Source organism: Pollicipes pollicipes, unplaced genomic scaffold (assembly GCF_011947565.3).
Source record: "Pollicipes pollicipes isolate AB1234 unplaced genomic scaffold, Ppol_2.1 Scaffold_4740;HRSCAF=5597_pilon_pilon_pilon, whole genome shotgun sequence".
NCBI classification, from domain to species: Eukaryota; Metazoa; Arthropoda; class Thecostraca; order Pollicipedomorpha; family Pollicipedidae; genus Pollicipes; species Pollicipes pollicipes.
In genome coordinates, this window is record NW_023596545.1 from 16,920,558 (window position 1) to 17,033,098 (window position 112,541).

The following is a 112,541-nucleotide window of genomic DNA, read 5'->3' on the forward strand; positions in this document are numbered from 1 at the left end:
TGGGCGGTACCATGCATCTGAGGGTCACAGTCCTTCTTGGCACAGACCATGCCGCCGTCGCCCCAGACGGGCACGCGGCCAGGCCGTTCGGTGGCCGCCACCGCACCGGTCCGAACATCCGCGCCGGCCGGCGCCGCCCGTTTATCCAGCACCCAATCAGGCGTGAGGCATATGCACGTAGACACGGCCGCTGTCGGCGCCCCGTTTTGCCGCCACCGCTAATTACAGTTGCTGCAGGGACGGTGCCTGGAGTCGGCAGCGAGGCCGCCGAGCCCGGCGAAGGACCGGTACCGGAACGGGAGTGGACGGCAGGGGGAGCAGTAGGCGCGGAGGTCTGCCGAGCCCTGCAGAGGATCAGTACCGGAACGGAGAGTCAACGGGAGGGGGAGTAGGGGCGCGGAGGTCCGCCGGGCCCGGTGGAGACCAGGACCTGAACGGAGAGTCGACGGGAGGGGGAGCAGTGGGCGCGGAGGTCCGCCGGGCCCGGTGGAGGACCAGGACCGGAACGGAGAGTCGACGGGAGGGGGAGCAGTGGGCGCGGAGGTCGCCGAGCCCGATGGAGGACCAGGACCTGGACGAGGAGTCAGCAGAGGGGGGGGGGGGGGGGGGGGCGGTGAGCGCGCGTCTGCCGGGCCAGGGACGTAGGGACGGGTGCAGACTTGGAGGACACATGGTGAACGTGAGGGTCAAGTCTGGGGGGTTCAGTGTAGTGATGGGCGGGATTTGACGAAGAGAAAACATAACGACAGTCAGGAGGGTCAAAAAAGATTCAAGCAATTACAGAGCCAGAAACTGACATGCCTGTTCCCGATTGTGCGTGCTGTGGGAACATTGTGATGTCTGAGTGGGCAGAAGAACTCTGGATGTGTGACTCTGTTGTGTGTAGATTTCTGCATTTTAGTACACTTATAGCGGAGATACCTGCAAGACTACTCAAACGTCAGGACGCTGCGTGCCAGGACTGCAATAATTATCACGATTATCTTTAACAAGCCTAGTAATCTACTATGAGCTGAACTTCAGTGGTCCTCGTCGCTACCAATTCTCTAGTGTTGGGGCAGACGGATGGGGGGGGGGGGGGGGGGTGAGGGGGAGTGGCGTCGGCTAGGTAGGTACTTGGGCAGGTGGAGTGTGTCACGCACCTCTCGTCATCCAACATCGACTGTCTGATATTGGCAAGTACGGCCAGTTTGCTCGTCGCCACCCTCCCTGCCGCCATCCACCACCCCTGCGCAGCGGCGGATCCTGGATTTCGTCCAGGGGGGGGGGGAGGGCACGCAACAATGTGGAGCTTCCTGGAGCTTGGAGCCTTCTCCAGTAAATGCTCGTGTTCCTACAGTTAGATTTTAAGATCAGAAGTATATATATATATATATATATACATATATATATATATATATATATATATATATATATATATATATATATATATAACTAGTAAATACAGGAACCCTTCTTACTGTGCGCACTCATGGAAAGCTAGGCGTGCTACGTATGCACGTACATGGAGCTTATTAATTTTCTCCAGATTACGGTAAACCCTGTCATTTTATGCCAAGTTTTTCGGAGAAAAACATGCTAAATGCTTAAGTTGGCCGCTATATATCACCAAAATAAACGCGAAATTGATTTATAGCTTATTTACGGCCAGCCGCCTGGTTAATCTAGTCACCTGATGGCTAATGAGTAATGCACTATTATTCCTTTGTTTTAAAGGAGTGCAAGATATCCTAGCATTCAAAATGTACGACAAGCGTGACGCATAATGCAACAAGTGTCACACATTCAATAGCCGATAGGAATGCCACATAGGACGTCGGTGACACGTCAGACTACCTTCGACAATTGCGCGTAAAAATTCGTCGGCGCATATCCGGCTGCTGCTCTAAGACGAAGGCATCAAGGCCAATGGAGACGGAACATGAGCGATCGCGGGTGTCGCAGGACGCCAACGAAGAGGCTTTCGTCAATGACTGTACGGTCCTCAGAGCGAGGGAGAAGAAGCAAGACAAACGTGGTGGGCCCCTGAACGGTCGGTAGTGCACCGGCAGGCTGAAGTATAGAACCCGGGCAGAGCACAAGGCCCTCTAAACAAACGAAAATTACCGAAGACCATTGAAATAAATTAATGTCCCTGAGCGATCAATAGTGTCAGGGCAGCATAAAAGAAAGAAACCAGGTAAGAGTGAAGGGTTCTCCGCAAATGAGATCTAAGGGAAATATCTCAAACCAAAATAGAGGGCGCCTGAGTATCGCGCGACTCGTTACCATACATTGTGTGAGCCCTAGAAACGGCACAAGGCCCTCCGAGCAAGTGGAAAGAACCCGACACCAATGTGAAGGGCACCTGAGCAACTAAGTGTACCCTGGCATATCGGGGCCCCGGAAAAGCGAAAAAGGCCTTTCGAATAGGAGGAATCTGTGGAGGAGAACTTGATCGATAAAGAGTCGCCAGGCATGTTAGCAGATAAAGTCCCGACAGCAGCGTAGGGCCCCACGAGAAAATGCAAAGATATCAGGGGCAACGTGGAAGTGGACATGTAGGGCCCAGGCAACAGCGTTAGGCCTCTGGATAGCGTAATGAACCCCGAAATTTCCCCCAATCAACACCTCGATCAGCGAAGAGTTAATCTGTTTATGGGCTCTTCACTTTCGCTCGCAACTGTTTTTGGTCATATGTAGCCCAAAGGCGTCCAATTTTTTGTTTTGTGTTAACAAACTGCGTCTGTTCGGCCAGCTATGGCCTCTTCGAAGCGTATGGGTTCACTCGGGACACGAGGGGCCTAATCTCGTGCCCCCCCCCCCCCTCCGTATCCGCCACCGACCTGAGCAGCTTAATGGATGGGGCTCTACGAAGAACATAGGACCATCCATTCAAATAAGAAATACCCACGACGCTGATCGATAGAGTGCGCCAGAGCAGGTTCACAGATGGGCCCCTACAAGAGCGTAGGACCCTTCATTCAGATAGGAAGTACCCAGGACCCGATGTAGAGGGCCCCCGAACGATTGAAGGTGCCTGAGCAGGTCATCAAATAAGCACCCAACAAGAGCGTAGGGCCCTGCATTCAAACACATAATGTGCAGGGGCCCCGAACAATCAAGTGTGTTCGAGGAGGTGAACGGAGGGCCCCTGACAAGTGCGTAGGACCCTCCATTCGAATAGAAAGTACCCTTTATACAATGCAGAGGGCCCCAAACGATCGAGTGTGCCCCAGAAGGTTAACAGAAAGGGCCCCGGGCAAGAGCATAGGGCCCTCCATTCGAAAAAGAAATACCCACGAAACATGTAGAGGGCCCCTGAACGATCGAGTGCGCACAGATAACGTCCCTGACAGAAGCGCAGGGCCCTTCATTCAAATCAGGAGTACCCAAACCCAATGTAGATGGCCCCCCCGAAAGATTGAGTGTGCTCGAGTAGGTTATCAGATAACCACCGACAAGGGCTAGGGCCCCCCATTCAAATAAGAAGCACCCAAGACCCGGTTTGGAGGGCCCTCAACAGATCGAATATACCCGAGCAGGTTATCAGATAGCCCCTACAGGGGCATAGAGCCCTACATTCAAATACCCAATGTGCAAAGCCCCGAAACAGTGTGCCCGATCAGGCTAACAGATAGGGCTCCGACAAGTGTGTAGGACCTTCCACTGAAATAGAAGGTACCCAAGACCCAACTGGGAGGGGCCCCGAACGAACGAGTGTGCCCAAGCAAGTTAACAGAACGGGGTTCCCAACAGGAGCGTGGGGCTCTAAGCAAGTGACAGGGAATTAGAAGGTCCCTAGAGCAATATAAAGAGCCCATGAGCATATCGCAAGTCGGTCGGTAGGTTAACCGAGACGAACGTGAAGGGTACCTAAGCGACTGAGCATATCCCGGCTGGTCAACATATGGAGCCCCGGCTATAGCGTACAGAACCTAGAACCTTTCGGGCGATGGGGAGAATCCGCGGAAGGCCCTGATTGACAAGACTGCCCCCGCTCCAGGGCAGGAAGGGCCTCAGTAACAGCTCAGGGCACCCTGGGCAAATGCAAAGAAAGCGAGCGCAGCGTGGAAGACCTCTTAACGATCGGATTGACCTTGCAAGTGGGCATGTAGGTCCCCGGAAACAGCATAGGACCTCAAGACAGCGTAATAAGCCTTAGAATATCCCAACCACGATCCCCTCGACCAGTGAAGAATAATGTTTGTCTACTCGTAGGCTTTTCACTTTCGCTTACAATTGTTCTGAGACGTCTGGAAGTCCAAGGATGTCCAACTTTGTTGCGTTTTGTGTTAAAAAATGCACCTGTTGCGCCGGCTTTGGGCCCCTTCGAAATTTTTGAGCCCCTTTGGAGCCCAAGAGGGGCCATGACCCCGTGCCCCCCCCCCTCTGAATCCGCCCCTGTCCCTGCGCGCCCTCGAGCGGAGCCGCCCCTCCCCTCTCCGTCTCCTCCACAACTCATTATGGCGCCGACACATTTTCTAGCGGGCGTATTTTTACACGCTCGGCCGGCGCGGCGGGACGCAGGGGTGGCGGCCACTGGTGACCACCTGTCGACGTCGAGCCAGCCTCGGGCACTGTGGGGCCGCTGTGAACGGGGAGGTGGAGATGTTTGGGGGGGGGAGGGGGAGCCAGCAGTGGCGTGTCATGGAACCATCAATGTCCCCTGAAAACGCGCAGCTGGACTAACGGAAAGTTGCCGGAAACTATGAGAGCCGCAAGGATTGGTTAGACAGGTAGAGCAGTTGGGGATTCCGATAGCAGTGGCTGTGGTGGGGCAGGTCGTCGAGAACTACTGTAGGTGTGTTAACGATGGGACTGTTTCGGACCTGATGGTGTTACTTTGCATCCGCACTAAGGGTGAGAGCTGACCGCAAGTCCCTGCCGTGGCACGAAACAGGCTACACAGGCTCAGAATGTGTGGTTAACTAACTAATGGGTACCTTCCATTTTCCATTGTGTTTAAAACGCTTGCCCGGCATTATATATAATTACATTGTGATTATGAAGCAAAGTAATTAGGAAGCAATAGCCATCTTGCTTTACCTGCAGACCTGCATTGCAACATTGCCTATTTCATTATTCCACGTTTCATCTGAAAAACACATTTACTCCCCTGCTTGCCTGGCAAGTGCCATAACGGAATTATCGAATAAAATAAACTTAAAGATAATCGGAAAAAATGATCAACACATTGTGTTGAACTTCCTCAAGGTTGGGCTTCGACTGCGGTTCGTTCGACTCTTCCACTAACCAATAACGCCCGCACGAGGGAACTTGTGACCACATTTGCGGAAATTTCCAAACCTCCATGCCCGCGCGGAAGAAACACCATTATACGTTGCTGCGTTTGAAGCTGCCGCATCTCATGGCACACATAGCCGCAGCAGCAGCTCTGCCGCCGCTTCCTCCCGCCTGCAGAGGCAGAAGCTGTCCCGCCGCGGCGCCACCCGCCTGCAGCGCCGCCTGCCGGCCGGCCCGGTGACGTCTGACGACCGTGCGTGTTGGGCGATGGCCGTCCGGACCGGGCCGGGCCGAGCGGTGACCGCTCTCTGCAGACGGCGGGTCGGCTTGCTCGTGGGCTGCAGCGCGGCACGGCTGGCCGCCGGTGGTTTACACTGCAGCCGGTGCAGACATCCGGCCGTGGCGGCGTTGACCACTCCCGGCCGCCGCCCTCGGCCACTCCCGCCGCAGAGCGGCATGAAGATATGTTTGGGATGCCAGCCTGGCCGATTTGGCAATAGGTGTTGGGGACACTGTGCAGCCCTTTTTGGGAATGATGAGCGGGATACCGTGTCAGCCCTTTTCGTAGATGCTCGGGTCACGGTCTGCGTCCCCCGCGGCGGAGCCGTTGGGGTTACCACCCGGTATTTTTTGGAAGAGATGCTGGAAGTGCTGCCTCAGAGTCTTCCGTAACTAATGTTCGCGTGCCGATCTTGGCGCGGCAGCGAACTGTGGCTGAGACAGAGTCTCAGTCCATCGGTGCCCATGCAAATAATCGTATCGGAAGTTAATAACAAATCCGCTTTTAAAGCCAAACAGTTGGGTCAGAACCATCACGTGTAACGTAAGTGCGGCAAATTCCATATCCGTATTCCACATTACTGACCCGTGTATTTCAAGTCTAGCGGTCACCTGTGGTAACACTTGTGATAATGTTGACTGCGAATAAAGACCCCAAAAAGCTTTAGCCTGTCGGAGCAGCTGCGAATGTCAGCGGTGACATCCCACCTCAAGTTCCGTTGCAGTTTTGTGACGTTCCAGCGTGTCTTGCACTTTGACAATCGGACACGCCTGCTTTACAAGGGAGGGCACCCAGATTGGCCCGAGCTACTCAGTCCGATGTCCACGTGCAACCCACCATGCCCGATGGGACAAAGCTTCACGCACTGATAGGACCGCGCGTTACCTCCAACGTTTCCTTTACGTAACAGATCCGACTTGTGATGCGGTCCTGTGCAGTCAAGTCGGTTTCGCTCCGGGCTGCGCTTCCTCAGGCGGCTGGCGGCAGCTGGCCCTGGTACGCCGGTGAACCAGGCAGGCGGCAGCTGACTCTGGTGCCGTGCCGGTGAGCCGGGCCGGCGGCAGCTGACCCTGGTGCCGTGCCGGTGAGCCGGGCGGGCGGCAGCTGACCCTGGTGCCGTGCCGGTGAGCCGGACCGGCGGCAGCTGACCCTGGTGCCGTGCCGGTGAGCCGGGCCGGCGGCAGCTGACCCTGGTGCCGTGCCGGTGAGCCAGGCCGGCGGTAGCTGACTCTGGTGTCGTGCCGGTGAGGCTGACCGTGGTGTGCCGGTGAGCTGGGCCGGCGGCAACTGACCTTCGTGCCGTGCTGGTGGGCCGGGCCGGCGGCGACCAAGCGCGTATATTAAGCGGCCAGTATTTGTTGGCGCTGTCCGCCGCTCCGTAAACACAAAGGCTGCGAGGGCCGCCGTCGGCACCTGTTTGACACACGGATCATTCGGATTATTGCTAATTGTTTATGCTGTCTGAGGACGACGCCCCCCGCGTCTGCCGCCGGCGCATGGGCCGCGCCGCCCCGGCCGAGATGGTTTATTTCTCGGCGGCCCCCGCGCGGTCCACGCCCTCAAAGGGGCAAACGGTCTCCAGATGCCTGCTGCCAGGCCGCCGCGCGGCGACAGGCCGGTGCGGGCCGTGATTTGCTGGCGGTCGGGGGCGGGGCTGGCGCCGGTCACCGGTCACTGGGTGCCGGAAGCCGCCCATGTCCGGCATGCATCTGGAGCGGCCGGCCGGTAGGCACGAGAGGCGCGCCGGGGCTCAGCCCGCTCTGTTTACGTCGGCGGGAGATGTGGCCAGTCGGATGCGGGCGGCGTCATGTCGTTAAGCGCCGATGCATTCACGGCTGACGGCGGCCTGATGTACCGGCCGGAAGGCGTGTCTCTGGTGTTGACGTTTGCGCCAGAAGGCACGGCTCTTGCAAACATCCGTGGGTGAACGGAAACGCCGTATCGGCGCATCAAAGATACTGAGAGTGATCGTAACTGCGCTCTCTAATTGAACTGCACATTCTGTAAAAGCCAGCTGTGCTGTACTTCCTGAACTGTACGCATTGTACCGTAAGTACTATACTGCACGTGACTATCGTAAGATGCACTACAACCTGCGCCGTATCAGGTCTCCAGTTCTGGGCGCAAAATGACCACTGCAGTCGACGCGCCCGAAAACTCCAATGAACAACAACAACATGTCTCCAGTTCAATGTCTGGTCGTGCTCGCCTAGACTTGACCGGTTTTGCGATGTTGATCGAAACTGGGCAACACATTGAGTCCATCCATTTTGATGCATCCGCCGTATTAGCTGATCTGAATGATGCGCCGTCTCATCTGAACCGCTACGGGTCCCGCTTCCCACGGCACTGACGTGTTTCGGGCTACACTGCACGCAGCCCTTTTTGGAACAGAGCGCAGACCATGCCTTAGAATTTCAGGTCGCAATGGTCAACGTACCTTTGTGTAATGGCACCATGCTTTGTGTACACCTCACCTGCCTTACTTTATATGCACCTCTTTATGTCCTGCTGCCTGCCCGATCTGCCCAGTTTTACGCTGCTCGGTACCCTGACCTGTCGTCCAAGAGGTCGTGCTGACCCTGGCCCTGGCCCTGGCCCTGACCCTGACCCTGACTACCGCCTGTGTGTCGTCCTGGCCCTGACCCTGACCCTGACTACCGCCTGTGTGTTAGTCCTGACCCTGACCCTGACTACCGCCTGTGTGTTGTCCTGGCCCTGACCCTGACCCTGACTACCGCCTGTGTGTTGTCCTGGCCCTGACCCTGACCCCGACTACCGCCTGTGTGTTGTCCTGGCCCTGACCCTGACCCAGACTACCGCCTGTGTGTTGTTCTGGCCGCCCGCACTGTTGCAATCCACCATTCGGTTGATCTGTCTCCTGCTGACGCTGACCCATGGTGACCGCGACCGTTGGTGACCGTGACCCCGGCCTGTTGCAGGTCGCCGGCCGAAGTGCTCGGTCTGGCCACGTCCAGTCCGTTCCGGTCGAGTGCGCCCACCACGCCGGCGGCCGGCGGCGAGCTGACGGCCGAGCCGACGCACCACTACCCGCCGCCAGCGCCCGGCTACGGCCTCGCGGACTACGGGCTCGGTAGGAGCGCAGCCGACACCGCGCTGGGTCGGCGCACGCCGACATCCAAACAGAGCTGGCTGTCCAACTCACTGAGGGGTGCTCATGAAAAGTCTTTGTCTGAAGGAAGTCTCTCTCACCATTACTATTTCTTTGGACTCAGCCACCGTTGGCATGGAAACCAAACAGCTCGCTGGTTACTAATCCCAGCAACTGCTGCTGGGCTAGCTCAACTACCACGTCTTGTCGAGCGTGGCAATGTTTGCCATCTAGCTTGATCGGTGTGACTTGTCGAATGACTTGGACTTGGACCACTCACGGGCCAGCGGGGCGAGGATTGATGACAAATCTCCGACAGCGCGGAGTGCTGCCTCACGCCCATGAGCCCATCCTGTCAACTGTCGCATTGCGATCTCAAGATTTAATGCGTGACTGAGTCCCAGATTGACTGAACGCGGCATTCATGATCAGTCAACGCGGAATGTCGAACCCCATGCCCCGCATTGTCGAGATGCGCGAACACTGTCTGCGATAGTTGGACAGTGTGCAGTACCTTATGGTTGTTGTCACCCACGTCACACGAGACGGTGTTGGCACCTTACAGTTGTCGCCACCCACGCCACACCACTGGTGCTATTACAATCACACCGACACCACTGCTCGCCGATTTCACGCAACGGGGTGGCAGTCACTGTCCACCGTCACTGACCCTGAATGACACTGACACAGGAACTCCGTGGGGCGTTCGACCCCGTGACTGCGCTCGAGCTGAACACGGAAATCAGCGGTTATTTGCGCGCCATACGCTCGATGCTGTTTGACAGAACTCTACAACCAATGGATTGGATTTGGCGCAGACACTGCGCATAGAATGGACAACATGACATTAACATGCTCACCGCGTTGTTTTATTGCGCTTTGGCCGAATCGCCGATTCATGAATGAAATAATTGTTCGGACTATTGTCCTCGATTGATGCGTTAGCATGCATATGAAGTTTCGATCGGTTAAGTCTCCGACCGTCACCAGGTGTTGTTAAGTTCTGAGAGGGACGGGACGGTGTTCGGCCTTTAGTGACTATGCGCTACAACCCGAGTGGAAGCCCTGGAATTTGACGACAACCGGGAAATAAATCGACCAAAACGTTGCGTACATGCTAGCGCATCAAATGAGGACTCCGAACAAATCTCGCTTCAGTCCCTCTGTTAAACTGTGTCACCAAAGCCTTCATCAATAAATTCTCAAAACAATCAACAGCACTTAACAACCCCTGTATATATGAATTATTCTCAACCCTGGGATGATGATTAGTTTGGAGCGGGTCAGCAAGTTGGTGACATGACTGATTTCTGTCCGATGGAATTAGTGTGCTCCGTAAAGCTACGTTCCCTCAATTTCACCGTCATTTCATACTCATTTCATCATCCCGCATACCTGTCTGGTGGGGTAGACTGTTCCGCAGCGTCGACAAGCAGGCGGGACAGTCTATCTTCCTGTTTGGTGGGGTTTGGGGTAAACCGGTTCAAGGTTCTAGCTTAATTTTGTTTCTAAGTTTAGTCCTCTGTTCGCATCCAAGACGCACATTGCATCTCGATTTATGCCGTATGCAAATACATCGGTTGTAGATGTATGCTGTTGTGCTTTATTTGGAACACTCATGATGGAATTATGCTGTTGTGCGTCGTACGGAGCACTCTGCTGCTCTTATACCTGTACTTGCCTTCCGTCTTATCCACGAGCGCCGTTTTCTACAGTGAGTTATAATTGCTTTTGAACTAGGGTGGGAGTGAAAAATTGAATCGCAAAAGACCGTACGAAAGTGAAAAATTAAATTCACAAAAGATGGAACGTACGGGCTAGTGAGTGATGCTTCAGCAAACAAAGACGTACATCTGAAGTTGGCATGGACATTATATCATAAACCTGACAAAGCTGTTTTGATTTTTAACATCTTTGGCTATTAAAGTGAAACAGAATGCGTTTATGTGTAGCAATTTCATAGCAGTGTAATGAGCATAGAAACTATGTTATACCAATAATCTGATGCTGCACTTTGCACCTTCCGTCCATAGCATTTTAACGCAAAACAAAGGAATGGAATTCAACAACAAAACAACAGAAAATTCAACAAGCACAAAGGACTCAATAAAAAAAAAACTCGAACTCTTACACATAAGCCCATCACCAAGTCAAACACCATAGACATGCCTCTGGCATCTGTTGAAATGGGGTCAGGGAAAACTAGCATTATGCTACTGTTTCTTACAAAATACCAATGCCTGTTTCCATGAAAGTAGCCTAACTATGCCTAGCCTAAAGAGGCCTTACCTCATTTCATCCTGTCTAACATGTTTGTATCACAGCAACATTTGCGAGTCACTGATTCTTGCACAATTCCTATTACCACTTGCCATGCAATTAATCAACTAGACCTAACTTAGAGTAGCCCATATGTTGAACATCATGTCAACTCACCTCACCCATCTGTTGACATCAGCACTTGTGATAAAAATACGATAAAGCTCATGTTTGATTGGTTTTAACTTGCATTTTCATTCAGTTTATTTGTGTCATCTTGTTGACAACACACAAATCAAAACACTTCAAATCACTGTGAAGAACTTATTGATTGTCATAGTGAACCTCTGTCAAAGGAAATAATGGTTATGCTCCACAAAAATATCTCTCCTCCAAAAGCAACATAACTTTTAGATGACCGTACCAGTTTTGCTGCCCGCCTTTTCAGCTGCAGCAAATGCATCCATTTGGGCTCGTTTATTCATATTTAATGACAAAGTTTGAGATGTTGGCTCCACATTTTAAATGGGGTGGTCTGACTATTTGTTACATACCAATATTTAACTCATATTATAATTGCTATGCAGCTTAGAGTATCCCTGTGTTACAAATATAGTACATATATACAGTGCAGTCATTTGCCGGTCAGCAAACCATGAAAACTATAGAAAACGTGTGGTTAAAGCACCCATAAGGGACCACTTTAAGACATTTGGGGCAAATCACCAAGAATATGGAACAAAATAAGCCCATTGCATGCCTTGTGGCATCATAATTTGTCTTATGGCAAAACTCGATGCACTAAAACAAAAAATGGCTAACTCTGGTTACCAATCATGTGTTGAAAGCAGGTAAGGTAACCAATGACTTGCTCTCTTGGCTCTACAGGAGACTTACTTGCTTTTTAAAGGCACACTTCTACTTGCTCCCCCAAGCAAAGCGTCAATACCTTTCGCATGGTTTGCGGACAAACAGCGCCATTCCACCAACCCCCCAAATATAGGTATCAATCATGACCACCAACCTATGAGATTAAACTGCGAAACAAGTGAGAGGTGTGCGCGATGAACAGTTCCAGGGGGCATAATTTCGCCATCAAACACTCCTGTATTAGCTACATCAGGTCTGTCCCAAAGCTATATATGGCAGCATAAGGTAGTCTGGTGAAATAGCCTGGTGAGACAGACACGGGAAAGGCTTAGATTCATCATTGTGGAGCACCGACATGAACAAAAAAACGGCAACTGAGGCTTTAACAGGGCACAAATGGTGTTAAAAATAAGCTCCGTGCTTCAAATTGTCTCTTTCATTCCATTTGAATTGTTCACCCTTGCTTATCAAACATGTGTAAGCGGCTGACGAATTAGCCCCAATTTATGCATAAAATAAGTGCAAGTTTGCAGTTCGAACTTTTTTCAAATAAATTGGTCAAGATTTTAAGCAAGAGATCGTACCTTTAAAGGTAATCGGAAAGGAAGGAATAATAAAGTTATATCACACTCATATGATACCAAGAAAAGTAAAAGTAATGAAATAAATATACAGACCGATACTTTTTTGGCAAAATTTTGTAATAAGCTGATTTGACTTAAAAATCTGTGACCATGAGTGTTCAAACGATGATATTCATCTTGTAAATTTCATTTAAAAGACATTTCTTGAATTTTTCACCCATGCATTTTGGGAGTGATGCAGTTTAGTGGTCAAGCTTCTTTGAGTAAAATAAATATCTGGGTTAATTCCCTAGCAGGCTTTGCTGGTGTTTGCACCAGGCTCTGCTTTCATGGTGTGATGGTGGGACAAAGAAATTGGAGATGCATGAAAGCCTTGCATTTAGCACACAGCTGCCGATTGTGATGCATTTTGTAAACGAACCAAGCTTGATGCACGCAAGCGGCTGGAGTCGCTGGTGCTCTTGGGCTCGAAGGTACCTGGCGCCTTGCTCTGTGCATACATGGACATGATTAAGATGCAGATGAGTCAGGACATAGCCAGAGGTATCTAGGTTCTGTGAAGCCTTGTTTATGCTTATTGTCTTCAAGTGAGCTCGGTTTTGGATGACATCTGAAAGCCTCAGGAAGGGAAATATTAGTTTGGCACGTGCGATTAGTCAATATCAGGCAGGAGTGAAAAATTCACATATAACATAGGAAAAATGAGTGACAAATACTCCTTATAGGGTGTTGTTTTACATCCAAAGTCGGCAATTCTAGGTCACTGGTTTTCTAAGGAGATAAGTAAGGTAGATCTTGGCCTCTTAGTTCCGTACTGCTACTCGGCTACTGATGGCTGGAGCTTAACCTCGCACCGGCTGCAGGGCCATTTTAGGACAGGATGCACATGTGCGGTATCATGTGGGATGTGGTAGTGGCGTAGCCGGGACCCAAACCCAGTACCGACAGGTCCAGAACCAAGCTTCGTAATTACTACACCACCGCCGCACCCGGGCCAGTTAGTCCCACTCAATGTGTGCATATGTGTGTAAGGGTTGTGTTTGGTTACGAGTTTATCTGGAGAGTCTTGGCTGTCTTTCCCGCTCTTGGCACTGTTGGAGTAGGGCGTTCGACGAAGCTCCGCCCACTCCCTCCTCACGAGCCCCTCACTGTCTCTGTAGAGCTCGCTCCATCCTCACACGCCCCCACCGTCTTTGTTGAGCGCGCTGGTCGCCTCCGGCCACGCGAGGCCGTGACCGCCACGTCCCGGCCGCCCTCAGCCACCAAGCTCGAGCCGTCCGTGTCGCCGGACGCCTACCCGCGCCAGTACGCGGACGCCTCGGTCGAGCACGCCGCCAGCACGTCGCAGAACGAGCTGCTGTTCGGCTACGGCCCGGAGCCGGGCGGCAGCCAGGCGGCGGCCACGGCCACGGGGTCCGCCTCGGCCGTCACCGACTCTTTCGCCGCCCACGAGTACCTGAAAAAGTGAGGAGACCTGGAAGCTTACAGGGGGGGGGGGGGGGGGGGCGGTTGAGCTATAAAGGTGGACTCTGGGGCGTGCATGTTATGTCCCTCCGATTGTTCGCAATCATGCTAATGTATTGGCAGCGATCAGCGATAAATCAGCTGTAAATAATCCTATAGAGATGCTTATTGCACGTGTAAAGCATGCGTGCCGTTGTTAAATTTATTGGACAAACTGTCGACTTCATTCCTGTCCAGCATCTAATCAACCGTTCGCCTTGTTTATTGCAATGTGTGTCCTGCAAAGTTAGCACTGCATGGTTAGCGTGAGGCAATGCCATCCTGCCCCGACCAGTCACCTGACCGGCGTCTCCGTGCTCCCCAGCCTGTCGATGCAGACATACGGGGCGCAGGCGTCCCCTGCAGCCTGTCTGCAGGCGCCCTCCGTCTACAACAGCTACATGTACGGCACGACGCACAGTAAGTCGTTTGCGCCTGATCCCATCGTGACGTCATCGGGAGGCGCGCAGCCAATGCGCTGACGAGTGTCACAGCTGCTCTCGCAGGATAGACATACGCAGATGTCGGGAATTGGACTCTGAACTGATTTTCCATAGGAAGACAGCTCCTAAAAATCATGTATCGTAGGAACGTGTCGTAGGAACAGGGTGTGTATCCTTACTTTTGATAAGGGGCTGGACGTTGACCTTTGACCTAAGGTGAGTGTATTTAACATGAAATAAAATGGTAAGGATATATATATATATATATATATATATGTATAAGAAGGTGTGTATTGATGACCTCTCAGAGTTTATGAGCTTTCCGGTTGCTTCTTTTAGGTTTCGTAAGGTGACCTTGTAGTTTTCGGTGCGTCGATGTAAAATGTTGCCAAAGCTTATATTTCTAACACTGATCAATTTGATGATCGTTTTTAAGACACATATTACGCTACATACCTGCAGCCACACACAGTGCGTATAAAAACCGTTCGGGTTTTGTCGTATTTCTACGAAGCGTATGTTGGATGCAGTTGAAAGAATGGCGTTTGGATGATGTATGGGTAATTCAAGGCACACTTCTGGATGGCTGGAAGTTTTGCATTTTTTCGGATCAGTTTTATTGATTACTGGTTCAGTACCCTTAATTACTGGTGGTGGTGGGAAGGGGGAGGGGGAGGGGCGCTGTCTTGCTAGCCACACGTTGTACAAAAGTAATTGCGTCAGTTGTTTGTTTTGTATGTTGGTGGTGGTTGTTATGTATCTGATGTACAATATTTCAAGTAAAGCGAGATATTTTTGGTCTGTGGTATGCAGTAGTATCGCGGCGTTCATTGTGTTAGCGTATGTGTTTTCGGTGCCCCGTCCCCTAAGTGCACGGCTAACACGCGCACGTGAGGTCTGTTGAAATCGATGTGCTCTGTTGGAAGTGGGGTCAAGTTAACCGCCTGAGATCTCGTGAACAAAGAGCGATAGAAATACGAAGTTTACGGAGCATATAGAGCTGTGTGTGCACACCCTTTTGTCAAATTTTACATACCTAGATCATGACTTTCGGGTTAAATAAGCTCAAACAAAGTCAAACGCTAGATCTGTGTCTGAAGTTGTTCCGAGCCAGCTCATATAACCGCTTTTAACCTAAATGCCTGTTTTAAGCAAAAGTTCAATGATGTTTTCACGCCAGTAGTTTTAGTTGACCGTAAGGCGGGCCGCAGCGAAAAATACCTGCGAGATTTCTTTTAAATCGAGGTGAGCACGAGAGATGATACTAGGTGGTATGATCCTTGAAGAAAGGTTGTTCGGAGCCATTGTAGGTCAATGGCCTCTGGCACTTGATAAGTCCAAATCAGATGGCTTAACATCCCTTTGATCACGAGTTCCGAAATGGGCACAAAAGGCATCCCCCGAAGCAAGCAGGTTTTCTAGTAAAAAACAGGTTGGTTTTGACCTCGCTCTGAACCTTGTACCTGACGAAAAGTCAATGCAGTTAGTCGTGATTTCTAATTCAATTGACTTGTTACTTAAGAAACTGCCTCAGAAATATACCAACACTCCTTTGGCGCAAAAGATTGAACAGTTTCTTGGGAATCGCCGTCGCCGACAGCCACGGTCTTTCTTTGACCTGTCAAAATCAGGCTACCTTGTAAGATACCCCTATGTTTATACCGAAAAATTCACAATTGAAGTGCCTGCAGTTTTTCAAAGGTTGGAGCGGCTACAATGCACTGGTCAGAAATCATTCTGGAACAAACATAAGTGGACGGGCCAACTTTGCCCTCGCCGAGCGTATGTTGCAAATCGGCTGAAACTTGTAACCAGGCCAGTGTGTTAACTTTGCCGGTTTCACACTACCTGACAGTGCATTCAAAACCGTAAACTACACTGGCCAGTTTCAGGGCTTATCTTTGGTTTGGTTGCGGTTAATTTTGATCATCAGGTAAGATGCTTTTGAACTTTTGTGTTATTATCCCAACCTCTATTTTTCTTCCATCAGCATGAAGTCATTTAGTCAGCAGTGTTAAAGGACAAGACACGTTATACTCTCTGATCGGTTACCAAGATGGGGCCTTAGCATTTTTGACAAGAAAAGTTTCAACGTCTCATTACGTTCCCGAGAGACGTTGTTTCGTTTGTCGTTTTTCGAGGTACTTATCTAGGAAGGACTTTGTGGCATTGTAAATGTCAGTATTTGTGCATTCGTTATTGATGAGCCTTGTGACGCAGCCGGTCTAGCTCCCAAGAACCGTTTGTCAGGGCCCCGCGAGCCCGAATGACCCCTTTTTTGTATGTATCTGGTCGGCTCCATTACCTTTCATTTAACTGGCCTGGTTCGTGACGTTTCTTTTCGCTCTGAAATGTACCATTTGATGAGTCGATCAGGACGTCTACGAATGAACTTGCTTACACAAAGTTCGAAAGTGAAATTATCCCCTGACTGGTCCCTGAGTTTTTCACCCAGAGATAGAATCTGATCAGTGCTGCTAACTTCTGCAAAAGCATCGTAGTAGAGTTACATTAGACAGAGACAGAGACAGAGACAGAGAGTTAAACTCAATTTACTTCTGCTATTCGTTTCGATAGAGGCATGTTGCCGAAATATCAACGCACCTAAATCAAATCTCCATCCTCCTTGTTTTTCTTCTAGGAATAAGGCTATTGCTGCTGTCGTGTTTGTGTTCATATTGTTCCTCGTAGATGCACTTAACAACTTACGCAACGAGACAGAGCTTGAATTCTGTGCCATTCACATCTCAGCTGAACAATGCCTGCGTTGCTCTTCGGACGGGCTCAATCGGATTCTGTCTGTTTACACATCTGTGCAATCCCTGGACGCATTCCTACGATTTGCTGGTCATTAAGTATATTCGTTGATTGCTAGTGGTAGGGTGTTTGATGTGGAATGCGCGCGGTTAAACCCGCGCGCAAGGCGATGTAGACCGGGCGTTTTTTATGAAGTATATAGTCTGATGTTAACGTTGAACAACTTGCATCAAACATTTTGTGCGCGGTTCTGGACGTCGTTTTGCGCTTGGCGGCTTGTGTGAGATCAATACACTGTTATGAGGTCAACGTGATCGAACGGTCCGCGAGAGACAACGGCCCATCGGCGGGAGGCCCCGACCCACCACATCGGCGCCCGCCTGGCACTCCGTCCGCGCGGCTGCCACTCCAGCCGATGTAGGGCGGTACGTCGCGGCAGGCGACGCACCGCGATGAGAAAAAATCCCCGATTCCTCGACTCGAGGTCTGCGAACCACGCGAGCATCGCGCTGAGGGAAATCCCCGATCCCCTGCTCCGGGTCTGCGAGTCATTGGTCGAATGGCAACCCATGACCTGCGGATGGGGAGGGGGGGAGGGGGCAACCAGCCGCCGTCTGGCGGCTTAGGGGAGCCGATAGTGCTAGAGAGCTCCCGGCCATCCAGCGGCCTCAGGCGGTGAGCACGTGTGGTGATGTCATTGCGGTCGACAGCTCTGGCGTTTGTATTTCGTGCAGCTGGCACGAAACTCCAAAAGGAACAAATACATTTAGTTTATTTGTGGTGCGGTTAGAAGAATTTAAAATGTTATCATGCGTTTTAGCACATACGAACCACGGACTGTGCGTCCCTGGAATGATTATGGGTAAGTACTCCTTGTGTAAGGAGTGTGGCAGGATTTTGTTCAGGAATTGTGAAACTTTCAGGTTTAGAATCATCCGGTCATTATGCAGACTTCATGCATTTTCTTGCACGTCGGATTAAATAATTTTGTGTTGTTTTCAATACAGACTCAATGTCACAGAAAGCATGACATTTCAGTTTGAGTCACGCTGACGCCTCTAGTGTGCAAAGGGAGACGCAACGAATGCTCCGTAGCTCCAAATGGAGGAAACGCGGCTTTTAAAATGTCACAATTGATTGCATGGCATTGTTGGTCAGACCACATGGCCAGCTGTACCTCAAAAATGCATTGCTGTTACAAAAGGCAATGCATTGTATGAACATTGCAACGCCAGAAACTGAAGCAGTCTTTCGACATGTTGTCTTACCCCATCTGGCTTATCTGGCTGGCCTCTCTTCGTTCAGTGAAGACCTTGTTTGACCTGCTGGTCTGGGTCCTCCCGTACGTTTTGTCCTGTGTATTGTTATACTGCGTGCTATATGTGCTGTCGATGTGTATACTAGGTTATGCTGTATATATTGTGCATTTCCCCCGTGTGATCGGTGTGGTCAGTACGTGGCCATGCCGAGCTGTTGTCCTGCCTGTTACCCCGTGGTCGGCACGTGGCCATGCCGAGCTGCTGTCCTGCCTGTGACCCCGTGTGGTCGGCACGTGGCCATGCTGAGCTGCCGTCCTGCCTGTGACCCGTGTGGTCGGCACGTGGCCATGCCGAGCTGCTGTCCTGCCTGTGACCCGTGTGGTCGGCACGTGGCCATGCCGAGCTGCTGTCCTGCCTGTTACCCGTGTGGTCGGCACGTGGCCATGCCGAGCTGCTGTCCTGCCTGTGACCCGTGTGGTCGGCACGTGGCCATGCCGAGCTGCTGTCCTGCCTGTGACCCGTGTGGTCGGCACGTGGCCATGCCGAGCTGCTGTCCTGCCTGTTACCGTGTGGTCGGCACGTGGCCATGCGAGCTGCTGTCCTGCCTGTGACCCCGTGTGGTCGGCACGTGGCCATGCCGAGCTGCTGTCCTGCCTGTGACCCGTATGGTCGGCACGTGGCCATGCCGAGCTGCTGTCCTGCCTGTGACCCGTTGGTCGGCACGTGGCCATGCCGAGCTGCCGTCCTGCCTGTGCGCACCCCGACTGGCCGGTCCTGTCAGTACGTCCACTGCCTACCCTGATACTGACCCCACCACACCTGACCGGTCGGTGCGGCTACAGTCTGAGCCTTCCGGTTCCTTCCGAAACAGTCCACATCCAATTCCTTACCCGTCTGTTGATAGGATCTATCCGGTCCTGTGCTCGCTTGCTCCGGTCCCCTGCCTGTCTGTTGATGGGATCTATCCGGTACTGCGCTCGCTTGCTCCGGTCCGCTGCATGGTCCATGCAGTCAAGTGTATCAACTATCTGGCCCCTTTCATTCTGTGTGTTCCCCACCCTCCTGTCCGACCTTTCCGCGCGGGCCGCCTCACCGCTCCGACCAGTGTGTGTGCGTCTTCTCTGTTCGAAAGGCCCGCTCCCTTTCTGGGCGGAGTCGACCTCTCAGGCCTGAATCGACCCCTACCAGGCCTGCACGTGCCCCTGCCTGACCGCCTGATCCCTCCTGACCCGCCCAGACCATGGCCTGCTATGGCCGGCCCCTCAGGCCTGAGTCGACCCCCCCCCCCAGGCCTGCACGTGCCCCTGCCTGACCGCCTGATCCCTCCTGACCCGCCCAGACCACGGCCTGCTATGGCCGGCCCCTCAGGCCTGAGTCGACCCCCCCCCCCCCAGGCCTCACGTGCCCCTGCCTGACCGCCTGATCCCTCCTGACCCGCCCAGACCACGGCCTATTGTGGCCGACCCGACCGGTGTGGAATATTCCCTGGTTATGGGGCTGACATATTCTGTTGATATCGAAGGCCTTGAATTAAAACAGATCCCTTAGCGTGCGATCTGTTTTATGTCAATTGCAGGCGCACGAACTAAAAAATGCAAGGTTCTTAAAACGGGCCTCTCGCTCCCCCTTCTCCGTCCTATAAAGCCACCTTTGACTTCATACAGGTACTGAAATTGGAAGCATAAATGTCATCAAAGGTATCCTGGTGGTTTACCTAGGATAAACCACCAGGTTTTATGCTTTGTTTCAAGCGGTTCGTTAACTGAATTTGAAGTTAACAAATACACAGACATGCCATGAGCTGTTGCTGCACAACCCGAATGTGGAATGGTACGGGCACACGGCGCAGGAGCAGGATAACAAACAAAAACAACATATACAAGCGACCGGCGTTGTACTGTGTGGCATGCCATTTGTGTAGTTGATCATGGGCGAAGAAATAGGGAGCACGGACATTACCAAATTTTTGGTTAGTCTGACAGCGACCGTGGTGACGTTTACATGGTTGTACATAACACGACTCCATTACATTACGATTGGAAAAACGAATTTCCCGTAGGCTTGTTTGGACGTGCCTCATGCCCCTTCGCTCCTTCGTTGTACTGATCGTCTCTGATAAGGCTCTTGGTCTCATTGGGGTCCTTACACGTCTGTCGGTCATTTCGACCATCACAGTGATCATCACATCTTACCCATTATATTTTACCCAGATGATCACGTCATACCCTCGCTCATTAAGAATCAACCAGACACACAACGGCGACTCTCTTTCGGAGTCCTTGGTGTCATTCAGCAGAGCAGCGTATGCGCTTTGTCTCTAGCGGTTGGGGTGTGTGGGGTACGGCCCGAGTGGACTTCTGACACCACAACACCACGTGGTATGACGGCGATATCTCCTGTGGTTTTGCCTACTCATTCAACCTTGGGACTGTGCCAGGAGTGACGCCGCCGCGGCCCGGCCGGCTGCAGTGTGCATCCTGGCATTCGACGGTCTGTGGTGTCTGCAGTGTTGTAGCCGCGTGCATCGGTGTGCAAGAGAAGTGTGGGGCTGTACGGCAGCTGGCGGGTCGTGCGAATCCTCACTGCGCAGTTACTCCCTTTATTTTTACGTTTATTGTCAGTCATAGCATGCTTGTGAATACAACGTGTGTAGTAGTCAATAGTCGGAGTTACAGAAACAATTTAGGTTGTTCCGGTATCGGGAATAAGTGCGTGCTTTGTCTCCACTCTTCTTGCGCCCATGACTGGTCGTGGGTATTGATAGCTTCAATTGGGTATGGTAGCCCAGGGGCGACAGATAATCACCGGGATAACACAAATGCCGGTAGGTAAGGGTGCGAGTGTGGGGAAGGGGGCGTCCTCTGTCTTTGAGAAATTCTATCATTGCCGTGGGAAAAAAACGCAAAAAATCGCCCTTGTATTCCCCTCCTCCGCTCCCGGAGCCCTGCTAACGTCATGCGATGCTCATGTTTTTATGCTTAATGCGTCTGCTCATGCTGACTTTGTGGATACCATGTTTTCGGATGAGCGACAACGACGCGACACATTCAAACTGTGGCAGGATAATAATCACCTTTTGGGTACCCAAGGTCAAATAGATAAATACTTCTATACACTATAAACGTTAGTCGTTATTTGTCCGAGGCAAATGACAGCGCAAAAGACGAAATCTACATTTTTATATGCGGCAACGCTGTGACCTTACTTCGGTACGGCCCTAGGCCCGTCTGCACTCCTACTTTGCAACAGCTGTTGCCGGGCCGGGCGGTGACGTGGCGTGTCTGCAGACACCGGCCTCAGGACCGCCCCGCGCCTCTTCCAGCGGACACAGCCGGCTGCCGTGTCGGGCTGGCGGGCGTTCATGGCCTGCCTGGCCATCCCCGTGCGCATTGTGAAGGCTTTTGCTCCCGTCGGACGCGCCGCCGTCGCGCTGCTACGGGTGCTGATGGCCATATTGTATGCTAGCTATGCGATCGCGCTTTACACGGTTGATTGCATGGCGGCGTGGGTGGCCGAGTGCCGGGGAAATGCAGTCTGTGCGGAAGACAGAGAGGACAGGGAAGAGAATAACGAGGAGGAGGCCCGCCCTCCTGCGTGTGGATTCGGAGTGTTGAGTGAGTTGGCGACGGCGGACGGGTACACATGATTGTTGCGTTGGACAAGACCCGATTGGTATCGAAGCTCACCACCACGTGATATGGTAGCCGGAGGTGCGCCATGGTGGTGTGATAAATGGTCAGATTACTTGTGATTGGTGGTCAGATTACTTGGACCCGATTGGTATCGAAGCTCGCCACCATGTGATCTGGTAGCCGGAAGTGCGCCACGGTGGTGTGATTGATGGTCAGATTACTTGGACCCGATTGGTCTCGAAGCTCGCCACCATGTGATCTGGTAGACGGAGGTGTGCCATGGTGGCGTGATTAGTGGTCAGATTACTGCAGGCGAGTGTCGTTGCTCTACTGAAGTGATCCGGCTATCGCTAGCGACTACCAAAGTGGCGAACTTTATTTAACCAGTTGTGTCTAAGAAATGGTAAGGAACTCCGGCTTCCTCGATAGCTCTGAGCCAGCCGGTGCTAACGGTCGGTCGTTCTCCCGCGGCCAGGTCAACGGGGTCAGCAGCGGGCGTCTGGCGGTCTGAGCCAGAACTACCTGACGCCGTACGGGAGCGGACTGGGCTCGGGCGGCCGGCTCCCAGGTTGGCCAAAGCCCGTACATGTCTGCCGCCTACAACTACGGCGGTGGCGGCACCGGCCTGGCGGCGCCGCCTCTCAACCAGACCGCCTATTCGACCGGCTCGCAGCAGGTCAGTACGCCACGGGAGGGGTCAGGCACACATCAGGCTCGGGCCGGCTCGCAGCAGGTCAGTCCGGTCCGGGAGGGGTCAGGCACGCATCAGGCTCTGCCATCTCGCAGCAGGTCAGTCCGGTCCGGGAGGGGTCAGGCACTCATCTGGAGGGAAGCACAGGTCAGCCGTTACGGAAAGGGTCAGGGAGGGATCGGGATAGAGTCCGGGTTAACTGGGTCACAGGAGAGATCAGGGAGGGATCGGGGTAGAGTTCGAGTTAACCGGGTCACCGGAGAGGTCATGGAGGGATAGGGATAGAGCCCGGGTTAACAGGGTCACAGGAGAGATCAGGAAGGGATAGGGATAGAGCCCGGGTTAACTGGGTCACAGGAGAGATCAGGAAGGGATAGGGATAGAGCCCGGGTTAACTGGGTCACAGGGGGACCAGAAAGGGATCGGGGTTGAGTTCGAGCCTACTAGGCCGCGGAAGTGGTCAGGGAGAGATCGGGGTAGAGTCCGGGTTAACTAAGTCACGGGAGAGGTCAGTGAGGGATCAGGGTAGAGTCCGGGTCAGCTGGGTCACGAGAGGGGTCAGGGAGGGATCGGGAGAGCCCTGGTCAGCCGGGTCACGGGAGGAGTCAGTGGGAGTGAGGAAAGGAGAACAGATCAGGGAGGGATCGAGGGGGATCCAGGTCTGTCGAGTCAAGGGAGGGGGGACTCGGTGAGGGATCACGTCAGGTGTTGGTGGGGCGGGGGGGGGGGGGGGGGAGGGAAGCGGGCACAGGTCAGGCGGGAAGGGGGATTTCCGAGTGGGTTGGGTTTGGGTCAAGTCGGGAGCTTACGCCACACAGGTCACGGAAGGAGGTACAGAACCTCAGGCTGAGGGAGGATGCTCGGACTAGCTGGGTGGAGAGTAGCGAAAATAGTTCAGCCAGGTCAGACGATTCAAAGTGGTGACGGTGGAAAGTAATCATCGGGTGAATCAGAAGGTCAGAGGGGTCGGAGCTTGACATCCTCTTCTGAGGGGAGGGGGTGGCATGGGAAGTGTTCAGAGGTCGGCGCTCAGAGGTTGGGGAGTTCATGCGGTCGTGGTAGTCCATGTGATCATGGATCCAGTGTCAATACAGGCGAACGTTTTACTGTCCACAGCGCACCGTCTCAGTCTCCAATTAGTCGCTTCTGACCTTAACCGCAATTCCCCCCCCCCCCCCCCCCGGCAAACCAGCACATAACCTCTTCAAACTGACAGCCGTGATGGTAGAGAGCTTACCATATCACAATTCACAACGTCGTGATGTTGCGGTACATCTTGAGGCATGTCCCATATCACAATTCACAACGTCGTGATGTTGCGGTACATCTTGAGGGATGTCCCATGGCGCAGCGCCTCGCCGTCCACGAGCCCATCAAGTGGCCCGCAAGTCTATATGCGGCGTGTCTCTATATGGGCCAACCCTTCAGCTTCCTGCTGTGAGTGCAGCGGTCGACCCAGCCGCCTGCGAACCCAAGCCAGCAGCGGGACTGACCCAGCTGCGCCGCCTGCGAACCCAGGCCGGTGGCGGTGCTGACCCAGCTGCGCCGCCTGTGAACCCAGGCCGGTGGCGGGGATGAGCCAGCTGCGCCGCATGCAAACCCAGGCCGATGGTGGTGCTGACCCAGCTGTGCCGCCTGCGAACCCAGGCCAGTGGCGGGACTGACCCAACCGTGCCGCCTGCGAACCCAGGCCGGTGGCGGTGCTGAGCCAGCTGCGCCGCCTGCGAACCTAGGCCGACGGCAGAACTGACACAGCTGCGCCGCCATGACCTCGCGCTGACCTCAAACCCGTCCGTCGCCAGGTCGCCGCCGACTACGGCAGCTACGGGGCATACTCGCCGCAGGCTTTCTACTACGGGGCCAGCGGGTTCGGCTCGTACATGTCCCCGGTAACGGCTGGCGGCAGCCACACGCTCTCGGGTAGCTGTACTCCGAGCTCAACGCAGACGTACCACCTGTCGCCGCTGCCGCCCGTCTCGACGCCCGAGGGTAGGTGTCTCCGCGCTCGACGCAGACGTACCACCTGTCGCCGCTGCCGCCCGTCTCGACGCCCGAGGGTAGGCATCTCCGCGCTCCGGCACCCCACCCTGAGCTCGACGCAGACGTGCCACCTGTTGCTCCGGCACCCCACTCCGAGCTCGACGCAGGTGCACCACCTGTCGCTCCGGCACCCCACTCCGAGCTCGACGCAGGTGCACCACCTGTCGCTCCGGCACCCCACTCCGAGCTCGACGCAGGTGCACCACCTGTCTTTTCGGCACCCCACTCCGAGCTCGACGCAGGTGCACCACCTGTCGCTCCGGCACCCCACTCCGAGCTCGACGCAGGTGCACCACCTGTCGCTCCGGCACCCCACTCCGAGCTCGACGCAGGTGCACCACCTGTCGCTCCGGCACCCCACTCCGAGCTCGACGCAGGTGCACCACCTGTCGCTCCGGCACCCCACTCCGAGCTCGACGCAGGTGCACCACCTGTCGCTCCGGTACCCCACTCCGAGCTCGACGCAGGTGCGCCACCTGTTGCTCCGGCACCCCACTCCGAGCTCGACGCAGGTGCGCCACCTGTTGCTCCGGCACCCCACTCCGAGCTCGACGCAGGTGCACCACCTGTTGATTCCCGGCATCCCACTCCGAGCTCGACGCAGGTGCACCACCTGTTGCTCCGGCACCCCACTCCGAGCTCGACGCAGGTGCACCACCTGTTGCTCCGGCACCCCACGCCGAGCTCGACGCAGGTGCACCACCTGTTGCTCCGGCACCCCACTCCGAGCTTGACGCAGGTGCACCACCTGTTTGCTCCGGCACCCACTCCGAGCTCGACGCAGGTGCACCACCTGTTGCTCCGGCACCCCACTCCGAGCTCGACGCAGGTGCACCACCTGTCGCTCCGGCACCCCCACTCCGAGCTCGACGCAGGTGCGCCACCTGTCGCTCCGGCACCCCGCGCACTTGCGCGTACAGACTCGCCTTCCATGGCCACCCGCAGGTCGGACGGCTGAGCTCCGTCGGTACCCCGCTGGATGGGTCAACCAGAGCAGACCCCATCTCTCATTCAGACAGGGATGGTTCACTGTTGTTTCCAGTAGTTCACTGTCGCCTCGTTCGAATGAGTGCTCCATGGCCGTGTTTAGTGTACCACGCACATGCGCCAGTGAGGCTCCTGACCGCGAGTTCAGATTTAACACGAACTTTCTCGGTGCAAGCAATGGTTGCATGGTAATGTCGCCCAACCAGAACTTTCTAGTGTATTGAAGGTCGTTTACCTCCGTCATAAGAGCTCACAACTTTGTAAATGTAATGAAAAAAGATCAAAACGGCACTTATTTAAATGCATCACATTGAAGCGCATGCTTGGCGCGCAGCAACGGCTTGGAAGAAGCTCGTTTTCCTTTTAACCTTTAAATGGCAATGACTTATCAATAAGATTGTTTCCAAAGGTGCATGATGCGGCATTCTTGCTGCAATGGTCCCATCCAGTCACTTTTGCTCTTGGTCATCATTCTTTTGTATCACCAATCACTAATCATGGAATAGATTACGTCGCTTTACGGAAATGTGCGAGGTCAGATTAGAAAAGATGGCAGTTGGTGAAAGCGGCCTTGGAAGTAATCGTGAACGTCTTTCAGGATCCGAGTTCTCTGAGGCTGGAACATTCCTGTACCACTCGCCAACGCTGGGCACCGGCCGGCGGAGACGCAACAGTAACGGAAGTGAGTCGCTTCCGGTCCGACTGGCATCACGTGAACGGCCGGCATGTCACGCGGCCGGCAGTTGTCAGACCACCTGTCTGTTTTGGCTGTGTTTAAACAGCCGCCTTCCACTTGCAAGCTAGCGCCGAACTCCTTGGCGACGCAGTGTGGTGGGAGCAGGAGTGCGCGGGCTGTTCCGCTGCTGCCAGCCGGTTAAGGGGAGCTGCGTGGGACGCAGTGGCGGCCATCAACGCACTGGGGCTACGCCAGCTGTTTATGCTGCTTATTGGGTGGACTAGGGCTGGAAAGTAATGGGTTATCATACAGTTATCAGAAGTCTGGCGGAAGGGTGGCGTTCCATACGTTAGCTATTTTTTATGGGGAGTGGTGATGGATACGACCTTCAAGCGTGTTAATACCCACCCCGTATTTGCCCTCGAGTAGGCATCATTTTTCGAACATTATGATTGGACGGCCTTCCTGCATCAAGGTTCTCGCCAAATATCGCTTGTTGCGTGAACCTTGAACCCGCCACCCGGTCGTGCAATTCCGGTGCATAATTTTGTGGCGAAGTTTAGCGTACCGTAACGCGCGCCACTGTTCGCTCCGACACCTGAGCCCCATCTGCCGCCACTGCTTGCCCGCCCCCTGACCTCATTGAACGCCATTGTACGCCCCGCCCCTTGACCTCATCTGACACCACTGTCCGCCCCGCCCTCTGACCTCATCTGGCACCACTGTCCGCCCCGCCCTCTGACTTCATCTCACGCCAGTGTCCGCCCCACCCCCTGACCCAATGCGCACGGCTGTCCGCCCCGCCCACCGACCTTATCTGACCTTGCTCGGCCACTGCCACCGGCTGTAGGTCATCTTAACGAGGACCAAGTAGCGAGGAGCGCAAAAGCGACTGGAACTAACCCTTCCGGCTATGGCTAGGCTGGAAGACAGACGCTCTAACTGATTGAGCGACGGGGGCAAACTCTTGCAGCGTGACATCCCGCCGCAGCGAATGGTTTCAATTTGCGGTTTTCGAACTATTATCAGGACAGGGACAGGTGGCTCAGATAACCCTATATTGTAGCTCATAAAGGATGTGTCGCCGTCGATATTGTGCTTTATTTTTAGTATCTGCTGGTTTTCGAAGTTCTGGCCTGAACCCCTGCAGTATCCAGCCAGAGCAAAAACATTTTCCGATAAGTTCTTAGGTGACATATCGCATTTAAGCATGTGAATATGTTCCTGAAAATATGTTTGCATAAGTTGTGATTCGAAACCACGAGCATGTTTTTTGTTGCAAGAAATTTTGTCAGTTCCAACGTTCTTGGCCAGGGAGGAGCTGATTGAAACCACCTAAAACCGTGCAGATTCCCATTCAAATTGAAGAAAGCTTTGAACATACTTTAGAGCTGCGTTACCGAATGGTTTGGTATGGGCGTGACCTGACCTGACCCGTCTCGTGTCTGGCTGACACACAGACGGCAGCACCGGCCGACGACGTCGGCGCGGCGAGCCGTCACCCGACGACGAACTGGCGCAGAAGATCGACCGCATCTTCATCTGGGACCTAGACGAGACCATCATCGTGTTCCACTCGCTGCTGACCGGGCAGTACGCTCGCGAGAACGGCAAGGTCAGTCAGCAACAGCGTGCTATCGCGCCTAGATGGCGAGTCACGGTACACTAACATTGGCGCAGCTGGGATAGGTTACTTAGCAATCCTCAGTTTTCTCGGGCGCTTGAGTTATTTGGTGCCCACTGCTCTACCTGAGGCGGGCTTCAGTGCGTCCGAGGCCCCGACACAGTGCAGCAGTCCTTCTCTCCAGTAGCACAGGCTGGGCTAGTGATCCTGACCGCTCCTGAATGACCCTGATCATTTCTCACCGATCTCGACCGGTCTCAGCAAGTTACGGGCTACCAAGGCCGTGATCAGTGACCCTGACTGCCTCTGTGACACAGACATTATCAGCGACCTTGACCGTGTCTTTGTGATACGGACACTTTCAGTGACTTTGGCAGCAGTGCCTTTGTGGCACTGACACTATCAATGGCCCTTACAGTACCTTTGTGACTCGGACATAATCAGTGACCCGGATAGTGCATATAGGGCACTGCCAGGGTCACTATCAGAGAGGCTGGTGCTGCAGCTGAGCCGTGCCAGCCGCTCCCAGCCCCGCGGCCCCCGTCAGTGCCTGGACCGCCAAGATACTTTATATCCGTCGGCTCGTATGATGTTGTGAAGACGTCAGCGAGCAGAAGCAGGCCTCGCCCACGGATCGGCCCCGCTGGCTCTCGTCTCCGGCCGCCGTTGATGACATCGATCCATTACGGAGGGCGTGGGACGGAGGGGTCGTTACCGTCATTTGACACATTAGGTTGATTTTGAGAGGCGTCAGTTACAGCTGAGTGTTAGAAAATCAGCGCATTAATGTCCGAAGTACTAAAGACGCGTTTTAAACATCACTTATTCAAATGTTAATGCCTTGTGAAGCTCACCTTGGACTGGAAGTAGTACTTCATTTCGCTGTCTCACCCATACACAGACGTTTTTGGAGGGATGATGTGATCGGAAGCATGGTGTCGGGGATCTAATGAGCACTCGACTGGGTGAAAGGGATTTCGATAGATCGCACTCCTTACCAGAGACATCAGAGCGTTCCTTTTCCGGTCTCTCAACCAAAGATCTTTTCTCCGTTTACGACACGCGATATCTGCCACCCCGCGTCCCGGGCCCGCTTGGTGACAACCGCAGGCCTCCTCGGCGGCGGGGGCTGGCCGTCGACGCCGCCGACGCGCGCGCGCGCGGATGCTGCTGTCGCCGCCGTCGGCGCGGTATGCCGTCCTATTTGTGCGCCATTATTCTGGCTGCCGCGCCGCGCGTTGTTGCGCCGAGTGGGCCGGCTCGTTCGTCGATCACGGCGACGCTCGCGACGCACCAGAATGCGGCGTGAACGGCGCAGTTGGCGGCGCTGGCGGCATTCTGGCGGCGCGCGCGCCGTGCGCGGCGGCGGCGGGGTAACAGCGCTGCCCTGTGTCCGGCCGGGCGCGGCGCGTCCCCTGCCATCAGCGATCTTGTCACGCGTCCCAGGCCGATGGATAGCCCGGCTGTGGAGGCTGTTGGCCCGAGCGAACGGCGGCCGGGCCTGCGCTGTGGTGAGCCGCGCTTGTGCTACGCCATGCCTATCTGTGTTCTAAAATTATTGTCGTTCTGTAAAATTCAAATCTTGGCTCTCATAGAGTCATATAAAGGTCCAGCACAGCCTGCATTAACTTAATCATCAGTATGTAGAAAGATCTGCTGCAAGATAACGCACGCTTCCGGTGACAAAAGCATCTCGAACGAAACTGCTCGATTTCTGGTCACCCCTAACGGCTGCCTTGTCTTTAGTTTGCTCCATCCCCCACGACTAACTTTCTGAAACTTAGCGACACATCATATATATATTTATATTATATATATTTGTATTATATATATATATATATATATATATATATATATATATATATATATACATATATACATCATATATGTGTTTCAAACCTTGGTCTCGAACTGATCAGCAGTTCGCAGGTGCTGCGTCTTTAAGCCACCAGACACTTGGACGGTTCTAGTTCTCGCCGTAACGTTTGGGTTTGCCTTGTCAAATCGGTGGCAGGTGACCGTGCGTGTTGTGTTGTTGCCGCTGGCTGTGGCCTTGCGGTGGTGAGCCGTCGGTCGGACCATCATAGCACGCCGTCCTGTGCGCCGAGCACGCCTCCCGTGGCGGCGTGACGTGCGCTTGACACGTGTTGTTGTTGGATGAGAGGGCCTAACAGGAGCGGGGCGTGCCCACCGGAGCGCCGCGCGCGCTCTCAGTGGCCGAGTCCGCCGTCGAACGTGTCGGAAGGACGCCGGCACTGCCTGCCGGAAGTGGTCGCTGCCAGGGCCGCGCCACGGAGCACATGTCACGCGGTGGAGGTGGAGAAACCAGTGGGGTGGGGTTGGGGTGGGGGGGGGGGGGGGGGGTGGGGGAAACATGGGTCTCACTTATTGTGGCTTAAACATTCGTTGGGTTATGACCTCCCTCTACATCTATGTTTTCAATGTCACTTTTGCAGCGTGTCCATTATTCGGGATTTCGGGTTTTATAGAATGCTGTGGGCTGGGCAAACCAATTTTATTAACGTATGGACTATCGAAGTTTCTTTGTAAGGGCTGTGCGATCCGACTGCGCCATTGATGCCTGTTGCCTCGTCTCCCTCGGCGCTCTCCACACCCTGGTTGTGACTGTACGGCGGGCCGTTCTTGGTCGCCAAGGCCCGGCGTCAGTGGTCGCCGTACCAGCGTCACTTCGCACTCAAGGTGGCCTCTATCATCGAAGCCAGACCAGCGCCATTTGAACGTTGATATGAGTGGAAGAGTCGTCCCCTCCCCCCCCCCCCTCAGCCCGGCGCGGCGCCGCGTCCGTCGCCGCGCCGTCGGCCGCACAGCGAGGGGCGGGCCCCGACGGCGCGGTCCCGTCGGCCCCGACGCGCCGCGGGCGGCGCCGATCTGCGCCGCGTCATCGGCCGCGACAGCCTGTCATCGTGACGGCCGGCGTCGGCTCAAGGGCGGCGCAGCTTATCAAAGCCGGGCGCGGGCGGACGCCTGTGTTTTGTCTGGTGCACTTGGCGAACGCCCGACCTATGGCTTTCGGTTTGGCTTAAAGGGTTCGGGAGGAGAACAGGTTTGCTTCCTAGTGGGCAAAGATACTTACGGGCACCGTAATTAACGTTTCTGAATTTCGCCGGTTCTGTTGAAAAATATGGAGGGCATACCGTTGTGTTAACGCGTTAAGCTACAGCACGCCGAAATGCCTGCGAATCTGCGGGGGTAGGTGGTTTTGTGACATTTCAGACATCAGCCCGCATGCATTGCAAAGTCTTTAAACTCCAGGCCTTGACAGCAACTGTTTGGATCGGGCTGCAATGTTTGGTTATAGTTAGTGATAAGCTTTTGTTTAGAGTAGAGGTTGTGAGGATTCCTTGTTTGCCATGAGAAGTGGGAGTTTGCCAAGAGTTCGGCATGCACTGCGTTTTGTTTGTCTTGCAGTGAGTGTACCCCTTGAACCTTAATTTGATCTGACCCAATGGTCAGCATTCCGTGATCCATCGTCCGTTGGTGCTTAGGCTGCTCGCTTATGTTGCTCATGCTGCAGCCATCCATTTCTTCCAGACTGTAGCAGTCTGACCAGTTTTCCAGCGGACTGTTTTCCAGTCTGCTTTCGTATTTTGGGGCCTCTTCCCTTCCGGGCGGGGTTTTTATTGCATCCCTACAGATCCCAGCGCTGCGGCGCTCTTAAGGCTGCGACTCAGCGCACCTCCTCCCAGATTTGGGTGGCGCTGACCGCGGCCTGCGCGCGCCACCGCGCCGCCGGCTCCGATCACGCACCGCATTCCCGTGGCGATGGCCGGGAGGGCCGGCTGAACCGTACGCGCTGGTCCAGCTCGCTATGTCTGTGGCGGCAGATGAATGCGTTCTCACGCCGTCCAGCGCCTCCGATCTTAATTGTAGTGAGGCGCGCCCTGCCCAATCGCCCCGAATCTAAATTGGCCGTCTCACGCTGGCGGATCATTTTGCTGTGGCGGTGGTGCGGCGTCTGGGAGGAGACCGCCGGGCTGGGGGCTCCAGCCGAGTCTGGGAGGTGACCGCCGGGTTGGGGGCTCAAGCCGAGTCTGGGAGGAGACCGCCGGGCTGGGGGCTCCAGCCGAGTCTGGGAGGAAACCGCCGGGTTGGGAGATCCAGCAGAATCTGGGAGAAGGTTGGGGGGCTCCAGCCGAATCTGAGAGAAGGTTGGGGGGCTCCAGCCGAGTCTGGGAGGAGGCCGCCGGCTTGGGGGCTCTAGCCGAGTCCTATGAGCTCCAGCCGCCAGTGCCTGCTGGCTGGCGGTGGCGACTGATGACACACTGGCCGGAGCCGGCCTGGGCGGCCGGACTGACGGGCCCGGACGCGGGCGTAAACAGATCGTTAGTCGTCGTGCGTGCTGCCGGCCCGTCTGCGGCGGCGGGCTGCCGTCCGCCGCCCGCCGCCGGTCCGGTCCGCGCCACGCCGCCGGCCCATGGCTGCCCTCGCCACCGTGCCGCCGCGGCGCCGGCGGCGAGCTGGCGGCGTCACGCGGGGCTGCGGCCGGTGGCAGGGGGCGGCCGCTGCCCTGTTTCGGGAAACACGTGGCGTTGCCGGTGAGGCGGCGTGGCGCGGCCGGCCGGCGCCGTGTCGTGTGACGGCGCGGCTGTTTGAGTGACACTCGGAGCGGGACGGAGGCGGCGCCCAATTAAAGCGGTCGGCTCCAGTTACAACAACACGCGGCTAGAAATGCAGATTGGAGCCGACGGCCGGCCGCTGCCCGGTCAGCGCGCCGCGCCACTGCCGCAGCTGCCCGATCTCAATTGTGCCGGACGACGATGGCTGCCAGGTCAAAATGACGTTCCATTATGGGAACTGGACGACCCGAGTTGACCTACGGCGTGCTGGGAACCTGTGGGGTGTGCTGCCCCGCGCGGCGGCCGTCAGCATGCCCTTCTCTAGGGAATTCCCCCTCCCCGCTCCTTGGGAGAGTGCTCAGGTTTTCGGGAGATGGGAGCACGGGCAGAACCATATACTCTTGTACTTCGTCCTCACCTTTCCTGTGGGTTGTGTTTTCAACGTTGCCAGTGTAAATGTCTTTATCTCTGACCACGGCCTTATATTGACAAATTGCTTCCCTATCCGACACCACCGGTATCTTCCGTTGGCATCGTCTGCTGAAATAGCCGGCGTTCTTTGTGTGTCCTTGGCCTTAGCACCATGCTGCATCCTGTACCCGCGACCTATTACACTGCTCCCGCGCGGTGTACCCCCAGGGCTTGGCCTGGATGGCAACAAAAGGCTGCCTCGCCTCGGTAGCCGGCGGCGCTTCTGCAGCCGGCCTGTGTTGTGGCTTGTTTGTACAGATGGCTGGTATCAAGGAGCAGTCGGCCGATTTCCGACCCGGCAGCGGCTGCCAACCGGCTGCGCACTGGCGACATCTATTGATAAAATTTAGAAGCGTCGAATGACGCTGGTTTCGGCCGCCTACTAATCCTTCGTTGTGGATGGGTTAATGTAATGTGACATTTTCTGTGGCGGTAGGAGCTATTTGTTCTACCGAACATTGATATGGCAGCCTCTCAACTTGAAAAGACCCCAAAACGATTTACAAAGCAAGATCAGTTCTTCCGTGTTCCCGAAGAAAAGAAACGCGATACGTATTGGTGGATTTGCGGTAGCGTAACCTGAATCGAATCATACGTCACTATTAATTTTAGCTTGGGTATCATGCTGGGACAAAATCACAGCATGTAGTTACAATTAATCGTGTAAGGTCCTGAGCACATAAAGCCGTGCGGCTGCGAAAGGTGACATGACCTTTGTTTTCCAAGTTTAACATTCCCAACACCGAGCCTTCCTAGCATTCTAGGAAATTATTTACGTCAATCGATCACAAGGCACGTTGCAGCAGACAGTACGTATGATATGGCTGTGATCTGTTGCAGATTTATTAAGCGGCGCTGTTTTGTTTCGGCCACTCTGTGTTTGTTGAGTGGCACTGTGTTTGTTTCGGCCGCTCTGTGTTTGTGCTGGCGACAAACCCTGTCGAAGCTGGAGCTTTCTGACCCGGTCATTCATGCGTTTGATGTGTGGAGTGGTGCTATAAGCCGCACCATGTCTATTTATGTGCGGAAAACAGCGGCACTAGCTTCAAGTAATAGTTCTAGATCGAGCCATGCCAACAAATCTAGTAGGTGTCGTTCGGCTCCACGGACCAGACTTAAATCCTGCTCTCACATGTTGATCAATAAATCATGATTGCTCTTGCTTGGGCAGGCTTGTTTTTCACGTCACTCCTGATGGATATGAGTTTACACTCGCCTTGGACTGGATCGCATGGTATAACTATCTGAAGCTATCGTTATGCTCTCAACAGCTACTGACGAAGATGATCTCACTCTTTTTCAGGACCAGGCGATGTGCTCCCAAATAGGCAGCAATTTAGAGACTCTAGTATTCACCACTGGCGAAGAACTGTTCTTTCTCAAGGAGCTGGACGTTGATGTGAGTATTTATACGTTTCACGTTATAGAAAAGAACCGGTCTATGCCACTTCGTATTCTTGTCTTCCGGTTGTCGCGTTTATCACACTAAACTGGTCACGACGTTTTAGGGAAGTGGAGTTATAGACGAATGTTTTTGTATCATAAATACGCTAGAAGTGGCGACATGTCCTGGTTCTTGTGCTGTCGGCAACGCATTTTTTGCTTTCAACTACGCGCAAAATTTTGGCTTTAACGTGGACATGATAAAATACTAGCGCGCTGTGGAAGGGCCGAGCGGCAGCTCACCGTCATTACGGCAGTGCTGTTGGCTGCAGTGTGACAGCATCGGGGACCGACTGAAACGGTGACGAGGTTTCCAGTCGCTGTGCATTTGTTGCACTCTTAGCGCTGCGGTTCCAATTAAACTTTTAATGGGAAACAATTTTGTATTTCCAGCAATGCATGCAATACCTAACAATGAATTCATAAAAAAGTTTAAAAAATTAATTTGGTTCTTATCCGTGAATCATCCCTGAAAGTCAGCAAAACTTAAATTGCCAATAACATGCCAAGAAAATACAGATTTTGCAAAACTCCTGGATTTTGCACACCATTTGCCAACTAAATCACAGGTCATTTAGAACACTCCATGGCTTGTATGCTTATCTGATGGATAGAACTTCACAGGAAATTTCAAACAGCAAACACCTCCTGGATTGAATTTAAAGCATGATTCTGCACTGAATTTCCAATACATGTCTCTGAAATTCATAACAGCAAACCAATCCAATTTTCTGCAGCTGAGGCCTAATCGGGAAATTCTGTGACTTTATAACCTAATCATCCAAGCGATCCCAGCACAGTCTTGAAATAATCTCAGCAAAGGACGAAATCGGCGCGCAAGCTTAGTCGGTAGTTGTTTATAGAGCTCAGATGCACCAGATGATCTTCACTAACATGGCGTATGTACTAGCTCGTATTTGCTAGCCACGTTTGAATGGATTATCTCACGAACAGTACTTGGGATTGGAATCATTTATGGCGCACTCGTCTTTTAGTAACCACTACGCCTACCTTCTATTACCTGTTATATGGCAAGACCTTCAATCGCCCGCCCCAGTCTACTGGCTCAGATAATAGTTTTCGATAAAAGTCGGCAGTTTCAATCAGTGTTTGCTGATGAACAGCACGTGTATGAATACCTGCGTGCGAATCGCCAGATTGAGCGATTCTTTTGATGACCCTTATATTCAGGCTAGGCATATGTACCTGGAATTCATATATGGTCCCTTGATATGAGCCATGAAAAAGATAAAGAAGGTATGAATAGGTTTTAAGTTTTTTTTTAATGCTTCTTGTTTTAGCACCAATCGTATAAGGTTGGGGACATGTACCTGGATTGAAAAATAAAGTTGGCGGGCCCATGCGGGCTATTTTTTTGGGGGGGGAGGACAGTTGCCTTACAGGGCGGATGCAGGCTTCCAAATTTACAAGCGGGATGGGTGCAGGTATTCGGAATTAAGAAGTGTCAGCTTTAATTGACACGAGAGTACGGCCGAGGACCCCATTCATGAAACCCTACATTGATCTCATGCCGGCCATTAGCAACAGGGCTCACCTGAAATCTATGCAACATTACGTAAACGACCCGAGCCCATGTCTGCACTGGAACGTTGCAAACTCACGGGTCTGTCGCTTTTCCCGACGCTGCTGCCACCTATTACGTGAGCTTTATCTTTTAGCCATTAGATGGCAGTAAATTATCCGATGCGGGCCGCCGTCACGTGAAGCTGTTTCCAGTCGTCGGCCGCCGCTGTGGGGGCGCTGCAGAACTTGACCAGCGTGTGTTGTTTCAGAGTCAATATCCGACGCACGTGGCCAACATTGATGATCTCCGTGCGGAGGATAACAACCAAGACCTCAGGTAAGCATATGCGCGTCCGTTTCAGCGTCGGTCACCCAGCCCGTTTGCACAGTTATTTCAACGAACCGACCAGCCACCGCGGGTACAGGGAGTGGTCGTGTCTGATGCAGATTTCTAAGCTCTAAGATTCCATTTATCTCTGAGCATGTAGCCCTTTCTTGTCATTCTGACGAAATAGCCGAGTGTAGACGGCTTCTCGTGCAGCCTGTTGACTGTGTGATAAAGGACTGCCACCGCGCGGCAGTGTCCCTGGTTGCCGACATGTCCTAGCAGCTGTGTCCCCCGCGCGCTTATACCGCAGCGTCGCGTCAACATTAAAACGTCACATGGCTTCTCAGAATGGTAACGGCATTCAGATTTATGATTGCTTGCAGCTTTCCACCTCTGAGATCGACCTTGTATTCGAGCCGCAGTGTTCTCAGCTGAGTTCCGCATCTACGTTCGCACGACTTTCATGCAACAAGGCCAGCATCTCTGTCTGATCCACATTCCTGCGAGATATTCGGGAAGCAGGTGCGGTTAGCCTGTGCAGGCGTGTCGGCGGTATTCACAACGCAGCGCCACCCGTATAATACACGGCTTCCGTGTCTCGCGCCTGATTAATCCGCCCACTAAACCACAGGTGTGGCAGTGTGCCGACGAAATTTAGGCGGTTTGTGGTAGCTCCTGGTAGGAGAAACCCCGGGGCGGAGGGAGGGAGGGAGGGAGGGGCACCAGGGCCGACAAACTTTTTGATTATGTAATCAAAAGACTCGTACCAAATCTAAAAATCTGTTTATTTCCTCTATGATAGCGTTGTTTTGAGCGTAAAGAGAGCAGGACCGTAGCGCGGTGAAGAGCGGCTGCAGAGAGAGAGAGAGAGAGAGGGGGGGAGGGGATTAAGCCCCGTCCGAGGAGTTCTATGCATGTCGGCGAGCCACCGCCGACGGTCGGCAATGCCAAATGTGGCGCATACCTCAGAACGGGAAGCCAATCAATCACCTTGAAGCGATCTCCTCGGATATTGAGACGTGAATGACGTTGTCAACGAAGGACATAATGCCTGGCACGGAAAGTGATCTTTTCGGGTGCTGAGCAGTAGATAAAGCTGTGAACGAAGGATATGACTGAAGGCACGGAAGAGACCGCAAGGCACGGAAGAGACCAGGGTAGAGACTTTGTCTTAATCTTATTGTGTGTTGTAAGGGAAAACACGGTGCAGGTCCGTTGTCCGAATACGTCTTGCAGATACATCGTTTTAAGTAGGATTCGTGCAAGGACTAATCACACACATATTGGATTTATAACAATTACGGATTTTTTAACTAGAATTCATATTGCATACTTCCCATGAACAGTGTGCGTACCAAATGTATCAGGATGCATGAACACCTTGCGTATATTGACGGTCTTCGACCTGAAGTGACTCGTGATGAGCCAGCGCATGGACGGTAAATGGCCTGCACAGGCAATCAGTCCGGATGTGTTCAGCTCTTGTTATTGTTGTTAGTTAATTGACCTGCGCGCCTGACCTGTGGCTTCTCTGAGGGGCACAGCGACGGGAAGTATGGGCGGAGAGCACGGCACCCTTTAAAACCAAAGGTTAGGCTCCGGACAAAGTTAGAGATCAGCGTGATGCCTTCTTACCCAGCTCCCCCCCCCCCCCCCATAAGAAAGTTATGGCTGCGCACTGTCTTTTTCCGTCTACACGCATCCAGTTGATATCACTGCTCAGTAGCGTGGAGTCGGTTGTGACCGGCAAGGGCTGTGACAGACCCTACCCTCACAGGCCGAGTACGTTTTGGACGCCACTGTCGTGTGATGAGTATCTTGCAGTTTTTAACCTTGAGTAACATCACAAAAGCGTCTGCCTGAACAATGGAATGATTCTCTAGGCCGCCACGAAGGCGACTATGTTTTTTTAGTTTCGGTTTTCTGTCAGTTGGTAATCTGATTCGTTTCCAGCAGCTAGCGACAATAGCGGCCTTTCCCGACTACCCAACCCACGTCTCAACGGCGCACGGCTGCTCTAGTGCTGAATGGTAGTGTTGCATACGTTTTGGACCTCCTGCTGCACCAGTAAAGAACAGGGGATGGTTTGTGACACGCTGGTCACAGCAGTGCTCCATTCGCTGCGACTTTGGCCCATGCCAGCTCTGTGGGCTTCCTGCTGCTGCGTAAGCAGGCTTGATTTTGTTACCTCTATACTTCGTCCGCAGTGACTTCGTTCAGCTGGAACTGTTGAGTTTCCTGTTGCGTTGTGGGCTATTTTGCTTGCGTTTAAGCGCCTGTTGCAGTATGCCCATAGCCTGCCTGTTGCGATGTTTCTGTCCGCCGCGCCTTCGCATTGTTCAGATGCAGGCATTCCTCCATGCACAGTCGCATTCCCCCAAGTCTGATGAGAAGGCATCCTGTCACCTTCTGCAAGTTATTGCAGGCATTGCACCTTTGAACTCGACTGACCCCGTACCATGCCCTCCGCTGTCTAAAGAGAACATCGACTAACACAACCGAGTTGAACGAATCGCTGTCGCCACGCGGCGTCGTCTGGTGCGGCCGTGACGCTGCGGTTCCTGCGGCGCCCCAGCCGGCGAGCCGGGCTCTTAAACATCTGTTCTCTGCGCTCGTCGCCTAAGTGACATCGATACGCTGAACCTGGACACAGCTTAGGCTAAAGTGCGATGAATTTTCAATTTAATCTCCTTGAATGAAAAATATCTAAGCAGTTTTTTCTGGATATTGTTCTTACAGCACTCCAACTCCTTGAAACCTTGGCTCTCAATAAGCTGAGGTGAATGACGACTGCTCGTGGAACTCGGGGCACCCAGATTCAGGGCGTATGCGCGTTGAAATTAAAGCTTGTCACACTGCCACCTGTGCGCAGAACCTGCTGGACGTAACGCACATGTTTTGCACTTGGGTCGGTGGCGCTCTGAAGCCGCCTGAGCGCCGCCGACATGGGTCGCGGCTGCTTCGCAGCCAGTGAGCAGCCATGGTAGCGGCGCGCCTGCGAGAACTGGATGGTTTGACGCAGCTGTGCTGCGCAGCGAGCAGTCGCGCTGACCTGAACGTCTCGCTGGTCGGAGAGCATGTAGCGCACGCTCCGTAAGTGAGCCCTGTGGCTGACTCAGCAGACGGTGCTGGTATCTGCCCGCCGCTGGCCGAACGACCAGCCCGACCGTTTTAGGCCACGAGCAGAGTCATGATCACGATAGCCGTACCCGGCAGCTCCCGCGGTAGGCAACAGCATGGGTGCTGTGCAGCTGTGCGGCACGGCGGTGACTCAGCTGAAGTCCAGCGCGATGGCGCCGTTTTGAGAGGCACTCACGGTCGGCGTGGATCGACTGCCGATGCGCACTCCAGTCAATGGTCGCAGCTGAAGACGGTGGCTTTGGGCGCTGCAGCGGCTGCCATTCATAGCGCGCCTGTTGGTCGGATTGACCTGCCCCGGGCGTCCGATATGGAGCTCTGCCGGGCACTGTAGTGGCATTCCAGCTGTAGCCTGCATTATACATGTGCACTGCAGGCCCGTTCATGCAGCTCAAATCTGGCGCCGTCCGGTGTGTCTGGTGAATCGAGCGGCTGTGCGAACCGGCCGCTGCCGGCTGACTTTGCCTGATGCATGCATGTGCTCGGCTGATCGTTCGTCCAGACTTGTGCTGATGTCGGGTTTCCCGCTGTCTGAGAGCGCGTCGCAAGGTGTGACGACTGGACAGACCTCGGGCCCACATGCGTCGCAACATCCAGACCGGCCGCACGCGACACGGCTAGCACGGACCTGCCGCACACTGCACGGCTTACAGAGACTTGTCGCACATGAAACGGCCAGCAGAGAACTGCCGCACATGGCACGGCCTATAAACAACCCTCACAAGCGCTCTGCCCCCACACTAGAGCCTGACCTAACTGCCTTGTGTTCCAGCAACTACAATTTCCTGGCGGACGGGCTGGCCAGCACGCTGGGCGTGCCGACGGCACCCCTGGGCTATAGCTTGGCCAGGAACAACGTCAGCGCGGATATCGCGCGCAAGCTCGCCTTCCGACACCGGCGGGTCAAAGAGCTCTACAACATGTACAGGAACAACGTGGCAGGTGAGCCCCGGCAAGTGGGCGGGGCGGCGACATGTGACAGCGCCATGCCGGTGGTCGTCTCGATTCGCTGTTCGGTTTCGTGTACCGTCTGTTCCAGCGGAATGCTGGAGAATGCGCTGCACCGGGAATTCTTGCGACCACACTTATGTGCTGGGCATGTGGATAATACGTCTTGGAAGTAAATATGCCAGTCTGCTATGCTAGCGGTTTTATTCTAACATTTTTCAGGACTGGCCATCACAGGAATGGTTTAGGCAGAAGGAAGGATTTTCCAGGATTTGATCGGAAACCAATGCTAGGGACTTATCTGGTGAAAGGCTTGATCATTTGATAAATAAGCAACGCATTAAATGCACTTTGGCTACTCTGTTATTGGCCGTCATCATCTCTGCGCCTTTGTCACGCGCAGCGGTGTCACATGAGGCCATTAGACAAGTTCGGACTGACACGCAACTCTCCGCAGACGGCCCGAGTGACCACCCCCTCCCCTCGGTACGCTATGCTGACCCCAGTGCCACTACACCGATCCCAGTGCACTACGCTGACCCCAGTGCACTACGCTGATCCCAGTGCACTACACCGATCCCAGTGCACTACACCGATCTCAGTGCACTACGCTGACCCCAGTGCACTACACCGATCCCAGTGCACTACACCGATCCCAGTGCACTACGCTGACCCCAGTGCACTACGCTGACCCCAGTGCACTACGCTGACCCTAGTATTGAGATGTATTCATCGCTCAAGTCTCAGACAGCCTGGTGAAGTCGCTGTCGGTTCGAACGCCGCCAAAAAAGCGTTGAGTTCTCTACACGCACGCACGCACGTACGTACGCACATACGCACGCACACACACGCGCACGCACGCACGCACCACGTGCACGCATACGCACAAACACGCCTGTACGCACGCACGCACTCGCACCCGCACCCGCACCCTCACCCGCAGCCCACACAGAAAGGAACTGGGACCGTCTGAATGCTCCGCGTGACTCCAAAATTTCAGTTGTCAGCCATAGTGAGAAGTCAACACAAGGGCTATGCAGCAAGATTTCGCGTGCGAGGCGTGATCTTAGCTCGCTAGGTTCAGTTGTTCTCGATTATTGAAGAATGCAGGGTAATTATTTTAACAATACAGAAGTAAGGACCCACATGTGGCGAAAATATATAATCAAATACATTCCACTCAACCACACAAATGGTGCGTGGTTGAGCAGGTCAGCATGTGACCAGCGCCAGCGAGGTCCATACAGCTGTGCAGCCGATCTGTGGCTGTGGTCCGGGTCTGCCGATCTGTGGCTGAGGACAGGGCCTGCGGTCCCGGTCTGCCGATCTGTAGCCGCGGCCGGGTCTGTGGCCCGGGTCTGCTGATCTATGGCCGCGGCCGGGCCTGTGGTCCGCGTCTGCCGATCTGTGGCCCGGGTCTGCTGATCTGCCGGAGCTGCACCGCTCACAAGCGCGTCAGCAGGCGGCTCACGTACTCGGCCAGCCTTGGGCGCTGGTTCGCCGGCCGGCCGCCAGGCGGCGGGCAGCCGGCTGCGCGACCGTATCAGCTCCCAGGTGCCGGGCCTCTGCGGCCGCTGCATATCGGGTGGGAAAATGCCTCGGGACGGGTGATCGGGGGGGGGGGGGGGTGGGGGGGGGAGGGAGGCGTGCGAAGCCAGGCGTGGTGCCCGACGGTGGTGGTGCGGGCTCAGGGGTTCCGCCGCCTGGATCAGAGGTGCTCCCGGGCGTGAGTTCCGGGGTCAAGGGTTGGCTGAAGTTGAGGCCCGGTCTTTTTGATCACCGTGACTGGACCGGTATTTGTTTATTCGTCTTGTCTGCCTTCAGAGAAAGCAATACATCGCTTTTCAATGCTCACAATGGCGTCCTTCGCCTGGTCTCTTTTGATGAATGCTTTCCCACTTGGAGTTCATCTCCCCATCGCCCTCTAAAATTACGGTCAGTCTTTTCGACGTCCGTGCATAAATTTACTGGACCCGGTACTCAGTGTTTTAGGCGTTCCATCACGGTGCCTGATGCCACTCAATATCCTGGGTGGTCAATGGCCTCTGCATCGAGTGCTTCTGCCCTTTCCATTGGTGATCGGGTCAGGACCGTGGCTCCTGCCTGGACACCTCGTGAACTGCGGAGCGTTGCACGGCGTGACTGGCCACCTGACAATAGGTGTCCACCTGACAATGGGCTGCACTAGGTGACTGGTTACCTGCTAGTGGGCTGCGCTGGGTGACTGATCACCTGACAATGGGCTGCACTAGGTGACTGGTTACCTGCCAGTGGGCTGCACTGGGTGACTGGTCACCTGCCAATGGACTGCACTGGGTAACTAGTTACCTGCCAATGGGCTACACTGGGTGACTAGTTGCCTGCCAATGGGCTGCACTGGGTGAATAGTTACCTGCCAATGGGCTGCACTGGGTGACTGGTCACCTGCCGGTAGGCTGCACGTGCGGCGATGACCGGCGAGTGACCCTGGGTCTCGCTCCCACCCGCGCCGGTCGGCTCCAGCCGTTCATTGCTTCCTATCACCGCGAAAGAAAGGAACGCATTTGACGCCTGCAGTTGTTGTAGAAGAGATAGACGAACTGTGTGGCACGTGTTTAGCCAGAGCTGCTTGTTGTGGGGGACAATGCGGCTGGGGTAAAAATATAATATAGGCCACCTGTCGAAAATGGCGTGCGTTTTTACGCATCTATTAATTAGTCTATTAGCACCATTGCAGCTGCACCACGGCTCATGCAGTCTGCTATCTGGGTTGTTCTTAGTGTCAGATGTGTAGTTTTCAACAGTTGTCATTGAAAATGAGTACTGAATCAAGGCTATTGCGCTGTGCTACGGTACGAATCACGTAACTTCGTCATCTATTTAAGAAGAAACCACGCTCTACGTGCACAGCAGTCGTATATCCTTCTGTCGAGGTAGCTTTGCCCGCTCAGCTCGGTCGGTCCCGGCAGCCTTTGATGCTACCACGTTTGTCCAGGTATTTCTTCCATCGAGGTAGCTCAGGTGGGTTTGATATTTTGTCTTCCGATTCACCCACCCCTGGCGAGATGGGCTCGAGTAGCTCTAGGCTCTCTGTGTTTGCGGGGGGTGGGCCTGCGGCCGGTGACAGTAGCCGCGCTTAAGGTCAGGTGACGTCACAGGGCAGGATTGACTGTACTGAGCATTGTGTCATGTTAAGCTTTCACCGCAAAATTCTGCCGATGACCTGGGATTTCGTGACCGGATGGTGGCCTCTGGACTCTTGCAACAGGCACCGCTCGGCATCGTTGTTCATCCGAGAAAGCCGACCAGTGGAGATGTTCGGACCAAATCTTAAACATTTGAACAGAATAACTTGGTAACGTGTCGGTAAAAATACTTATTTTTCACGTTGGTGCCATAAATGACCTGTCCATTGCTGGCGTCTGAGAGATGGACAGCGTTGCGTCAGCTGATTTAGCAGAAAGTACGCGGTGGCATCAGCCCGAATTTTAAAACGCTATTTCGTACGGATGAGCCGAGCAGAACATGCCACTACCATTCAAGCTTCACCACTTTAATTCTTTGTTGCTTGAACTAGCCCAGTTTAAGGAAAAAAAACACAAGGCGAACTTCAAGCTACGACAGATTTGTGGTGGAGCCGACATGCCATGGACTGCGAATCAGCTGTTCTTGGTCGTTCGAATTCGTCATGCCGTAACCGGTTGCTCTGATCCGGTCTGTTCCTGCCAGCGGCCGGAGTGGACCACGTCCGGTCCCCCGGTCAGGGCCCGCCGGTCAGAGCCCGCTGGTCCGCGCGGTCAGAGCCCGCCGGTCCGCCGGTCCGCCGGTCATGGTCCGCAGGTCCGCCGGTCAGAGCCCGCCGGTCCGCCGGTCAGAGCCCACCGGTCAGGGCCCGCCAATCCCCCGGTCAGGGCCCCACGGGCAGCGTCCATAACGCCTGCTCCGCGGCGACCCCCCCGATCAGGGCCCCACGGGCAGCGTCCATAACGCCTGCTCCGCGGCGACCCCACGTCACCCTGAACCGAGTCCGGCCGGCGCCAGTGGGGGCTCGACCGGGGCATCTGCCACGGCCGGCGGCGGCTGGCGACCGATCCATATCACTGCAAGGTACGCCAGCATGATCCGGGACGCAGCCGGACCGTGCCAAGCGCCCTCCATTGTTGGATCATGCCAAGCGCCCTCCATCGTCCCGTCCGCAATGCGCGAATCGCACTGATCTCCGCCGACGCCATCCGATTACACGGGCGTTACGCCGCCGGGGCGCAGCTAGGCGCGTCCCATTCATGACTACGGCGCCGATCTGCGCGAGGTACATACGCCGACCGTGTGGCACGCCGGTCAGGGGCCGGCGCTGGCGAGTCAGACCCGGTCCCGAGAGAACTGGTCCGGGCTGGTCGTGGTCGGTCCGCCGATCTCCTGAGGCCGCTCGGGCAACACGCGCTTCCTCTGGTGACGGTGAGCCCCCCTCCCCCTTCTAAGACGCCGGTGATGCAAGCAGCGGGAAGGCCGTTGCACCTGGGGTTGTCACAAACCAAAGCTTCCATGCACGCGCCGCCAGTGTCACAGGCTGGTCCTGTCTTCTTCTGCGCTTGGCTCGGATGGCTGAGCTGCCAGTGACCTCGTGCTCACAATGCAGGATTGTCTCGGACTCTGAGGGTGGCTTAGCTTCTGTTGTCCGTGATCGAATGCAATGCTGTCCTTCACAGAGGCCCTATTGTTAAGACGCAAACGTGCGGCTGGGAGTCGACACGACCGCTGACTCAGGATGGACCGTCTCTTCCAGCTGTACGTGAAAGCTGGGCAGCTTTTCTCACCGTTTCCTATTTCGGGAAATGCCCAGCGATTCTGGGATACTAAAGTGCTGAAGAGTTTTTAGCCGCGGCGAGGCACCATCGTCGTCTTCAGGCGAAGCGGCGAGGCACCATCGTCATCTTCGGGGGAGCGGCGGGGCACCATCCTCGTCTTCAGGGGAGCGGCGAGGCACTATCGTCGTCCTCGTGGGAGTTGCGAGGCACCATCACCGTATCGAGGAAGGCGGCGAGGCACCATCCCCGTCTTCAGGGGAAGCGGCGAGGCACCACCCCGGCTTCGGGGGAGGCGGCGAGGCAATATCCTTGTCTTCAGGGGAGCGGCGAGCCACCATCCTCGTCTTCAGGGGAGCGGCGAGTCACCATGTCCGTCTTCGGGGGAAGCGGCGAGGCACCATTCTCGTCTTCGAGTCCTAGCCGTTAACCACAGAGAGCTGTGAAGGTGTATGACAGGCTTCTGGAGCGGACTTTGAAGCAGTCTCTTACCAATGCGCGGCGTGGATGCGGCCCAGTTTTTGCGTCGGTCATGGCGTCGCTGGAGGTCAGTCAGCCTTGGGATCTCCTCCCAGCTCTCCAACGGGGGCCACCAGAGCACCCCGCCTCCAAGCGGGCCGTAGCACCACAGCTTCCACGCTACCCCTGCATCGACGAGGGCTTCACAGCCAGCGCTAAACCTTGACGTGCCGTAAAAGTCGCGGGCGTGGTAACGGCGCAATGGCGATCCTCACCTTTCGCGCTGGCGTCAGCCGCCGCCATCGGGCCGGTGTCATCGCAAATGTGTCAAGGGCACGGGCGTGGGCTCGCTCTGACCCGCGTGGGGCGCAGGACCGCGCGCCAGCAGCCGTCCTGCGGCTGCCCGTGTACTGCTCTGGGCCCTGGACACGGGAGCAGGTCCTTCGGCTGTGAATGCCGCCGATCAGTGTGTGCGCTGGCAGAACGCTCCCGTATAACAACTGGCGCACCGCGCGCCGGCGGGGGCCGTGTGCAGTCGCGGCAGCAGAATTAAGACGTCGCGGTTATGACGACGGTCAGACGCGGTGTCATGAGGTGGCACGCGCGGCCTTCGGGCTGGTGCGGGGGCCCAAACGCGAGGCTTACAGGCTATTGCGTGGGCAACGAAGGCTCCCTGGCATGCTGATCAGGGCCGCCCGGAGCTTCCAGTCGCCTCTGATTGGCGTAGTTCTGACCGATGTTGGCTCACCAGCCTCCTCCGCCGCGACGCTCCGGCTGCTGGGAGGGGGCGTTTTATCAGTGAACACATTGATTCATGCGGTCACGTTGTCAGCAAAGCCAGTTTTCGAGGCAGTATCCCATTGTGTATTCTTTTTAAGCCTCGACCCTAATGGTGTTTTTGGTACCAGTTACCGCTAATTTGTGACGTCCTCCGTGACATCACAACGAGACAAATGTTGGCGCTGAGATCCTGGACGAGAGGACTTTGAGGCTGGGGGCGGCGTGTAAACGAAGCAACGTCCGGGCACCACCGTTCAATGCGATGCTGCCGCAGGGGTTGGCAGCGCGGAGACAAAGTAATGATGCATGCTAAGATGTCCCGACCCCTGGCCAGGTATGCCAGCCCTACGCCAGAGGCTGGGATTGGCACATTGCTAGGTGTTCCGAGCCCTGGCCAGGTATGCCGGCCCGTACGCCAGGAGCGCTGGGATTTTACGCTGGGTCATTGCCACGCTGGTGCGATCTGACACGTCCCTTCTCCTGACCGCACCGTGTGCGGCTGTCACAGGCCTCGCCGAGTCCGCCAGTCACGAACGCGTAGCAACTCAGCTCTACACAGGCACGGATTCCGGATGATTGTTTCGCAACTGCTGACAGAGCTTCGTATTGGTTTCAGTTTGGCAACTCAAACGTACATATCTTGTGCTCATATTGGTGGCACTGCAACGGTGTCGTTTTTAGTCCCTTGAAGCACTCGGATGCCGTATGGAGTGCGTTTTTAGTTGTGCTCAGTAAATTGGTCGCCAAATCTGTGCACGCCTCCGCATTTTATCGCCATTTTATCTCTTGCGTGTAGCCAAGTCTTTTGACGCTGCTAGTCAAACCTTTTTGCGTTGTACCTCTGGCCATTTAATGCAGGGGGACTTCTGCATTATAATATTCAGGTTGAAATTAAAGTGGTTATTTTCGTGCATCTGGTGGTTTCTACCTTCCATTTTCGATTTCCTTATATCATATTACATCATAACACTGGTGACTGTGACTTTATCTGTCGCAACTCTATGTGAGGCCAGGACTCGAGACTGCAAAGTATGTGGTGACAATACCATGGCCAGGGACTGCCGTTTGGCGCTGGTCGTCACCCCTGTCGGCAGGGCTGTTCTGGGGGTGTTTACCGTCACCCCTGCCGGCAGGGCTGTTCTGGGGGTGTTTTACCGTCACTCGTGTCGGCAGGGCTGTTCTGGGGGTGTTGACCGTCACTCGTGTCGGCAGGGTTGCTCCGGGGAGTGTGTCGTCACCCCTGTCGGCAGGGCTGTTCTGGGGGTGTTACCGTCACTCGTGTCGGCAGGGTGCTCGGGGTGTTGTCGTCCCTGCCGGCAGGGCTGTCTGGGGGTGTTACCGTCACTCGTGTCGGCAGGGCTGCTCTGGGGGTGTTGACCGTCACTCGTGTCGGCAGGGCTGTTCTGGGGGTGTTGACCGTCACTCGTGTCGGCAGGGTTGCTCCGGGGATGTTGGTCGTCACCCTGTCGGCAGGGCTGTTCTGGGGGGTGTTGACCGTCACTCGTGTCGGCAGTGTTGCTGGGGATGTTGGTCGTCACCCCTGCCGGCAGGGCTGTCCTGGGGGTGTTGACCGTCACTCGTGTCGGCAGGGCTGCTCTGGGGGTTGTTTCGTCATCGTGTCGGCAAGAGCTGCTCTGGGGGTTTGACCGTCACTCGTGTCGGCAGGGCTGTTCTGGGGGTGTGTTACCGTCACTCGTGTCGGCAAAGCTGCTCTGGGGGTGTTGACCGTCACTCGTGTCGGCAAAGCTGTCCTGGGGGTGTTGACCGTCACTCGTGTCGGCAAAGCTGCTCTGGGGATGTTGACCGTCACTCGTGTCGGCAGAGCTGTTTCGGGCGCATTTGCACGGTCGGCACCCATCGTTCGAGCACACGTGGACCAAGACGCGGCAGGACCTGGAGATGGAGACCAACGGCTGGCTCACACAAGCGTGCTCCTGCCTGAAACTCATCCAAGAGAGGTTAGTTCGATTTGATCTTGCCGGGAGCCCACTCGGAAGAGGTCCGGGAAGTTTTTCGAGGACAGGTACATTCAGCGCGTTAGCCTCTGCTCCGCAACACTCGGGCTTAGCACTTAGCTGTCCAAAAACGAGCAAGAAGGCTACCCATCTGCATCTTCCGGTTCGCCTCCTCTTGTTGCCGCACAAACTTTTTACTAGACATTGTTCTCGCCAATGATGATAGATAGCTGAGAGGAGATCGGCTCTAGCTGGCAGGCACTATGGTGGGATTCGTGGACGATGGATCTGCATTTTGAGGAGCTACCCAGCAATGCTTCTGTAACGACAGGCATGCATGTGAACCTCGAAGTGTTTAACCTTGCCATCAAATTAATGTTCGACTGGCTTTATAAGTTGCTCTTCTGTAACAGATTGGGACGCATGGCTGTGATAACGCCGTACCGGGCTGTCGGATGAATTAAAAAAATATATTGGTCTTCGACATAACGCATCACCCAAGATCGGTGTAGAGAAGCATACGTTGTACGGGCGTTCTATGATCAGCTTGCTAATGAGGCGCTGTGCCAGCCGTTGTGATGCTCAACGTGTTTGGAATTCTATTTATTTCCCTCGTGAGATACCGCCCGGTCCGCCCGCGGCCCCGCGAACCCAGGCGTGCCGTCAACATCCTCTCATGAGGCGCCGTCCGGCCCGTCCGCGGCCCCGCGAGCCCAGGCGTGCCGTCAGGCGTCCTCTCGTGAGATGCCGTCCGGTCCGCCCGCGGCTCCTCGAGCCCAGGCGTGCCGTCAACGTTCTCTCGTGAGATGCCGTCCGGCCCACCCGCGGCCCCTCGAGCCCAGGCGTGCCGTCAGCGTCCTCTCGTGAGATGCCGTCCGGTCCACCCGCGGCTCCTCGAGCCCAGGCGTGCCGTCAGCGTCCTCTCGTGAGATGCCGTCCGGTCCACCCGCGGCTCCTCGAGCCCAGGCGTGCCGCCAGCGTTCCCTCGTGAGATGCCGTCCGGTCCGCCCGCGGCTCCTCGAGCCCAGGCGTGCCGTCAGCGTCCTCTCGTGAGATGCCGTCCGGTCCACCCGCGGCTCCTCGAGCCCAGGCGTGCCGTCAGCGTTCTCTCGTGAGATGCCGTCCGGTCCGCCCACGTCGGCTGAGCGGTACTCGAGCCGCGCGCGTCACTTCCGGCACGTCCTGTCGCGGCCCGGGTGACGTCACCGGGCGCCTGGACCTTGGCCGGGGATCAGCGCGGCGTGCTTCTGAAGCCAGCCCCGCTCATCGCCCTGGGAGCAGGCCGCGCTGGGATCACACGCAGTGCTGCATCGGCTCATGGTCCGGCGCACTGGTGCTCCCGCGGCTGGGCGCCGGATGTGGCACGTTGTGAATATTCATGGTCACGATGCGGTGGCACGTTAAATACGCCTGACAGACAAAATGCTGTGGGAATCGGGCGGTTGCCTTGACGGGCCGCTGTGACACGTCGGAGAGCCGATGGCTGTTCCGCGCGTCATGTGTACATGCCATGCCAGGCCCTTCTCGCCGTTGTGGCATGTCTTCCGCAATGCACTTTTTGCTATGACCGAATAAGCGTACGTACGATGCACACTTTCGAGCCATATCAGGCCGAGGCTCTTTTGCCCTTCGGTGCCAGGCTGAGCGTAGGCCGTTCAATGTCACTGCATCAAAGGTTGCTGCGGGCTTCTAAAACATTGGTAGAAAACTTCCAAACCCCTTTCACTACGGGAGCCTGATATCTTGCTTTGAAAGGAGAAGGATTTTGTGCCGCGAGCGCAAGTCTTTCCCACACAGGGGGATCATTGTTAAAATACCGGAATATTTTTTGCAACAGACTGTTCAGCAGGCTCCTGCAAGGAAAACGCAACTCCTGCAAACTTTCCACTAGAAGGATAAGTTAGCTTACTGTTTTGTCGTAATCAGGGATTCGAATTCAGCATTAGACGTTCAGTGGTTGATTGCTTGTAGTGTTGCATCATCATGGTATATTGGGTGCGGTTAGCAAAACAGTTGCATCAAGCGTGCCCAGAGCAGTTCACGCGAACTTGCAGCCAGCCTTAACGCGTTGCCCGTAAAGTCGCCTTAGTCTGTAGCCCCACACTCCTTATACCAAGCCTAATAGCGTCTCAAATGCGGTTGATAGACTGGGAATGCCGCTTCTGAACAGAGCGGACCCGTGGCGCAGATATGCCGCCCGACCGGTGAGCCGGCGGCGGGATGGAGCGGACCAGCAGGCCAGTCAGCCGCAGGGCCGGCCTGCACCGTCGTAATCAGGAACATCCGCCACCGGGGTCGCCGCGGTTGCGTCAGCGGAGCTGTGTGCCCGCCGGCGCCGTGTTGACATGTGACGGCCGATCGCTGACGCCGCTCTCATCCCCGCACCACGGCGGCGGATCCCTGCATCATGACACCGCTCTCATTCCCAGCACCACGGCGGCGACTCCCTGCGTCACTGACACCGCTCTCATCCCGCCACCACGGCGGCGGCTCCCTGCGTCATTGACACCGCTCTCATCCCCGCACACGGCGGTGGCTCCCTGCATCATTGACACCGCTCTCATTCCCGCACCACGGCAGCGCTCCCCTGCATCACTGACACCGCTCTATCCCGCACCACGGCGGCGGCTCCCTGCGTCATTGACACTGCTCTCTTCCCGCATACGTCAGCGGCTCCTGCGTCACTGGTACCGCTCTCATCCCCGCACCACGGCAGCGGCTCCCTGCATCACTGGTACCGCATCTCATCCCCGCACCACAGCGGCGGCTCCTGCTCAATGACACCACTCTCATCCCCGCACGCACGGCGCGGTCCCCCTCATCCCCCCGCACCACGGCGGCGGCTCCCTGCGTCATTGGGGTGCCACCCTGAATGAGGCCGGTGGACGCCATGGGCTCGCGATTTATTTGAGCGGCGTTGGCGAGCTGTCCGCTAAGTGACGGCAGTAGTAGGTTTTATGAGCTGCATGCCATGTGAAATGGCATGCAGCAGTCTGCCATCTGCCAAGTGAACCATCTGACAATCGCAGCGAGATTGACGGCCAGACGTGAACATCCAGTCAAGCCTGGATCAGTATCGGCCTTGACTATCTCATGGCACCTTTAGACGTAATCGATCGTACTTAACTGTACTGGGTTTAAGACCCCGTCGAGTGCTGGTCACCTAATCACCGTGTGACTGGTCACTGTAGCTTGGCTTAACTATGAACAGCGGGTACTGGTTCTGGTGGTACAGGTACTGGTGCAAATGCCCAGTGCCTGTACATCAGATACAGGCGCACTCGGCCAACCAGTACCTGTATGTACATGAGGTACCCGCGCTGGTGTTCTGATTCACCTGGTCTAAACGTGACTGAATGGGGGTCCTTTATTATGACACAGTAGGACAAAACGCCAAGCACAGGACTCCCGGCGTGCGAGGGGCAGTTAGAGGCTCTGGAGGACAGCGCACCCTGTCACTGCGGGAATGTTAAGTGTACATAATACGGCTTTAGTTGTGCACACGGGTCTTAATGTTTTTTTCAGCCTGCACGACACTGGTTCACCGAATGCTTGCGTAACCGTTATTGCAATTCGGTTTACCGTTCAGCAAGACATATCACAAAAAGATCATCTTGCAGAGCAACCTTGATAAGACGCCCCTGGCACTCTCATAATCCTCGTTAAAGCTGCCAGCCATTCTTCCTGGTTCTGACGCTGGCCGTCGCTCTACTGCAGGAAGCAGTGCACCAACGTGATGGTGACGCGGAACATGTTGATGACCACCTTCGCCAAGACGGTGGTCTTCGGCCTGGCTGACTGCTTCGAGCCTGAGAACATCTTCTCAGCGTACAAAGTCGGTGAGTGGTCCAGCGGTGACGGCACCTTTGCAGAGCATGTTGGCACAGATGGATGTTGTGCGCCGATGGTGGCTCCAGCGGCGCTGGTGGGTTTTGGTGACAACATGACTGTCGTCTGTGGATGCCAGTCTCTTGCCTTGGTAGCTGTGGTCACCTCTGGTGGGCACTGCGCTGTGTTTGTTTGGTTGAAATCCACCAATCATCACCGTCGCCGCATGACTAAATTATCTGGCTATGTTTGCGGTGACGGTGATGGGTTTCTTCCTAACGATGGCACAGCAGTGTATTCGCATGACTTTCCCCGTCTGCATCGTACGTGGGGAGGGGCAGACACTGCCTCGGAGGCGCCCCAGCGCAGCTGTGTCAACATACAGGCAGGGGAGGGGGACGAGGGGGGTTGTCTGGAGGCGGCGATCCTGTGCTTCATTCAAGGTGGCCGCTTGCATTTCCTGTTCTCACGTGGTTCGGACGGGCTGCAAGGTCGGCAGAAAGGTGGGCCCGCCTGGCGGAGCAGCGATGCGAAGCTGCCGAAGCTGGCCTGGGCCGTGTGGTTCGCGCCGATGGCTGACATTTGGTTGTCACATCGATGTCAGGCTGGCTGACACGGACCGTAATTTATTTGCCCCGCCATGACAGCCGTGGTTTGGCCTGCGGACGGCTGGATTGGAACACCCATGTGTGATGTCGCAGCTGTATGACCAGTTGATGACGGCACGTGGAGAACAACACACGTCCGACCATAGGTCAGCCAGAGCGCGCTGCACGGCTGAGTGTGCGATGCCCGAAGGCGCCACGCTCGTCACCAAGCTCGTTGGTTGTTACGAGACCGGTGCTTTCGGCTGCCGCAGGATTTGAGAGCTGTCTCAACACGATACGGCAAAAGTACGCCGAGAAACACGGGCGTGAGGTGATCTGCGTGATCATCGGTAAGCCGGACAAGCCAGACAGCCCGAGCATCATCACCGCCGCCCGACAGGTCAGTGACCGCGCGGCACCAGCCTGGCTGCCCGGCAGCGCTGGTTCTGTGGGACCGGGGACAGGGCGCAGAAAGGAGAGAGGCTGCATGCAGCGGCTGCGGAGCTGGGCTTGACCTCATAACCCGTGGTCAGACAGGCCAGCGGATGGGACCGGCCGCTGCTGAAGTGCTCTCCAACCGCCCTTACTAATCACCCAGCGTCTTGCTAGTCTCGAAATGTAATACAAAAGTCAACCGGGTATTCGAAAAGTCCTTTCGCGGCCAACCTACCCTATCCTCTCTGAAAGCTAGAAGATCATAAACTGACCAAAAGACGTGCAGGATGTTCACTGATTTCTTCTCAGTTTCTTATCCCTAAGATGTGGAGACTTGTTGCCGTGATGCTTGTATATTGAAATGTGAATATTGTCAGCATATTACTATATTCGGCGTCACTCAAAGAACCATGACAGGCAGCATTCGGTTCCAGGCATTGGTTGCTATGGGTGCTTGTTGAGATATGCTTTCATCGTTGATTGATTATTGTCTGCATGAGGAAATGTCATTGATGCTGATATAGGGCACATTTGGGGTGCACACGTTGCAGAGGGTCAAGCTGTTAGAGCGAGGCGGCTGTAGGATTTCAAAGCTGTCTGTTACTCTTATAAATAGTGAGTAATAGTTGTAAATATGCTGATGTGTGTCGGTTCCATTAGCGCTTGCAAACGGCTGCTCCATGCACTTTTAATTGAAGTTGCGGATTTGAACGCAAGCTGGGCCTCAAAATGTGACTTGTAATTTATCTCAGAGTGAAAGCATTCAGGGGTTACTGTTCTTAATTCTACTCAGCACACGTTTCTGAAGGCCAGGCAGTGATGATATTCGGAGCCGTAATCGCTGATAGAGATGCGCGTGAATGATTTTGTGAGCAAACGACTGAGTATAACAAAATGCGGGGGTTGCTCAGTGACACCGAGCTTGGCATTATGTGTGATAAATGCGGTCCTTCAGCTACCTAGACCATGAAATCATACGTATGGTCGCTGGACGATGAAATAATGCACTGATGATGGGGTAAGGCGATTTAGAGCCGATTTACCAAGCACTACGTTTCCTCCAGCTGTGACCGTTTGGTATGTTCCCTTTGCAGAGGATGTACTTGGCGCATGCCACTGGTATCCCAGCGATTGGGTACTAACCCAGTGGGAGACAAAACATGTTTGAGTGCGAGACACTGATCATCACAAAAGTGCGAAACATGCAGTACATCGGGAAATGTATGGCTTTATGATTTTGAAGCGCACTTCAAGCTTTTTGTCCTGAGCGGGTAACTAATTTTCGAAACATCCATATTTTGAGGTTGAGCGCGTGCGGCGCCTCGCGCTCCTCGATCGCTCACTGCTCCGACCTTGGCTGGAGTGGCGGGTGTTTTGTCTCACGGACGGAGCCGGCGGCGGTCGTGCTCGAGTTGGTCGTTTCTTCAGCGGTGACCGACGACCGATCAACGGCGGAACCTTTCACTGGCGCGCTGACAGCCGATAGTGCGATGCGGCGAGACGGGCCGGTGCCGTGACGGAGGCGGCAAACAATGGCTGACGGGCGCGGCCACAACACGACGCGGGGCGAGCGTGGGGCGTCGTGGCGCTCGCGTCAAGATGCTGTCAGCGCGTCACCTTGACCACGGCAGTGCGTCGCCGTCGGCAGCGGGATGAGGGTACTGTCTCAGTGCTTCACTGCGGATGTTGGAAATGACGCCAGTACGTCACAAAGATGGAAGGCGTAGTAATAAAGTGTTGCACTGATGAAGAGGAAATAGCGGTGCCATACACTGAATGAAAAGGCCGGAGTGGTGCCGAAGCGGCGAGTGACAAGCGAGTGGCGCTGACTGAAAGGGACCGTTCCGGTGGGCCTCATCAACCGTGGAGCGACCACACAAACGCGCCAGCACTGTACACTGGCAAGAAGTGAATGTGCCAGTGCGACTCACTGACTGGAAGGTGAGAGGGTGAGAGCGGCTGCTCATCACACTTTTGGAGGCGTAGGGGTATATCCAGTAATTTTGGTCGGGGGGGGGGGGGTATTTAAGTCAAAAATTGGCACTATAGAAAAACTCCCAAGCTACGCGCACCTTGACAAGCGACCGCCCTCTTAAGACCAACAGCGCGACGAGTGCCCTCTGAAGACCAACAGCGGGACGAGTGCCCTCTGAAGACCAACAGCGCGACGAGTGCCCTCTGAAGACCAACAGCGGGACGAGTGCCCTCTGAAGACCAAACAAGCGCGACGAGTGCCCTCTGAAGACCAACAGCGCGGAAGAGTGCCCTCTGAAGACAACAACGCGAAGGTGCCCTCTGAAGACCAACAGCGCGACGAGTGCCCTCTGAAGACCAACAGCGCGACGAGTGCCCTCTGAAGGACCAACAGCGCGACGAGTGCCCTCTGAAGACCACAACAGCGCAGCGCGACGAGTGCCCTCTGAAGACCAACAGCGCGAAGTGCCCTCTGAAGACCAACAGCGCGACGAGTGCCCTCTGAAGACCAACAGCGCGAAAGTGCCCTCTGAAGACCAACAGCGCGACGAGTGCCCTCTGAAGACCAACAGCGCGACGAGTGCCCTCTGAAGACCAACAGCGCGACGAGTGCCCTCTGAAGACCAACAGCGCGAAGAGTGCCCTCTGAAGACCAACAGCGCGAAGAGTGCCCTCTGAAGACCAACAGCGCGAAGAGTGCCCTCTGAAGACCAACAGCGCGACGAGTGCCCTCTGAAGACCACAGCGCGACGAGTGCCCTCTGAAGACCAACAGCGCGAGTGCCCTCTGAAGACCAACAGCGCGAAGAGTGCCCTCTGAAGACCAACAGCGCGACGAGCGCCCTCTGAAGACCAACAGCGCGACGAGTGCCCTCTGAAGACCAACAGCGCGACGAGTGCCCTCTGAAGACCAACAGCGCGACGAGTGCCCTCTGAAGACCAACAGCGCGAAGAGTGCCCTCTGAAGACCAACAGCGCGACGAGTGCCCTCTGAAGACCAACAGCGCGAAGGGTGCCCTCTGAAGACCAACAGCGCGAAGAGTGCCCTCTGAGACCAACAGCGCAACGAGTGCCCTCTGAAGACCAACAGCGGGACGAGTGCCCCGGACGAGATGTAAATGTTGAGCAGCAGGAGTTCCAGGCGCTTACCTGGTTGCTGTATCAAAAGTCTTGGCAGCTCCTTCTTTTCGTTCCAACTTAACAGCCAGATGTGAAGCTTGGACCGTACGACCGGCACGGGGTCCCGTAACCGTGCGCATCGCTCCCCGGTCGGTTCCAGTGCCGACCAGCTCTTCACGCTCTCCGGAAGAACTCTCAGAGCCTGAGGGACTACTGCTGCGGCTTCCCAAAGCGGTCGTGGAGCTGGCTGAGCATGCTGGCTAGCGGGGAAAGAAGCAATTTATCCTGAAGTACTGGGCAGCATCGAAGTAATTGCCTCCGCCGACTCGTGGTACACTGATCTTGTCACGCTGCGGGGAGTAGCGGCACCGATTCGAAGGACCCGACCCGAAGGACGAAGGACCAGCTGTCTCCGCTGCCTTGTCCATCACGGACCCAAACATCTTCTCTGGCCTCGGGGCTCGGGATGTCCCTTTGTACTTCCGGCGTCCATCCGTAACATATTTTCAGACGGCTCCAGCGCCCTTTCAGTCGTCGGGGGTGCCCGTTCCCCCACCTTCCTAAGGTTTGGGGCATCTTTTAGTGTTCATGTCAATAAAATATCGTGGCCCCGTTCGGGTTCGTGCCGATAGCCCCTCTATAGGCGCCGTTGTTGGGGTGGCGAAGGAGCCAGGGGCCTCTAAGGTCGCTAATGTTTCCAGATCGGGGGGGGGGGGGGTGCGCGCGCCTCCAGTGGGGATGTGCATTCGGTGTCCTCTCCCCCGCAACCACCCCAGTGAGGCGACCGTGTACGGGGCATCGGATCAGACGTCACCAGTGCGCCGATGCGCCTCACCGACCGAGATGTGGCCGTGCCATTGCATCACACGTACTGAAGCTGGCCTTACCCGTGCGTCACGCTGACTCCAGAATGGCATGCTGAAGGAGCACGCGACCAAAACCGCAGCGTTTCTGTGCTCCCAGCAGCCGCAGCGCCGTGTTCGTGACCCCCGGCGCGCGCGCGGGGGGCGGGAGAGGCCGGCTCACCGCGGCCGCCCCCCGCTCCTGCGCCGCGCCTCGTCCCGGCCGCGCCCCGAGCAGCCACGCCGCGCAGCGGTGCGACATCGCTGGCCGGATTGGCCGGCCCGCGGGCCTGCCGTGCCCATACCAAGCAGGCGGCTGGCGGACTGGCGGCGGGCGGGCAGCCCGGCCGCTGCAGCCTCGCCCTCAGCGCGCGGATCCGCCGCGGCCAGCGCCGCGGCCGACTCCCACGTGTCTGCCGGGCTGCGTGCGGGCATGTCGGGTGCGGGACGACAATTACAGCATGCGAGGAAGATGGGCGCGGCTGGTGGCGGCGCCCTCCCCCCCCCCCCCCCCCCCCGCGTCGGTTGGCGGGCCCAGTCGGCTGTGCGCCGCCCAGTTGACGTGATCGAACGACGCCAATTGTTCTTGTGCTCGGTTTGCGGCGCCGCTCAAAGAATGCGGCGGTGGCCTGGCCCTGACTGGCGACCCTTGCCCCCCCCCCGCGCGGGACCCCCGTGGCGGCCGCAGCGGCCCGGGTCGGCGGGGGCGCCGCCGGCCCAACGCCGCGCCGACCGCCGTCGACTCCGACACCGCGCCGGACGGCTGTGCGGCGTCGGTCGCGTGTGTCGAGGCCGACACCCGAGGCTGCCAGTCTTCTGGCGCTCCCCCGTCCGCCTCCCACCGTCCGATGCGTAATTCAACTGCAAATTCGCAGGTATTGTTATTGTGGGTGCCTTAATGGCGGCACCGAAGGCCGCGACCGTGAACCCGCGCCAGCCCGGGCCGGCGCGCCGTGTGTGACCGTGGCTCGCGCCGCTGGCCGGCGGTGGTGCGGAGCAACGGGCGCCCGGCCGCGCCCGGCAGCACCTCGTCTCCACCACCCAGTCTGTTCCGGCCTGCTCACTGGTGCCGAACGTCGCCCGGCTCTGTGGGCAACGGCCAGTTGGCGTGCCTTACGAGCCGCTGCCGTGCAGTTTTACTCCCGGACATTGTGTGGCAACCTCAGGGCTGCTGTCAACTCACGTCCAATGCGTATGGTTCCCAATGATCTGTTTATTTCGCTCCCTTAGCCACGGTAGGAGGCGTCGGCTAGACCGTTGGGTACGATCTCAATTATCAACGAGTTTTACGATGGGGGAGCGGTCATCATGACAACGGGGCTGAAATGCTATCCGAAGGCCGAGGTGTTAGACAGGTCATCTCAACAATCCCTGCAGTGAAACCGAAGCGCAGTCTACCCGTATCTTGGCTTCTCATGCCCGTCCTGAATCAATCTTACCCATCATGTAATAATGACCGGTTTGCCAAAAACCATCAAAAGATGGATGGCCAGCTCTCACCACGCGTGACGTTGGCGTCGTTGCGAAACGATGCCCACACATCTTGTTCGGGACACCGCCCAAAAGGCAGAGCGCGATCGGCACACATTAACATGGGGGCCTTGCGTGGCTCAGTGACAACGCTTTCCGGTCTGTGAAACCAAACCCAGCCCCAGCCCCCACTCGCATTGGGCGAGGTGTCGACTTCCCGGTGAACAATGTCGCCACCTGCGACACCATCGCCGGCGTGGTATGGGGCTTCAGGGTCCCGCTCGGGGCGGTGTGATCGGTGGTCGCGCACTATAAACATGAACTTCAGGGCGGAACAACCCAACTTTGCATAATTGAGCATAACAGATTTAGACGGTACAAAAAATGTAGCACTCTAAAGAAAACTGCTAGCTTCGAGCACGACATAACCCCGTCCTGATACGAGGAGGGAGGGGTCGATGTGATCCCTTAAGCTTTTTCAGGATGCCTTTCCGGCACATTGTGAAATCGCACCCAAATTTTCAGTATCCTCTGGGGTGTTCATCGCGGGTGGTTTGACGCAACAAACTTGTACCTAGTTTTTTTGGTTTCGGAGCAGCGGCGGTTTTTGAGGAACATCGCGCGGCGGTGCGCAGCTTCGTGCGGCCGCTGAGTGATAACCGACGCGGCGGGCCGATTTTGTTCCATTCACGGAGCCATCTCATAGATATATGCTCAGAGACACAAAGAAAGCAAAAACACAGAGCGCTGCCAAGTCTTTTATGTGTGATTGCGTTGGCTCATACCTTAAATGCATGGATGCGATTGAGTGTTTTTTATCCCATATCTCTTTCCGTTGTTTTTGGATACCGTTTCATCCCTGAGACTGATGACACATAACAGCCACGTGTGCATGTGCAGCGTCAGCTGATATCAAATACAAATAGAAATGAAAATATTCACCATCGCACCACAAACTGAACAAGAAACCCACCTGTTCAGGTTTCGTGTCGGCGCACGCGAGGCATGACCTCGTATTCACGATGAAGCTGGAAAGGTGCGATTTTCTGGACAATATGCCCTTTAACTGGCATTATGGAGCCAATTATTTGCCAAACGGTATAACAGCTAGTGCCAGTCGCAAGATCCCATTGCTAGAAATCCATTGTAGTTTTATTCTAAGCTCTTTCGTTATTACTCTGTAAACCCCAGGGCGTTTCGAACCCTCCCTTTCAGTCCCCGTTACGGGAAACGGCGGATCAGAGCGAGAGTTAGGACTCTTGGTGGAACTTCGAATGTTGTGAAAACGTGCGTTGACCAATTTATAACATTTTCAACAGGTTAGAATCGTTGTACGGCCTATTATTATTCGTCCCTTGGGGAGCCCCGCTGCGGCCCCCATGCTCAGTCCCGAATGCACACGGTTGGATGTTTGATCTTTATTGTCTGGGAATGCGCCCGTCAGCGACCAGGTCCGGTTGCCGTATGCTAATGGCCGCTCATTTAGATTCGCATCACAGATGAGATCGCCGCAGTCACATCTGCACATCCGGAGCAGCGTCCCTGCTGCGGCCGTCGTAGGACGCGCGTACCGCCGGCGACCAGTGCAACCTGTCCCGACTCCCCCGACCACGGCCGAGATTTCATCTGGGAACCGGCGCAGGGGAGAGGTGGGGGCGTCGCCCGAAGCTGGGAGCGCCACACGCGATAGCACCTCGCGATCCGCCAGCGATCGGTTAGCCGAAGTGTCGTGCATAGCTCACGTCGCCGTTCGATTGCCCCGGTGAATTACTCAGGTGATCGGGCGGAGCCGGCGGTTCGCGTACGGGCGGCGAAGGCCTTCTGGAGAAACCGGTGCTCTCAGCCTTGGATCGATTCGCCGAGGGGTTCCAGCGCTGTGGCTGGAGCGGGTTGGCCTCAGTCCGATCGGTGCGAAACGGCGCCGACCGTGAGTTATGCAAGCCGCTAGGCAAGTGTGAAAAGGCCGCACCCCGGCCGGCCAGCCGCTTGCCTATCTGCGGCTAATCGGAGGCAGGTGTCGCTCGGGGCCGCGCAAGCCTCGCGGCGTCGGCGGCGATGACTTGCCAGACTGCGGCGGCGGCGGTTTGGCTGCCACGCCAAGACCAGTGGTCACTGTCTGTCACTGTCTGTCACTGTCTGTCACTGTCTGTCACTGTCTGTCCTGGTGCGGAACAGATAAACAATCTGCCGAATGTACTTAGATACCGGAGGAGAGGTACGGGTGGGGTGGGATGGGGCATGGGCTTGGGATCGTAGGCAACGAGGGGATGGGCTTGGGTTCAAGTTCGGCAGCACAGTTCCGCATTTAGTTCCGGTCGCCAGAAGCGATATTATTTCAAATTTGTTCATAACTGTTGCAAGACAGGGAGCGACCACTCCACCGTGGCGCCTCGTCGCGGCTCGCGGCGGCTGCCGGTCACGATGCCCGATTCTGGAGGGGGAGGGGGAGGGCACGCCAGCACACATAACCGGCACTAAGCCGTGCCGGGTGACCAGGGCCGCACCCCCTCCTCGTACCCGACAAGCCGGCTCGTAAAGCTGTGTTTATAGTGGAAGACCAGTCTCGGCGAGCGACGGCCCTTTTGTCGGCGGGCGTTGTGAGACGCCCTGGCGGTACGCTCCAGCGTCCAGGTGGCGCTCGGAGCGAGGCGCCGTCCCCCGCGGCGGCCGCACCCCTCCCCTCTCAGAGGAACCGGCGGCACCCCGCAAGCCGCCGGCGAGTCGGGCGGCGCGTCTCATCTCACTATCGCATTCGGTTAGCTTCGCTGGCTCCTGACGCCGTCGCTTGGAAGGAATCCCACGCCGTGATCCGCTGAAATGGAGTGATTACGGGCCAAGCTCGCCGCCTGGGGTGCTGCTGTGATGGCTTGCTCGGAACCAGATCTTACGGTGGTGGTGCACACCTGTGATGACATGACAGGGGCACAACTCACTGTGTTGACTGCCAGCTGTATGGGTCATAGGATGTTTAAGGCTAGGTATGGTTTGCCTGACGTGCCTTTGCATAAGAATCGTTACATGCCTCCGCCTTCTTTAATGCCCTGCCCTAATTTCATGACGAGTTTAAGGCGTCGCTTCGGGAGTCAATCAGCTGAGGTCTCTTTTATGGCCCAATACAGTTACAATATCGACGCATATTAGCGACCCAGCTCTCGCTTGGATGTGTTCGTATGTGCAGATTCTTGGGAAGCCGGTATCATGTGAGGGTGTGTCTCATTAGGTCTTATGTGGAGGTTCTTGGGAGGCCGGTGTCATGCGGGGATGTGTTTCGTTAAACCGTATGTGGAGGTTTTAGGAAGGCAACATCATGTGAGGGTGTGTTTCACCAGCTATCACCCAGGTTGAATGATTGCAATTGCACAGAATATCACAAGACATTCCTGTCAACACGTGTCAGTTATGTTATTTCCCACATGTTATCCAGGTGCTATGGGTGCGTTCAGTGGGCCGCGCCCCGTGCATTGCCCCTTATACAGGTGCGACATATTACCACGGCCATGTTTTTTTGCGACACGGGGTTATTTTTTACCAGTTTTATACATAATTTGTGTTTCGTCCTAAGAGGGAAAATATTCCATTAGAATTTGAACCTTCACCTTCCTTAGAAGTTCTTCCCTGCTTTCTCCAAAGCGGTCAAGGCCTTTTGTTTCAACATGGCAACTACGCACGAAGACGCCTTTTCATTCTCTTTACTTGGCGGTCAAACTGACTGTAATTTTCACTTTCCAGCTCTATACTGCACCTATTCCAATCCTTCAGCCGACACGCCTCAGTTTCCAAGGCACTGAACGTGTGAGTGAACTCCGAACAGAGACATCATCTGTTTATCTTTTTCAGTTTGGCATGCCGTACTTCCCCATCAATTCGGACAAAGATCTCCTCGCACTGAAGTTCTTCCTTCAGTGCGGCTACATGTAGGCTGCTGTGGAACCGACGGGTGAACATTGAGGTAAGCCCTGTTGCGGATCATCACGCGACACGGAGCAGCAAGTTAATGTCACGCGTATCTGGTGCACATCTTTAGCGATCCGGGTCGTTACTTGTAGAACATGAAGGCAAAGACGATTGCAAGGCACCAGTGGACATCGCTGCTCATTAGAAACATTGCAGAATTGTAGCGCTGATTTTTCGACATAAATGTAGGGCACATGCGGACACTGCCAGATGTTTTTCGCTCTCTTCTCAATATGAATGTCTCAAGTTATTTCCTTACTGTACCCCCGCTGCTAGCTCAGCTTATTTCCTTACTGTACCCCCACTGCTAGCTGAGCTTATTTCTCTACTATACCACCGCTGCTAGCTCAGCTTAGTTCCTTCCTGTACCCCGGCTGCTAGCTCAGCTTATTAGTGTGATGTGCGCCCTGACAATGCACCTGCTTTAGATGTCCCCTTTTTGACCTCTCATTCACTTTTTTCCTGTTCACTTACTCTGTCACGCGAGCAATGCGCCTGCGGCAATGTCTACCCCCGATGCTCTAGGTCGTTCCGATCTTTGATGCGAACATGTCTCGAACCAGTGCGTAACAGAACTCCTGCGTTTGCCCCATGAATTTAGCTGCTTCAATGCCAATTCCAATCAAACCCGGTTCCTATGTTTTGTCTTCTATCATTGTGCACCATCATAAAGCGAGCCATGATCATGACGGCACATGCGCCATGTTTGGACAGTCCTGTTCTGTCGCTGTGTGTCCGCGCTATGTCGCGTTGGTTTGCAGTGGGCAGCGTCAGCGACTGACGTGTTTCGTGACGTCTGCAGGCGCCTTGCTGGCTGGATCTGCGCTCCGCCGGCGCCCCGGCCGCCTGTGACTCGCGTGGACCCGTGGCCCGTGTAGTCCGGTGTTGAAGCGCAGTGGACTCGGTGGCCTCTGTCCACAAAACTGGCGCTGGCTCCTGGAGGCCGCCGGGGCCCGCTGTCGGCCTTCGACTGCGCATGCGCTCGGCTGGGGAGGCCCCATCCGGAGCCCGCCCGCCGCAGGACCACGGACTGTGGCGTGTCCGTCGTCCCCATCCCCGGCTGGTCCCGCTGCGGAGGACCACCCGTGGGCAGCTGGTCCGTGTGGTCCGGCGGAGGTGGTCCCCGCATGGAGGGCCGGAGCGGGGTGCCGGGCGCCGCCTGGAGAGCTGGAGGGGTGTGTCGGGCGCCGCCTGGAGAGCTGGAGGGGTGTGTCGGGCGCCGCCTGGAGAACCGGAGCGGGGTGTCGAGCACCGCATGGAGAGCCGGAGCGGGGTGTCGGACGCCGCCTGGAGAGCTGGAACGGGGTGTCAGGCGCCGCCTGAAGAGCCGGAACGGGGTGTCGGGCGCCGCCTGGAGAGCTGGAGCGGGGTGTTGGGCGCCGTCTGGAAGGCTGGAGCGCGGTGTCAGGCGCCGCCTGGAGAGCCGGAACGGGGTGTCGGGCGCCGCCTGGAGAGCCGGAGCGGGGTGTCGAGCACCGCATGGAGAGCCGGAGCGGGGTGTCGGACGCCGCCTGGAGAGCTGGAACGGGGTGTCGGGCGCCGCCCGGAGAGCCGGAGCGGGATGTCGGGCGCCACGGCCACACCACACGTCCTCTGTACATAGGTAGTCGTGCTGTTGATCGGTGTATGTGAACGTGCGCGTGCGACCGAGGCGACCGAGGCGACCGAGGCCGTGTCTTTTACGGAGGCTGTTTGGCCGAACAAACTGCGCTGATGTCTGGGCGGCCCTTCGGTCCGGGAAAACCCTGGGGGTTGGCGACCAGAGCCGGCCAACGCCAGGCCACTGCTGTGTAACTAAGTTATTGGAGGACGTCTTGGTTATTGTGATACTGTGTAGCCGGTCGCGTTTGCCACGAGAGCTATATTGGAGTTGTCTGTCACTCTCAGTTTCTTCGGCGCTGTCCACCACGCTAGCTGTTTTTAGCTCTAAGTCGTCGACACTCCTTGGAACAGGAGAGCCCCCATGAGTTGTTTGCGACCGTTGTTTGGCTTACACGCTTCATTACGTAGGGTCATGCCTGTACCCGTGCCCGTAAAACTTGTGTGAACCAGCAGTTCGAGCCTTGTAAGTCTTTTTGGCTAGCATGACGTGAAATCGCTTAATTCCAACGTCTCCATGTCATGCCTAGTCTGGTGGGGCTCGGATTAAGACATCGTGATTACCGGCGACGAATGGCGATAATCGAGCCCAGCTGCACAGAGCGAGACGGCGGCGGAGTCACCGCGTCTCAAATGACGTTGCGATGGTCAAAGCACACACACCCTGTCCTCTCATGCTGCTTTGTTATATTTTTACCATTGCTTGTGTTTGGCAGATCAGGGTTTTAACAAAGTAACTTTTATCTTTTATAAGCTTGAAATGGCTGTTTGATCTTGAAATGTTATGGTCCCATACTGTAACATATCCCACTGTGTGTATATGCCAACATGAACGTGCAGAGCTGAGCGTGTTTGCGCACCGCTGGAGGATAATGGAGATGACCAGGAAGTGTTAAGTTAATTGGTCTGGCTTGGTTCGAGCTATTTCTGTTAGCAAAATCCGTTGGAGGACTATGGGATTGGGGAGATAAGGATGCGTTGTGGGGCAGTGCTGCGGGTATCGCAAGCCGTCGTCACTACAGAGTCCACCCTGCGCGGGGAGCCGTCTTCAGTGCGTGGGCAGGTGCCCGGGCGAGACACCCTGAGCGGGGACCCGTGTTCAGTGTGTGAGCGGGTGTCCGAGTTGGCCACCCGGAGAGGCGGTTCTTACACCGGCTCATGGGTGACATCTCCATGGCGGCTTTCCTATCTGGTAGGAGGCTGCGAGGATTTAAGATAACATGGTGGGTCGGGAAAACAGGGTGAATGTAATGTGTTTTTAGCTTCAGTTGAGCTGACATGCTGACTGCCCGGACGTGCCATTGCCGACTGTGATAAAGTGGCTGCCCCGGAGACATCTCTACTCAAATGGACAATTTTCGTCTTTAACCAAAAGCCGCTCTCGCAAAAGTGCGACGCACCAGCTGATGTCCTTGCATAGCCCATCAGCATGCTAGAGTCCTCCAGGAGCCACGTTCGGGCAGCTTTGCCTCGCCGCCGCACAAGCTCACAACAAACCATCGCGGGTCGGCGGAGAGGGCCGGCAGCCGCTCGGCCGCGGGAAAACCCACAGCGTGAGCCGCTGCTCGGGTCGTGGAGTGTGGCCCGGCCGCACTGCCGGATCAGCGGAGGCGCCCCGGCCGCCGCCGCCGCCGTGCTTGCTCACGCGGCTCTCATGGCCTTCGCGGCTGTCGCGATCCGGCGGTGGCGCGGAGGATTTACTGGCGTCGTCACGGCCGGCTGGCGGTGACCTCTGCGTGGTGGGCCAGCCGGCTGGCGGTGACCTCTGCGTGGCGGGCCAGCCGGCTGGCGGTGACCTCTTCGTGGCGGCACGGCCGGCTGGCGGTGACCTCTGCGTGCTGGGACGACCGGCTGGCGGTGATCTCTGCGTGCTGGGACAACCGGCTGTGCCTGAGCTGCCAGGGCGGGGCGCCAGCTCCGTGCCGGCCATGGCGTGCCGCCGACGAGGTGGGGCTGGAGGGGCTGCGCGAAACCGCTCGCCGCATGTCACTGATCACACCTAATCACGTGCTTCATGAAACACCCGAGAAACAAAAGGACTGGCGGCAGGCCCGGAGTGACGCCATCCGCACGTCACGACCTCGGATGGATGCCTCCGCTGCTGTCTGGCGGCGGCAGCAAAGGCCGGCTTTCATCAGATAAACTCACGAATTGGACGATTTTGGTCTGTATTCCGCGGACTTCGGTGTGTGCTAAATCCTCTTAATGGGACGCATCGATCGCTCCTGTGCAAGATAGCGAACGCGATCGTCGACACACACACGCCTGCAAGAACCAGACTGCAGGGCATGGCACGCTTTCGATGCCTTTGTAATACGCTGTCCGGTTCCCCTTGGACCGAAGCCGGTTTCACCGCGCAGGTACGTAATGCGAGTCATGCTGTGAGGAAAATGCCGCACTTTTGGCAGGCAGCTAAGACGCTGCAATTTGTACAGAAAACTGCAGGCAAGCGTTGTCATTCTTCGTGCAACATTGTAAACAAAGATCAGCGTGTCCGTTTAGAGATAAAACAGTTGTTGAATGATGCCAATCAATGAACTTTGCACGTTATGGCCTACAGGGGAGATGTAAAGTATGCCATCGTGTTATATCAGTCTTGGTGGCAGATAACGCGCGATTAATGCAGTTCGATTAGGTGCAAACACTAGATTTGACACTCTCGCACCGACTCTTGCATCTTACGAGTATCGAATTTGGCGATGAGTTCGGTATGAAATCGTGCTTACTCCCTTGCCTGTCCGTCAGGTCTACACATCGCTTCACTAACGCCTCTGTGGACCTCCCTGCGTCTGGCCCATCCCCTCCATCGACTCCTGACGACCTTCCGCCCTATTCCCTCACACCTTCGCCATGCGCCTGCGCACGCCCTCCTGATTCCTCTGCCGATCAGCTCCGCAAGTCTGACTTGACCTCCGACCCGAGCCCTCGGGCGTGCTGCGGTCAGAGGTCATGCCCGCCGGCAGCGTCGCGCCCGGCGCATTGACCCTTGTCCGCGGTATGCGGCGGCGCGGCACCTCGCCCCAATCGTATTCGTCTGCCGCCGCGCCGCCACGACCGGTTCGCGGGACGTTCCCAGAACGGGCACGGTTTGCGGCGCGTTCCCAGAGCGGGCGCACCCTTGTATGGCGTCAGGATGCCTCAATACACTGCATTGCCCACGGGGCGGCGCGAGTCTGACTCACAACATGACTACACATGGGGTGTGGCCTGTGTCACTGCCGGGCTCAGAACGTGCACGCGTCGTGGAAACCCGGAATGAGCAGAAAAAAGGTAAATAGTTTTATCTCGGAGCTATGCGAGTGTCCATGAGTTATAGTACAGGCCATTTCGAGCCGGCGCGTTGTGCTGATCCTGAGGACCGTGACCCCGTTACCTAAGCGGCAGGAACTCCTTTGGATTGGCTTTGGAACTTTCTATGACCATCTACTTTGGAAGTATTCATTCGTTTTGTTTTGTGCTTCCGCTACTTCCTCATACCGGCGCGGTTGTAGTGAGGTTAGATGCCAGCATCTTCTCTCAATAAATGGCCTGGAGTTCGGGAGGGGGGGGGGGGGGGTTGTCGAAAGTGGGGACGATTCAAGCCCCCAGCGAACCAGTGGGTTTAATTCCACCCGAACCATTGTTTTCTTCTTACGAGGATTATAAAACCTTGTTGACGGGTTGCCATTTAGTGGTGATTGCATGACACAGTCCAATTCCCAGTACAACTTGGCTAGCAGGTCGGGCCAAAGCCATCTGGCAGCTCGCTGACGTGACTGCCACAGGAGCGCCGGGATGGATGGCCGCGCAGCAACCCATGCCTGGCGAAGAATCCGATCCCAACGTCTCCAGTGTCTTGACATGGGGTATAGTTGCAATCTGCTGTGAATTGCAGTTAGGGTCACGCACACCACTGGTTATGATCTATTATCGTTGTTTTTTGTCGTCCGTTCTACCTTTGCTTCAATATCGGCGTGAAGTTTTCTCTACGACATGCGCTGTACCGGCCGCCAGTTCATGCATGGCGTACTTCGCTGCAATCTATTACTCATACATGACGTGCGTCAAAGAGTGGTGAACGCCTCGTACACGTTAAAGGCGTGGGTTTAGTACCGTTGAACCCACGTCCTTTAAAGGAAGACTCTCAACGGAAGGCCGCTGGCAAAGCCATGCGCCTGTTATCGCCGTTTTTGTCCGTGGTAGCTGGGTTTCGACGTGCTGGTACTCCCTGGGGTAGTTACTAATTAATCGTGTGCTTTAAATGGTAGATAGCCATGTATTCGACACATGAGGGATTAGTGTCGTTAATTCTACACTATATGGCAAAACAGCACAAGTACTGCTGTGCATAATTTGCTATGTGCAATTGCGGGCAACATTGTGCATAGAGATAAGACTGTGCTGTCAGCATTATTCCTCCTAGAATAGCCAGGAGAAAGGGTACATTCTCTCTTTATATGCCAAAAGCCTTATCAAAATGACAATGAGGAATAAATCGAAAAAATTATAGTTGCTTACCGATCCCCTCGATTTGTAGTCTTTTTTTAAACAGTGACGCACAGCTTTTACAAGTCATCAAAATTCAAGGAGTTAAACATCAGTTGCCGGTCACTAACATAATACAATGTACATCTAACTAAGGATTAAATCCGCAAAAATACGTGTACATGGAAACGGATTATAGTTGACAGGCATCACGCATCTCATAGCTTGGAACATCGACGATAAGCTAAACACGTCTGTGATGAAATCTTCCATCTCAAAGCTTGGAACAGCGACGATAAGGTAAACATGTCTCTGGTGAAATCTTCCATCTTGAAGCTTCTTGCATGCATCTTCCATCTTGCATGCATAAGCGATGGGTGACGCGTGATGCCTGTTTATTTAAATTTGCTTGTATGCATGATGCTGCGTGATGCCTGTTTACCTGAATTCGTTTGCATGCAGACGTCTTTCCTGTATTTTAATCCTTAGTTGGATGCACGCTTTAATGCTAGTAGCTGACAATTGCTTTTTTAATCCCCTAAATGCTGCTGACTTATAAGAAATGTGGTTTGCTGTTTAAAAGGAACTAGAAAAATCCAGTGCGATTGGCAGGGAATAGTAATTTTGAGCTTACTACGCACATTTGTTTCAATGAAGAATGTAGACAAATTACCGGTGCATCTATATCTTCTTTCCCCTGGCTATTCTACAGGGAATCAGGCTACCAGTGGCCAACATCAAACATAAAATATCTACACAGCTTTAACTATGTCGGTATACTCAGGGCTTGCTTGAAAAGCCCCGCGTTCTTTTGGCTTTTCGTGGAGTGCCAAAAAATGAGAAGAATGCTTCCGGTAAATGGCGCAATAATGGTGCTCACGGAAAATGTCCACGACCTTGTAGGCATTTAAAGTACCGCCTGAATTTGCCCTCAAGTGGCGTAATAACGGTTATTTTGTAAAGTTTACATGAAACGCCGGCATCACGTGTAACTCTGAAATTTTCCCTGAAATGCCGGATTACGCCAAATGCCTACAGCGTGCATGCTAGCACGATGTAAAGCTCGCGCTCCACGCCCCCCCCCCCCCCCGTCACAGCGGTATTTGCGATTTGGTCGACAACACTCCATGGGCTCACACGATTTAGTTCAACATTGCTCGAGGAAGAAGTAGAAGCAGTCAAGCTATTATTACCAAAATGAATAAAACCGCTTTTGGCAAAAACCAACAATGAGCTGTTCCCACAGGCGTTGGACAGGCGGAATGGGTAGAGAGCTACTGCTTACACAGTGCATTTATCTGTTTCTGTATTTATGAACAGCCTTCGCAACTGATAACCGATGTGCTTCCTTCCGCTCCAAGTGTAGCCCGCGCCTCTCACAAGTAACGTCGCTTCGGCGCGTTCGATATCCCGCAAAACCGCACCTGGTTTAACACCCTACCCCCATCGCCATACGCTATGGGAAACTCCGCGCGCCTTTCCACCATCCATCATCTTTAGATCGCTTGCATCACACGCCATGTGGGAACACATCAGCTATGCACGTCGTGCATGGCAGACACCGGCTGTTATGATATCTCCCTCTAACATGACGCAGCGAGCTAACTCACGTCGGCTTATATATAAGGGAAAATGCTGACGTGCACTTTTCAGCCCAACTTCACCAAGGGCAGTCTGACTTCAGAATGCATGGTTAGGATTCGGGCGGGTGTACGATTTCCTCTCGCGTCTGTCAGACGTCACCTGCATTTTTGTACATCTGTCAGAAGCTGCTTTTAATCCTTTTTGGTCACTCTCCGAGCTCCTTGCGTTCAAACATTTGCATGCAATACATTTATCTCCTCGCCTGACCCCTCAGGACCCGGATGCATCTCCAGACAATGCTCGGCAGATCGTTCCATGTCTTTTGGCTTCTGGTTAGCTGTACAGCAAGATTATGTAAGCTGTTAAATTCCAGGTGATGGTCGCTTAAGAAATATTAATATGCGAAATAAATTTTTACATGAGCAAGAAATTCCCGTGATATTTGCTGCTGAAGCGGAGTTTTATATGAATGTGTATATATATATATATATATATATATATATATATATATATGTTCATATATATATATATATATATATATATATATATAATATGTATGCGCCTAATTTCAAATTTCGCTTGCTTTAAAACGTTATGTTCTGAACCCAATGCCAGGAAAGGGAGATGGATGTCACTGCCCAACGACCTTTCTGATGTTGCGGAAAAACGTTTAATGGCAGCACCACAAAATCTGTCATAGGTGTTAGTTCATTAATTGTGCATACTTTCAGGCTGCCTTGATCCCATGCTATGTTATGTTACCTTATCTCTGTTTTGCCGCTTAGCTATCACGTGATCACGTTATTATATGCCGGTTCGCTGTGCTGGAGTAAACGTGCTTTGCCATGGCGAAGAAACTTTAAGGGAATGTTTTGCGTGCAGAGATATTAAAGAAAAACGAGATGTAATGAAATCAGCTCACTCGAAACCATCGGTTTACTTGTCATCGTTTGATTTCAGCATGCAACGTTTGCATGACGTTAGAGTCGCCGCCAGACTGACTGTGTCAGAATTGCTACTGTAGAGGACGGGCCGATTCACTTGTAGTATATCAAGCTGTGGAGAAATGAGGTGCGTGTTTGTGCGTGTTTGCGAAACCCCAATATCTTTCTGTTCGCGTGCTTTGGCTCTTTCTCGTAGCATTCTTGTATGTTTGCTTTTATTTTTTCCTTCTTTGTCCGATTATTAAGTGCTTACCTGCATTCATAACTCGGCTAGGGCGCTCTTCTTAAGTTGTTCAATTCCATTCTTACTTTCGTCATAACCTGTGCAACTGCCAAATTTCTGCAAAACACTAAACGTGATTTGTGTTCGAAACTCGTTCTGAACGTATTCACATGGCCAAAGGTCAACTGATGACCCTTGATGGCACGACTTGTGCTGACGTACGTCAGACCCGATTAATTCGACGATTGCATTTGGTGGTGGCCTTGAGCACTTCGTGACCTATGAGGTGGCGGTATGGGTGTGATGTTAATATGGTGTTAATATGATTATAATCTGCACATGTTCGCCAGCGTCAATCTCAGAACAGGACAGTTTTAGGCATTGAAAAGGTCATGACTGTGAACTACCCTGAATGATCTTAAAAATGGCTTTATTGGTTCAAAACCCCACACAAAGATGGAACACTAACTTTAAGGCACTTTTTGTGCGATAGGATATCATGGTTTGGCTCTTACGCCCCACGTCGCCAGAATCGAACGTTTTGCACAGATCGATTGAACGTTCTGAGGACTATCCATAAGTTTGCTTGGCCCAGCATCGAGTTTTTCTACATCTAACCCAAATTATTGATTTCCTTTCCCATGTGGCTAATAAAATGTTACCAAGTTTTCGACGGTTCAGCCAGTGAAAAGGTAGACAAATAACGCTCAAAGATGTGTTCATGGATCAGCGTGCGTTGCAACAATCATCTCGGTTTTGCGATGGTGTGAAACAGCCACATAATGAACCACATCGATGTTCATGGCCTTTGTAAAACCATTCAAGTTAAGGGTTGAATCGCATCAAGCCTTGACAACTTCCTATGTAATGACCATACATATTCAACAACTGACCAGAATCATCTTAGCATTTGAACACGGCAAAAGCACCGTAATTGCAGCGTAAAATGACGCGCATTCATTAAACAACCTCAGGCTGCCTGTCAATGGCTCTTGCATGTAAATGATAACAGATCTTGACTTAAGGAAGCCTTGCACTGTCGGTGTATGAAGAAACTATGTACCTGATAAAAGCCAACGCACAAAGCTGCTTTTGAGAAGAACGTGGGCCACGCCCAGGGTGAAACCCGCTTGTTGGCGTATTTTGTGGGTAGGTTGAGCTGTTTTTCACTGTTCAGCCGTTCAGCCCCTCACGCTCATTTTGCGGAACTACGCCCCTGACTGTCATGCATCACACGCACTGAGCTGAAAGCATTCGCTGTAGTAGCCAAAGCAGGGGCAGTGTTTCCGTCGACATGGCATAACACGCCATGTCGGCATGAGCACGAGCGACAGCTGACATGGCACGAGCGAGACACTGAGAGTTCATTTCCGTGATCTGATTAGTGCTGCCCGAAGAACACGCAACACTTACGCTCTTTGGATTTCGTTGTTTGCTTCATGGGGAAATCAAAATTTAATCCAGCCGCAGGGTGAATGGACCTGCGAACTTTGAAACGCATTGTTCCAGCACACTGTGTGCAGGATCAGGATAAGGGTCGTACCAATCCGAAGACGATTCTGTAAACCCACTTACCATCATAGGTATTCCCAATGCTAAGAATGACACCCTCCGTACCACAAGCTCTGGTATGATTGACGATGTGTATATGTCCCTTCACCAATCACACATCAAATTTCTTAATCACAGGAATTGGACCGTGGGATGTAAATTCACTTCATGAATGAAGGAAGCGTTTGGCGATGTGAACTTACTGTTTTGACAGCAAGTTCAGGTATGAGTTTGGTGCTTTAATTTCAACGTGGGGCTCTGATACCGCGTGTAGGGAGCATGTGATAGCGCTCGGACCAGGCATGGGGTGATCGCAGCTGTATTCCCTCGTACTAGCCACCGGTTGATCGCACCTGTATTCCTTCGTACTAGGCACCGGCTGATCGTACCCGTATTCACTCGGGCTAGGCACCGGTTGGTCGCACCTGTATTCCTTCGTACTGGGCACCGGCTGATCGCAGCTGCATTCACTCGGACTAGGCGCCGGCTGATCGTACCTGTATTCACTCGGACTAGGCACCGGCTGTTGCGTTCCGTTCGCCCCCGTACCTGACTGGGCGGCTCGTGTTGGGCCGCGGCAACTGGCCCGGCCGGGGTCACGAGGGCATCGCCTGCGACCCCGCACGAACGGACGCCGGGCGGACGCGGCGCGAGCGGCTGGAGTCTGTACTAGAGACGCGTGTTAGCGGCTGGAGTCTGGACTGGGGACGCGTGTTGGTGGCTGGAGTCTGGACTGGGGACGCGTGTTAGCGGCTGGAGTCTGGACTGGGGACGCGTTTTAGCGGCTGGAGTCTGGACTGGGGACGCGTGTTAGCGACTGGAGTCTGGACTGCGGACGCGTGTAGAGAAGGCCTGATTTGCTTTGAGTTCGGTTTCTAAAGGTAATTCAGGTCAGATTGCCAACAGACTTTGTGTTGTAGCGTGAAAACGTGGCTTTACCGGTACCTCCTGGCGTTTCGAAGTTTGCTAACTGTGCGCATAAACATTATGCACTCATAAAGCTGAAAACTACAATTAGATCTGCAGATGAAGAGAAAAATGCAGTGCGCAGTACTGCATACAGTAAATGCAAATCTGAAGTACGGAGCTATTTTGAACTTCAACGAGCACGCATTAAGTTTCTTACAAGTCACGAGGTCAAAGTGGTCACGGAACATAACAAACACATCGAGAATGGACATGATCCGACGATGTAAAGGTTCAGTCCTTTCGATACTGCTTTCCTGTATTTTGCGACTGATGGTTATGAATTGTAGATTGTCTATTTGGCAAAACATGCGTTCAGAACTGCGCGACCACAACATCATCGTTCGCACATCGCGGGTACCTTGCTCAGATGAAATTTTTATCGCGTGGACAAACTTGATGTCAAAAGAAAACTATGCTAAGTGATTTTATCTGCACCTGATAGGCGCGGCAGCTGAAGGACCGCGAAAACCAATTGCACCTTAGAAACAGCTTTATGCACTCAAATCAGTGCATAAGGATGCGCCTCGTATTTGGCATTGTAGCGCGCCTAGTAGAATCGAGATGCCGATGCCTAGCCATCAAAACGTTTACAGAAGCCGCTGTCAAGTGCCCGCAACAATGACAAACCACATGATAGAAGCGGTCGGCCGGATCTCGCGCATCGCAGCCGGCAGCGCCGCACTCTGGGGTCTCGCCAGCGGCTGCTCACTACGCTCAGGCTAGTTACAGGGCGAAAATTACTCTGTCGCTTGTGATCACAGACATGGCATGGCAGCAATAGCATTGGCTAGACACCACTTAGCTACCGTATGTCGTGGGTATGTACTTGATGTTCTCACTAGATATGCGTGAAAACATGCCTCCTTGCTATCGCGGACATAGCGAAAGGCTGTTTTTGTCTTGCTATGGCACGAACAAACATTTTCATCCAAGTTCGCGAAACACCAAGCCTAACGGAAAAGTTTGCTAAGTGCGCTAATTTTGTATATGTGTGGTTTGCATAGGTGGTACAAGGAATCCATGAAGATTAACCCGTAGACCGGCCAGTTTGGTTATTCGCGAGTCAGCAGATCTGACGGGATGAAGGGGTGCGGCTCGCATGCATTTCAACGAAGCGAAAAAGCGATGTATCCACATCATTATCGTCTTATACAATTGTTCACATGACATGCAAATTTCATATCAAGTTACATCATCAACCATGACAGGCCCAAGCCACATCAGTGATATGGCATGATTAATTACAGGCTTGCGGAGAAACTGGCTCAAAACGATGTTATCTGCTATTGGCACCGAATGTGCATCATCAAAAATTCCCACAGCTTGGCAGTTTTATAGTTACTTTGGAGTAGTCCTGAATGCCTTGTGGCACTGGTGCACAAAACAGGGAGTTACGCCAATATTGCTCCCGCCTGCCAGAAGTAAGGCGTGACCTCCATGAAACTGGCTTTAAAACTAGATTTGAATTCATGTCCTGCCAGCTCCATTTGATCCGGGTTTCCTTCTACTTGACCGCCATCGGGTAGTTCGTTGCTCTCTTCCGGGCAGGTGCAGGTCAAAGTCGGATCGTGGCCAGTGGATCAGACTCAGTGCATGCGGTGTAACTAGTGAGAAAAAAAGAAGAGAGCTAACCGGGCCCGGCGCCGCTGGAGTGCACGCGAAACGCGGCTCTCGCAGCCTTTCATGAGCATGCTAGCGTGCATTTCTTGGTGTTTGGAATCTATTTGGGTATATCCAGGGTGTCCCGCAAGATTCCGCAGACAAAAATGCCGTTATGTTTCTTGAACACGCTCTGGCGCTGCGATGTGGGCAAGATGTGGCACCGGTGCGACATCTACCTGGGCTTATGCCGTTCAACTGCTGCCAATGCCGGACTATTGAGTGGCCGTCCTCTCCGTCTGAGGGTAAAGGCCCACCTCCGTCTGAGGGTGAAGACCCACCTACGTCTGAGGGTGAAGACCCACCTCCGTCTGAGGGTGAAGACCCACCTCCGTTTGAGGGTGAAGGCCCACCTCCGTCTGAGGGTGAAGACCCACCTCCGTTTGAGGGTGAAGGCCCACCACGCCTGGTGCCAAATTTAATCGGTCCGACCCGTCCTACTCATCCAGCGCCCCTCCAGTGGCTGCTATTCGAGCTGTGGATAACATGAAACAGACGCTTTGGGGGCAGAACTCAATCGTCGGGCGGCCTATCTGAGCTCTCGGCAGCTCAAATTATTTGATGACATTAATCCGAAGTCAAGTGCATACATGGTGCGAATTCCAGAAGGCTCAAACTAAGGTCGACAAGAGGGGCTTGAAGCTTTTCAGCATAATGGGTTCCCTGGCTGAGCGACACCAGCCTTCAATATACCGCGAGGGAACAGCCGAGTGAAGATACCAAGCGATCGTTGAGATATATCATGGCTATGCACATAACACGCCCACTAACATCCATCTTAACGATACAAACTCGTAAAATATCCTGTTGTAATGTCGTTAACTCATAAAATGTATCACATGAAGGCATGAGTGACTGATGATATATCCCATTAAGAGCTCATTCAGCACGAGAACTCACAATGCTGGGGCCCCAAACTGACTGGATCATACACAAACAAAAGCTTCCGTGCAAAGATGTTTTGAACAACTCAGACCTAATGAGCAAGCGAGCGGAGTGAGCGAACAAACGTAGCCACGCAGGCAACAACAAATCCGGGTCTGTCTGGTTTGCAGCTCGCTTGTTTGTATGGCATTCGTGGAATTTCTCACAATCGCAAATGTGTCAGACATCGAGTACGCGATCAGTACGATCAGGCGTCGGGTAATAGGTTAACACTATCAGACATTGAGTACAAGGGCAACACAATGAGACATCGAGCAATAGGCCAACGCAATCGCAAGTTCTGGGGGCGGATCACGCACTCGTCCCTTAGGATATGTGATGGGTGTGACCACTGGTGGGAAGAGGGGTTCAGGGATAATGTCCAATGCGATTTTCACGGAATGCACCACTCGCGTTTTCATGTTTTTCATTCCAAGATGCCTTTTTCGGTCCAGGTTGTTACCCAGCTGCCAGTTTGGCCCCTCCAATGGTAAGGTGTCCTCCCAGTTTGCTCCATCCAATGCTTGGTTGCCCTCCCAATATCAGAGACGTCACTTCACCCAGGGACTATGTGATAACTCATAAAACTGATAATCGGCATAAACTGCCATAAAATACAGCTAAAATATTGTATTCGATGCGTAAAACACTAACTCACCCAAGATGCGCACTGGGCATCTTGTTGAGGGAGAATCTGACGGGGGATTCTGGAGTTTGTAAGAAAGAAGCCGCGAATGATGGAAGAAGCCGAAAGCCGAGAGAAGAAGAAAAAAGAAGCCGAAATGAGTTCGTGGGTGTCCGCATGGCCCGATCATGGCGTGATTACGCTGCGACTCTCTTCAGGCACTGCCCATACAGTACGTATCGGCCTGAGAAAGCGAAAGCGCCAGGATAACAATGCGTTTGATATGAGTAAGAAAAGCCTGCAGCTCCTGGTTTTTCCGCATTATGGCCCCAGCGTTCCTATGCTGAGCTACCTGCCTTCAATATACCAGGAAGTACTGGTTAAATGACGTTTTAGTCCAAACATTGCGTACAATGTCAATTCTCGCCGTCTCAAGTCGTGGTTATAACGAGCGGTCACAACCATAAATTTAAACGTCAAAGACTGACAAGATAACCAATTTTTGCTCTACGACGTCGTTTAAGCGGTGTCTTTTGGCAGTTTAAAGATCGGTGACTTAGCATAAGAATCCTGCACTCGTAATGAGAAACCGAGCAATTGAAACACCGACATGAGCAAATGAGACTACTCACTTCGTTTGATCCATGCCGTGCATGCTTCCAGTAGCAGACATATGGGACATCTCAAAGTACGTTTTGTATAAGCACATCAAGAACATTGACAAAATGAGTAAAAGGCAAGGAAAATTGGTGAACCCCGCGCGGCTCACACTGAGCGTTTCTGGACGATTTGTGTTTAACAGCCCTATACTAGCAAGTGCAATGTTTCATCTGTTTTTAGGTAAATGTAAGATGCATACAGAACAGTTTGAATGTATCATGAAAAAACAGTGAAAAATATTCCTAGTATCCAATTACTGCATTCTGAACATTCATGGTTTCTTCAAGTTATACAGAACTTCTTGCATGTACTCTTAGCTCAATCCCATGATCTTTGTGCTCATTTTCAGAGACTGCACTTAGTGCCTTCGAGGACAGGGTAGACAGTCACGGAAAAGTCCAGTGACCTCATCATACATCATGATAACTCGCTCCTCCTACCTACAGGCGGCCAAACCGTCTACTCTCATACAGCGCACTGTTCGCAGGCAACCGCGGCAAAGCGTATGCGACGAACGCATGATAATGTTGCATGTTAGCAAGGTAGCACAGATATGTTCGTTAGATAGCGCTGCTCGTTTGAATCGACATGCTGGCAGGTTGTGCCTCTTATTCTCAGCTGGTATGGCACTAAGTGCGTCAGCGTGGTGTTCTCAAATTTCAACCAACGAGTGTTCCACCACCGATTGTTGCGCGCCATTTCCCTGAATCCCCTGTCGTTAACGGCGCATTCGGAGAAACAGCTGCTTGTGTCGTCCGCCTCCGCCTCACAGAGCTTCCCCAGAAGCCGTGTTGATGACGATCAAACATCCGCGTGATGCCATCTGCACCCAGCCGCGAACGTAACGGCAGCCGCCCGGCCGGAATACCCGCCGCGCGTCCCGACCGGCCGTTGCGGCGGACGGCCGGTCCGGCCCTGCCCGCTCCGAGCGGTCCGCGGTGATGACCGGACCTCGGAGCGCTCCTCCCACCCCGGGCCCTCCTCCCACATCAATCCGCCGCCACAGGTCCGGCACAGCGAACACCGACGGCACCCACGCTGCTGCGATAGCCGACATGACGGCCGCCTGCCAGGGGTAGCAGCCGCTGCGGGGCTGGTGTGTGGCCGGGACTTTTCGTGCTAAAACCACCGCAGGGTTCGTGGATGGACGGCGATTAACCCACTTTCCGCGTGTTTCTGTGTTATTTGCAAGTTAACATCTGACTCTCGCTCAAGAGGAGCGAGGAGGACCACGGGGGGGGGGGAGGGTGCAATCTGGAAACTTACTTCTACCTACACGCCCGTGCTGTCGCCCTGCGCGCTGAGTCATTTGCAAGATGTAGTCATTTCTACATGGGAGATATGCTGTGTAGCTACCCCTTGGACCGGCAATGAATTCACACATGGCCGGCGACGAGGCGCGCCGCGCCAGATTATGACGTGCAGCGGTCGACGGCCAACGGTCAGTTGTGCACGTGACGAGCCATGTAACCGCTTCTCCGGAACGGGTGCTCGTTTTCTGTGGTGAGTAGGAGTGATGACGAGACTACCGTTTCATGCCGAAAGAGGGACACCTGACTCACCGCAGCTTAAGAGAGGGGCTAGGCCGAGAGGGGATGGCGGCCTCGCCACGTGGGCTTTCCGCCCAAGGGATGGCAGAGGCCTACCACGCCGCATAATCCCGTCAAAAACGATAGCTATCGATTCTGCTGTGCTTGCCTGTCTCTGCTTGTCTGGGTATGCGGACTTTGTGTTTTGATGAGCGGCAAAGGGCTTACATTGGGTTTACCTGACTAATTAGTGCCGCTTGTTCCTTAACGACTGTTGAGTCTAGACGATGACAAGTGAATAAACCACTTGCGGTTGTTTGCGCAAGATTTCCTGTTAAGGTCAAGGGCTTTTTCAAAATATGCACTCGCTAGCCCAACGCGAGGAGGCCGAGCTGGACGATGCGTACATGAGAGGGTCTGTGACGTCACGAGCGCGAGGTGGAGCTGAATGATGTGTGCATGAGAGGGTCTGTGACGTCACAAGCGCGAGGTGGCGGAGCTGGACGATGTGTACATGAGAGGGTCTGTGACGTCACGAGCGCGAGGTGGAGCTGAATGATGTGTGCATGAGAGGGTCTGTGACGTCACAAGCGCGAGGAGGTGGAGCTGGACGATGTGTACATGAGAAGGTCTGTGACGTCACGAGCGCGAGGTGGAGCTGAATGATGTGTACATGAGAGGGTCTGTGACGTCACGATCGCGAGGAGGTGGAGCTGGACGATGTGTACATGAGAGGGTCTGTGACGTCACGAGCGCGAGGTGGAGCTGAATGACGTGTACATGAGAGGGTTTGTGACGTCACGAACGCGAAGAGGTGGAGCTGGACGGATGTGTACACGAGACGGCCTGTGACGTCACGAGCGCCCAATTTCTCTATCCTTGCACTTAGTGAACAGCCACCAAAGACGTGATTTTCTACTACTTCATTTCGCTTAAAATCTATTCAATTATTTGTTTACGATTACAACCAAACTCATGCAACTTTATTGAATTATAATCAATAAATAGCCTCTGGCCATGCTGCGATCCACTGCAACTTCGGCCTCTGGCCATGCTGCGATCCACTGCAACCTTGGTCTCTGACCATGCTGCGATCCACTGCAACCTCGGCCTCTGACTATGCTGCGATCCATTGCAATCTTGATCACAAGACGGATTTGGACTCATTTGCCACAATTGGGCAGGTGACGGCAAAATCCTGCTTATGAGCCCAATAAAGCCTACCACGTCCAGAACGCAAACAACCAACAGCCCTGAGACCCCGATGTGTGACAGGAGCCGCTGGCGTGGCGCCCGCCACAAGCCCTCTCCTCCGCCCGAGCGGCGTGACCAAAACACGACACCAGCTGTGGGTGGGGAGGGGGTCAGCAGGTGGACAACCCCGCGGCCGCTCCTGCTCTGCGGTGCAGCATCCGGTAACAGGCGTGATGCTGTCCTACGCACTATCAGGCAACGTTACGGCCGGCTCGGTAGGGGCCTGCTGTGCTGGCTCGGTAGGGGCCTGCTGTGCTGGCTCGGTAGGGGACTGCTGTGTTGGCTCGGTAGGGGACTGCTGTGCTGGCTCGGTAGGGGACTGCTGTGCTGGCTCGGTGGGGGACTGCTGTGCTGGCTCGGTAGGGGGACTGCTGTGCTGGCTCGGTAGGGGACTGCTGTGCTGGCTCGGTAGGGGACTGCTGTGCTGGCTTGGCAGGGTGGTGCTCGGGCGGGCTGCCGACCGGCGCCCGTCCTGCCTCCTGCGTACCTAGCAGCGGCCATCGGCACCGGGGTCGGCACGAGCGTTAGGCTTCTGCGGCGTGTGCACCGCCGTTTGCGGCCTGGGTGTGGACGTTAGTCGGATCAGCGGCGCCGCTGCTGGGTAAAGAGTGGCAGCGCGTGATGCAGTGGCGTCTGGCACGGCGACGTAAAACTTGCCTACGTCGCTGCTGCGGCCGGTTAATGACGTATAAACACATGGGATCAGGCCAAGCCCGTGCTGGTTTAATGTGCCCTCATCTACGCAGCACAATTGGAGGCACCGGCAGGACGAAAAAGTCAAGGTCGGCCACGAGCCACAGGCGTCTGAACCCATTACACGGGAGGGAGATAGTTAAGACAGTGCGCCACAGTTGCTGATGGCTGGCGAAGACGCTCCGTACCGTGGCCGGGTCCGCACACCTGGTGCCTGTCAGTGGCGGGCACTGACGAGCTATGTGCCCAGCTGTCATAGGCAGCACGATTGGAGAAGGCACTGCGGTAGTCAGCCACATCTACCGTGGTTTAAGCGGTCCTTCATTAAGAGGTCGGCCGCTGAGACCGTGTCGTCCTACAGTGACACGCTTCACTGTAGTGACAGTGACACGTCCTACAAATGTTTTTAATAAGAAATACTTGTAATCGCAGGTGTTTGTAAAACGTAACGCACATATCGCACATGCACCTATCCTAATATTTCGTATCCGAAAACATGCATTCGAAGAATGCCCACCACGCGAGCCAGAAAACCTGATTCGGGGATTAAAATTAATGCCTAAGTCGGCCGAGCTCAAATCACCTAAGCACTTGGTAGAATGCGCATGCCATGCTGCGAACATGACAGCATCATGAATATTGGCTACGCATATGAATATGGCTAACCGCCTGGCAAGGCTTTTATAACAGGAAAATCTTAACAGCTTAATGAAGAGCGTCTATCTGTTTGTAATTGTCATTCTTCGTCTGTTTGTCTGTCTGTGTGGACATCATATTTCCGTCCACAAACATCCGCAACACGAACATTTACGCTCACAAACATGTGCATTTCGAACGACTGCGATACTTACATTCGTATTGACGAACGATTGCGGCACGGAATAGAGACGCAGATGATCTCCAAATATCGACCGGCAGCCCGACTGGCCACGGCCAGCTGGCGATGCAGCCCACAAAAGCCCGGTGTGCTACAGTGCTGATCCGGCGTCATCCCGCGATAACTAAAATTGCAATCTGTATTCTACCATTTCTCCTTAAATTGGGACCCACGCACAAACTGTGCATACAATATCATGTCAGTCTCATTTAATGCACAACATTATTTGGCTTGTCAGGCCTTTTTGTTTCTCACACATCAAGTTTGGGACCATTTATGCGGCTCATTAGTTAGGTGAAACAGAACTCGTCATGGACGCCGAATGGCCACCACAATCGGCGCGCCCCTAGACCCCAATAAACAACAAAATTATCTGGCTCATGCCAGTGATGTTGCCTAGACATCAGCCAACAAAGTACCTGGATTATGAAAGTCCTGTTCCACCAGGTTTATATTAAGGTCACTAATATCAGGCTCCAAATGCGAATAAAAAGGAAGAGGCTGCACTTTAAAGCGGCCTCTCGCCAAAATGTGTCAGCGACTTCACCCTTGCACCTCATCTCAGTAAACCCCAGTCTGTGTCTTCTAAACTTGCCTGCATCAATTGGTGGTTTTGCACTGGCGGAGTAAACTAGTGATGGATATTTCATGTTATGTGGATTCCCCTCAGTTTCTTACATTGCACACAGGCACAAACACCATTACAATGTGTCGCCATAGCCGCAATGTCATAAGCCGTACTCAAGAACCACATGCTTACTTGTATGTGATGTTTGTTGTCCTTGAAAAGATGATACATCGTGCAATAACACCAAAAAGACACCATATGATAGCTTTGAAATTATTCTCCTCCTTCCACTCTCCACGCCCATTCCACGACCATCGCCGCGCGGTTTATGATACCACGCACAAGCAAACATAGTAATGGCATTTTGTCTTAGAATCTTTGCCAGTCATGCAACGTCACTCACATTCAACACCGCCACAGAAAACCGTGGGACGGTGTTGAATGCTGAAGCAAACTTTCTACGAGAAGAAAAATGAACAAACCGTGCCTCGGACCCTGTCCACATTGCACGTTGCCTGCTGGCTGCAACTGTCGGTCTACATTGAGTGTTTGACTGACGGCACATGTTGAACTGGATTTTTTAACACATACCTACAAACATATATGCATATTGGAAGAGATGTAAAAAGCAAACAGGACAAAAATATCAATGAGACAGGTATGCGGAAAACTACTGACAATCGCTGTATGGATGAAACGCATCATACGTAAGAGTTCCTATTATGGCGGTCTTAAGATGTATGTTCTGTAGGCATTAGATATCATCTGTAGGCATAGGTAGGCAAGCTTTGCGTTACCACCAAGGCCTATTTCAAATTCAACAACTATTGCGCATTTGATACGTCAGTAACTACGGCTTGTTGACAAGTAAGCTAGGCTAGAACAAGGAAATACACACGGGCTCCCATTCATTTCATGTACCATTAGTAGTGATCATAAAGCGTATGTTATGTATCAAACAAGGAAGCTTAACCCTCGCCATGATTCGCCGTTTTTCATGACGCGGACTGATATGGGCGGGGGGGGGGTCGATGCAACCCTCCTGTCATTTCCAAACTCATAAAGGTAAAGCTTAGCCAATAATACCAGTGGATTATTAAAAAAATACCTTGCGATTAGTACTATTTTTATGTTGAGTGGTCAATAATTACCCACATTATGCCAGCCCAACGGTCACACTTGCCAAAAAATCACACCTTTTCAGCTTTACAACATCGTGCTTACGAGACCATGCCTTAAAGAAACACAGCATGTAAACAAGCATATTTCTCGTTTAATTTTGAGTACAGTGGTGCCATAAATTTGTATGCATTATGCATTTTTTTCTAGTGTATGGCTCCGTTAATGTAGCAATGCCCGCCGCCGCGCGCGTGCCGCGGCGTCGCCAGTTGCCGCCCGCCGCCCGCGCCAGCCGTGGTCAAAACACGCGCGATGGATGCCCCATAGGCTGGCTGTAGGCGCGATGTGGACGCAATGGCACAACGTGCCCGTGAGTGATCCCTACAAAACCTTAAAGGCGGGTGGCATCGAATACCCTAACAGGGTGGTCGAGTGGACCTCAACCTTCAAGTGAACCTTAACCTTCAAGTGGACCTCAACCTCACAAAAGTTACCAAGCACAGCAGGTAGCTGTGTCTATGGGAATAAACTAATGATCGGCGTTACTCTTTATTGAAATCAGGCCAAGCCTTAAAAATGTGGGCTGAAATTCCAGAATTGTCAATGATATATTCGGTTAAAATTGTAAAATTTGCGAACCCTTGTTTGCTGCTGTGCTATGTCCACCATGCGGCCTGTGTTACGTCGTCTCCTACTATCAAAATCAAAATATGTTGTTTTCATAGCTATAGTGTTTTGGCCGTCAACTCAGATTCTTAGATGGTTTAAAGCTTAAGTAACAGGAATAATACATGATTTGGCTTGTTAAAAGTTGTGAGCCACAAAATCCCGCAAGTCACACCCACAGTCCAGCTGAGAGTCCGCGAGTTCTTGCGGGCCGGATGTGGTGGGTTGGCGGGTGGAAAAGTTGCGTCTCTAGTACGGACCTTTGCACTTGCGAATATTTATTGTAACGATCTACACTACGAACAATTGCGGTAAGTAAAGAAGTTATTACAAACATTTGCGTTTGCGGACTTCCGCGTAGGTGCATATGTCTACCAGCATCTCACCTGCGTACTTCTGCTGTGGGTATGTTTGTCTGTCCACCCTTCAGAAGGCACCCATGCGCCTGTTCTTCCAAGCATCATTAAGTAAATTATGTGAGGCATGATGTGACGTAATATCCGTGCATGAGTAAATATATATTCCTATGCCCTCACAACTAAGGGAGTCACTTTAGGTAGCTGTAAGTCTGCGCTGTAATCGCATCTCACGACACACCTACCTTAGATGATATTTCCCATCACCAATTTCCAAGGTATTTCCCGCTCTGGCGTGTTTCCTTCTTTGCTGCGCCCACAGCGGTATACAGTCATGACGCCCTTTGAAGCAGCCGACGGCCATCGCCGTCTGCGGCCCGCCTCACTCTCACAGCGCCGAAATCACACCGTATCACACCGCGGCACCCTGAATCACACCGTATCTCAAACTGCCAACCAACAACCTGCCAATCAGCGCCGCGCATGGCCTCGCCGCGAGTCAGCTGGCGGCTCTTTCTAGTCACGCTTCATGTCACATTGCCAGCTGGCTGGAGTCACGCTTCACGCCGCACTGCTGGCTGGGTGCTGAACGTCTCCCCGCGATGCACCTTCAAAGCGTTTGTGACCTAGCATTGAGTTACTATCAAAAAGTTTTTCTTCAGATGAGTCATCGGTGACATGACGACGGTATCACACACATGTATCGAATGCCGTATTTGTTACAGTCAACTCTGAGACAATTTGGTGTAAGTTGCACCCACTTCCATCCAAGGATTCCCCACTCATGTTTAGACAGAGAATGGGCGAGCGTATGATGATCAGCCGGCGCTAGTAATGGTGCATTGATACTCTCACCGGACACTTGCGCAGAAACAGACCGCATGCCAACAAACGAAGAAACACGTGTGCATGCCCAGGGCGAAAGCTGCTCAGCTAACCTAGGAATAGGAAGTGTGCTTCAAGTTCATCCATGAAGCTTGCTACCACTCAGGTCATCTTGCAAGACATGACCATAGCCAAACGCAAGTGCATCCGATAGCCTTCGCGCGCAGATGCTCGGTAGCATACGCAGATGCTCGGTAGCATACTCAGATGCTCGGTAGCATACGCAGATGCTCGGTAGCATACGCAGATGCTCGTAGTAGCATACGCAGATGCTCGGTAGCATACGCAGATGCTCGGTAGCATACGCAGATGCTCGGTAGCATACGCAGATGCTTGGTAGCATACGCAGATGATCGGTAGCATACGCAGATGCTCGGTAGCATACGCAGATGCTCGGTAGCATACGCAGATGATCGGTAGCATACGCAGATGCTCGGTAGCATAACGCAGCTGTGTAACGTGGGGACTCGCAACAACGCAGTTTATGAGCTATAATAGCGCTGCAGTAAAACGCTATGGCGGAGCTAAGGGCGCTTAACCAAAAGACGACTAATCACAAGTAAATGTTTCACCTAAACTTAGGAGAGGAAAGACTGCGTACGGGATTTGTCGTTTACCAGTTTTTATGCCCGCACACAGGTCTAACAGGTCATGAAAGGTCTCCGCACCCGTATGACGGTTTGAAGCGATTCACGTCCTGTTGCTCGCATGTTGGGCATTTGGCAGATCAGATCACTTTTCTCTAGTCTTGGATCAGGTTTCTAAGAAAATCCACGTGCCGTTTTCGTCAGGGCACAGGCACGCACAATGCCGTGTGATATGATCTCTTGTGCAAGGCATGACATGCAGTCGAGCTTAAGCGGATAGCCCGCCCTGTGTGGTCCACATCCGGTACTCGCATCACATCGCCAGGCCGCGCACGATGTATGCGTACTGATTCAGCAAACCTGGTGACTGGAAAAGCCGCCCGCGGTAGCAGTCAAGTTATCTCGGATATCGTTGGAAATACCAGCACGTCGAATCCGATCACGCAAGCGCTAGCAGTCTTGGTGTGCAGCAGATGGCTGCCCCGACCTGTATCCCATGGCCCGGCGCTTGGGCCGGTGGCGCAGTATGTATGTCATGATGCCGTACCCTATGACCTTGGCGCCAGGCGACCGGATCAGACGGCTCCAGCCCCTCTTGTGGCGCCAGCTAGGAGCCATTCATTCACAAAGCCGCACATTTCCATGACTGGTCCAAACCTTTTAAGGGGGTGACGAGGATCATCTGCGTTCTTGAGGCTGGGCGACGGGCACACACGCTGATATTTAAACGTCGCCTGCGACACACCATCAAGTTAGCTTCAGAAACTGTCAGGTGCAAAGAAACCGAAACATTGACTTTCAGCATAAATACAACTTATTTTATGCCAATGCTTTTGTTCGCCTCATGATTATAAAGCTAGCTCATGGTTAAGCGTCAAATGATTAAAGGGGACGTTTCGCATTTGAAAGAACTGAAGCAAGCATCAGATATCACGAAACAAGCTTACTTGCAACTTTTGGTATACCTTTGAAATGGAAAAGACTGTCCTAGACAGTGCACTTTTTAACAAATATGCTCCTCATGCGTCATGGTTTGTTTACGTCATTGTACTTTGCGCAAGACGGATTCAGAACCAGTTAATGAACGCTATATCTGGAAAGCGCGCTGAAGAACACCACATATGAACGCCTCGAAAATGATATTTTTATTGGTCTGGATCGCTGCATGGCGTAGAGAATGACCGGATTTGAATTACATTATTATGACGCCATGAATGCCGAGGTAAATATGAAATACTCTCCCCGATACACCTTATGCCATTGTTGCGGGCGTGTAGCTCTGAAACTAGAGTGGCTTAGGTCTTAAGAAGGGCAGGATTGTGAACAGCACCGAAAGGTCTTCAAGATGGCTATTTTAGTTCGAAATCTTATATAACTGTGGAACACTCTCTCTTAACGATTGCCTGAGATTCTACGGAGACACCATGCCGTCTAGCTTTAATCGTTGTTTCAACCACCAAACTAAACCGACTCCTCACCACCTTCATTGCGTCACGCATTTGCAGGCCCCAGTCGGCACCTGTTTTCATAACCCTCCGCCAGTAGTGGTTGGCTGGGGCGATCGCTGTGGAGCCATAACGTTCGCCGGACTTATCCCCATTGCAGCATGGCACGTGACGTCAGTTACAAGCCACGTACCTGCCGCCTTTTGGCGATTTGTCTGTGGTTGAGCGGTCGCTGGGACAAGTATCGTCACGTCTTAATCGACAAATCAGACTCGCTAACGAAGCCTCAGGTATTACCGGATGTGCCCCGGTCCCTGCAGAGGCCGGATACGCGGCCGCGGCCGAAGGACGATTAATTGGTTCTGAGGAATGCGGAGACGTTCCTGAGCTGCTACTGCCACTGCCCGCAGGAGACGTTACTGAGCTGCTGCTGCCACTGCCCGCAGGAGACGTTACTGAGCTGCTGTTGCCACTGTTCGCAGCAGGACGCTTCACAGCGGCTCATCTTGAGCAACATCTCTCTTGTTGGATACCGGACGATGATATGTATGAAATATAACAGACAAGCAAGTGCAGCAGAAACCACTTAGAAAAGCGATGCAGGCACTTAGTTGCAGAAGCAGAGGTGTCAGAATTATAATTGGATCGCTGAGATGTTTGCCGCAAATCTGCATGCTGTTTTCCCCGGCTGTCCGTCACTGACGGCCACCCAGTTCTGACGTATCGCCAGATTTCATGAATAGATCCGTGTTGAACACATTTTCACATCCGCGCCGAATCACTGATGTGTTGCTAACATTTTTGCCAACGCACATGCTGTTTTACGCCACCTTTCGGTTCCTGAAGTCCAAACGGCTTTGACGTGATGACAGATAACAGGAAGTAATGCGTTTATATTATACCTACTTTTGATGCAGTTAAACCAGGAGTAGTATTTACCGTTCTCCGTCTGTGAAATAATGCACGAACCAGAGCGCCGGTGACAGTTGACCGTTGGTGAACCCAGTACTGTTTGTCTATTTGGTGCTTTGTACCGGTCTCTTCCTGGGTGGTCGTTGAAACACTTAATAACCTATCACTTGGTTTGTTCATACAGTAATACCATAGCAAAATGTTGTGCAAACAATGATAACCTATTATTAAAGATTATCATCAAAGATATGATGAAAAGGTGCCAAATGAGAACACCATCCGCATTGTGCGTGACATCAAACCCAACAGCTACTAAACCTGTCGGAAATCACATGCATCTAGCGGTCACTCACCCTGTTGCTCAGCTTGGTTGACATGGCTTAAATGAGGGCACCCCCTACGTCCATAGGACTTCATGTGCAACAGTTTCAAAACTGTGCAAACTTAGCAATTATCGGTTGCATTTCAACAACGGACGTTAGATACATAAAAGTAATCATGTATGTGTGACATCGCAGGCATCGAAAGATTTGCGCAATGTATGCGCTGAACTGGAAGTTAATGTGGCGGCTACGCTCCAAAACCTCCAGTACTTCAGAGAGGTCATCTAGCAGCAGGTATCTACCGACCGTTCTTACGTCGACCAGCCGACGATGTTCAGAAGACATGCCATGCGCAAAGAAATGCTCGTCGTGGGTTTTGGGGGCCAGTTACGAAATGCGCACCACATGAACACGCAAGTGATAACTCATAAAAAAGCGCACCAGCCCGACCGGAGAATGCATTTCAGGGTAATCGGCTCTAATCGTGTGACCCGACGAATGAGTTGTTTGCTTGCCTTCCTCAGTAGGTGGGAGTAGCTAAACAAATATGATACAAATTTCCCACTGTACTTGACAAGTGCGAATGAATTACTATAATAGCCAATGGTAAGTGCGGCATCAATACTTGAACTGAGCTATGTGTGCTGAGATCAGTAACAGCAGATCGTCTGAGACGAAAAGGGAAATAAGAAAAATGGGGAGAGAGAGGGGGGGGGGGATGCTCACCACTTCTTCGCTTCAGCCGTCGCTGTCAAAGATCTGAGGCGGAACTCAGAATGGAAAAAGAGGCGTAAGTGATCGGCAGCACGCTTTTAGTTGGGCACGGCGGTGGTTAAATGTTTCGCAAACCTCACCAGGAAAGGCGGATAATCTGTCATAATGGGCTCTTTTTTTCGTTGGCTCTTGCAACAAATGCTAACACCTGGTAGCCTGCGTCATATTTTTGTTTTTAAGCGATGCGATGCCAAATATTTCGCCGCATTTAGTAAAGTTCGAGCACTGGCTACGGTGATAGACATCATAATTATCAATGACTGAGAAATCGCAATAGCGCAAGAATGATCTGATGGGATCTGATGGGATGAGACGATGAGCTGTCTTTATCTTCACGGTGGGCGGGCAGGGCGGGCAGGCTTGAGTTTGCTCTGATATGCCACTAGAATAACTCTTGAGATAAGGTGCACATGATGCTGACATTTCCAGCAGTAGAGTAATGTGGCACTCACACCTTTCGTAAGACTTCGACGATTCTGCTTCTGATTGGTCATGACTAATGATCCTATCAAACATTTATAAGCATAACTAATTATAATGCTCCGAGGAACTTCGCTTAGATACCGTGATGTACCGAAAGTTCCAAAATATTGGCACTAACGCTCTGGAATAGCGCTCCTAATGTGAAAGAACAGCACGCTTCAGGTGACTCTTCTGAATGTCATCTCGATGCCGTTTTGCTTTATGTCCTATGCAGTATTGTCCTATATTTTTCATGTTTTGTTTTGTTGTTATCTTTCTATGCTTTTTATGTTTTTATGTTTTTTATGGAATATCTGTTCTATGTTTTATGTAATAATTTACAACTGACTGTTACCTCACGCAAATGACCAGAAAGTTAAAGGGAATGTCCAACATTCGAAGACATTGAAGCAAACATCATATATGATGAAATAAGCTCACTTATAACTTTTGGTATATTTCTAAGTGGAAAAGGCTGACCCAGACAACACAGTTTATCTATTTGGTAAATATGATTATAAATATGTCACTGTTTGATTGCGTCATCTCAGTTTGCACAGACTGAAAGCCGATAGACAGCCGTTATATCTAAAAATCGTGCTCACGAACGCCAGATATAAACGACTGGACAACCGCATTTTACTCCGCATTAATCGCCACATGGCGAATGGATTGGCAAGGTTTGAATGACGTTATTATGCTATTATGATGCCAAGGTGGTCTTGAAATAGTCTGCCAAAGATAATCTGCACATCTTCGTAGGCGTGTAGCTCAGGAACTAGAGTGGTTCAGGTCTGAAGAAGGGCAAGGCTGTGAACTGCACCCAATGATAATGAAGATGGCTATTTCAGCTCAATACAAATGAAGAATAATAAATGCAATACAAATGCGAAACAGTCCCTTTGAGATAGTGAAATGATGCTTCTAAAAGAACGCAGTGATCAAAAGTCAAAGGACGTCTAAGTGTCAGTTTAGAACACAAAAGGCGCGACAAAAACCTCCAGTTTGCGTCATACCCGGAAGCTAATCGCGAAGAGCAGCCTCGAAGACCCGACTGCCAAAGTCAGTGCACGGAAACAAGCCAAAATGACCTCGTGCGAGATTGCAGAACAAGAAGATGTGCTTAGGCAAGTCACCAATACTTTTTTCGACGGCTCGGGCGAGAGATAAACTATAGCAAGATCATTGCATTCAGACTGGCAAGACGAGAGCTAAAACTGTCAAACCCATTCACAGTGAGCCAGCATCAGCGTCTCTCACTAACCGATGGCTGCGGGCGCTTGTGCTTCAGTGCCTAGTTCTTACGGCCGTGCGAATCTGACCCAGCCGTCACCGACCACCTCTGGCTTGGCGACGAGGCTCCGCTGCATTTCATTGGCGAACTAAACATGCTAAACATTTTTGTTTTGTCTATCGAGACTTCCGATATAGTTTGTGCAGTACTACTGCACAGCGAGAAACGCGGTAAAGTCATAGTACACCAGTCGCTTCAGCAGGATGGTGTGCTACTTTGAAGGAAGTCTGCGGTGAAGCCAAATCACGCCAGTAGCTTCAGCAGGATAGTGCAATGCACAAACAGGTAAGGGGACGAAAGCAGTGGCGCAGAGAGCCAAGCCAAGGCCAATTTCGCTAAAGGACACAAAAAACTGGCCACCGCATTTTCCCATCGGAGTCCTCAAAATTTGTAAGCGGTGCTGTTTGAACTTGCAGGCGTTCTCACAGAGCCCGAAAGCCACTCTCAATCTGAAAGCGTGTGACAGTGGTATCGAAAGTCGTAAAGCCAGACACCTGTCATGTCGCCTTGTCAGCAGCGAATGATCGGGCGGTGCATTTTCTGATGCAGACTGGGACCCTGTAAAGCCCGTGTCGCATCTCCAAGCTAAGCGCGACACGAGAGCTCAGCGGCCAGGTACAAACTCACATCGAGAGCTCAGCGGGCAGGTACAAACTCGCATCGAGAGCTCAGCGGCCAGGTACAAACTCACATCGAGAGCTCAGCGGCCAGGTGCAAACTCACACCGAGAGCTCAGCGGGCAGGTGCAAACTCACATCGAGAGCTCAGCGAGCAGGTGCAAACTCACATCGAGAGCTCAGCGGCCAGGTACAAACTCACATCGAGAGCTCAGCGGGCAGGTGCAAACTCACATCGAGAGCTCAGCGGGCAGGTGCAAACTCACATCGAGAGCTCAGCGAGCAGGTGCAAACTCACATCGAGAGCTCAGCGGGCGGGTACAAACTCACACCGAGAGCTCAGCGGGTAGGTGCAAACTCACATCGAGAGCTCAGCGGGCAGGTACAAACTCACATCGAGAGCTCAGCGGGCAGGTGCAAACTCACGTCGAGAGCTCAGCTGGCAGGTACAAACTCACATCAAGAGCTCAGCGGCCAGGTCCGAACAAAGTACTCTTTACATAGCTATGTGATTTGCGTTGAAGTGCGCGTACATTGATAATAGATGAACGCCTTAATGCTGGGGGCCGGATGGTTGGAGTGCGTTGTATCCTTATGCTAATGAGCGACCCGGTCTTTCAAAACCCGGTTAGATCAGGTCATCTGGAGGGCCATCAAAGACATCTGTGCGTCAAATGCGTGACATACAAACTGTTTAACACAATACCTTTTGATCTTTCGGAAGCTGGTAACGCCTAGTTTAGGTCGGATTATCGATAGTCTTTCGCATAGTACACAACATATGGCATCGGGAGCCGATCATCATCGTCTTAATCATCTGCCATTTCATCTTCATGACATCCTTAGCCCTGGTGATAACAGTGTTGCCCATTTTAATAAGATCTCATCCATATTACCAGATATAATATGTCCCAGGTCATACCCACTAGAAGACTACTATCATGAGACAATAGATCTACAATTTATCGCTCCTCGCATTAGATAGCACACATAGTGCTGCGGAAAGAAAAGTAGCACAAATTCCTGATGGTTGTTGGCTTGTGCGTCGTAAAGAATGGTAGGACGATCTTATGAGCACAGAAGGGTCGATAGAGCTTTGGGCCATGCGTCCTTACAACACTGAATAGGCCGCAGTGAGCCACGCCGGGCTGATGATGGACAGCAGCACGAGCAAAGACTCCTAACATGGCTAGGGTACTGCACAGTTTTGCACGCTTGCTGCATGTGCCCCAGGATAGACCGAACTGCTTATTAGCTTGCCCACCTCAAAATGCCTTCCTTTTAGTAAAGAGATCTAGGCAGGAAGTGCATGGAACTGCAAAACGTTCATCAACATCAGGCGAAACGCTGCCGGGGGGAGGGGGAGGGGGGAGGGGCGTGCGTGCGCTCTGCCGATGGATAGGAGGGATAGGAGGGGGACAGCTCCCCCGATCTTAACACCTTTCTTGCGGGGCAAATGTATTCTTGGCACTGATTTTCCTAATGGCCCTCTTTTCCCAATTTCTATCACAATGAAGTTCTCTCACATCGTTAGGATTACAGTTTTACAAATGCAAGTACGATACTAATAGGACTTCACAAAACTATCAGACGATGTTCCCCTACGCTGGCCGAGCGCATTCAAAGTCTTCCAGCCCTAGAACTTAAACTGCGTTAGGAAGTGTTAAGGTCATTTCGTGCCTGCAGCCTATGGATATTATAATTTTTTAAAGCCAAAGGTGACGGCTTAGACTTAGCTATGACATATGTACCAGAATGCAATATCCTTAATTCCCCAGGTACAGCTGGCATTTTCACACACTCTCGCTCAATGATCATCACGTGTCATCGTCACACGTACTGCAATATTTTGCAGTTGCTTTAGAACACAAGTATATGCGCCACAACATTTTATGCGTACCTTTTCTGTGGCGTACCGCGCCGACTGTACACGGCACTTTTGAACTTATGATATATAGTTGCCTTGCATCAAAAGGATCATTATATCATATTTGTGCCCATTAATGATTTCAAAGAATGACAGTTTTGAATCATGCTTTGAAGAAAAATTTGATTGATTCTGCTTTTATAACTGCATTCTAATGCGGTATCATTATATCTTTGAATGATCATATTTCAACAATTTTGGTATGTTAAGGTCTCGATTTAAAATCAAGAGAAGGTTTGAGCCGGGCTCGGTAGGGTATGGAACTCTATTATGTCCCTGAGTTTAGAAAAAAGCAAACTGGAACAACTCAAAAACGGCCGAACGGAGCGACGCGAAAATCTTTTTATGTATCCGTTTTGTGCCTATGACAAATTTTGAAGCTCCAAGCAGGTCAATGCGCTGGACGTGGTCAGTCTGCGGTCAAAGTACAACAATTGGAAGCTTGTTAGCTTTGTTTAGGTATGGACAAGCGTTTGCGGGCATTACAGAGGTGTCCCGTTACGTCTACATGTGCATTTAATCCCCGCCCTGATTCGCCGTTTCTCATAGCGCGAACTGATAGCGGGTCCGTGCGATCCCTCCGGCGTCTCCAAACTAATGAATATAACGCAGGTGAAAAACACCAGTGGATCTGTCTCAACAAGATCTCGCGATCGGTACCTGTTTTAGATTATTAGGTCATTTGTCGACCCCATTATGTCCGGTGAAGGGTTAAAACTTCCGGGCAATCGCAATTTTTCAGCTTTACATCACACAGACAGGACCAGTGCCTTGTGGTGACACAAAGCCCAATAAGGCGTGTTCCTTGTTCAGTTTGGAGTAGCAATCGTGTATATTTTTGCGTGTTTTGAGCGTATATTTATGATGTGTGCGTCCGTTACTGTTACGATGCCGGCCGGCCGCGCGCGTTCCCGCGTCATCGCCGGCCGCCCGCGTCATCGTCGGTTACCGCCCGCCGCGCGCGTTCCGCGTCATCGTCGGTTACCGCCCGCCGCGCGCGTTCCGCGTCATCGTCGGTTACCGCCCGCCGCGCGCGTTCCGCGTCATCGTCGGTTACCGGCCGGCCGCGCGCGTTCCGCGTCATCGTCGGTTACCGCCCGCCGCGCGCGTTCCGCGTCATCGTCGGTTACCGCCCGCCGCGCGCGTTCCGCGTCATCGTCGGTTACCGCCCGCCGCGCGCGTTCCGCGTCATCGCCGGTTACCGCCCGCCGCGCCGTTCCGCGTCATCGTCGGTTACCGCCCGCCGCGCGCGTTCCGCGTCATCGTCGGTTACCGCCCGCCGCCCGCTCAGGCCGTGGATCGCACCGGGCGTGGCTTCTCAAAAGCTGCCGCCGGTCCGAAACAAGGCAAGCTAGGAGCAGTTTTGGTGTCAAAGCACGCGCAATGAATGCCACACAGGACACCAAGAATTTTAACGTGATTGCACGACATGCCGTACAAAAACCTGATGGAGGGGGTCGTACCGACCTTCCCCCATCAGGACGAGGTTGTGTTGTGTCATCGTTAAGCATTCTATGACATAGCTTGCAGATGAAAAGCTTTCAGCGAGTATTCCGGCAGTGGCTGGCCGCACTGGCAGGAACCAATTTTCAGAGTACTCGTTACGCCTGCGGTTTCGGGTCCGTATTTGCTGCATCAAGGGCAGTGAAATACATTCATAATGGTGGTCAATTCATGATAATGCTCAAATACATAACAGTAATTGTTTTCGGAGATTATGTCATTTATCGTCGCCGATATCAATAACCTGACCTGCAATGGCGTTCGAAATCACGAATAATATGTGAAAACATGTTCAAGAAAACAATGAAATGTAGCCAACAAAGTAGCCAAAGGGAACGTAGCCCCAGGCGCGCATATGTATACACTAGTTCCTAAGCGTTTTCGCAGGAATTTGTTGCACAAATGATTTCCCAGGATTTAAGTTCTGTACGTTGTAAGATGTCACTCATGTAACCTAAAGAAACACCATTTCATGTATTTCTTCCCTCTTTCAAGCTCGAACAGTCTTGTTCCTGGTCCAGCAGAAGCCACGTATACCAGCCCTAGGGAGACATACAGGGGCAGCATCACCAGGAGGGCAAGAAACAAACGTCCCCTTGATTTTTGCCAAGGAGGCGTTTGCTTATTAGCTCCCCCCCCCCCCCCCTCCTCCCCCTGTTCGCTCACCGCAATGTGAAGCACGACGCGTGGGAACCTATCCCAGGAGTCGTTAAACTTGACCAATCTTCTCATGACCTTGCCCGCCAGTTCAGCCACAGCTGAATGCGATTTCAGCCCTCGGAAGAGGCTGAAAACTTACTTTTGCTTGAAGGAGGCGCAGCGAGGTGTCACGTATGCCGCCTTCGCCTGGATGGAATGAATTCAGCTCATGCCCCAGTCACTGCTGGCAGTCTAAATGCATAACGCCAGAGAATGTTTGGCTGCGCTTAGGCCTGAACCAAAAACGGGGGTGGTGCAGACATGAAAGAGATATGAAAACTCTGTGATTCTGAAGCACGCATCGCTGGGATGTTTTTATCGCCACCACAATACCTGACCGGATTCAATCCCTGCTGTTATCATTTTTCTATAAGCAAACAAAGCGATTTTGGAATCGAGCGTCTAAGCCATAGCGTAGCTCGAAGCAAACAATACATGAAATATCAGCCTGCGAAGCTTTTGCCAGCGTACAAACCTACGCTTGTACACTAATACATTATGTGGATGATGGCCTAGATGACAGTATGCACCGCTGAGAAGAAGCTATGAAATTGCGATAAGATTTTTCCGCTAGCTTGGGGCAGCGGTCATCGTTCGACGTTGGAAGGGAGAGAGAGTGAAAGCTTTTTTGATTATTTGTTTCCAGTCAACGCAAACATTATTTTGTTGGTGGTAAATTTTCCAGTGTTAAAGTTCCAGTTCCAGCGGTCAGTGTTAAGTTTTCGGAAAGCTGTGGGGCTCGGTCCTTGCCCCATCCATGGTTCTCGCGGTCCTCTGCCTTACGGTGGTGTAGTGCCTGGAATATGAGGCATTTATTTGCATGGCATTAGTCATTTACGAGAACGCCACCTAATAAGTGCATGATCTATATTCTATTTCTCTTTTATTCAAGTATCATTATCCGCTTTGACGACCTCGTCACCTATATCAGAGATTGACACCACCTCCCTCGAGTGATATATCTAATGGATAGTTTGTATCTATAGATGGTATTAGCGTACTTGTGGGTGACCAAGACCCTCGTGCTTTAATGCAATCGTGCTTCCGAGACCATATGCTAGGCAACATTGACATTGATATTTCCTTTAATTGGCTGGTACACCGGTGGCAGCCATTCTGTATCAAACATATACAGCATGTGAAGCTCGTAGGTGAAGAGACCCTCCGCCATTCCACTAGTCCTGGTGTGTGCAGCCAGGGGCGTAGCCAAGATTTCGCCCAGGAGGAGGCCAAATCGGGTCATAGTTGAGCCAAACCGCGTCTTCAGTCAAATGGGACTTCCTTGGCGCCTAGGGACCCCACTTTTTTCGGAGGATCTTTGTGGCTCCAAGTCGTGTTCTGACCCATCGGGACTCGTTTTTATATTTTGGAATCCCTAGGAGCGTTTTGAGCTGACAGAATCTTTAGATGCCACCATCACCTGCAGGGGAGGGATGACCTAAAAAGCCTTCCCTTGGCTACGTCACTGCGTGTCACTGATACTATAGGGTACTGACAGCTTGCATAGCACATCTCTGAGCGTGCCAGCTCTCGAGCAAGCCCGGCACGGGCGTGCCCCCCGGGTCTCCAGCAGCCCGGCACGGGCTGTCCCCGGTCTCCAGCAGCCCGGCACGGGCGTGTCCCCCGGTCTCCAGCAGCCCGGCACGGGCATGTCCCCCGGACTCCAGCAGCCCGGCACGGGCATGTCCCCCGGTCTCCAGCAGCCCGGCACGGGCATGTCCCCCGGTCTCCAGCAGCCCGGCACGGGCATGTCCCCCGGTCTCCAGCAGCCCGGCACGGGCATGTCCCCCGGTCTCCAACAGCCCGGCACGGACACGTCCCCCGGTCTCCAGCAGCCCGGCACGGACATGTCCCCCGGTCTCCAGAAGCCCGGCACGGACATATCCCCGGCCCCGATGTCGATTTCTAGCCTGCCGCGCCGGCGGTTATGTCACAGTGTGGTCAGTTTTTACCGACGCGTCGCTTAACTTTCGCTATCGACGCGTCGCTCTCGCTTTTTACCGGGCATTGTCGGCGGCCAGTGCAGCTGGCAGATGGCCCCAACGCGGCGCTCGAGAAACGCCCACCCGCTCTGCCCAGATCACTTCCCAGCGAAAGCCTATTATCAGCCTCCAGTGTCGGGCGTTTATCACCGGAGCTGGCAGGCTGCCAGACCTCCGCTCGACAGCCCGCTGCCGCCTCGAGACGCGTGGCTCCGGACAGCCGCCCCTGCACAGACGAGCAGGTGGCCGGGTATCCTCGCCGCTCATTGGAAGGCGTGCCTCTTCCTGGTTCAGGCGTGGCTGGGCGGCGCTGGCGCCTTGCGGAGCAACCGTTCGGTCCGCGGAGTGACACCCCTCGACGGCGAAGGTCATGCCGCCCCGCCCATGCCGAAGGGGGTGGCTGTTGTGTTCACGATCACAGACATGTAACTGGGAGCTGATTTCATCAGCTGCCGTCGATGTCAGTCCGGTAACGGCATCGCAGATGCCCGATTACGTTCTCTGGGTATGGTGCAAGGTGTTTGTTTGCTACGCACATGTCGTTCTTTGACGCAATGATCTTAACCACATGCATCGACGCTGCAAACAATGTCGGCCGCCTACGTTATACTGCAGACCAGAATGCATTCATTGGATGCGAAGTGGTTGTTGTTGAAGTGGTATCCCATACATTTCAACAGCCATTTGCAGGCGCATTTCCTGACATCGAGCACTTATTCCAAACCTTCCAACGGCAGTTGTTCAGCCACCGAAGTGACCCAGCACAGTGGCAGGCAGCCAGTCTCGAGGATGTATGGCTTCCGGCCACTGTGCTGCGTTATATCGCTGGTACAACAGCTGTCGTTAAAGGGAGCATTGCACAGTTGCATGGGGTCATGAACAACTGAAATATCCACCTTGAAGAACATTCGGTGCAGTTCACAGCCCTGCCCTTCTTTGGAGATAAACCCTTCTAGGTTCTGAGCCAAACGCCCACGAAAGTGTGCGGACTATTTCGGGGTGACTTTTCCAAAGTCACCACAGCCATCCATGACGCCATGACGTCATTTAAATCCTGCCATTTAGTTGGCCATGCGGCGATCAAGGCAAAGCAAAATATCATTGCCGAGTAGTTCATATCTGGCGTTGGTGAGCACCATTTCCTTATATAACAGCTGTCAATTAGCTCTTAATCAATGCTGTGCAAGGTACAATGACGTGAGCCAACCATGACGGATTGATGAGCATATTTACCAAACAGAGAAATTGTGTTGTCTGCAGCAGCCTTTTACACTTAAAAGTATATCAGTGGTTACAAATGAGCTTATTCGATAATATCTCACGGTTCAATATCTTCAAATGTTGACCTATCCTTTAAAAGATCGGGAATAAACCTACTGGTACTTACCTTACGAAAACTGGACTGGCAATCCTCGCGGGAAGTGATGCCCTTGCTGGGTATATCCTTGACTGTTTGACCGAAGTGGAGTCAGGGGTGAACAAGAGCGTCAGGGCATGAAACACTCACGCGACGCCAGCGCCGTGCGGCCACGGCCTGCTGCAGACCGGCAGGTCAGGTCACAGGTCGCGCGTCGCCGGCCAGCCGATCAACGTGTCGGACCCGTGTGACGTCACGTGGATGACCTGGCCCGCCGCGCTCGGCCCGGGGGGGGGGGGGGGGGAGGGGCGGACTGCCAGTCGGCGACGCACTCGGGTAGCGTGCAGGGAATTACTGTCATTATCGGAGACGTGAAGAACGTACCTTGAAGTGACCGTTGTGTTGCAAGGCTGGGCGGAACAGAGCAGTGACCTGGAGCGAACGTAATAGAAGGGAGAGCAGAATCACTTTAGCAGGGCAGTAAAGTTACAAAAGGAGGATCAATGCAACAATTAGTGGAAGCCGAAATACGACTACCGGCGTGGGGTCCAAACCCTGATGTGGAGTCAAAACCCGTGCCGTAACCAGCGAGTGCGTGTCCAAACCCGTACCGTAGCGAGCGCAGGTCCAAACCCGTGCCGTAGCCAGCTAGCGTGGGGCCCAAACCCGTGTCGTAGCCAGCTAGCCAGAGGTCCAAATTCATGCCGTAGCCAGCTAGTGTTAGGTCCAAACCCGTGCCGTAACCAGCTAGCGTGGGGCCCAAACCCGTGCCGTAGCCAGCTAGCCAGGGGTCCAAATTCATGCCGCAGCCAGCTAGCGTTAGGTCCAAACCCGTGCCGTAACCAGCTAGCGTGGGGCCCAAACCCGTGCCGTAACCAGCCAGGTGCATGGTGCACATCTTGTTTACCTGTTGTTTTGACGTTGGCTTCGCACACTTGCTAAAACTAAGTTTCGAAGACATCTACCGAGTTAACATATTTATAATGAAATGTCCTCCCGCGCACCAATCCGGTCTCCGCAGGCCATCCGAAGCTGTAGCGCCAGACCAGTGAACGGTCCCTGGCGTGAAGAACCAGGCGGCTGGGAGCTTCTTGGATAAATTCCCAGAACGACTTTATGGATGTTGTCAGCTAGGTTTGGAAAACAGTCCACGTGGTTAGCCGGTTACAGCTTGCCTGAGCTAGCAGTTCGCACCACAACGATGAAAACCAAATGCTGGCGGAACATGTCAAAACAAATGTCTTCGTACACACCAAATGCAAGGCAAGGGCTCGAGCGGCACGGGGTTGGTGGCGTAGCCAAGCAGACGATCTTATTTGATACGCGCTGCACACCAAATGTTACTGGACATGCATGCAAGTATTATCATATCAGCATATCAAAACACCCTATGAAGCAAAAGGAAGGCAGTGATTTGGTAATGGTTATGCAACATTTCTCGTCAGCTTCGGATTTTTCACCAACTTTTGCGCCGTGGGTAGCGACCTCACCTGATTCTGTCAAAGACCAGCTGGAGTAAGAATGGAAGGCGGGTGGAAGCATGTTACATGACCTACGGCTTTAACTATGGCTGTTTTTTTTTTAGATGGCTGGTACAGCTGACTTGTCACAAGTCGGATCAAATGAGGCCAAAGATGCTTTGCCACCCCTGCTTACTATCTGGACGGAAGGAAAATGTTGCCAGTCTGACTAGTTCACTGTACCGAATTTTTGTTAGGAAAATGTGCAGAAAGTTAAGTCCTACTCTTCTAATGAATTTGATATCTTCTCCTCCGCTGCGAACTCCTATTTGCGCCCTAATGCCTTGGCAATGTCCGAGTCTTGGCAGAGAGACCATGAATGAAGGGTGTGAGATCGTGGGAGTTTGCCGAGAGCACTTGAAGACCCAGTTCAATCAGCCAGGCAGTGAAAAGCGGCGTGGATGTGAGTGACACTGGTGTGTTACGAGCGGGAGTTAATGTCGGCCTGCAGGCTGCAGTGACTCGTCGTAATTGCAGATAGCGAAACGTGACGACTGAGGGAGATAAAACATCTAATGTTGCGCCAGCCGTGCCAAAAAGTTTATTGCTAGGACAGTCATGCCCGCTGGAAAGCTTTATCAGCGAATGCATCGTCATTGTAACAGCCTGTATCACTCATTCATTTAAGCGAAGATCACTATCAAAGATAATGGCATACAGATCAAAAATTGTTGACGGAATTAAATTTGTCAGAAGTATGGGCACAGCCGTTTATGGCTTTAGAATGGAGCACACGGTATTCCAACAAGATTGGTAGAGTACATTCAAGAGCAATTGAAAGAATGCGTCCACTGATATTTACCTTCAATACATATAGAATATGAAGAACATATATGACGATACGGTTGCCAACATGGAGACAAATTCTTGGCTTCAGCGGGAATCCGCAGGATGTCTATCGGCCATGTCAATCAACAAAACTCTGAATACGGACGAAACCCGGGGCGAGCATTTGTGTAAGTTGTGCGGCGTGTCCTTTCTAGCGAGATTTACAGCAGCAGCCGCCAGCGCGGCCTTGGCTGATACGGCCTCCACGTCTGAGCTAAACATGAATGGGCCTTCCGGCCATCTGAGCCGAGCTCTGACGAGAGCGTAAGAACCGTCGATCAAAGAGATCGGATCAGATCAGAGAGGTCAGAGGTGGGTGATTTTGAACTTCACATGCAGCACAGATGCCGCTATTATATGCCGCTATATTGACCACTTAACGGCATGTTGGAGTTAACTTCTCTGGACGCCAGTGATTGCAGACCACAAAAAGCCTTCATACGCCGGGGGACAAGTCCGGAAGGAGGCTTAAGTGATAAAAACAGATGAAAGGCAGCGGAACACTTTTACTTCTGTTCCTTTTCTGGGAAGAAGAATTGAGTGGTACAGCTCCCGTAAAGGAGGTTTCCCAAACATTAATTATGACATGAATATTTAAGGGGCCCGTTGAAATCTGTGGCGCACGCAGTGGTGTCACCAGACGACTCTGGCGGTAGAAGTGAAAAATAGTGTTCCGACTTGGTCAATTCATGAGAACAAGCTGCTTCTCCGTCAATCTTAGCATTGCTTCATGACTACCGCCGGGCATAGGTGGAACATGTCTTTTGGAACCCTTGCCGCCGCCCATTGCTTGTCTAGGCCCATCACTGTAGACCAATCTAGTTCCTCCGAGTCCAGTGGAATTGCCTGCGCTCATGTTTCTGGACCCGACTCTCTCAGTGGACTGACTGAGAAGACCACCAGGCACGTAGCTTGCTTGCAGTGATCTCCAGGGGCGAACGGCTCGGTCGAAAGTTTTCGCTAAAGCAGCTGACGATATGAGTGATTGCTGTCTCATCTATGCATGACATTTATGCGAACAGAAGAGGTACCGGATAGTGTCCCGGCAATGACGGTGTGTCCTGAACCGAAGTAACCCCGGATGGTGTCCTGGCAATGATGGTGTATCCTGAACCGAAGTGGTCCCGGATGGTGGTGTCCTGGCAATGGTGGTGTATCCTGAACCGAACTGGCTCCGAATGGTGTCCTGCAAGTGGTGGTGTATCCTGAACCGAGGTGGCCCCTGATGGTGTCCTGGCAATAATGGTGTGTCCTGAACCGAAGTGGCCCCGGATGGTGTCCTGGCATCGATGGTGCATCCTGATCTGAAGTGGCACCGGATGGTGTCCTGGCATCGATGGTGCATCCTGATCTGAAGTGGCACCGGATGGTGTCCTGGCATCGATGGTGCATCCTGATCTGAAGTGGCACCGGATGGTGTCCCGGCGATGATGGTGAGGCTTGAATTCATATGCTTGAAGCTAAAAGGAGGACTGACGTATGCTTTATCGTACCAGAACGAAGAAGTGCATAATATAACCTTGATTATGCTCCGAAAACCTAAACCTAAATGCACACGCCCATGTCAACGGATTCTGGGTCTTCTATGAAGCGGTGAGCTTGGTTTATTTACAACATGAGCAGCAAGTGACACCTCAGAGCTGATTCGTCCAGTGAGACTTACAATGGATACGTTCCCGCCACGACGCACACATCTGTGTAAAATGGCCGCAAAAGCACATTGCTAGCACGCCATATAATCTTCACCACTCATCATACGAGGGTGTTATTGATGGAGCTGCCGCAGGATTTATCTAGTATCACCATCTCTTAGTTACGTATAATCTTCACCACTCATCATACGAGGGTGGTAATGATGGAGCTGCCGCGGGATTTATCTGGTACCACCATCTCTTCGTTACGTACTCAGATCGCGAGGATGCAGAACAAGGCAAAAGTAGCTGGCTAAAGGTCTAGGTGGGAATGCTTGTTTAATACAACAAAGTGCTGTACCAAATATTGCTCCGAATCGTCTCCTAATGCCCGCGCTTTTACTTCAACGGTAGCTAACGTTAGCGGTTGCCATTATTGCAGGGGCAGCTGACGTTGGCGGTCATCATTGCTGCAGAGGTAGCTAACGTTGGCGGTCATCATTGCTGCAGAGGTAGCTGACGTTGGCGGTTATCATTGCTGCAGAAGGTAGCTGACGTTGGCAGTTATCATTGCTGCAGAGGTAGCTAACGTTAGCGGTTGCCATTATTGCAGCGGCAGCTAACGTTAGCGGTTATAATTGCTGCAGAGGTAGCTAACGTTAGCTGTTGCCATTTCTTCAGCGATAGCTAACCTTGACGACCTAAGCCAGTTACGGAGGACTCGTACACACGCGTCAAATGTCATCACCCAAAAATTGACCCGGATGGGTTTAGTGCGCAGCTATTCGTCAGGTTACGGTGACGCATGCGTTTTTTCACGCTCAGATTTTGTTTCGACATAATTTGGCGCGTCATTTTATGCTACGTTTATTAACGCGTTCACTCACATCACTCTTTGGTACGATTTGGCAACAGCACTCCTCTTCCAATCGGAATTTTGAGGCGATTCAGGACAGCTTAACGGCGTGAAGGGGAGGCATGCGGGCGTTCACTACCTCGTAAGTTACTGATGGTCCGTAGTGAAAGCCTTGCAACTTCGGCTTGTTGAACGGTGTGCCTTATTTTGCTTACGCCATTTTAAGCATATTAACTATCATCTTGCGCTGTAGACCCCCCTGTTCCAGAGAAACAGCAGGAGAGCAGCGGGTAGGACGCTGAGTCTCATCCACGATTTCAATCAGCAGCAGCAATGCTATGCACGGTTTATCAGAGCTTCATTCCTATACGAACACGTGCAGTACTCAGTGCACAATGTGTTAGAGATACGGATGACGTATGTCGGGCCGGACACGTTGATCTAAGCCCTTCAGCTCTGACTGGGCAAGGAGCGCTACACTCAGCACTCCAGCCGGAGATGAGCAGCCTGCTCTCCAGGGTCCAGCCGGAGATGAGCAGCCTGCTCTCCAAGGTCCAGCCGGAGATGAGCAGGCCTGCTCTCCAGGGTCCAGCCGGAGATGAGCAGCCTGCTCTCCAAGGTCCAGCCGGAGATGAGCAGCCTGCTTCTCCAAGGTCCGGCCGGAGATGAGCGGCCTGCTCTCCAAGGTCTCTTCTCGTCTTGAGACGGCCTGGCCAGCAAACTTGATTTCCTCCTGAAATGAGTGCGGTAGTTGACCGCGGCACTGCATGGTAACAGGTCGGATGTTTGGTAGAGTGGACCGACTCCACCGGAGACGCCGGGTAATGTTCTGACCTTCGCATTCGCGAGGACATTCCGTAGATGTTATCCTTGCGATCGATGCGATTTCGACGCATCGCTGGCCAGCTATTCATTGCCTGACGTTGTGAACAGTCCGGCTGTGATGGCGAGTTCTTGTGTCGTAACCCACAAAGGAGTTGAAATGGTCGAAATTCAAGAGCTTACTTACGGCAACATTACAGAGGCCAGGCGACTTGCATCGAGCTGCGTATTATTCCGAAGACAGGTAGGGATGAAACCTTTTTACTTATAGTGTCAGTTACGAAATCACCTGCCTGTTTACATATTGTGAAACCACAGATAATCTATAATCCAAACAGATATGGTTACGCCAGCAATGCCAGACGAATTGGAAATTGTATTTCTAAAGTTTCTATTAAGTTTTATTTCCTTAACCATGACAAAAATTCGGTGATGTCTAGAGTGCTTGCAAGTTCAGGAGACGAATCATCATGATTATTTTATCTAGGTGTAACACTCTAACCTTTATGACGACGTTAGTATGATATTCGGTCAGACCCATTGCTACATGCATAAACACGTGCTCGTTGGTAGGTGATTTGTTCCGAGCGATTGGATCATTGATAGCCACCGCTGACGGCTAAAAACAAAATGTTGCGAAAGGACGGCGCCCACGGGGAACTGGTAAACTAGATAATCGTATCTTTATCAATGGTCCTCATGGTTCATAACCTCCAGGATCCACGAACTTCTTGCGGTGAAAGAGCACTGAGCGTTTCCACAGGCCACTCGGCGGATGTTGATAGTTCTGGACCGTTCATGGCACCATTGAAAAATGGTGACTAATTCAGTAACTATGGGACCAAAAAATAGCAAACACGTTCAGTGCATTGGTCTAGCCCAACTCCTTCTGTTTCATTCCGACCACAAACAAATGACGCTTGACTTCACGTGATTACTCGCTCCCGGTTCTCACAGCCTGTCTGTCACAAGTGGCTGAGACTTTGCTTGAGATCATTTTAGGAAAAACCTGCATCTTGTTCTGCATTGTGAACTTGAAAGTTGTTTCGTGTAGTGATTTCCAACGCCAATTAAGTACATGTTCTGCCGATTGTTACCAAACTTGACACCTTCCGTCTCTCACCACTTTAGCGCTGCTGGTATATCATTGGGATTTTAGATCGAGCAAAAGAAGCTAGATGTTACGGACCAAATGTTTATCATTCATGACAATCGCAGGCACCCGTGTGGGGTATTTCAGTGATAACGGCACACGGTGTCTGGGCATCGTTCTCCACTGAGGTGAAATAGCTCGGCACCAACCAATGCAAACCAAAGGGTTTGTGTGCAACAAATATCCCAAATATCTCCCATGATACATTGATATCCCATGCAAGTGTTTCGCTGTGAACAGGAGTTCATCAATAACCGAATTGTTCAATCACCACTTTTTCTGACACGACCATACTGACCTTCGTGCCATTCCATGCCGACCACCGTGCAGTTCCATGCCGACCAACGTGCAGGTTCCGTGCCGACCACCGTGGCAGTTTCGTGCCGACCTCTGTTGCAGCTCCACGCCGACCTCTGTGCAATTCCGTGCCGACCACCGTGCAGTTTCGTGCCGACCTCTGTGCAGCTCCACGCCGACCTCTGTGCAGTTCCGTGCCGGTCGCCGCCTGTGGTGCCTGCTCGGCGGGTGGGCCGGCGGCACCGACGCTGTTCGCGTGCCGCCCCCTGGCGTGTTGGTCACTGCAGCGGCTCCAGACCTTGCACCACGCACTGCGCAGTCACCAGCCACCAGCGGATCCCGTGAACAGAGAGGTCAGCGGCGCCGGTTTCCTCACCGACACGGCCGTCTGCGCTTCACAGTCTGCATTAATCGGGGGCTGGGGGCGGGATTGTGACGGGCCACGTTTCATCACGCGACCGTCCCGCCGGTCGGTCGGGTCAGGGAGTCCAGCCAAGGCCGGTCTTCTTCTGGCCTGTCGCCTGATGCAGTCGCTCCTCCGAAAACACCGGATCGGCTTAGATGCGATGGAGGCATCATTCACTGAGTAGCGTCGCCCGTGATGAGTCAGTCGGCTCGTGGTTGCCACTCCCAAGCTGGATGCATTCCGTGCATTCCCGTTTGTGTTGCTACGGCAAGTGGAGTATAACAACGGTTCCGTTCTCATGACAGGAGCTGTAAATGAGAGGAAATTCTGAAGCCTACATAACACAAGGCTTGACAAGGCGTTATCATGGTTTGAGCCCTTACCAAACCAGTGTTTATGGCCAAATTGTCTTTGATCAAGACTGTACTTGACATGTTAGGACAATGTATAATATGTCTTGCATTATACTTAATTGTATTTGAACACTGCGTCGCCAGTTGCACTCTCTATGAAATGTTGGCCATCTCCATCGTTTATATGGGCCCATTTGCAGCTTTTCATGTACCAATTATGAAAACTTGCAATCCTTCCACTTTCCCATGGACTGAAGTTTGCGTGTGCCACAAAGCTCGCCGGCAGCACATTGTAAAAACGTTCGTGACGTTGGGACGCTGCAGGGCGATACAACACCGACCTAAAATATGTGACGGCGCAGTCATGGCCGACCTCAATTGACCGTTCCCGCCTTGCCAGTTTTTCGGGGAAAGAAAGAGCGCTACCATCGTACTTCGTGCAGCGCCCACCTAAATCTGCGCCCGGGTCGGAAAAACCGCCCGTGAGAAAATTATGAGCACGTGAAGGCGTCGCCGCACGGCACCTATATATCCTGCAGCGCTGCAGACCGCGGTACCAGTAACCGTTACTTGCCGCGTGAGTCCTAAGCCTATGGCCGTTCAACACCACAGCTAGTTCGAAACGATGCCATTTTCTTCAGATGCTTCACGTGATACGCTGCGTGTCAGCAGCGGGCTTCGGCAGGTGAGGCTGGCTCGGCCAGGCCCAACGCACGACTGGCGTGTGACTTAACCGAAGGGTTTCGTAATGTGCTGCGGTCGGACGGCTCAAAGACCATTATATTCGTCCCGGGATAAGTGGCGTACCAGTTCCGTCGGTCAGATGCAGGCTGGCCAATCGACACTTCATCCTCCTCCCCGCCCCCCCCCCCCCCCTTTATCAGCACTTTATAGGGTGGGTCAGAGCAGTAGGCCGTGCCTGTCCCCAACACACAGAATCGGTGAACGAGTTGGGCCTGAGTTTTGTACCCCGGCCAGTGCCACGGCAGCGGATAAGCTGGACCTGGGTGCTGCCTCCACACGCCACCGCAGCCACAAAAACTCAAAAAGGGAGTAAGCCGAACTAGTTCCGCTCCCGTCGGCGCACCACAGCAGCGGCGTAGAGATAGAGCTGGGTGGAGACTCACACAGCCGTGGAGCAGCCAATGAGCGGCAGCGCGGCGCGGACCGCCGACGACCGCCGGTCACGGAGAGAGCCCGCGTCGCGCATCGCTGACTCTAACCTACTTGGTCGACAGCGGCGGCGGGATCAGCTTACGTGCACTCACGAGACACAAAGTGAAAATGAGCGACGGCAGCGGCGAAACCGTGCTCCGGGCCGGCTGTGGCTCGCCCAACATCACTCCCGCACAATCAGCTGTTGGTGCTGGAGGCGATCTCATAAGCCCCCGGAAGATTTTAGCAAGCTGAGCTGTTCACAATCCAGTGCCTAGCGGTGTGCTTGCTGCCCATCATAAGGTGCTGTAATAACTACTGTTATAAAAATTTAGTTGGATTTCCTGGCGGATTACTAAAGACTGGCATTGCACTAGCCGTAAGCATCTGTGACCACAGTGGCACTTCAATACGATAGGCTGCAAATAATGGACACTGATCGGCTCAGTCCTACACGTGACATGTCTAAAGTTAGGAGCACTGCCCAGACGGCAGCCCATGCCATTCTCAACCGCTCCTTCGTACCTGAGTACCGCCTAGATGGCTGCCCATGCCATTCTCAACCGCTCCTTCGTACCTGAGTACCGCCTAGATGGCTGCCCATGTCATTCTCAGTCGCTCCTTCGTACCTGAGTACCGCCCAGACGGCTGCCCTCATTCTCAGTCGCTCCTTCCCAGCTGAGTTTGAATGCTTCGTGTCCGCACGTGCTTGTTTCTGTGTATGGATGTCCATTCCTGCGTCTGTCTTTGAAGCGGCCGTGGTTGCTTTCGGCGCTCTTTTCGGAGAAATAAGCATGACAGACTTTTGAAATATGTTTCATTGAAGAGCTATAATTAATTGCGTAAGAGCGATGGCCAAATAAGCGACAGCTACAATAGCATTCAAATCACGAGAAAGGCATAACTATTCCGCGCGAACGCACCTGGATGTGTGTGCGCTGCGTGAATGCACGTGGATGTGTGCGGGCTGTGTGGACGCATGTGGGTGTGGGTGCACTGTGTGAACGCACGTGGGTGCGTGTGCGCTGCGCAGCGAGGGCGGCCGTCCACCTCCAGCGGTCGTGCCCTTCCGTGTGCCTACTCCAGACGCCGGTAAGGCTCTTAGACAATAAACATAAATCCTTTAATCGACCTTTTATCAATAGCTGTCCTTGGTGAGTCTGCTCCGTGCATTTTATTACGTCTAGACTGACCATTGTACCTAAGCTGCAAACTAGTCGTCCACCATCGAACTCGGTACACACAAGTGAAAAACCTGGACGGAAAGCATATGGGCTACTGGGTGCAATCACGGTGCAGCGAAATACACAAAGACCGCGTGCATGGTAAGTCAAGTCACGGTGCGATAGCCTCTCTCCATCCCCGAGTAAGCACGGTGAGCAGCAGCACGCGCCATTCAGACGTGAGGACGGGATTATCGCGGCGCTCGGATCGGCCTCGACTTATCACGTCAGCCCATCGCTAAACTTGACCGTCGCCGCTTCACCACCTGCGGCGGCGGCGGCGGCGGCGGCGGCGGCCGCGCCCCGGGGGCCGGCGGCGCGACAGGCCAGCTGACCTCGGGGCTGACATCGACCGCCCGCCGTGCCCGACCTAGCCGCGCGTGCAATTCTCCCAGGAGTGCAGCGCGCGGGCGGCGGGCGCCGATCAAAAGTGAAAGTCGGCCGAGGCGCGGCGTGGCCGGCCGCAGCGCCAGTCGAGGTCTGGCGCTGCCGCCACCACGTTGACGACGCTGCAGTGCGACGCCATCCGCGGCCGGCCGGCAGCGCGTGCGGTGACAGCGTCCCGGCGAGGCGGCGCGAATGGGCTCGGCCCCGGCCGGCGACCGCTCATCCCCCGCTCCGCGCCGCGCCGCGCCCGCGCGCCCCGACGGAGGCCGCTGACCGCCGCCGAGCCAAGGCCCGCGCCGCCGGGTCACCAACCGTCCGGTGAGTAAACAACAGATTACCGGTCCGGCGGCGGCCGGCGCCCTTGACAGCCCGCACGCCGCCGGCGGCGGCACGCGCCGAGCGACAAGCCCCGCTCATTTCGTGGGAGTGCGTTGCCATCGCCGCCGCCGACTGCAGCCATTTCCGAGTAAGTCCCCAATGGCAGCGACCTGGACTGCACCGCATGCAGCCCAGCTGCGTCGTGCAGCCAGTCGAGAAGAGGGCACAAATGTTTACCAATCTGGATTTCGTCGGAGTTTCGCCGCACCACTAAAACGATGCACGCATCGTTGGGCACAGTTCAGTACGCGAGCGCCCGCCCGTTCTCATCGTTTGCGAATGGAAAGGGCCACGAGTGCTGCGTGTTGCGGTGGTGGCACGCTTGGCCGACGTTGGGTAAAATGAACGCCGTGCCGTGAAGCGCCATCCATGGTGGCCCGGTGCCCGTCTCACCCTCTCGCAAACCTGTTACGTTTGCAAACCCCAAAAACCGATGATTGAAGTGACTAGGGGCATCTCTCATTTACGGCTCGGGCTGCAGTGAGGCAGAGAGAGCAGCGACCTGGGTGAGGCCCCGGCGACCGTGATGCAACCAAGTGAGCGCGGTCCCTCGGCGACCTCACGCCTCTCGCGGTGTGTGGTGTAACCAGGCGACCGCGGTCCCTCGGCGACTCCAGGCCCCTCGTGGCGTGTGGTGTAACCAGGTGACCGCGGTCCCTCGGCGACCCCAGGACCCTCGTGGTGTGTGGTGTAACCAGGTGACCGCGGTCCCTCGGCGACCCCACGTCTCTCGCGATGTGTGGTGTAACCAAGTGACCGCGGTCCCTCGGCGACCCCAGGCCCCTCATGGTGTGTGGTGTAACCAAGTGACCGCGGTCCCTCGGCGACCCCAGTCCTCGTGGTGTGTGTAGCCAGGTGACCGCGGTCCCTCGGCGACCCCAAGCCTCTCGCGTGTGGTGTACCAGGTGACCGCGGTCCCTCGGCGACCCCAGGCCCCTCGTGGTGTGTGGTAACCAGTGACCGCGGTCCCTCGGCGACCCCAGGCCTCCGCGTTGTGTGATGTAGCCAGGTGACCGCGGTCCTCGGCGACCCCAAGCCTCTCGCGTTGTGCGATGCAGCTAGGTGACCGCGTCCCTCGCGACCCCAAGCCTCTCGCGTTGTGCGATGCAGCTAGGTGACCGCGGTGCCTCGGCGACCCCAGGCCCCTCGTGGCGTGTGGTGTAACCAAGTGACCGCGGTCCCTCGGCGACCCCAGGCCCCTCATAGTGTGTGGTGTAACCAAGTGACCGCGGTCCCTCGGCGACCCCAAGCCTCTCGCGTTGTGTGATGTAACCAGGTGACCGCGGTGCCTCGGCGACCCCAAGCCTCTCGCGTTGTGTGATGTAACCAGGTGACCGCGGTGCCTCGGCGACCCCAAGCCTCTCGCGTTGTGCGATGCAGCTAGGTGACCGCGGTGCCTCGGCGACCCCAGGCCCCTCGTGGCGTGTGGTGTAACCAGGTGACCGTGGGCCCTCGGCGACCCAGGCCCTCGTGGTGTGTGGTGTAACCAGGTGACCGCGGGCCCTCGGCGACCCCAGGCCCCTCGTGGTGTGTGATGTAGCCAGGTGACCGCGGTCCCTCGGCGACCCCAATCCTCTTGTGGTGTGTGGTGTAACCAGGTGACCGCGGTCCCTCGGCGACCCCAATCCTCTTGTGGTGTGTGGTGTAACCAGGTGACCGCGGTCACGGGCGACCCGTGAAGCAGCGAGTCTGCAGACCGTGAGGCGCCGCTGGTGTCGTGGTCAGCCACGCTTGTAACGCCGTGAGACTGCCGCGCCGGGACGTGATGTCGTGGTTTCAGTAGTGCATGGCGTAATGGTGCGATCACGACCATTCCATGATGCAACCGGCAGCGGGCACTTAGTACCAACCAGTGCGACAGTGAGACCGCCACAATCGATTCGCGTTGTGACATTTGTAATCACGAAGCAATAGGAGAAGACCGCCAATCCATATTGCAACGGGTG

At 53.7% G+C, this 112,541-nt stretch overlaps 1 protein-coding gene across 1 annotated transcript; it reads left to right on the top strand.

The window, feature by feature from the left end:
* Window positions 1–22,511: 22,511 nt before the first annotated feature.
* On the top strand, window positions 22,512–63,578 carry LOC119098002 (eyes absent homolog 4). The gene is made up of 12 exons (XM_037220934.1): window positions 22,512–22,601; window positions 24,419–24,605; window positions 26,242–26,325; window positions 27,780–27,934; window positions 34,295–34,390; window positions 36,228–36,295; window positions 40,197–40,366; window positions 48,215–48,350; window positions 52,065–52,186; window positions 53,035–53,162; window positions 62,439–62,550; window positions 63,358–63,578. Exons 1-11 carry the CDS (start codon window positions 22,512–22,514, stop codon window positions 62,517–62,519), a joined length of 1,317 nt encoding a protein of 438 aa, XP_037076829.1. The 3' UTR covers window positions 62,520–62,550; window positions 63,358–63,578.
* The last annotated feature ends 48,963 nt before the right edge of the window (window positions 63,579–112,541 follow it).

Bases quoted from the DNA above. Each gene is read 5' to 3' on its own strand.
- LOC119098002 (XM_037220934.1), top strand. From the start codon at position 22,512: ATGTCTGCCGCCTACAACTACGGCGGTGGCGGCACCGGCCTGGCGGCG. The intron at 22,602-24,418 runs GTCAGTACGCCA...GTCCGTCGCCAG, and splicing joins ATTCGACCGGCTCGCAGCAG to GTCGCCGCCGACTACGGCAG. The intron at 24,606-26,241 runs GTAGGTGTCTCC...AACGTCTTTCAG, and splicing joins GCCCGTCTCGACGCCCGAGG to GATCCGAGTTCTCTGAGGCT.